Source organism: Acomys russatus, chromosome 15 (genome assembly GCF_903995435.1).
Source record: "Acomys russatus chromosome 15, mAcoRus1.1, whole genome shotgun sequence".
Lineage (NCBI taxonomy): Eukaryota > Metazoa > Chordata > Mammalia > Rodentia > Muridae > Acomys > Acomys russatus.
In genome coordinates this window covers 11,562,995-11,707,173 of record NC_067151.1, presented here as the reverse complement: position 1 = coordinate 11,707,173, position 144,179 = coordinate 11,562,995, and the positions used below count along the sequence as shown (strand labels likewise).

General features: G+C 43.7%; 2 protein-coding genes across 3 annotated transcripts; one reads left to right on the top strand and one right to left on the bottom strand.

Annotated features, from left to right (window-relative positions):
* Nucleotides 1-49,277: 49,277 nt before the first annotated feature.
* Nucleotides 49,278-88,057, bottom strand: Kcnmb2 (potassium calcium-activated channel subfamily M regulatory beta subunit 2). The gene is made up of 4 exons (XM_051156816.1): nucleotides 87,939-88,057; nucleotides 69,842-70,012; nucleotides 66,995-67,190; nucleotides 49,278-50,055 (listed from the first exon to the last, which is right to left on the bottom strand). Exons 1-4 carry the CDS (start codon nucleotides 87,992-87,994, stop codon nucleotides 49,771-49,773), a joined length of 708 nt encoding a protein of 235 aa, XP_051012773.1. The 5' UTR covers nucleotides 87,995-88,057; the 3' UTR covers nucleotides 49,278-49,770.
* Nucleotides 88,058-137,701: 49,644 nt separating this feature from the next.
* On the top strand, nucleotides 137,702-138,204 carry LOC127198885 (histone H2A.Z-like). 2 transcript variants are annotated; one of them, XM_051156815.1, is made up of 2 exons: nucleotides 137,702-137,792; nucleotides 137,895-138,204. In XM_051156815.1, the coding sequence occupies exons 1-2, from the start codon at nucleotides 137,702-137,704 to the stop codon at nucleotides 138,089-138,091; spliced, it is 288 nt and encodes a 95-aa protein (XP_051012772.1). In that variant the 3' UTR covers nucleotides 138,092-138,204. The 2 variants fall into 2 exon arrangements, with proteins under 2 accessions (XP_051012772.1, XP_051012771.1); XM_051156814.1 differs by having other exon boundaries at nucleotides 137,702-138,204.
* The last annotated feature ends 5,975 nt before the right edge of the window (nucleotides 138,205-144,179 follow it).

Here is a 144,179-nt window from a genome sequence, read left to right as displayed (position 1 = left end):
CCAGCGGGCTGCAGTTGGCCTATAAAGCACAAATTCAGTATGTGGGGTGGTGGTACACTGGAGTCCCTGGCCTGAGGAGTCTCAGGGAAATGGGTGAAACTGCCTTTGGGTCACTCCACATAAGGGAAATGAACAATTTTCTTGATCGATTCCACTTGCCAAAATTGAATCAAGATCAGATAAACAAATTAAATAGCTGTATTTCGCCTATAGAAATAGAAGCAATCATTGATAGTCTCCCAGCCTAAAAAAAGCCCAGGGCCAGATGGTTTCAGTGCAGAATTCTACCAGACGTTCAAAGAGGAGCTGATACCAATACTCTTCAAGTTACTCCAAAAGATAGAAATGGATGGAACATTACCAAATTCTTTCTATGAGTCCATGTTGATACCTAAACCCCACAAAGAGACAACAAAAAAAGAGAATTTCAGACCAATTTTTCTTATGAACATTGACACAAAAATACTCAATAAAATACTCACAAGACGAATACAAGAACATATCAAAGATATCATTCACCGTGGCCATGTAGGCTTCATTCCAGGCATGAGATGGTTTAATATATGGAAATCCATCAATGTAATCCACCATATAAACAACCTGAAAGAGAAAAACCACATGATTATCTCCTTAGATGCAGAAAAAGCATCTGACAAAATCCAACACCCAGTCATGTTTAAAATTTTGGAGAGATCGGGGATACAAGGCACATATCTAAACATAATAAAGCCTATATACAGCAAGCCTATAGACAATATCAAATTAAATGGAGAGATACTCAAGGAAATTCCTTTAAAATCGGGGACCAGACAAGGCTGCCCACTTTCTCCATAGCTCTTTAATATAACTTTTCACATTCTAACCAGAGCAATAAGACAACAAAAGGAGATCAAGGAGATACAAATGGGAAATGAGGAAGTCAAATTATCCCTATTTGCAGATGATATGATAATGTAAATAAGTGACCCCCAAAATTCCACCAGAGAACTCCTACAGCTGATAAACATCTTCAGCAAATTGGCTGGATACAAAATTAACTCAAAAAAGTCAGTAGCTTTCCTATATACAAATGACAATCATGCAGAGGAAGAAATTAGGAAAACCACACCCTTCACATTAGCTACAAGCAATATAAAATATCTAGGAGTAACTCTAATCAAGCAAGTGAAGGACTTGTTTGAAAAAAAAAAAAACCTTTAAATCTCTGAAGAAAGAGATTGAAGATGACATCAGAAGATGGAGGGATCTCCCTTGTTCATAGATCAGGAGATTTAACATAGTAAAAATGGCTATCTTACCAAAAGCAATTTACAGATTCGGTGCAATCCCTATCAAAATACCTACACAGTTTTTAAAAGACATTGAAAGGTCAATCCTCAATTTCATATGGAAAACAAAAAACCCAGAATAGCTAAAACAATCCTATACAGTAAAAGATCATCTGGAAGAATCTCCTTTCCTGATCTCAAGCTGTACTATAGAGCAATAGTAATTAAAACAGCATGGTACTGGCACAGTAATAGGATGGTTGATCAATGGAATCGAATTGAAGACCCAGAAATGAATCCTCACACATATGGTCACTTGATTTTTGACAAAGAAGCCAGAAGTATTCAATGGAAAAAAACCATACCATCTTCAACAAATGGTGCTGGTCTAACTGGATGTCTCCGTGTAGAAAAATGCAATTGGACCCATATTTGTCACCATGCACAAAACTCAAGTCCAAGTGAATTAAAGACCTCAACATAAAACCAGAGACACTTAATCAGTAGAGGAAAAAGTGAAGAAGAGCCTGGAACACATTGGCACAGGAGACAACTTCCTGAACAGAACACCAACAGCCCAGGCCTTAAGGTCAACAATTAATAAATGGGACTTCATGAGGCTGAGAAGCTTCTGTAAGGTAGGAGACACTGTCAGCAGAACAAAGCAACAGCCTACAGACTGGGAAAAGATCTTCACCAACCCTACCTCTGACAAAGGTCTAATTTCCAAAATATATAAAGAACTCAAGAAACTAAACACCACCAAACCACATAACCCAATTAAGAAATGGGGTTCAGAATTAAACAGAGAATTCTCAACAGAGGAATATCGAATGGCTGAGAAACACTTAAAAAATGCTCAACCTCGTTAGTCATCAGGGAAATGCAAATCAAAACAACTCTGAGATTCCATCATACACCCATCAGAATGGCTAAGATCAAAAATTCAAGTGACACCACATGCTGGTGAGGATATGGAGAAAGAGGAACACTCCTTCATTGCTGGTGGGAATGCAAACTTGTACAACCACTTGGGAAATCTATCTTGTGCTTTCTCAGAAAACTGGGAATAAGGCTTCTTCAAGACTCAGGTATTCCACTCCTTGGAATATACCCAGAAAATGCTCCACCACATAACAGGGACATATGCTCAACCATGTTCATAGCAACCTTATTCACAATTGCCAGAATCTGGAAACAACCTTAATGTCCCTCAGTAGAAGAATGGATAAAGAAACTGTAGTACATTTACACTATGGACTACTACTCAGCTATAGAAAATAAGGAAATCCAGAAATTTGTGGACAAATGGAGGAAATTAGAAATGATCATACTGAGTGAGTTAACCCAGGAACAGAAAGACTCACATTGTATATACTCACTTATAATTGGACACTAGCCCAAAAGGCATGTCCCATGAATGTCTTCACTTACTAGGAGATTGGGACAGATGTGAGGATATCCTATTGGGACTCTAGGTAAGAGAATTATAGGAGATGGGGAAATAGAAGGATTCAGATGATCCTAGAAACCTACACGAAGAACATCATAACGGGTGGATCAGTGCCCAGGGGTATCTGCTCAAACTATTGCACTAACCAAAGCCAATACAAGTAGTAAACACTGAACCCCTACTCTGATCTAGCCAATGGACAGGACATCCTCCACAGTTATGTGGAGAGCAGGCACTAACTCTGACATGACCTCTTGTGCCCCATATTTGATGACTTCCCCTTGGTGGGGAGCCCTGGTGGCACTCAAAGAAAGAATAAGCAGACAATCAAAATAAGACTTGTTAGCCTGCGACCATAAAGTGGAGGAGGAGATCCCTCTCAGACATGGACCTAAGGGAGGATAATAGGGTGTGGGTGGGAGGGTAGGAGGAACGGAAGGATATGAGTGATGGGAGAACAATTGAGTTGTAATCTGAATAAACTAATAAAAAATGGAAAAAAGACATCATAAATAAACTCTTTTTTGAATAACAGAAAATTATCATTCTAAACAAGTAAGACTGACATAAACCCGAGACACTCTAAAGGCCCTTAAACAGAGACAGAAATTAAAGCCAAACATTGATTATACTCATTAAAAAGTTTGACAGCTTATACAAATACACAAGTTACAACAGCATCCAGTACTTTTCTGTTGTTATGATAAAGGATCATGACTAAAAACAACAGATAGAAGACGTTTGTTTTGTCTTATGGTTCCAGAGGGAGAAGAGTCCATCAAGGAAGGGAAGCATGTCACAAGCTGGAGGCATGGTGGCTGGAGCAGAAAACAGAGAGCTCATATCCTCATTAGCAAGCACGAAGCAGAGAGAATGAGCTGCAAGTGGTGAGGCTTTTAATTTTAAGATGTTCTCCCAATGACATACTTCTTCCAGTAAGGCCACACTGTGTAAATCTTCTCAAATTGCACCATCAACTGGAAACCAAGTGTTCAAATGTCTGAGACCATGTGGGGCATTTCTCAAACCACCACAATGAAAAATTAGCAGCATTATATCTACTACTTCAATTAGGACCAACCTGTAGAAAGAGAGAGTACTGTGTGGCAATGCTTTTTTGTTTTAAGTAGCAGAGCAATAGATTTAAACTTTTTAAAAAATTTTATTTTTATTAATTTATTCATATTACATCTCAATGGAGATTTAAACTTTTGAGTTGAATGAAGAGCTAAGTTTTTACCTAGATGATGATGGGCAATTCAACAGATGCGCAGCTGGGAGTACGGGATGCTTAGGATGATAATTGAAGGTGAGGCCATGGAGGAATGCTGCATATTGCCTTACTCCTCATAGCTTCCTCAGACTGATATTTTATACTACCCAAGCCCAGGTGTGATGATTCTACCCACAATGACCTGGGCCCTCTCAAATCAACCACTACTTAAGAAAATGCTCTACAGACTTGCCTACAGGTAAATTTATTTTACATCATAAACCCTAAGCACACTCTCTTTCCAGTCTTCCCAGGTCCCTCCCAAAGAAGAAGAAGAAGAAATAGGAGGAGGAGGAGGAGGAGAAGGAGGAGGAGAAGAGGAGGAAGAAGAAGAAAGAAGTCCAAATTCGATTGCCCATATACTCACTGGTGCATGGTCAAACTCCCAGTGACCATCTCCTTAAAGAAAACTGAATCCTTCCCCACCTGCAGCATCCTCCTCCCCCCAAGCCATCAGTTGTGGAGAGCCACACGTAAGCATCTTTTTTTTTTTTTTTTTTTTTTTTTTGAGACAGGGTTTCTCTGTGTTAGCCTTGGCTGTCCTGGACTCACTTTGTAGACCAGGCTGGCCTCTAACTCACAGCCATCAGTCTGCCTCTGCCTCCCGAGTGCTGGGATTAAAGGCGTGTGCCACCACGCCCAGCAACTTCAGCATCTTTATCACACTTTTAAAGCATTCTCTTATGTCTAGGCTGCTACTTTTTTGGGGGAGTGGGTGGGTAGTGTGGTGGTAAGGGTTGTTGCAGAAGCCTTCTGTGTCCCTTTTTCTCAACTGTGAGTTACTGTTTATCAATACCATTGCTAAAGTAGTGCCCTTGCTCTTTACAGCCAGCAGGAGGATGGATCATGAACGTACACATGGTATCTGGAGACAACAGGAACCACTGACATCCACATGGTCTCCAGCGTCAGTATGAGCCATAGAGCTCAGCACAGTCTCTGGTGGCTCTCACAGGCCACTCCCATCAATATGGTCCCTGGAGGCAACACAACCCACAGACATCAACATGGCTTCAGGTTGCAGCATAGACCAAAGGCATCTGTATATCCTTCAATGGTACCTTGGGCCAGGGATGTCAGCAAGGCTCCCAGCTGTTGTAGGACCACAGATATCCACATGAACCTCAGAACTTCAGCCTTCAACATGGTACAGGCATATTTTATGGAGGCATTTTTCTCAATTGAGAGTCACTCTTCCCAAATAACCCTAACTTGTGTCAAATTGACAACTAAGTAGACAGCTTCTAGCACTTTCTAGGAGACTATAAGGATGTTTAGAATAAGCAAATTGGCTCCTAAGATGACAATGCTCATTTGCATGTAAATTTTTTCTGGTTTATTTTTTATTTGATGTTACATCATGGTTATCCTGTCTGTGGCTCAGTTCTATATGTCTCACTTTGTTTAGAGCCAGATTATGAAGCTAATTGTCTCTGTACTTCCCATGACCCATTATTTATTCAAATCCCATGGTAGTAAGGGGAGGAGTGGTGAGCCGGTGACCTGAAAGGGTTAATGTGCTTCCCCTTTGCTCAGCTCCTCTACCTTAGAGCCACTTAGGCACTTAAGACATTTGAATCAGCGGATGCAAAGTAATCATGCTTGACCCAGGTGCAGCAAGTACAGGCTTTTAAAACATGTCAAGACAGGGCTGTCTCCTGACCCACGGCATGCTCCAGACAGTGAACAGTTTTTTTTTTTTTATCACAGCTATTTCTGCTTCCACAAAGCATTAGAACTCAAAGCTGAGCCAGGGCTAGAGACTGCAGCAAATGCTTGAGGGTCAAGGTTACAGGAAACACACAAAATAAACTTCTATAAATGCTAGTCAGGCTGTACTCCACTTCCTCACTTTAAACCATTCAAGGGCTTCTGAGGGGTCTTACGTTCCAGGCATAACAGAAACTTCTCAGGAATGGGGGTGCTTCTTGCTTTGTAGATGGCCATCTTCTGGCTGTCTTCACATGAATCTTTCTTCAGTGTGTTTACATTTCATTTTACAAAGTTATTAGGCAGGGTACTTTAAGCAAGCCAGGGCAAGAAACTGTATACGTATAGTAATAGAGGGCTTTTTAGGATCTTTTACATGATAGAAACTGGGTAGGAAAACAATGGCTGCCTGCATACTGGAGATGCTGGAAGCCTGGTTGTTGCTCATTCCCCAACCTGGCTGCTTTGGCAGTCCCGAAGGACACTGAAGGTCTGAAAGATTCTTGGAGAGTTACTGGTCTTTAGTTAGCACTGCAAGGCCCATGAAGCTGGAGTCTGATGTCAGTAAAATATGGTAGACTGTAGAATCAGTGGTGGCAGAGGCAGCAGGAAGAGGAAGAATAGAGGCATATACACAGACATACACAGACACAGATATACACACAGACACACAGACACACAGACACACACACACAATGCAAAAGCAAAGTAGGCAGGAGACCCACAGTGCTTTTCTTTCAGACCTTTTAATGTATGGGCGTCTTCAGGGAGGTGTTCCCACTCTGAGGAAGGTCCTCTCCTTCCTGGAGTTTCCCTCACAGACACACCAAGAGATGTGTTTTTTAGTTGTTTCATGATCCTGTCAACTTGCCAAACAAGATTAACCATTATGACATCAAATTAGAGTAAGGCCCACCCTAATGACCTCACTTTAAGGATTTATTTATTTAAATTTTCTGTGTGTGACTGCTTTGTCTGTACGTATGTCTGTGTGCCATGTGAGGGCCTGGTGCTTGCAGAATTCAGAAGAGGGCTATGGACCATCTAGAACTGGAGTTACAGATGGTTTTGAGTTGCCATGTGGGTGCTGGGAACTGAACTCAGTTCCTTTGTAAGAACAGTTAGTGCTCTTAACTGAGGAGCTAAAACTGTATGGACATTTTATGTCCACACGTCCAGCTCTGATTAATGACATAGAGGCTATTTATAAAATAGCTTTAGGCCTTAGCTTACTGTCGTTCCCAACTAGCTCTTATAGCCTATGTTAATGCATTTATATTAACCTATGTTCTGCCACATGATTATTTACATCTCTTCAGTTTCATGTGTTGGACTTCCTCCATGTCTCATAGGTGAAAAATTTTCATGCTTTTTTTCTTTCCCAGAGTTCCTATCTCTCTGGAAGTCCTGTCTATTCCCTCCTGCCTTTTGCTATAGGCCAGTCAGCTCTTTATTTAACTGATCAGAAGGTGATGGAAAAGAATGTTTACAAAACATTGAGACAGGTGATGCTTAAGAGTACCAATGTACAACCCGTACTCCGTTCTCTGCTGGTACAGAAATCAGCATCTGAATATACAAAGACAATGTTTTCACAGTGCACAAAACATCATTCTCGTATGGAGCGATCACAGATGGCTAGGCTCATAATAAAAAAAAAAAAACCCAAACAAACCATGAGCTTGTTTTACTTTATCTGTTTTGACTATCAAGTGCAAAGTTAATGCCTGAGATGTTCCACCAAAGTCCCACTTCACACCAAGCCTTCTATCTAGATACATGCCTCTCACAAATGCTCATTTTCCACATTTGGGCCACTTTGAGGACACAATCATTTCCCGAGCAAACTGTCAGGGAGACAGCGATGCTCACTGATCTGTCTCTAGGAGCCATTTTATTCTTTTATCCCAAGCTTTTTGAGATAGCTGGAGCCAACATGGCCGCTTCTGCTTCATCCCTTATTTAATAAAAGGGCTTACTTTAGCTTAAGAATCTCAGGTCCCACTCTATCAGTGAAGTAAGTCAGGGAAGGAACTCAAAGCAGGAACCTGGAGGCAGGAACAGAGGCAGAGGCCATTCAGGAATGCTGCCCGCAGGCTTGCTTGTGTACTGCATCCTCATGGAGAGGCTATTTCTGCTCCCTCCCCATGCTGGAGTGGGCAGATTCCTACCCGGTCATCCCTGATGTAGATGACATTGCATGCCATAAAGATGGGGTTTTATGTGTGCTAGAGGCCCCATCACCCACAGAAGCACTCATAGAGATCTCTAGTTCACAGGAAGAACAGATGCTTGCCAGACCAAGGGCTACTTCTCAAGCCTGGAGAGAGCTCAAGAGAAAGAAATATTAGATCTAGGAAGTACAGGAGGATATGAAAACTTTTAGAAGAGTGAAAAGTGGGCTCAAATGGAGTCTTCTGTTAGGAGCAGAAGACCATGTTAGACCTTACTGGAAACACCCTTGCACACACCACAGGTGTGTTTTCTTGGTGATTCTAAGTCCAGTCAAGTTGACTGTTGTGATTTGAGTGAGGAATGCCCCCACAGGCCAGGCTCATGGGTTATATAGAACACTTGGTATCCAGTTGGTGCTGCCTGGGAGGGGTATGAGACCATTAGAAAGTTAAGCCTTGATGGAGGAAGGCTCCTACTGGTGGGAGGCTTTGAAGTTTTATACATTATCCGCATGCCTGTTCTCTCTCTTTCTGCTTTCTGACTGCTAGGACAACTTTATATTCTTGCTGTTGTAAGAGGGTTCCAGGCCTTTGTAGGCCCCCAGACCTTAGCACAACTGACCCCATGATGGAAATGTCATCTCATCTATAAAACTCAGCAGGTAGACACCAGCCATAACTAAAACAAAGGCCCAATTGAGCAAAGTCCATAATTTTGGGAAAGTATCAAAATGTACTAACCTTGGTTTTTAGCTTCTGTAGTTCTGCTTCTGGCTAATTGTTCTCGTTAACTGAGGTGTGTCAACCCAGAACATGGTTTCAATGTTAAAAAGCTCACCCTGAGAAAGGCTCAGTGTTATATTGGGAGCTTGAACAGCCAGTGTAGTCACCAGCTGGCTAACAAAGAATTTCTGTTGGCTTAAACCCATGTCTGAGCAGACTTCTCTGGTGACTGCTCCACAGCACTGTCATGCCTTCTCTGCCATGACAGACTGTGCCCCTTCAGTAGAAGCCCAGTCAATCCTTTCCTTTCCTAAGTTGATCTTCTTTTTTTCTTTTTGAGACAGGGTCTCTGTGTTAGCCCTAGGTGTCCTGGACTCGCTTTGTAGACCAGGCTGGCCTCGAACTCACAGCGATCCGCCTGCCTCTGCCTCCCGAGTGCTAGGATGAAAGGCCTGCTCCACCACGCCCCGTCCTAAGTTGATCTTGGTCAACATGCTTCCCATAGCAATGGTGCAGGGTTGGCACCACCCACAACGAGATGGGCCCTTCTATGTCAACCACCAAAGAACAAAATGCATCACAAGTTTTCCCACATTTGGTAGGGGCACTTCCTCAAGTGAGGTTCTCTTTTTCAGAATGGCTCTATCTTGTGTCAAGCTGGCATAAAACTAGCCAGCACTGGAAACAAGAATGATGTAAGACTGAGGGGTTCGTGGAGGCCAGGCAGCATGTGGCAGGGCTGGAGTTTCTATGAGAGACCTTTGTGTGTAGCTGTGATACTTGGATTTTGGTGGGGACCCCAAGATGTTGAAGATGCCAAAGCCTTGAGACATCTGCCGAGGAGAGCTGCAGCCAGGGCATGGAGCCATCCTAAGGTAGAGCTGTATGCTGCAGGCGGCAAAGCTGGAGGGGAAGAGCTTCTAAGATCTTGGGGACTGAAGCTTCAGGTACGAGACACAGAGCCACACGATTTGGCATTTGCCCTGTACTGGGGTTCAGAGAAAGCCACATAAACCACTTAGAACCAGTCTCAGCCAGATCTGTGCCAAATGCTAATTCCTAGCCACATAGAGCTACTTTAATTTAAAACACAAGATTAAGCAACGTTGCACACCGAACTCCCAGTTTGACTATCTATCCTTCAAGTGCTCAGTAGCTACATGTGAAATTGGTGCTGCATCAACTAGAGCGTTCACACTGCGTAGCTCACACAGTGGTTCCCACCTTGGACAGTTCAGGTAGCTGGCCTGGCTTTGCTTCTGCTTCTCTCTGTTCCTTTTGCTCAGTATAGAATATTCCCAGGCATGATGAATTGATCAAAAACTTGCCTTTCCAGGAGCTGTCAAGACACCGACTTCAGAACTCATCTGCCTCATAATGGTCCTTGGGTAGAACTCTTCATCGGTCCCCACACACGACTCCCGTATTGTTCCAGGATAAAACTTTTTGGTGCGTTCAACTCATTCCATTTCTATAGCTGAAGCTACAAAGGCACTCAGAAAGAATCTGGGAGGCAGGGGAGGCTGTTGTATGTGTTTCCTGTTTCCTTTGGTATCTTGTAGTCTTTTCTTGAGGGTCACGGGCTCCTTTTACAGATGAGATAAAGCTAGAAGATCTGACGTCATGCAAGTATCCCCTTCAGTCATTTTCCCTCAGCATAGACTTGACATTTTTTCTCTGTAGGACAGGAGGACAACATGCCTGTATTAGGAAATCTGTCTCTGTCTCTGTCAGACATTGTGAGGCTGGGAAGCACTCCATCCCTTTCCAGCTCCGTCACTTCTGCTGCAGGTGGGAGGCTATGGTGTATTCATTGTTATATTGTTGTCTTTATGTATATTCATCACCTAGTACAGAATACACATATTAAAGTTAGTGTTCTTTCACTAGTCTCCCTCTGTGAGATAAATTTGATTATTGACAAGCCACCAGAATAAGAGTTTTAAAGCTGTGAGATAGTGTGAGAGGGACAGAGTCTTTTTGTAGGACTCTCAAGCTGTGTCCCGCAGACGGATGCTGACATGGCCTGCTGAACAGGTTGATTCAGAAGGCAGCACAAAAGGGAGGCTTGAAAGGGAGTAAAATTAATTACCTGAGTAAACAGGACGTGCATGTTAGCAGATGTTTTTAGGCCTGGATAGTTGTTTTAAAGTTGATAGAGATGAGATGTGATAGATACTGAGTTACATTCAGAATTTTAGACTCATTGAGGTAGGAGAATGTTCTCTTCAATGTTTCCAAATACAAACAGCTGAAACACTATGAATGTAACATGAATATAGTTCCTGATTGTTCTGTGGTTCTTCTTGCTGTATGTAGTTTATTTTATATATGTGTAATAGTATAAATGTATATGTAAAAAAAAGAAAGGGAAAAAAAAGGGAAGCCTTGTTGTTCTCCTGTGTTTCTCTTCTCATAGCTGGAGTTTTGATGGATTGTAATTTCGCCATTCCTGGGGGCTATTTGTCATGGATAGAGGTATCATTTTGTAAATAAAGAATGGCTTCTGGAAGTTTGGAGAAAAAGCTGCATGGCAGTTTGTCATTCTGGTTGCCAAGGTGAAAGCAAGAGGTGGGTCCAGCCTGGAACAGATTGAATTTGCTGGATGTGGCTCTGCACCTTTTACCCTAGGAGAAATCTATCAACTTCTCAGCCCAGGTCAGCTGACTGCCTCTGCAGAAGGGGATGCTGGGGATGCTAAGACACTGAAGACTGACTATCTGTCTAATGAAGATCCCTGACACTGGAGGGACAGGATTGCTTTTATATTCTTTTTCCAGCACCAGGAACCAAACTCAGGGCTTAATCCATGTTAAGCAAGTCCTCTACTGCTGAATTATATCCAGGTGCTTGAATAGAAATGTGTGTGTGTGTGTGTGTGTGTGTGTGTGTGTGTGTGTGTGTGTGTTAGTGTTTCTATTACTGTGATATAACATTATGACCAATTTAGGGAAGAAAAGGTTTATTTCATCTTGTACTTCCAGGTAACAGTCCATTACTGAGGAAAGTTAGTGTGAGAATTGAGCAGAGCAGAAACATGGAGGCAGGAGTTGAAGTAGAAGCCATGGAGGGGGTGCTGCTTATAGACTTGCTCCTTCTTGCTCAGCATGTTTTCTTATACACCAGGACCATCTTCCCAGGAGCAGCATCACCTATAATGGGCTGGGCCCTCCTGTATCAATCACTAATTAAGACAATACCCTACAGGTTGCTTATAGGTTAGTCTCATGGAGGCATTTTCTCAACCACGGCTCTCCCTTCCAAGATGACTCTAGATTGTGTCAAGTTGACACGAAACTAACTAACATGGTGTGTGGTTGCACATGCATGTGCTTGCGGAGGCCAGAAGTCAACCATGGGGGGCGGCGTTCCTCAGGTATCACGTGTTTTCTGAGCCAGGAAGTCATCAGGTTAGCTGGCTGCCCAGCCAGAGGGCCCATCTCTGCCTCCAAGTTTGGGGTCTACAAGCGTGTGTCACTGTGCCCTGCTTTCCATGGGGGTTCTGGGAATCTGACTTAGGTCTCCATGCTTGACCCGGAAGTCCTTCACCCATTGAGCCTCCTCTCCAACTCAAAGCCTGCCGTTTGTGGGGTCTATCCCACCTGCATAAAAACAGCATGGGTTTTTGGGACTTTTTTGGTGGATGGTTATTAGTAATGCCCCAAGGCACAAGCGAAGATGACTAGTGCTAAGAATAGAAGTTTCTCACATGACACCAAAACCTCACAAATTCCCACAAAATGGAGTCGCATGCAATTTGTCCCACCAGATAATTACTTAAGTAGGAGTGTCTGGGATAGGAAACGCACAATATAGCTTCTGGCTGAGGCTGGAAAGGGAGACATACCTCATGTGGGTTTTACACTCAATTTAGTGGAGTTCCCAGACTTTCCTCCTTCCCCTCTTCCTCCTCCCCCTTGTCCTCCCCCTCCTCCTGTTCCTCCTCCCCGTCATCCTCCCCCTCGTCCTCCCCCTCCTCTTCTTCCTGTTCCTCCTCCCCCTCGTCCTCCTCCTCCCCTTTCTCCTCCTCCTGTTCCTCCTCCCCCTCGTGCTTCCCTCCTCTTCTTCCTGTTCCTCCTCCCCTTTGTCCTCCTCCTCCCCCTCCTCCCCCTCCTCCTCCCCTCCTCTTCTTCCTGTTCCTCCTCCCCCTCGTCCTCCTCTCCTTCTTCCCCCTCCTCCTGTTCCTCCTCCCCCTCGTGCTTCCCTCCTCTTCTTCCTGTTCCTCCTCCCCCTCGTCCTCCTTCTCCCCTTCCTCCCCCTCCTCCTCCCCCTCCTTCCCCTCCCCCTCCTCCTTTTCCTCCTCTCCTTCTTCCTCCCCTTCCCTCGCCCCCCTCCTCCTCCTCCTTTGTTGTTTGTTTTTGTTGTTGTTCTCTGTTGGAGAATTTTGGCATCTGCTTTTCCGATGGAGCCGATTCCTCTCTATGCTTTTTCCTAGGTGGTGTGTGATATAGTATGTGCCAAGGCTGTGCAGACATTCACCATCACCTTCCCGCCTCAGGTTTACAAGCGGTGGGATTATAGAAATGCGGCACTTAAGTAGGTTTACAAACACCAAAGCCGGGCATGGTGCATGCAGAGGCAGGTGGATGTCTTTAAGTTTGAGGCTACCTGGTCTACACAGCAAGTTTCTGAATAGCCAGGGCTGTTACAGAAAGACACCTTATTTCAAAAAACTAAAAACAAGAAAGAACAAAACACCCCCCAAAACAAAACAAAAACAACCCATCCACTGTCCCTACAAATAAGGTAGAAAGCAAGTGGGACAGACACCCTATATCAACCTGTGGCCTCCTCACGCACATGCGTGTACATCTGTGCATACATGAACGTGGTGAGCATGCACATGATCATAGTACAAAGAAACAAGTTCATTTAGAATGCATTGGTTGGTGTGATGCATGGTGTGTCACATGTGCCCATAGAATGAACACTTGTACACACAAATAAATAAATGTAATAAAGTACATGGCGACAGAAAGAAAGAAAGAAAGAAAGAAAGGAAGAAAGGGGCCTGGAGAGATGGCTCAGTGGTTAAGAGCACTGTCTGGTCTTTCAGAGGTCCTGAGTTCAATTCCCAACAACCACATGGTGTCTTACAATACTGGGATCTGATGCCCACTTCTGGCTTGCAGGTGTACATGCAGATAGAGCAGTCGTATACATTAAAAAAAAAAAAAAAAAAGAAAGACAGAAAGAAAGAAGGAAAATCACTTAAAAGTGATTCCAAACAACTTAGTGTTTAAGTTTTTCTTTTATTTGTATTTACCGTTATTTTCAAATTGCATTTAAAAATTTAAAAATCTAAAAAAAAAAAAAGATTTATTCACTTATTATGTATACAGTGCTCTGCCTGCATATACCCCTGCGCACCAGAAGACAGCATTAGATCTCATTTATAGATGATTGTGATCCACCATGTATTTGCTGGGACTTGAACTCAGGATCTCTGGAAGAGCAGATGGTGCTCTTAACCTCTTAATCTCCAGTCCCAAATCTTAAAATCTTTAGTGAATGTTTCCAATCAAACTGTCCATTTAGATGGCCATGGTTACATGTGACTGTCAGGACACACTGTCATTCATCATGAATGCTCACATTTATATTAGTCTGGTTTTGAAGATAGAGATTACTAAATTGCACATCCTTTAACTTATCAACTCACTAACGCTGAATTAGTTTGTTAGGATGAGCAGTAGGCAAATTGTGAACATAAAGGCTACTTTCTGAGGTGTTTTTAAATGCATAATTCCACAAGGCATTCTGGATATTTGTGACCATTTTGTCACTCCAGACTCCAAGGTTGCTTGGCAGGTTTAAAAAAGTATTTCTAAGCTTGGTAGTGAAAACGCTGTCTCATTCTAAAATGACATCCTATTATCATCAAGAAGGTGAGTGTTGTCACATCTTCTCTGGTTGCTCGTTCTGATTATTTTTGGCAAAATTGCTTATTTGTTCTTTTGATTTTTTTCTTCTGTTTGGGTGATTTAATTGAGTTTTGAACACTTGGGATGTTAACTGCCAAATCTGCCTATCTGTCTGTCTGTATATCTGTCACTCATGTATTAGTAAGGGTTTCTATTGCTGTGATAAAACATTATGACCAAAAGCAACCTGGGAGAGGAAGGATTTTTATTTCAGCTTATGTTTCCCATCATAGTCCATCAGTGAGGGAAGTTGGAGCGGGAACTCAAGCAGGGCAGGAGGACAGAGGCAGGAAATGAAGCAGAGGCCCTGAGGAATGCTGCTGCCTGGCTCCTCATGGCTTGCTCAGCCTGCCTTCTAATACACCGAGGAACACCTACCCGAGGGGGATCCCCTCACAGTGGGCTGGGCTCTTCCTCATAAACCAGCGATCAACCAAGAAAACGCAACACAGGCTTGGCCATAGTCCAATCTGATGGGGGAATTTCCTCAACTGAGACCCCCCTCTTCCCAGACGACTCTAGCTTGGGTCATGAAACTAGCAGGACAGCTTGTTCATCCAATCTTTTAAAGCTTCTTGTTAGTGATATTTCCCAATGTAATATTTTGTAGTTTACACTTTTATTTTTGTTCCAGATTTTGTTTACTTTGTAGTAAGTCTTTCTCAACACCAATTAGAAAACTTAATTGATATGTTTTATAGTTTCATTTAAATAACTGATCTATATGAATTAATTAATATTTTAGGCTCGAAGTGGAACTCTAACTACATCATCTGTGTGTGTGATGTCTGAATGTGTGTTTGCATACGTGTGGGGTGCGTATCACATACGTGTGGTGTGGAGATCAGAGGACAATCTCTTGTGTCATTCCTGGGAATGCTGTCCATTTCCTTTGGAACAGGGGTTTTCTCTCATTGGCCTGAGGCTCACCTGTTAGGCTAGGCTGTCTGGCCAGTGAGCACCCGGGGATCCTCCTGTCTCAGCCTCCTTGGCACTGAGAGAACAAACATGTCCTGTCACATCTGAATTTTTATGTGAGTTATGGGGATCAAATGCAGGTTCTGGCCTTCTCTTCAGCCCCAGCCACATTATTCTTGGTGCAGCTGTCAGCTAGCTATAGTAATGGCACTTGTGATAGCTCCTTTTTTTCCCCCTTCCAGGTGAAAGCCTGTCTTCGCTGCAGCTATGTTTTCTTAGCCTTGTAGTCATAGCACTTGGGATGCAGAGACAGGAGGTCATCTTCAGCTACCTAGTGAGTTCAAGGCCAACATGAACTTCATTAGATCCCATTTCAAAATAAGCCAATTTTGGTTTGAAATCAAAACAAAAGGGAAATCTCATAGTAGTAATCAAGATTCTTTAGAGAAATAGAACTGATAGACTGAGTATTATATATGTGTGTGTGTGTGTGTGTGTGTGTGTGTGTGTGTGTGTGTGTGTGTGTATTCATATTAAGTATGAATATTGTCAGGTAACCTTGCTGTTTAAGGTCACCATCCACCATGACTGGAAAGCCCTGAGCTCAGTGGAAAATGGAGACTCCTTTTGTGAGGCTTCCTCTTATCTATCTGGGGAGCTCAGATTCCCCAGCCACACCCTCTACCTAAGGAATGTCTCATAATCCTTAGTGTCCAAGTCCCTTTCTCTTGATAAGAACCCATTCAGCAAGCACCTGGGATTCCTGGAATAAGTCTCCATGTAAATAAGGCATCTCAGTACCTTAGCCTTCTACCCCCTCTCCAAAGTTCTACATAACTCCTCTTCACCCTGAATAAAATTGATCTACTTCATGGAAGCTCAGAAGCTGTCATTTCACTTCTGCTCCCTTATCTCCAAGGACTGGTGGCCAATGACTCCTGGAATAAGAGAGAGCCACAAATATGAATATATATATTATATGTGTGTTTGTGTGTATATATAAAGGAAATTTATTAGAATGGCATATAGGCTGTGGTTCAGCTAGTCCAAAAGTGGCTGCCTACCAAAGGTAGGTCCAAGAATCAGCAGTTGTCTAGCTCACAAGGCTGGAGGCTTCAGATGGAATTTGTTGTGTGGTTCCACTTGATTTCTTTTGATTCTGCCACCCTTGCTATGCTGAAGAATCGTTGTATACTTATTCTGGCTAGAGTAGTTCCCTGCATTATTTTTCTTTTAAAATAATATCTCTTGAAGACATTTTAAGTTTATTGTCTTATGCTTTCAGAAGAAGTTTAGTACTATTTTGTCAAGCTCCCATCAAATTGTTTTGAAAACTTGACGAGCATTTCATTAGCTATATAAATTTACTGAGACATTTTCACAAAAGCAAATATTTTTATTATGAGAATGTGGTGTTTCTGTAGTTGATAAAATCTTGGATGCCTTTGGTTGTGTTTTATTGCTTTGGTCATAAAGGGTCTATGTATTTCAATTTTCTATTTTGCCACCGAGAAAGGGATTTTCTATTTTGTAACTAGATACTGTTGGCACAAATAGACACTTTCCATGCTTGCTTGTCAAGACTGTTTGTAATAGGTGAGATGGTTTAGAGGAAACATATACCCTGTGACCCTAGAATTTCAAGGAGGGAGGTCACAAACTGACCATGTAATAGGCTTTGCAGGTTGTGACCCTCAGTCTTGCAGTTATAGAAGCTAGAATCCACCCCCCCCCCCCAGTGCTTCTACCCATGGATACCAACACATGCTAGACAAACATTGGGACAGCCAGAAAAAATACTTAAATATAGCTGGGAGGGCCATCCCTTGGTATGTCTCAGAATGATTTGTAGCTCATTTTTAAAGGTGTTCTCATTCTGTGTTTTGAGGGAGCTGTGAACAAATGAAGTATTTGCTTCAGGAGGAGGCAGATCAATTGTTATGGAGTTCATCAATTATATTTGATACATAGTAGAATTTGATGGATTTTCTCAAGTTCAATGCCAAGAACAAACATTTCTTCAGGGTCCAGAGTGTCAGAAGCCTGAGTGAGCTATTTCCTTCTCTGAATGTGCTTTATCCAACTCCCTAAGGTAACTGCACATAGCATCTTTCTGATGGCCACTTGGCCACTGACTTAGACAAGCAGTCTACCATTGGCTACATCTCTAGCTTTTGGGGGTTTTCTTTCTTTGGCTAGGTCTTGTTATACAGCCCTGGCAACCCTTTTTTTAAAATTAATTAATTCTTGTTACATCTTAATGGTTATCCCATCCCTTGTATCCTCCCATTCTTCCCTCCCTCCCATTTTCCCATTATTCCCCTCCCCTATGACTGTTCCTGAGGGGGATTACCTCCCCCTGTATATGCTCATAAGGTATCAAGTCTCTTCTTGGTAACCTGCTGTCCTTCCTCTGAGTGCCTCCAGGTCTCCCCCTCCAGGGGACATGGTCAAATATGAGGCACCAGAGTACGTGAGAAAGTCATATCCAACTCTCCACTCAACTATGGAGAATGTTCTGACCATTGGCTAGATCTGGGTAGGGGTTTAAAGTTTACTGCCTGTATTGTCCTTGGCTGGTGCCTTAGTTTGAGTGGGAGCCCTGGGCCTGAATCTGCCTATCATAATGTTCTACTTGTAGGTTTCTAGGACCCTCTGGATCCTTCTATTTTGCTATTCTCCCATGCTTCTCTCATCTAGAGTCCCAATAGGATGTCCTCCCCTCTGTCCCAGTTTCCTGGTAAGTGAAGGCTTTCGTGGGACATGCCCCTTGGGCTAATATGCAGATATAAGTGAGTATATACCATTTGACTCTTTCTACTTCTGGGTTAACTCACTCATTATGATCATTTTTAGCTCAATCCATTTATCCACAAATTTTAGGAATTCCTTGTTTTTAATAGCTGAATAGAATTCCATAGTGTATATGTACCACAGTTTCTTTATCCATTCTTCTACTGATGGACACTTAGGCTGTTTCCATGATCTGGCTATTATGAATAAGGCTGCTATGAACATGGTTGAGCAAATTTTCTTGTTGTGTGCTGGAACATCTTTTGGGTATATAACAAGGAGTAGAATAGCTGGGTTTTGAGGAAGCCCTATTCCCATTTTTCTGAGATAGCACCAGATAGATTTCCAAAGTGGCTGTACTAGTTTGCATTCCCACCAGCAATGAAGGAGTGTTCCTCTCTCCCCACATCCTCGCCAGCATGTGGTGTCACTTGAATATCTGATCTTAGCCATCCTGATGGGTGTAAGATGGAATCTCAGAGTTGTTTTGAGTTGCATTTCCCTGATGACTAAGGAGGTTGAGCATTTCTTTAGGTATTTCTCAGCCTTTTGATATTCCTCTGTTGAGAATTCTCTGTTTAGTTCCAAGCCCCATTTCTCAATTGGGTTATTCGGTTTGGTGGTGTTTAATTTCTTGAGTTCTTTATATATTTTGGATATTAGACCTTTGTCAGATGTAGGGTTGGTGAAGATCTTTTCCCAGTCTATAGGCTGTCGCTTTGTTCTCTTGACAGTGTCTCCTGCCTTACAGAAGCTTCTCAGCCTCATGAAGTCCCATTTATTAATTGTTGACCTTAAGGCCTGGGCTGTTGGTGTTCTGTTCAGGAAGTTGTCTCCTGTGCCAGTGTGTTCCAGGCTCTTCCCCACTTTTTCTTCTAAGTGACTTAGTGTCTCTGGTTTTATGTTGAGGTCTTTAATCCACTTGGATTTGAGTTTTGTGCAAGGTGACAAATATGGGTCCAGTTGCATTTTTTTTCACATAGACCTCCAGTTAGACCAGCACCATTTGTTGAAGATGCTATCCTTTTTCCATTGAATGGATTTGGCTTCTTTGTCAAAAATCAAGTGACCATATGTGTGTGGATTCATATCTGCGTCGTCGATTCAATTCCACTCATCAGCCAGCCTGTTGCTGTACCAGTACCATGCTGTTTTCATTACTATTGCTTTATAGTACAGTTTGAGATCAGGTATGGAGATTCCTCCAGAGCACCTTTTATTTTACAAGATTGTTTTAGTTATTCTGGGTTTTTTGTTTTTCCATATGAAGTTCAGAATTGAACTTTCAATGTCTTTAAGAAATTGTGTAGGTATTTTGATAGGGATTGCATTGAATCTGTAGATTGCTTTTGGTAGGTTGGCCATTTTTACTATGTTAATTCTCCTGATCCATGAGCAAGGAAGATCATTCCATCTTCTCATGTCATCTTCAATCTCTTTCTTCAGAGTTTTGAAATTTTTTTTCAATCAAGTCCTTCACTTGCTTAGTTAGGGTAACTCCTAGATATTTTATATTGCTTGTGGCTAATGTGAAGGGTGTGGTTTTCCTAATTTCTTCCTCTGCAAGCTTGTCATTTGTGCATAGGAAGGCTACAGACTTTTTTGAGTTAATTTTGTATCCAGCCAATTTGCTGAAGGTGTTTTATCAGCTGTAGGAGTTCTCTGGTGGAATTTTGAGGGTCACTTATGTACACTATCATATCATCTGCAAAGAGGGATAATTTGACTTCCTCCTTTTCCATTTGGATACCCTTGATCTCCTTTTGTTGTCTTATTGCTCTGGCTAGAACTTCGAGTAATATATTGAAGAGATATGGAGAGAATGGGCAGCCTTGCCTTGTTCCCGATTTGAGAGGAATTTCCTTGAGTATCTCACCATTTACTTTGATTTTGGCTATTGGCTTGCTGTATATAGCTTTTATTATGCTGAGGAAAGTGCCTTGTATCCCCGATCTCTCTAAAACTTTAAACATGAATGAGTGTTGGATTTTATCAAATGCTTTCTCTGCATCCAAAGAGATGATCATGTGGTTTTTTATTTTCAGTTTGTTTATATGGTGGATTACATTGATGCATTTCCGTATATTAAACCATCCCTGTATGCCTGGAATGAAGCCTACTTGGTTATGATGAATGATATCTTTGATGTGTTCTTGTATTCGTTTTGCAGGTATTTTATTTAGTATTTTTGCATCGATGTTCATAAGAGAAATTGGTCTGAAATTCTCTTTCTTTGTTGAGTCTTTGTGAGGTTTAGGTATCAATGAGACTATGGCCTCAAAGAATGAATTTGGTAATGTTCCATCCATTTCTATCTTTTGGAGTGGCTTGAACAGTATTGGTATTAGCTCGCCCTTGAAGGTCTGGTAGAATTCTGCACTGAAACCATCTGGCCCTGGGCTTTTTTTTTGGTTGGGAGACCATCGATGATTGCTTCTATTTCTGTTGGGGAAATGGGACTATTTAGCTTGTTTATCTGTTCTTCACTCAACTTTAGCAAGTGAAATTGTTCAAGAAAATCGTCCATTTCTTTTAGATTTTCAAATTTTGTGGCGTATATGCCTTCAAAGTAGGATCTTATGATTCTTTGAATTTCTTCCTTGTGTGTTGTTATGTCTCCCTTTTCATTTCTGATTTTGTTGATTTCAATACTGTCTCTCTGCCTTTTAGTTAGTTTGGCTAACGGTCTGTCTATCTTGTTGATTTTCTCAAAGAACCAGCTTTTGGTTTTGTTGATTCTTTGGACTGTTTTCTCAGTTCCTAATTTGTTAATTTCAGCCCTGAGTTTGATTATTTCCAGACGCCTACTCCTTTTGGGTGTTTCTGCTTCTTTTTTTTCTAGGGCTTCCAGTTGTGTCGTTAAGATGCTTATGTGCGATGTTTCCAATTTCTTTTTAAAGGCACTTAGTGCTATGAATTTTCCTCTTAGCACTGCTTTCAATGTATGCCACAAATTTGGGTATGTTGTTCCTTCATTTTCATTGAATTTCAGAAACTCCTTGATTTCTTTCTTTATTTCTTCCCTGACCCAGGTGTCATTTAGCAGAGAGTTGTTTAGATTCCATGTACGTGTAGGCTTTTTGTTATTTCTGTTGTTGTTGAATTGCAGCCTAAGAGCATGGTGATCTGATAGGATACAAAGTATTATTTCAATTCTCTTGTATCTATTGAGGCTTGCTTTGTGACCTACGATGTGATCAATTTTGGAGAAGGTTCCATGGGGTGCAGAGAAGAAGGTTTATTCTTTCTTGTTTGAGTGAAAGGTTCTATAGATATCCGTTATGTTCATTTGACCCATGGCATTGGTTAATGATGTTGTTTCTCGGCTTAGTTTCTGTTTCAATGACTTATTCTTCAGTGAGAGTGGGGTGTTGAAGTCTCCCACTATTATTGTGTGGGGATCGACGTGTGGTTTAAGCCTTTTTAGCAGATGTTTTACAAATGTGGGTGCCCTTGTATTGGGAGCATAGATGTTCAGAATTGTGATGTCATCTTGGTTGACTTTACCTTTGACGAGTATGAAGTGTCCGTCCTCATTTCTTTTGATTAATTTTGGTTGAAAGTCTATTTTGTTCGATACTAAAATGGCTACTTCTGCTTGCTTCTTGTGACCATTTTCTTGGAATATTTTTTTCCAATCTTTTACCCTGAGGTAATGCCTTTCGTTATGGGTGAGATGTGTTCCTTGAATGTAGAAGAATGTTGGATCTTGTTTATGCACCCGTTCAGTTAGTCTGTGTCTTTTTATTGGAGAATTGAGACCATTGATGTTGAGAGATATTAATGACCAGTGACTGTTAAGAGTCTTAATTTTGATGTTGTTTCCAGTCGAGCGTTTGTGTAGTTGTGTTTTTGGCATGGGATAATTATCTATTTCCTGAGTAGTTCTGGTTGTAGCTTGACCCTTTGGGATGGAGTTTTCCTTCTAGTACCTTCTGTAAAGCTGGACTTGTGAATAGGTACTGTTTGAATTTGTTTTTGTCATGGAATATTTTGTTTTCTCCATCAATGGTTATTGATAGTTTTGCTGGGTAAAGTAGTCTGGCCTGGCATCTGTGGTCTCTTAGGGTTTGCAGGATCTCTGTCCAGGCTCTTCTGGCTTTTATGGTCTCTGCTGAGAAGTCGGGTGTAATTCTGAAAGGTTTGCCATTAAATGTTATTTGGCCCTTTTCCCTTGCAGCTTTTAATATTTTTTCTCTGTTCTGTATGTTTTGTATTTTGATTATTATGTGACGGGCAGTTTTTCTTTTCTGGTCAATTCTATTTAGCCTCTTGTATGTTTATATGCACCTCTTTTTTTAGATTGGGGAAATTTTCTTCTATGATTTTGTTGAGAATAGTTTCTGGGCCTTGGAGTCTGATATCTTCTCTTGCTTCAATGCCTATTATCCTCAGATTTCTTCTTTTTATGGTGTCCTTAATTTCTTGGATGTTTTGTGTCAGGAGTTTTCCAGATTTGGCATTTTCTTTAATGGTTGCTTCAAGATCTGTGATTGTATCTTCTAGACCTGAGATTCATTCTTCCATCTCTTGGATTCTGTTAGAAAAACTCACCCCTGTGTTGCTCACCTTCTTCTCTGAGGTCTCACGTTCTCATTTTTCTTCTGTCTGTGTGTTTATCATTGAATCCATTTTCATCTTCAGATCTTGAACTGATTTTTTGATTTCTTTCATCTGATTGTTTGTATATTCCTGAGTTCCTTCCATTGCCACTTTATAGGTCTTCAGAGCTTGAGCCGTTTTATTTCTTTCTTTCATCTGGTTGTTTGCATTTTCCTGAAAAATTTCCAGTTCCACTCTATGTGCTTTTTTTTATGTCTCTCACCTTTTGTCTGCATCTTCCTGCATTTGATTACGAATTTTATTTGGTTCCTCCATTATCGTCCTCATTACCAAGTATTTGAGGTCATTTTCTTGTGTTTCTGTTATATTTGAATTCTTTGAGTTGTTTTTTTTGGGGGGGCGGGGGATAGCTGGAAACTGGAGATGCCATGTTTTTTGGGATTTTTTTTTTCGTATGCTTTCACACTGTCCTTTAGACATCTTGCCGTCTCTGTTTTTGTTGGGTAGCTTCCAGAGTTGGATGTAGGGAGTCTGATGATAAATTCACTTCTTTTCTCATGATTTCCATAGGCTGGAAGCTCTGATGCTTCACTGGTTTGGATGGCAGGATTTTAGCCCTGTCTTTTTGGGCTCTCACAGCCAGTGATCCTCAGCTCCCCTGTGCTGCGGGTCCTGCATTTGTCCTCGGTCTCTGAATGAGCGTTGGGTCAGGCCAAGTTATCCACAGCCTCCTGGGTCTCCTGCCAAGTCCAGCCATGGATACTGGGCCCGAACCATGAGTCGAGCTCAGCTAGATTCTCAGGGCCCGAACCGTCTGCCAAGCTCAGCTAGGGATTCTGGGCCCAAAATGCACACAGGGTCCAGCCAGAATTTTTGGGCTGGGACTGCACACCAAGCTCCGCTAGGGGCTTTTGGCCAAAAGTGCATGCTGTGGTCAGTTTTTGACTCAGGGCCCAAACCATCCGCCAAGCTCAGCCAGGAATTCTGGATTCAAACTGCACACTGTGTCCAACCAGAGTCTTAGAGCCAGGACTGTGCCAAAAGCTCAGCTAGAGTCTCTGGGCCCAATCTGTCTGCCAAGCACAGTTAGGGACTCTGGCCCCAAACTGCACGCCGATCTCCACCTGAGTCTCCGGGGCGGATTTGTGCACCGAGCTCAGCCAGGGACTCTGGACTCACACTGTGCGCTGAGATCAGCCCGGGACTCTGGGCCTAAACTGTGTGGATAGTCCAGCCAGAGTCTTAGGGCCACCGAGCCTGTGTGCACAGCTCAGCTAGAGTCTCTGGGCCCAATCTGCCCGGCAAGTCCAGCTAGGGCCTCTGGGATGAATCTGTGTGCTGACCTCAGCCTGCGTCAGCACCCCAGAACTGCCCGCTGAGCTGTGCTTGTGTCTAGGGCAGAACTGCTTGCTGAGGTGAACTAGCGCCTCTGGTGGAACTGAGCACTTCGTCCGGCCTGCGTCACAGCAGGGGAACTGTGGCTGCGCTGAGCTGGTGCCTATGGTGGAACTGAGCGCTCTGCCCAGCCTGTGTCACAGCAAGAGAACCATGGCTGCGCTGAGCTAGCACCTTCAGTGGAACTGAGCGCTCTGCCCAGCCCGTGTCACAGCAGGAGAACTGCGGCTGCACTGAGCTAGTGCCTCTGGTGGAACTGAGCGCTCTACCCAGCCTGTGTCACCGCAGGGGAGCTGTGGCTGTGCTGAGCTAGGGCCTCGGGCAGAATTGCTTGCTGAGCTGAGCCAGCGTCTCCACTGCACTGCACACTGAGCTGAACCCGGGACTCTGGGGCTGAACTGTCCGCTGAGTCCAGTTTGGGTCTCAAGGCACCATGAGACCCAAATCCTGTCCAGAGTCCCCTCTCCCGCAGCAACTCCCACTGGCCACCACACCAATTGCCTCCACTGGAAGGCTCTGAGCTGTAAACCTCAGCCACCGCTGCTGGTGCCACTGGTGCCGCTGCTGCTGCTGCTGCCTCTGCCACTGCTGCTCCCATCTGAGGAAATCTGTGCTCCTCCCGTGTGCAGGGACATGCAGGTCCTCCGCACCCTGGTCCCTCCTGCTGCTGTGGTGTGGGGACCTTGGTGTTCCTGGCTCAGAAATCTGTGCAATTCCCTGAATTGTTCACTGAAGCTTCCAAACATGGTCCACACTGCTCTGCCGCCGTCTTGGATCTCCTCCAGCCCTGGCAACCCTTAAATACACAATCCTTCCATCTCAACTTCATGGGAGCTGGGATTAGAAGCTTGCATCCTCAAACCTGGCTTGGTCCCTAACTCTGTCCTTTGAATGCATTCTTGCTACAGAGAGTTACATGTTTTTAGAAGAATAAATCTTTTTATAGAGACAAGAGATTTTCTGTCTCCTCCAACTGTGTACTGACTTCACTGAACTTCAGAAGATGCCTTTATGTTCTTTTTCTTCTTCTGATTTTTTTTCTTCTTCTGATTTTTAAGTGTAGTTTGAATATATAAGAAAATCACATGTGAACCCCTCTTGTTTCTAGAGGCATGATGAGAAATACAGGATTGGTAGCCATGATGGTAGTCTTTTTTTTTTTGTGAAAGTTATTAAATATACTAAGGGAAAGTTAAAAGATGCCTTTCTTGAGATAATGGAGACAGTGCAAAGGCTGGAAAGGTATGGCACCAATACAGTTTGAATATAGTAGCTGACCTTCTCTACCCCAGCTGAGACCAGCTGCACATCTGTGAGAATCTGTCAGTGGCAGATGAAAGATGCTGTAGCGAAGCAAAGGGCTGGCCATTTGTGAGAATATATGGATAATGAACAGAAGGTTCTGCTCCTGGCTGGACCTCAAGAGAGTGGGTTGTCGTGTCTCCTGGACCAAAGGAGGAGAATTAAGGCTTTTAGTAAACAAACAAACAAACAAACAAACAAACCAAAACAAAAACCAAACCAAACCAAAACAAAACAAAAAACAAGCAGATAATACCTTCTGCCCAACTTAATAAATAACAATTAGTTCATCACAGTTTGGCTTGTTACAACACACTGGAGGAGTGACTCTGTTGCAGGTGATCTGGATGCTTGCCAGGAAACTGGCTTAAGTAATTTGCTTAAGTTGGAGGAACACACAAAACATCCAGCACACTGACTGTAAATGCAGATTAAAGGAGGTCCTGGACACTAAAGTAATGTTTGTTGAGCAAGTCGTTCATAAGGAGCAAGAGCTGACGAGCCTACATGGGAACGTCTCCCTGGGTCTGGTTGTCCTCGTGTTCGCTGTTGGTTCTCTGCTCATTGCTTTGTGATGTGCAGACTGCATCTGGACGCTATGCTGCAGAACTGCACACGCGGGCCAGTACACTCACACCTGCCGTCCATAGAGGAAGGTTTCGAAGGCTCTGCCTTCCACAAATGGGAGCCATCCCAGATGCTTTGTGCGCCTCTCTTCAGCACTGCTGAGGCTGTCACAGAGCATTTGGCTGTATGCCCTGCACAAGGTGACAGCGGGCACACAGAGGAGGCTCAGGAGAATTTGTCCTAACAAATGTTTCAGGACCAGAAGAGGAAAACTTCAAAATACTGTTTTCAAATGAATCAAAGGAGTCTTCTAAACAGGCCTGATGGTTTTCATCAATGACAGAGGCTGCCAGCGAAAGACAAGAGTACAAAGAACAAACAGTAAAATCCAGAGCAGACCTGACCAGGGAAGGGATAGAGATGCAGCAGCCGTGGATGAAGTGACTGTGGTGGATGCTGTTCCTGGATCCCAGTGAGGTCTAGGTGACCATGCTCATAAGAACTAGGAAGGAGACATTGGCTGTTGATATGAAGCTTTAACAAATGGCCCTCAGAGAGCAGTTTCAAGAGAGTGAGCAGAGAAGGGCCAGACCATGACAGCCAGAGAAAGAAGAGGAAAAAAAAATCAGAGGAAGAGGCAGTGTTGTACAGTGGTTAGCGCAGGTGTTTGTAGCTTGTTATCCTGGGCCCAAGCATGCCTTCTGCCATATACTAGCTTTGCGGTTCTGATGAGTTACTTGATTTTCTAGTAGCTTCTCTGTGCCTACTGAAGAATGAATAGCAGTTCTTACATTGAGAGGGATGACAGGTGATGCACAGAAACATATAAGATAGTCCTGGTCCACAAGAAACAGACAGTAAATGTTTAGAACCAAAAAAGAGGTAAGTGTGCTACAGGTAGTTTAGTTCAATTTTAATTATTTAAATATTTTAGAAGAGGGAAAGTTGATTCAAGAACAGAAAAAATAAACCAGAGAAAGTTCATAGATGAATCAAGATGCTAATATTAATGGAAATAATGGTACAATAAGGGCATCAATTGAGGTGCAGGAGAGGGCCCTGGTGAGGATGCCCTGCCAGGCGTGCCTTCCTAGACAGAGTCCAAGGAGGGGATGGACTTGCTGACTTCCCCAGTCTTCAGGGCACAAATTCAGAGGTAAGTTTACTTATGTATTTATTTGACAGAGAGAGAGAGAGAGAGAGAGAGAGAGAGAGAGAGAGAGAGAGAGAGAGAGAGAGCGCACGCACGCGCATACCTGCACGCTTGGGTACATACCTGTGGAGGTCAGAGAGAGTGTGTGCTGCAACCAGACTGCTTCCCCCTTTTGTAAATAACACATTTTCTTAGAATGTAGATATGCTCAGATACTTGCACACTGCCTGTGGCTGAGCTGAGCTCCTAGCTCATCTTAATTAGGGTATCCACAGATAGAATAAAACCTTATGGCCAAAATCCACTTGTGAGGGAAGAGTTTATTTAATTTTATACTTTCTTGTAAGAGTCCATCCCTGAGGAAATTCAGGGCAGGAACTCGAACAGGCCAGCAACCTGGAGGCAGGAGCCAATGCAGAGGCCATGGTGGAGTGCTGCTTCCTGGTTGCTTATCATGGCTTGCTTGGCCTGCCTTCTTAGAGAACCCAGGCACATATGTTCATGCGTGGCATTGCACATAGTGAGCTGGATTCTTCCACATCAATGTACAATGAAGAAAATGCATGCACTACAGGTTTGCCTACAGACCAATCCGGCTGGGGCCATCGAACCCCTACCCAGATCTAGCCAATGGACAGGACATTCTCCACAGTTGAGTGGAGAGTAAGGACTGACTCTGACATGAGCTCTGGTGCCCTATATTTGACCCCTTCCTTTTGGTGGGGATTCCTGATGGCACTTAGTGAAAGAATAAGCAGGCTACCAAGATGAGACTTGATAGCCTATGACCATATAGTGGGGGAGGAGGTCCCCCTCAGTCATAGACCTAGGGGAGGGGAATAGGGTGAAAGTGGGAAGGAGGGAGGAATGGGAGGATACAAGTGATGGGATGGCAATTGAGTTGTAATTTGAATAAATTAATAAAGTAAAAAAAGTGGTTAAGAGTGCTTGCTGCTCTTTCAAAAGTTTGGCTCCCAGTACTCACCTTGCCTGATTCATAGCTGCCTATAACTCTAGTTCCAAGGGATCCTATCCCCTCTTCTGGTCTCAGTACACACACACACACACACACACACACACACACACACACACACAGAGTCCACAATCTTCTTCTAAGGCAGCAAATACAGCTGACTGGCGTTTGCGTTTCAGGCTCTCCCCTCATATTTCTGTATTCTCACAACATGCATATGTGTGCCTATACATGTTGTACATGTTATAAATTTGACTTGCCTTTAGGTGTTATGTAAAGATGTTTCAATATTTGTATGCATGGCTCTATTTCAGTGCTTTAGCATTTATATAATACGTATCTAATGCAGTGGTTCGCAACCTTCCTGATGCTGTGACCATTTAATACAGTTCTTCATGTTGTGCTGACCCCCAATTGTAAACTTATTTTCATTGCTACTTCATAACTGTAATTTTGCTCTTCTTATGAATCATAATGTAAATATTTGTGTTTTTCGATGGTCTTAAGTGACCCGTTGGGGTCGAGACCCGCAGGTTGAGAAATGCTGGTATGCGTCTAGTACAGCTAACCCCCTGCCTCAGTGGTAGGCCCTGGCTTTCATTTTTCTCCCACTCTGAACATTTGGGACTCCTTGCCACATAGCATAATTTCACTAGGTGGCATACATATCTAAAACTATTTTTGTATATATGTATGTATGTATGTATGTATGTATGTATGTATGTATGTATTGTGTATGCAAATACACATAGATACCTGCAGATACAAGAAGAGGGTGTTGGGTCTCCAGGAGCCGGTGTTACTGATGGACGTGGAATACCTAGCGTCATTCTGGGAACCAAGCTCTGGTCCTCTGAAATAGCAGAAAGCAGTTTTAACGTCTAAGACATCTTTCCAGGTCCTGTCAGTGGCATCTTTACAAGAAGAATGCACACTTTAACATTTGATGGTACTCAGAAATTGTGCTCCCGAGGCTATCCCACACTATCTGCACCAATAGAGAAAAGAATTCATTTTTATTACCCTCACTCATGGCAGGAAGCATGCATGTTAGTATTTTGTAGTGTGGAAGGATGGAGGAATGGTAGCTTACTGACGCTTGCTTTTGATAGCTAATGCTATTAAACATCCTTTATTTATTGACTGTATTTCTTCCTTTCCCATCAGTTACTTGTGCTTTGTCTTTGCTGGTTCTTGACTGATGCATCATTCTCTCACTGTGTTTGAGCATTCACTTATGCGGTGTATAGTTGATTTGCATGCTGCATGAACTATAATCTATGTGTTTTTCATTTGTATATACATTTCATTTTTGTTTTATGAATATTCTTGGTTGTGCCAATATTTTCACATCCTAGGCTGTTAGCATTTTCCTCTAGGCTTCTGAGTTTTGTATCTTGCTCAAGGGCGTCTTACCTATTTTCTACTCAAACTGTGAATAGAAAATGTCTTGATTTCATACTTTTTATGGAATAACTTCCATTTGGTCACCACCACAGCACTGGGTGTGATAGCTGCCTTCAGTTTTCATAATTTCCCATGGACTGTGTTAACGAAACTGAGTGCCAGGTATTTTTTTTTGGAAAAGAAAATTTCTGTTTACTAATTATGAAACCATAGTATTAATTATTTTTTTCTGGATGCACCAGAAACTTATTCACTTAGCTTATTTCACTCTCTGTCACTTCCTGATAATAATGTGTTTACAGTGATGTCACTGCCAAAGAAAGCAAGAGTGCAGTGTGTGCTCATCTACTGCCAACAACGGGTGGCTGTCTTAGTCTCCTGTCTCAGGGTGTGATAGCTTCATCTTCTGCCACCTCCCTCATTGAGAGCTAGTTTCCATCAGTTTCACCCACTTTCCCAAGGATCTCAGGTGAAGATAGCATCTGATGTAGACATTGTGCATGTTCTATTCCGCCCAGAAGAAACGGGTCCTGGCTAGTGCATTACCATCAAGTTACACATCTCTGAAGTGACTTTGCAGGAAGCTGGCTGTGGGTGGCCACGCTGCAGCATGATGTCACGTGTTTCCTGCTGGACTGTATGCAGTTACCTGCTCTCCTTTGCTTCTTCTAGTTTTCTCCATTTCAGAAGGACTTTCAGAGGCTGGAGAGGGAGCTCAGCTGGCAGGGTCCTTGCTTGGCATGCTTGAAGCTGTGGATTTGATCCCGAGCACCACAGAAAACCAGACATTCCAGTGCACATGTGTAATCCTACGCTTAGGAGGTAGAGGCAAGAGGAGCAGAAGTTCAATGTTATCCTTGGCTACACAGCAAATTTCAGGCAGTTTGGGCTACATCATAATTTCAACATTTTGTTTTTCCTTATCAGCGACTCTAAAATCCCCCACACAGAGGCTGGAGGTGGCTTAGCAGTCAGGAATATTTGCTGTCCTTCTAGGGGACCTGAGTTTGATTCTGAGCACCTATGCCAGGCGGCTCACAACTGCCTGTAACTCCCTGCCCAGAATACCTGGTGCCTTTGGTCTCATCATCCACCTGCGCTCCTGTCCATTTAACCACACACAGAATTACCCATACATGTAATTAAAAATAAAATAAATCTTTAAAAATATTGCCCTCTAAACATTCTTTTTCTTTTCCCAAGCATTTCTTCACACTTTGTATTTCCTGAGAGTTGGCCTGGGATAGATAATTTGCAGGCCTGAAAGTTGTGTTAATGGTTTCCAAGGGCGCTCAGGATACCCCACTTCACCCTGAGGAACAATTGTTAATATCTGCTGGGCTAGGAGGAGACATTTTCTTCAGTGATGTGGCTCCTGGCCAGTTGTACATGTTCATGTAGTAACCTCTCACCCACACTCCTGTAGGTAACCTTTTGACAGATTTAGTTATATTACATTTGCCTATGTACAGGTAGGTGTGTGTGCTGCCTGTGGGTATGTGTGTGTGTGAGAGCAAGTGCCCATGGAAGTTAGCTGGCAGCAGTCACAAATGGCTGTGAGCCACTTGACATGGGTTTCTGGGGATGGGATTTGGGTTCTTTGCAGGTGCTCTTTAACACTAAGCTATCTCTCCTGCGGATAGCCATGATGAAACGGATTGAGTTTCACACAAAGTCATGAAAGTAGAAGAAGAACTAGTGAAGAGGAGGGGGTTAGCAGGAGTGGGAGAGGAAGGAGGGTGATTAAAATACATTATGTATGTGTATGAAAATAGCATAGTGGAAGACATTATCATATACAATTAACATATGCTAATGAAATTATATTGCTCACCGAACTTCTCAAGGCCTGGGCAGTTTCTGAGGACATGCATAGTGTGAAAGCAACGTGCTTCAAGAGACTAATTAGATAGACTTATGGCTAATGAACACAAGTGGCCAGAAATAAGATATGAAAACAAAAAACCCTGGTGAGAATTGGAATCAAATCTTTTAAATAGTTATGTCTCTGAACAGTGTGTGTGGTGGCTCATATCTGTAATAACCAGCACTTAGAATGCTGAGGCAGGAGGATTGCATGAGTTCTAGGCCAATCTAACCTACCCAGTAAGTTCAAGGCTGGCATGAGACCTGTCTCAAAAAACAACCAGTAAACAAATATATAAAGTAAAACCAAACCAAAACAAGAGCAGCAACAACAACAATAACAAAACAGCAGATGCGATCGCGTTTGATTGGCACCCTGGCAGGATCTGGAACTGGGTCGGAGGCCAACTTCCGGCACACCTGTGAGGGGTGATTTAGAGATTAGGTTAGACTGCTGGGCTTGTGCAGGAGGTTAATGGAGGTGGAAGACCTACCCTGAAGGAAGGCCCATAGGTCTGGGTCTTGTACTGGGTTGAGAGGACTGGAAAGCCAGCTGAGCAGTGGCATCCTGCCTTCTGCTTCCTGACTGCAGCCAGAGGCTGACCAGCTGCCTCAAGTTCTTGGCACTTGAACATCCCCCGCCATGGTAGATTGTGCTGGTAAACGGTCAGACAAACAATTCCTTTCTCCTTCATGGTGCTTTTTGTCAGGACATTAAACCCCGGCATCAGGAAAAGCAACGAATGCCCCACACAACCCCAGAAAAACATCTTTCATGTAAAAGTTAAATCAATGAAAATGAATTTTTAAATAGTCCATTTGGAAGGTTAAAATTCCTTCCTAGTTAAAATCACCTTTCTAGTAGTAGGGATACAGATGTGTAACACCATGCCCAGATGTGGCCGATATTCTTAGCTATTTTCTCCCACACTTCATTTAATTCATCTTTGTCCTCAGCATGTAACTCGGCCAAATACTTATTATTTATAAGGGATTTCGGCCATTAGCATTCCTGTTTTAATGCACTTGTCTTTTTTATTCTTCATTTACTCTACTCAAAGGGCACAAGTAGTACTAGAAGACAGCCCAAGGTACGTCTTGTATTTCAAGCATATGGTTTCTTAGCCTTACTGTATAGAGGAAACTTAATTTATTCTTGGAAACGGAGACCCAGCATTCCAGTCAATATTACTCCCTCTTTGTCCATAGACTCAGAGCCAAGAGGCTTGAGTGACTGGATGATAAATCATGATTTCCAATTCAACGAAGTAGCTGCAGCATCTCCTGGTGAGAGCCCTCTCCTCTTCACAAACAAGACCTTTCTTTCTTTTTTAAAAAATTTTTTTGTTATTAATTTATTCTTGTTACATCTCAATGGTTATCCCATCCCTTGTGTCCTCCCATTCTTCCTTCCCTCCCCTTTTCCCCTTATTCCCCTCCCCTATGACTGTTCCTGAGGGGGGGTTACCTCCCCCTGTATATGCTCATAGGGTATCAAGTCTCTTCTCTGTAACCTGCTGTCCTTCCTCTGAGTGCCACCAGGTCTCCCCCTCCAGGGGACGTGGTCAAATGTGAGGCACCAGGGAACTGGGACAGAGGGGAGGACATCCTATTGGGACTCTAAATGAGAGAAGCATGGGAGAATGGCAAAGTAGAAGGATCCAGAGGGTCCTAGAAACCTACAAGAAGAACATTATGATAGGCAGATTTGGGCCCAGGGGTTCCGCTCAAACTAAGGCACCAGCCAAGGACAATATAGGCGGTAAACTTTAAACCCCTACCCAGATCTAGCCAATGGTCAGAACAGTCTCCACACTTGAGTGGAGAGTGGGATATGACTTTCTCACAAGACCTTTCTTTATCAATAGAGCACAGACCTGCTGAGGATGAGAGGCCACCGGCAAGAGAGACAAAAAAGCTTTGCCTGGAGCGGACATGGGCCAAGACGGAAGTGCTGCTCCCATTTCTGCCACTTCACTCTGGAGCCGAGGATTCTACCAAGGAATTAGCGCCGTAACCTGAAGAAAACGTCACCCTCACAGGACATCCACCGCCACTTAGCTGGTTCAGCCACTGACTTTTCAAAAATAAAATTTCACTGTTGTATCAAGTCAGACTGAGGAGAATTCGGTAGGAACAGCTGCTTCTTACGAGCATCGGCTCCTCGTGTCGCTTCACTTGCTATGAAGTGATGTCCTTCGTCAGAAGCAATGTAGTGAGAATTTTAGTGGGAAAGGCCTTGGTGGTTCCCGCAGAAGCACCGAATGAACTCGAGGCTAATCCCTATCCCTGGTGTGTCTTGGGCACAGACTAGTACCGTCTGGGTCAGAAGGGGTTCAGTGTAATGAACTGCCACCAGGTAGCTGGCTAATTACCCAGGGGAAGCTGTCAGTCCGGGGATACACTGTTGGTCTCTGTCACTGGGTGTGGCTGTAGACAGATCAGCCTTGGGGATTGGGAAAGCTGTTTTGAGCCCATGTGTAGCCTCCAACACGGCTACTGTGGGCGTCCTCTCCACAAGCCGTTGGTAACAGCTGACTGCCAGCTGCAGTCACGCTGCATTCTTGCATATGTCTTCTGCACAAGCTTTTTACTTCCTCCACCTACACATACTTGCTACATTTACTTTACTAAACCTAAGTCACTCGAGAAAGGAATTTTTTTTTTTAGGCTTTTCGAGTCCAGGTTTCTCTGTGTAACAGCTCTGGCGGTCCCAGTGTCCCAGATTCGCTTTGTAGACCAGGTTGGCCTCGAACTCACAGATATCTGCCTGCCTCTGCATGTGCCACCATGCCTGGCTGAGAGTGGAATCTTAATCGGGGCTTTCCTAGATCAGATTGTCTTGTGGGGACCTATCTTGAATATTAATTGATAAAGGAAGCCCCACTCATTGTGGGTGGTACTATTCCCTAGGCTTGTAAACCTGGCATGCGTAAGCATGCTAGCTAACCGTGAGTCTGTGAAGAAGCCATTTAGCAGCATTTGTTTCTGCTTCAAGTTCCTACTTCAGTTCCTACCCTGTGATGGACTGTGCCCTGATGACGTGTGATGAAGTGTAAGTCAAATAAATTTGTTCCTTCCTCCTCCTCCTTGGTTTTTCTTTGAGACAGGGTTTCTCTGTGTTAGTCTTGGCTGTGCTGGACTCGTTTTGTAGACTCTAACTCACAGTGATCTGCCTGCCTCTGCCTCCCAAGTGCTTTCTTCTTGGTTTTTCAAGACAGGGTGTCTCTATGTTAGCCTTAGCTGTCCTAGACTCAATTTGTAGACCAAGCTTGCTACAAACTCACAGAAATCTGCCTGCCTCTGCCTCCAAGAGTCCTGGGATTATACGCATGTGAGACTGTGCCCGGCGAAAATATACTTTATTTCTTTAAGTTGCATTTTCTCAAAGTATTTTATCAAGGAAACCAGAACAGTACATGGTGAGTTTGAAGAACATTCATTTTTCTGAGATTTGTTTTTCTTTTGTCACCACACTACATACACAGGCACATGAGTTAGCTCTTCTGGAGATCTGAACTGTGTGGCACTTTCTCCTATGTTTAGAGACCACATAGAACTAGAAATACTCTACCTGAGCACCGAGCCTGCAGTACTGAATATCGGAAGGAGCCAGAGAGCTTCAGAGTCTGGTGTAATTTGGGTCCTCCGTGTGTAGCACTTGTATGATGGTTAAACAGCCTGGAACTGGTCACCACTAACCCAGTGACTATTCTCATAGCTGGTTTTCTCCCAGCTAACCTTCAAATCACTGATGTTTATTCCTTTCTGTCTTCTTGTTAGCAAGAACCTTGACTCAGTCACTGTTGCATTCCCAACAACAATGCTTGATGTGGTCATTTAATATTCACTTAATAACAATGAATACCAACTAAATCTCTACTACCAAATCATACAGATACTCCCGTATTGCAATGGACTGAACCCTCTGAAGTCATGAGCAAAATGGATCTTGTCTCACTTACATTACTTCTGCTGGGAGCTTGGTCACAGCAGTGAGCAAAGCAGTGGTCACAGGCTCCCTGAGAGTGTGTGTATGTGGACTGACTTCGAATGATGCCTGAACTGGCAGGAAGGATATCCTGAGTTGTAAGTGCCTGAAGTCTACCCAGGTCCAGCTGCTGAGAGAGAGAGAGAGAGAGAGAGAGAGAGGGAGAGAGAGAGAGAAGAGAGAAGAGAGAAGAGAGAGAGAGAGAGAGAAGAGAAGAGAGAAGAGAGAAGAGAGAGAGAGAGAGGAAGAATAGAGAAAGATAGAAGATAGAAGAGATGAGAGAGATTTAGAGAGAGGTTTCGAAAAGCTGAGACCTTTAATATACATTTGTGTAAACGTTAATTTGCTAATCCATGGATGTGGATGGAGTTCCTTGAGAAGTTGGGGGTGGGGCGGGGAGCACACTGTGGATAAACAAACCATTTTCACACATGCCATCTCATTTATTTTATTTTACAGTTGGGTAAGCTATGAAAAAAAATAGACAATTGTTGCATTGTCATTTCATGAGAAACACAGAGGAACACAGAGGGGCTTTACTTAGCTGGAGAGTTGGTAAGCTGAGGGTGGCGGTCCCTGTATCTGGTGTTCTGTCTATCATCCCACGCTGACCCTCCTCAAATACACTGGTATGATTGGAGTGGGTGATTCAGGTCCTTGCTAGGACAGGTTTTCAAAGAGATAACATCCCACTTCTCCACATCCTCATGGGATGGCAAGATGGCTCGGTGGGAGAAGATGCTTGTCACCACCCTGACAACCAGAGTTCAGTGCTCAGGTGGAGGGAGAGAGCCAAGTCCAACAAACTGTCCTCTGAGCCACCCCCCCATAGACATGCTGTGGCATGCATGCACCTACATGTACACACACACACACACTTAAAAAATAAGAAAATTCAGGGTTGGAAAGATGGCTCAGCCATTAAGACTCCTTGCTGGTTTTCAAGAGGAGCCGGGATTGGTTCTCAGCACTCATTGGTGACTTACAACTGACTGTCACTCTAGCATCATGGCCACCTGTGCATGAGTGTATGCTTACTCATGCACCCAAACACACACACACACACACACACACACACACACACACACACACACACACACACACACACAAAATCTCTCTTTAAAAAAGAGAACTGCTTTATACAAAACCATGAGACCTGAAGCTTGTTTCTGCAAATTATTGCTTGTCTTATAACTGAGCAGACAATAAACGTACTGATGGACTGCAGCAATGGATGACAAATCTCCCTCTGCAAGGAGGCCCTGCAGGTGATCTCAGCAGCTCAGTCAGTGCCTGGTTGTTTTTGTCCATCTGTCCTTTCAACATCACCTGTCACCAGGGTTCTCCTCACTTTCTTTGGTGTTGAAACATCTCATCTAACTGTGTGGCATTTCAGGCCCTCACGACTCTCATTTGCTCAATGATGTTCTTAGTGTCTGCGACCAGACTTCCTGATGGTTCCTTCTTCCACTTTAATGAGCTACAGGGAGCATTCTGGGAATAGCCCTGAGCATTGTGCCCTTGCAGCACAAGCGCAACAATCACAATCTTTTTGGTGAAGATAAAAAAAGATTCATTTCCTTCTCTCCCCATGGCCTCGTTCCCAACACTGAGATGAAAGGGACATTTGGAAAATCCTGCATGAGAGGTTTCACACAGGACTTTTTGTATTATGCGATTTTGAGGCATGTTTTACTTATTGAGGTGAAAGGCCTTCTGGTATGACATGTGTGTGAGTGAGTCAAGTCCTGTGGCATCCGCACAATCAGAACTGGGACAAGCAAAGGGGAGGAGCTGTGCAGCAGACAGAGAGGATGGGGCTAGTCACATCTGCCCTGGGCATGGGAGATGGAGACAGAAGACATATATTAAATGTGCTGGTACCACTGCAAGGATCTGGTTCCTCACTGGATTAGCACCAGTGTTCACTCTGTCTGCGTCCTAACTGTGGATGCAATGTGACCAGCCCCTCACTGACTTGCTGCCATGACTTCCCTGTTGTGGTGGACTGTACCTTCCAACCGGGAGCCCAGAAAGACTCTTCCTTCGCCACGTTGCTTCTTATCAAGTATTTGATCAGAGCAATGAGAAAAATAGTGAACAGAGGAATCCTTGGCGCTTCCTTCACCAAAAGAACTAGTGGGGTATAGCAGCTCGCGACATCTTATTCTGGATTTGTCTTTGTTGGGTAGGGGTTTTGTTTCTTGGTTTCTGTTTCCTCTATGGATTTTTTGAGGGTGTGCTAGTCGTGTGTTGCCCGTTTTCCTGGCCTGCTCAGCTTCTGTGTTCACAGGGAATGTCTGCTGGTCCTGGAGGCTGGGATATGGAAATGGGTTGGGGGAAGGAAAGTTGGGGTGCCAGGAAAGGCCTCAGGTGGTAGTCTGGGGCTGTGGTTCCACAAGCAAAGGGCTTTTTTTCTTTGCTGCCTCTAAAGATGTCAGTCTGTCTGGCTGACTAAACAACCACTGTGGTTACATCTGGAGCACTAACCATCACTAGGCTAGCAACATGGGCATTCAAAGATCTACTGGGTGTGGCCAAGAAGCCACACGTCCAAATCTCCAGCTAAAAGTCAATGACTGAAGGAAGTACTTGATTAATTGACCAACCAGAAACTGCCACCATTTGCCATAAAAGTCAGTTTGGGGAAACCTCACCAAGAACTGAAGCCAAGTAGCTCTTTGGAAAACCAAGCAACCTCCAGCAACACCTGACTACAGTGTAGGGACCTAGGTTTTGTCAAGGGAGGCATCAAGAAAAGCTGGTGATATTTTGTTGCTGCCAATGACTTAGGCAGGAGCATGGACTTCAGACCCCATCAGTCATGTCCAGCCTTTCAACTAGACCTCACCCTCGGGGTTCTGGATGCTTCTGCCCTCTGAGTGTTTGCATTACTGCCTTCTCCACAGCACCTCTGCTCTGGTCTCCGGTCACCCTGCTGGATCATTGGTGCTTCAAATTCCAACCTCATCTGCTCCAAAGAAAATGCCAGATATCCTCAAGGCCCATCTGTCTGTGAATCTTCTATACGTCCATAACCCTGTCACATCTCACCAAGAGATTATATTTATCAAGCCAGTCTAAATGGTGCAAGCTTATAAACCCAGTGTCTCAGAGGCTGAGGCAACAGGCTCATGAGTTCAAGACCTGACTTTCTCCTGGCAGATGCTGGGGCTGCATTTGAGGCAGACCATTCCCAGATGGTTATAGCTCCCTACAGATGACTCAGAGAACATCCCGGGTGGGAGTCTACACCTGCCTACAGCTGGAAAGGGAGTGGCAGATTTTATATACATTTTGAATGCTCTGAGCTCACTGCCATCTCAAAGCCTCTGGATGTCAGCTGTCACAACTGGCTGCTCTTGGTTAGTGACACACACTGTTAATAATGGCAAGACAAGGCTTCTGCCCTGCTCCAGGGAGGCACAATGAAGGCCTGTTGTGTTGGGTCACCATGAGGGGTCCAGTCTGGAAGAAACTGTAAAAATCTGAATGCCACAAATGAAAGGGCTGAGATCTGAAGACTGACAGGAGCAGGTGGATGAGTCAGGACAGATAAGAATCCAGGGTGCCATAGAGTGTCTGATATAACCATGGTGTAGCAGATGGTAGGTGAGGATGCAGCAGATAATGCTGCCTCCTGATTTAATTGTGACAATAAATGTCACCGAATAGTCCAAGAAGGAGTGACTTTGTTAAAATTTTTGATGTGGAAAAAACCTGGGAGATTGGGGAAGTTTCCTCCTCCCATACTCTTTACCTACCTCACCCCTCACCTACCTCACCCCTACACTTATCCTTCACCTTCTTCACTCCTCACACACCTTACCTTCCTCACTCCTCACCTTCCTCACCCCTCGCACGCCCCTCGCCTTCCTCACCCCTCACACACCCCTCGCCTTCCTCACCCCTCACACACCCCTCACCTTCCTCACCCCTCACACACCCCTCACCTTCCTCACCCTCACACACCCCTCACCTTCCTCACCCCTCACACACCCCTCACCTCCTCACCCCTCACACACCCCTCACCTTCCTCACCCCTCCACACCCCTCACCCTCCTCACCCCTCACACACCCCTCACCTTCCTCACCCCTCACACACCCCTCACCTTCCTCACCCCTCACACACCCTCACCTTCCTCACCCCTCACACACCCCTCACCTTCCTCACCCCTCACACACCCCTCACCTTCCTCACCCCTCACACACCCCTCCCTTCCCCACCCTCACACACCCGCCTTCCTCACCCCTCACACACCCCTCACCTTCTCACCCCTCACACACACCCCTCACCTTCCTCACCCCTCACACACCCTCACCTTCCTCACCCCTCACACGCCCCTCACCTTCCTCACCCCTCACACACCCCTCACCTTTCTCACCCCTCCACACCCCTCACCTTCCTCACCCCTCACACACCCCTCACCTTCCTCACCCCTCACACGCCCCTCACCTTCCTCACCCCTCACACGCCCCTCACCTTCCTCATCCCTCACACGCCCCTCACCTTCCTCACCCCTCACACGCCCCTCACCTTCCTCACCCCTCACACGCCCCTCACCTTCCTCACCCCTCACACACCCCTCACCTTCCTCACCCCTCACACACCCCTCACCTTCCTCACCCCTCACACACCCCTCACCTTCCTCACCCCTCACACACCCCTCACCTTCCTCACCCCTCACACACCCTCACCTCCTCACCCCTCACACACCCCTCACCTTCCTCACCCCTCACACACCCCTCACCTTCCTCACCCCTCACACACCCCTCACCTTCCTCACCCCTCACACACCCCTCACCTTCCTCACCCCTCACACACACCCTCACCCTCCTCACCCCTCACACACCCCTCACCTTCCTCACCCCTCACACACCCCCACCTTCCTCACCCCTCACACACCCCTCACTTCCTCACCCCTCACACCCCCTCGCCTTCCTCACCCCTCACCAACACCCCTCACCTTCCTCACCCCTCGCACGCCCCTCGCCTTCCTCACCCCTCACACACCCCTCGCCTTCCTCACCCCTCACAACACCCCTCGCCTTTCACTCCCCCCACACACCCCTCACCTTTCTCACCCCTCACACACCCTCACCTTCCTCACCCCTCACACACCCCTCACCTTCCTCACCTCACACACGCCCCTCACCTTCCTCACCCCTCACACAACCCCACCTTTCTCACCCCTCACACACCCCTCACCTTCCTCACCCCTCACACACACCCCCTCACCTTCCTCACCCCGCACACACCCCTCACCTTCCTCATCCCTCACACGCCCCTCACCTTCCTCATCCCTCACACGCCCCTCACCTTCCTCACCCCCACCACGCCCTCACCTTCTCACCCCCCACACGCCCCTCACCTTCCTCACCCCTCACACACACCCCTCACCTTCCTCACCCCTCACACCCCTCACCTTCCTCACCCCTCACACACCCCTCACCTTCCTCACCCCTCACACACCCTCACCTTCCTCACCCCTCACAACACCCCTCACCCTTCCTCACCCCTCACACACCCCTTCCTCAACCCTCCTCACACACACCCCCTCACCTTCCTCACCCCTCACACATCCCTTACCTTCCTCACCCCTCACACACCCCTTATCTATTTCACCTCTTCATGGGTTTCCTACATTAATTTACTCCAAAGCGAGCATGTAGTAGGAGGAGCCACTATACCATTGATAGGCCAAATAGACATTCCATGGCCCCAAAGGATTGGAGTGTAGGAAAAACAAATCAGTTCCTCAGTATCTGGTGAATATCAGTATTTGCCAACATAGATCTCTCTCTCTCTCTCTCTCTCTCTCTCTCTCTCTCTCTCTCTCTCTCTCTCACACACACACACACACACAGAATTGCTAACATTAAAGAGTTCTCAGAACCTTTTCCACATACATCGTCAGCCTACTTTTAACCTTGTTCCTGTGTCCTGTCAGCTCCCTCTTTTTATTGTGCCCCCAGCAGACTATCTACTTCTTCTCTACATGATCTTCTTGTCTTCCACAAAAGCCGAGACCTCTGCATCCCTGCTTTTGAGAAAACCAGACCTTATTCTTCTCTTTTGGAATTGCATGAGAAAATTGAGGAAGTCCTAGAAACACTGCGGAGGGCGTTACGAGCGCCAGCTGCCCTTCCCTCTTTTCTTCCCCAGCTACACTTGTTTTTCTGTCTTCAGTGTGGAAAGGTTTCCTCCAGTGGACAGGCTGGAGGAGGAATATGGCAGAGTGTAGCCCCCATGCCTGCAGTAGACAGCTGCTGAGTTCACTTGCCCAGCATCCTTTCTTCCGTTTCTGTTCTTCACCACATTCAAGGGCTCATGTATCCCAGGCTGACCTCAAACGTGCCGTATAGCTGAAAATGGCCTTGAACTGGATCCCCCTGCCTTCACCTTCTGAGCGCTGGTGCTGCAGAAGTACAGAACCTCACCTGCTACATGGAACCCAAGGCTTTGTGCATGCTAGGAAGGTGTCTATCAACCGAACCCCATCCACAACCACCACACACCAGCCTTTCTTTACAGAATGGGTTTTCTCTCATCTAGTGCAGCCTCGGCCACAGTCCTTGTCACCATCATTACAGAGGTGGCCATGAAATGCTGGGCTCTGCAATCTGGACAATAAGTGTTTGTTCACCAACCGCCATATTGGTAATCTGAGCAGTGGACACGTGCTACAAAGAGGACAGGCTTTTCCACGAGGTCTGAAATTAGTGCTGGGCTTTACTTCTGTAATTATCAAGATAGTGATTATATGAATAAGACTTGCTACGAATCACCTTTGCTGTTTGCATGGAAAATAAAGATGTAACCCGGAGAAAAAGTAACCATTAGAAGAATAATGGAGGAAGACAGAGAGGTAGAGGGAGATGAAGAGGAAGAGGGGGAGGGGGACAGGGAGGAGGAGGAGGACAGGTGAGGGAGGAAGAGGGGGAGGGGGAGGGGGAGGGAGATGGACTACTTGAATAAACTTCAGATATTGCTAATGGTTGGTGGAACTATGTGAAGGCCATTGAACTTTTCTCCATGGTCCCTTTGTAACTACATTGGCAACAAATCATATTACAGTTTTTAAGGGCTTAGGAAGAATTCCATTTAACTAGATTAAAGAATAGTTTTTGAAGCCCATCTAATCAACGATATTATTTAAGAGACCAACTTCTCTTTCTTCCTGCATGAAATGCCTAGCCATACCTGGGATTCACAGCTTGATCGTTGTCGTGACTGTTTCATGCCTTAGCCATGGGAAACACGAGGCCTTACTAGCATGCTTTTATTGAAAAACGATGAAAGGATGATGAATGAACATTTGTTTGGAATGAAAAGTAACAGAAATATATCTGTTCACCCAGGATTTGGGGCATAAGCAGAAATTTTTTGCAGGTAACATAACATAGATTTGAAATGGTCACATAACCTAAAGTTCTTGGGTGAAATCAGTTGATAAGCCAGCTCAATCAGGCGCCTTGTGTATTCTAGTCCTGAGCCAATTATCAAGTAGATTTGATCTTCTAGAAGGTAACACCATCCAAAAATCTACACTGTGTTCTTATTTGTCCCCATGACAACCAGAGTGAAATCACTGAAGGGCACGGACACACTCCTAGCAACACTTTGTTACAGCTGCCCAGGGAGTATGAGGCAGAGCTGACCCCACCCCTCAGCTGCACTAAGTGGAAGAGCTGGCCCTGATGGTACGGATGCAGGAGAGCTGGCCTGGCTTCTCATCTGGCCACTACAGGAGAGTGGGCTCTGGTGGTCTGGGCATAGGAAAGGTGGAAGGCTGACCAGCTCAATTATCATTGAGGCCCTGGCCCAGGGCTTTGAGTTGCTCCACACCAACATTTTCTCCATCTATGAGCTGCTGGAGTCCACGAAGGGGCCAATAGACCTCTAGCCACAGGATCCCTATGACTCAGGGCAACAGCAGGATACCTGAGAGCCTCTATGAGGGTCCAGTATTGATGCTGTTGCAGAAGCCAAAGGCCTCCAACCAGCTCAATGACTCATTGCAATGAACATTTGCAAATAAAGCTGTTTGGACAGAAGGGTATACTGTGTGACACACTGTAGCTTCCAATGCCACTACGATGATGACTATGTGATGGAGATGTGCGCAAGATGGAGGAGCAGAGTGGTTCATGCACAGAAGGCTGTGGCTGATAGAGGAGCAGGTTGTTGCCCAGAGGGGTTGACAAGATGTTTCTGTTATTGTTTCTTTTTCTTTCTTTTCTAATTTTTATTTTTTTATTTACTCTGGCAGCGGGAGAGACTGCAAGGGTAGAGAGTGAATATAGAAGGACTTGGAGATTAGATTGGGGTGCATGATGTGAAATTCCCAAATATTCAATAAAATTATGTTAAAAATCATTGTAGTAAAAGAAGTCAATAATGGGATGATTGGTTTATTTTGTGCATTTCCAAGAAGTCAAATTTCTAGCATTAAGTGGTGTCCTTCCTTACAATTAGACTTATTTCAAATGTAACTGCTATGGTTTGAACGAATGGTCCCCAAAGACCTATCCAGAAGGGAAGCATTGGGAAGTGTTGTGGAATCTAATGGAAAGTCCATAGGTCATCAAGAGTGCACCTTTTGTCAGAGTTAGTCCCTGCTCTCCACATAACTGTGGAGAATGTCCTGTCCATTGGCTACATCAGAGTAGAGGTTTGGTGTTTATTACTTGTATTGTCCTTGGTTAGTGCAACAGTTTGAGCAGATACCCCTGGGCCCTGATCTACCCGTTACAATGTTCTTCTTGTAGGTTTCTAGGATCCTCTGGCGGGGAGCCCAGGGGGAACTCAAAGAAAGAACAGATAGGCTACCAAGATGATGAGACTTGATAGCCTGTGACCATGAAGTGGGGGAGGAGATCCCCCTCAGTCATGGACTTAGAGGAGGGGAATAGGGTGGGTGTGGGAGGGAGGGAGAAAAGGGGGGATACAAGTGATGAGACAACAATTGAGTTGTAATCTGAATAAATAAATTAATGAAAAAGAGTGTGCCTTCTAAGGAGACCAGGTCTTATTCTCTGTCTCTGATTCATGGTTCATATGTGTCTACTCACTCTCACATGCTGTCCTGACACCATCACCCAGGCTTCTGATCAGTGGCCCAAAGCAAAGAGTCCTCCAATCTGGAGCCTCCAAAAGCATGCATGCAATAAACCTTTTTGCAAAAGTACCCTGTGTTGGGTATTTCATTGTAGTAGCCAATGCAGTGGCCACCATCCTTGTCATCAGGTGACTCTCACCGAGAGTGCTAAGAACAGAGTCACTTATTAGCATGAGTTTTGGTAAAAGTGACTTTGCTTTAAAGATTTATTTATTTTTATTTTTGTGCTTATGATTGTTTAGTTACACACACACACACACACACACACACACACACACACACACACACACGTGTACCATGTGAGTATCCAGAGAGAACACTAGATCCTTTGGAATTGGAGTCACAGGCTGTTGTGAGCCATGACGTGCAGGCTAGAAACTGAACCTGGGTCCTCTGGAAGATTAGCAAGTACTTATAACTGTTGAACCAGCTGTCCTGTCCTGGAAAAATGATTTTTAGAGCTATTCAGCTCCAAGAGATTATTTATTTCCAGTGATTACACTAGTACTATCAATCTTAGTAGTGTATCTTACCACTAATACTTATAATTGGTATTTTGCAAGCATATGCTACATGTTGTATGCAATGTTAGGACACCCATATCCATATAATCTATATCTATGTGACTATATCATATACTATCTTGTAGGTTAACACCATACTGACCCTGTAAATACAACACCCACTGTGTGGCCCGGAGACTGTTATTCTTAGTCCCCCACAATCCCCGCCACCATGTGTGTCATTTCAACTCTTCTAGCAGATTACGGACTGGTTAGAATGGTAGGAGGAAGTGTTGGACATTTTGCTTTATTCCCTACAGTTGCTGCAGATGCAGGAGAGGTGAAACAGATTCATCTTAGAAATTGTCTGCTCATGTCCAGATGTAAGTGAGTATATACCATTTTATTCTTTCTGCTTCTGGGTTAACTCACTCATTATGATCACTTCTAGTTCAACCCATTTGTCCACAAATTTCAGGAATTGCTTGTTTTTAATAGCTGAGTAGTATTCCATAGTGTATATGTACCACAGTTTCTTTATCCATTCTTCTACTGAGGGACACTTAGGATGTTTCCATGTTCTGGCTACTATGAATAAGGCCACTATGAACATGGTTGAGCATATGTCCCTGTTGTGTGCTGGAGCATCTTCTGGGTATATTCCATATTTGACCACGTCCCCTGGATTGGGAGGCCTGGTGGCACTCAGAGGAAGGATAGCAGGCTACCAAGAAGAGACTTGACACCCTATGACCTTGTCCCCCTCAGTCACAGTCATAGGGGAAGGGAGTAAGAGGAAATGGGAAAGAGGGAAGAATGGGAGGATAGAAAGGATGGGGTAACCATTGAGATGTAACATGAATAAAGTAATAAAATATAAAAAATCTTTAAAAAAAAAGAAAGAAATTGTCTGCTCAGTCCTGCCACACAGACATTTTTTCGCCAGAAGAATCCCGAAGCCAGGCCCTTCAAGTCAAAGTTCCTTCTTGTTTTCATGCTGGGAAGCTTATGGAAGAATTGTGAGACTGTTCTGGCCAATTTCCTATGTCAGGGGAGAGGGGGCAAAAGGGGTTGAGAAAGAAAGAGAGGCTGGAGGGATGGCATAGCAGTTAGCAGAACTGGCTGATCTTCTAGAGGACCTGGGTTCAATGCCCAGCACCCACATGGCAGCTCACAACCATCTGTAATCCAGACCCGGATGATCTGACTCCTTCCCCTGACTTCTGAGAGTACTAGGTACATGTAAGGTGCACAGAAGAAATACATGCAGGCAAAACACCCATACATATACACACACAAATAAAGATAAATAAACCTAAGAAACCTCAAGACTTTAAGAAATGGAATGACATTTAACGCTTATTCATTCTTTCTTTCTTACTGGGACAGTGAGACCTACCTAGCTGCTTTGAACGGTGTTTATTTCAGCATTTTTGTGGGGAAGGGATCATGGTAACTACACTTGTAACTATACTGGTGCTCAACGTTGTTGTCTGAACTCACTTCAGTCAATTGCTCGTCTCCCTTTTCTCTCTGCTAATGTCACCATAACAATTACAGTCAGCATGTTTTACCCACAGGAATGCAGTGAGCTGTTTATAGCACAACACTGTGGGAATACTGTTTGCTTTATAAATGGCATGTGTAAGTAGTCTTCGGTCACTCACAGCAATGAGAGAAGGACAGCATGCTGACACTCTAGCTGTCACTCTGCCTGCAAAAGAGGTATTTATTATGCCCACACATTAGCATCAGCGGGTACTTTGCTGGTAGCTTTCCACAGAACCATATCTTTTTATTATAGCTATTTGCAAGCAGACATTGATACATTTATCATTTCTGGGTTTTAATACAATTGCAACTTAGGCAATCTGAAATCAATAAAGTTTTAGATGGGATGTGCCAATTGGATAATGAAAGTGATTTGGACACATAGACATTTGTAACATTTGGGGAAATCATTCTTGTTGAATAATGCAGAGGCTGCAGTCTGCTTTTGCCAATGTAAACAAGGCTCTGGGTCCCAAAGAGGTAAGTGGCTCATTGGAAATATCACAGGGAGGCTGCTGTTTTCTTAACCCATGGACTAATATGCATAGATTTTATTTGAGCATCAGAATGTCCCATGAAGGTCAGTGTTGGTATTCTTTTCACACACACAGTCATCTTATGTTTTTATTTATTTCGTTGTGTGTACAAGTGTGTGTGCTATGACACTCATATGTACAGGTCAGAGAACACCTTGTGATGTAGATTTCTTTCTTTCTAGCATGTGGGTCCTGGCTGTTGAACTCAGGTCACCAGGCTTGCTGCCAAGTGGCTTTACTTGCTGAGCCAACTCATTGGCCCTTAGAGTGTTAATGTCACAAAGGACCCCTGTGCCTATCTGTTGATCTGACACCTAAATTTGCCACCAAGAGGATAACTGACTTTCTTAGCCACCTCCCCACACCTCCTAATTAAAGTCTTCCCATTCAGTTCTCTTTCTTTGTCATTTCTATGATCCCTTCTAAACCTCAGAATCCCTCAGGGTTAATTTAAAAGATGCTAAGCTCTGACAAAGGCTTGCATAACGGGAAGACTACACGATGAGCCCTTTCTTTGCTTTCCATGGTCACTATAATTTGGAGGGAAGTGATTTAACATCTGTAGTTAACATGTGCAAGCCATTTAATATATTATTAGTTCTGGATCTTTCTGACCACACACATCTAGCTGTGTTTACCCCAAAGTTAGTTTAAAGGTATCATTGCTGTATTGACATGCAAAGATCCTAGTGAACACCCTTTGATGATGCCATTATTTTGAGTTTTTCTACATTCTTATGTAACCCATTGGTTGGGGTGGTTTATTTTTTATTTATTTTTATTTTTCACTATTGAGGATTGAACCAAGAGCATCATGCATGTGAAACAAGTCTTTTAGAGATACAGTTCCAAGCCTTAGTTGGAAACTTTTAGTAAAAATCTATTATGTCATAATGCTAAAATGTATGTTTCACTCTTGGATCACTTGACATGAAGCCTAGGGAACATTTAAGGTCGCAAATTTCAGCCCTATAGTCCCAAAGATTTCTCTCCCATCTTGACAAATATATTTTTAAGATAGAATAGGAATAAATAATTTTCTGTTGTTTTTTTCCAAATAGTTACAACATAACATGACTTATTTAGGTTTCAGAAAAAGGGATTTTCTTAAAATACCTTCAAATACAGCAATTTTTGAACTGCCATGGGGTTTATCTGTTCTGAATGCAAGAAGTATTCAAATCTTGTGATTTAATGGGTTAAAAAGTTTTAATCACACATTTGAAGTCCCGATTACACCGTAGGATTTATTTGCTTATGAAAAGTCAGACTATGAATTACAGTATTCTGCATACTTGGGTTACTCTCCCTATTCATCCCACAAATGATTTGTAAAATTCTGCAATGACCTAAAAAACATCGATACTATGTTACAAAAGGGTACGTAAATACAGATGGTTTGGCTTCCCCCTTAGATATCGATATTAAATAAAGGATGGAATTCTTTATTTAAAACCAACCCCTTATTCCCCCACCAAATAAAATGAGTAAACATCACTGTGAAGAAAAGCTTCCTTTAAACCTATTAGTCAATTCAAACATGTGTTTAGGAAATAGGCCTATTCTGCATATAAAATATAACAACAAAAAGGGAATAGTGAATAGAAAAATAAAGTATGTAGTGGAGACAAAGATTCTGCATACACAGCTTTGAAATCACGACAGGCAACAATTTTCAGAAGGAGAGACTGTACATTCACCCACTGAAACATAGATTCCCACAGAATAGTACTCCAACATGACAGTTGGCCAGAACAGACTCACCCGTTGCCGCCAACTCACCAGTCCTTAGTATATGAATATTTGCCTCTAACAGCCCAGTGGAAATAGAATTAAGCTGCCACATAAATATCTTTGTAACATAGACTTCCCAGAGTCGCAATGGCAAACCTACCAAACAGCCAGTCAGTTCACCGGAAACGAACGTACCAGCTTTGTCTCCTACACAGTAGCAGGGTCATAGATGGAAAAGGGCTCTGTTTGGAAGACATTATAGAATTGAAAATTATTTTTTTTAAAAAAAACCCTGAAGTTAGGAATGAAAAGTAATGAAAGAAAAATAGCTGGCTAGGTTTCCTCTCTTTCTTACAGTGCTGTGGTTTAAAAAAAAAAAAAAGTCTAACACGCTTTAGTCAGGAAATAACCCCTTCCCTTACTACAGGGCTTAATGGAGGATAAGAAAAGAAAGACATGTTTTTGGCTGTAGCTTCAGTAAACAAGAAATGAAGAAAAATCTTGTCTTCCAGAGGTCTGGAAACTCAGAACCCAGACCTTGTCACGTGGACAGTGCCTCCATTTCCCCCGCAACCCTTAGCAATGAGTAGCTGAGCCCTGTTCTGGTGGAAAGAGAAGAGCAGACTAGTGCCAGCATCGAAACACAATAATGAAAACACCCGACCAACAAGGAACAACAAATTCTCCTGAATAATAAGGACATCATGTTTGCATATAGAACAGCATTTGCATTATTGCTCTACATAGAATAATAGTATTAAGGAACCATAACAGACTGCACGTTACAAACTTAAGGTTCTTTGGTGAAGAATGAAAGAAAACAGTATTTGAGCTTTAAAGAAAAATATCTTATCCATGATTTTTTTCCCTTTTATCTATTGATCCGTTGGATCCTCTCACAGAGCAGGGAGAGGTACTGAGTTAGTTTCACCATGGCAACGATCGCCAGGCCTCCAGCCATCATACACGTTGGCCAGAAGAGAGAGTGGAACAGCACATTGGAGCTGTAGAGTTTGGTCAGGATGACGCTCTTCTGGTTTCCTTCCGGGTCACAGTAGCAGGGGAAGTGTTGATGTCTCCTGAAGTTTTCCATGACGACACTCACCAGGGACATGGACTCTTCAAAGTTGTTTCCACACTTAGGAATATAGGAGCACTGTGGAGAATAAGACAAGCCATCACCAAGAGAAAGAGTAAGAGCTATCAGTCAATCCAATTTTATCTGTGGGACAACATGGTGACTAATGTTTATATATTCAGAGGAATGTCTCCAGAAACCAGCGAGATTACACACTGATTAAAGTGATGTTTTAGGGTTCTTAGTGTTCCTCAGTAAGGTACCTGCAAGTTATTTAGCTGTTGCTTAAAATCTAATTATGAACGTGTTAGTTTGCTAGAACAATCTCATATCACATCCATAGAAAACGTAGTAATATTTTTTACTATAGCTAAGGATGGCAGGTCTTAAGTATTCTTTATCAAACACACTTGTCCAGGGCCTCAGAGTGCAAACCTTTCTGACTTTTGTCTGCCCATATAATATAAAATATTACCATAACATCTGGCGATGGTTAATCTTGTCAGCTTAATTGGCTTGAGAGTCACCATGGAAACACACCTTTGGGTGTGTCTATGATAGTGTTTCCAGAAAGGTCTAACTCAGGAGGTAATAAACCACATGTAGGTGACACCTGACCACTGGCTGGAGTGCCAGACTGAAGAGGAAAAAGGATATGAGCTGATGACACTACTCAACCCTTTCTGCATCCCGACTAGGGGCACAGTGTGACCAGCCCCTGTTCCTTTTTGTCCACAATGGAAAGGGTCTCCTCAAACTGTGAGCCACAATAAACCTGTCCTTTCTTATTTTGTCACAACAGTGGGAAAACTAATTAATAAACATATCAGTATGAGAAGTAATTTATGAATATATTTTTATTTTGACTTCATGTTATTCAACCAAACTACCTTGTTACTGTCATAAAAAAAAAAAAAAAAGCTGAACCTTTGGCAGATCTTGGAAAATTCAGAGAGGCTAGAGAGAGGCCCGTGATGAAATGGAGATTCGCACACAGTGCGCTGAAGTGTCCTTTTCTGTCAGGCAAGGGGACATAAGGCAGGATCCCAGTAGAGGATGCTCTTTGACCTGAGGACCTACCTCTGTCCTGTCTACCTCTCTCCCTCTTCTTTCCTTCTACACTTTCATCAGAAGTGGGTTGTGGGTATTTCGTGTGCGTCAATATGAGATTTGGATTAGGATCCTAGAATCTGGGAGAAATTTACATCTGTAAATCTCACAGGGAGAAAATATAAAATAAGAGAATTAAATTTTAGCTAGTGGAGTCTTTCTAGAGTAATTTCCCCACCCCCAGCACCAATTTGCCAGCAGCGTCATGAACTGGTGGAGCTGTAACCAGGGGACTACTTGACTCTAAACAGCAGAAATTTCTCTGGTTAGTTAAGAATGGAAGATGAGCAGGTTGGCAGTGCTTGGCACGGGGCCAAGGGGAGGTATGAATGCAGCCTAACACAATATTATACACCACTCAAGCCACTGGGAGTGTGTGCACATACAAGTGCGCATGACTTCTTCCTTCCTTCCTTCCTTTCTTTCTTTCCTTGATTTCCTTGTTCTCAATCACGAACTTTGTAGATGACAACATCATGTCATAACACTTCTCATCATACTTGACATGATGCTTTTGTAGAAGGAGTTGTTTGACACCTTAAAATGTGGCCAGCTATGAGTTGCTGTTCATCCACTCCCATGTGCGAACACAGTAGAGTGCTGACTTAGCCTGGCACTGGGGTGGGAAAGAGGGCTTAAAATATCTTCACAAGAAGTTATAATTCAACGTGAATGGGCTTCATGGAATAAATTTTTGGCCAGCCATGTGCCAATTTTCAGGCTCTCATGGGACTTTTTTGTCCCTCTATAGAGCTATACATGCTGATCATGTCTTTAATATTTTAAAGAAATGTTTCTTGAAGAAAGCAATCTTAAAAGAGGCAAAACAAAGCAAGCACAGATGAGCCATCTATAGATGAGTTCAGGCCAAGCCAATCTGGATTATAACCACATCAGGCCTTGGTATGGTTTTGTGTGTACCTTATGGCAACACTTTAGGCATCCAACAGAGCTAAGTTACTGAAATTATCCCAAGAAAAACGGCACTCCATTTAAAAATGGAGCTTTTCTTTATTTTCTTCTGCTGTGGTGAATCAATTCAACTTACACTTTTTTTTTTTTAAAAAAAAGAAACATCTGTCAGCCACATGGCAATAATTCTGTCACTATGTAAGACTCTTCCAAATAAAACAAGATATAAAGCCCTCGGAAGGCACCTGGCAAGGTTAAAATACAGGAGCATCTTATTAGAACTGAAATCTGGTGGGGCCTGAGAAGTATGTTAGTGGGCTGGCTGCACTCCATACATGCTCACGTTTAGATGCTCTGTGTCAGCGGCGCACACTGGGGAAACACGCAAACACTAGGGGTGAGAGTCTGGGTCTGGCTATCTGCCATTTTCTGTTTCCACCTGTGAAAACTCCACCGTATGTCAATTGTTCATTACTTTTTATTATTGACAGATCCCTGGTGACAATGGATATATTGAGGTCATAGAACAAGTTCCTAACTTGAGTTCATGTGATCTGCTTACTGTAAGCATGTGGCCCTCAAAACCAATTTCACCTGTGTAATGAGGTTAATAGAGACTTCCCGGCAGCTATCTTTCAGAATTAGCTGATGAATATGCATAAAGCCCTCCATAAATTTTCATTAGCACATCTCCCTACTGGAATATCACATTTTCTCACATGCTCTTCTAAAGTCTGGAATCAAGTGCCACATACAAAGTTGCCAAAGCTCTAAAGAAGGCACAATAACCAGGTGTGGAACTCTCTCTCTCACAGGGTCAGCCCACTTTATCGCCTTATTGCTCTCTGGAGACCTGCGTTGCACCGAATTCTACCTTAGGCCCTGAGCTTTTCTTCTGTTGCCTCAGCTTTAGTCATGTGTTCTCTCCGGAAGTGGGTATGAATCTGAAACAAAGATTTAGTTATTGTACTAGAACCATCTGTATGCTACAGAAGTGGGCATAACTCCTGTGAAGCGATGAGGTAATTATCACATGGCTTCATCATGTGTTTGGGGGGTAGTTTCAGATGAGTGGTCTAGAATTTATAGAACACACATAAAAAAAGTTGATGTTGTCTTTCTAAATAATTTTCTACTTTTTTATTTCTTATTTTTGACACAGGGCTTCTCATGAACCAGGAACTCACCGATTGGCTAGATTGGCTACCTAGCAAGTTTCAGAGATTCTCCTGTCTCAACCTCTCCAGCACTGGCAATATAGATGTATCACTTTTATGTTAGTCCTGGGGAATCTGAATTCAGAATTTTCTGACTGAGCTGTCTCCCCAGCCTTGATAGCCTCATATTTTCCACTTTATTAATTTTTTAAACTTTTTTTTGAGTTTTTATGTATTACATTTTTATTTGCTTCCATACCCCAACTCCTCAAAGAGCTAACCCCTATTCCATACCTATCTAATGTTGAGTCCTCATCTTTGTAATTACTTCTTTTAGTTTTTAAGATTATAATTACAGCACTCCTCACCTTCTTCCCGCCAAGCCCTCCCATACACTTCTCCTTACTCTCTTTGACATTTATGGCCTCTTTCCCCATTAACTATTGTTACATGTGAATATATGTGCATGTGCGTATACCTGTATTCCTAGATACAACCTACTCAGTCTGTGCAATGTTACTTGTATGTATGTTTTCAGGGATGACCATTTGATCTTGGAAAACCAATTGGTGTATTTTTACCTAGAGAGGAATATTTCTCTCATTCTCAGGATTCCCTCATTGCCTGTAGTTCTTTGTGTAAGGTCAAGGCCCCATGGTCTTTCCCTCTCCATGTTTACTGTTGTTCTCAGCCAGCTGTCTTTGACAGTTGTGTTGGTTAGACTTTACAAGTATAGCTTTTGATATCCTTAGAATACACATCTCAGAGCAAACCCCCTGATCTTCTCACTCTTTCAATTTCTCTTCTAAAATGTTCCCTGAGACATAGGGCAGATTTGAAGATGTATCTGTTGGGACTGGGATCCACAGTGCTGCCTTTTGATTGGTTGTGGTTTTCTGTAATGGTCTCCATCTGTTGCAAAAGGAAGTGCCCACGATGAAGGGCAAAGACTACACTTATCTGTGGGTTCGAGGACAAATATTTAGAATGCCATTTGCATTCTACTGGTTTAGTAAAGTGGTGGCTTTAGGCTCTCCAGTGTCCATGACTTCACTAGCCCTGGGTAGTTGGCTAGGATTCTAGTGCTGGGCATGGTTTCCTTTAGAATTTTTTGTTATCACCTAGGTACGTGTGCCACTACTGCACTCTTAGAGTGACACGGCACGCTGGTAACTGTTCATAGATGGGGAAGACTGTTGATTAATCCACCCTTTTGGAAGCTTCTTAGTGCTTTCTGGTACCATGAGTGCCAATCCTCAGGGAAGAGGCTTTCAAGTGAGTTACAGCTCAGAGGCTTCCTGCTTCTGGACTGAATGGAATCTTCATCTATGTCCTCATTAAGAAAAGGTAAGACCAATTAGTGCCGGCCATATACTTCTGGATGGCCAACCCACTAGAGCCACATCCTTAGAGAAAACTAACTCTCCTCTTGGCAGCTATGAATTACCAATGGTTCTTCATCTGGGGATGGGAACTTTGTGACCACCTCCTGTCTCTTTGCTGAGAGTTTTGTCTGGCTTGAGCTTAAGCTCATGGCATCCTGCCACAACCATTGTTAATCCATATATGCAAATGTCCTGTTGTATCCAAGAAAGAGTTTCCTTGTAATCATCTACCACCTCTGGCTCTTATGGTCATCCATTTCCTCTTCTGAGCCTAGGGAGGCTGGGGTGTATTGAAGACATCTCATCTTGGGATGAGCACTGAAGAGGTCTGAGAGATGTACCGTTTTATGCACATAATGGCAAGTCCTTAAGAGTTGGTTTAAAAGCCCCTTCCTAACCCTGAATTTTACTAACAAGACTGACATTTTTCTCTAGCCCCTTGATTCCTGAGGGACACAGATTTCCATTAGTAATGAGGATCACAGAGATCATCCATGGCATGACCCCCTCTCTCCTAGCTATGGAAACTGGGTCCTCGGCATCTCCTGGTTGCTTCTTGCCTTATGTGATCAACGAAGACCCAGCAATTGCATCTTCTCTCCAACTTTGGGACACAACTAAATTTACCTTCCCTTCACCTCACTTCCAGGATCTTCCATGTCAACAAAGTTATTTTTATTCTCATGATAGACAGGAAGTTTTTTATTTTTTATTTTTAAAACTACCTGTTGGCGTTTTAGATATGCTTCACTAGGCTCATGTGAGGCAGAGTGACAGGCTGTCATTCTAGAGATGAAAGATGGAGCCGGCAGCAGGGGCAGGATCTGGCTGAGTAACCTCCCTGTCAGCCTTGTTCTCATGCAGTGACGGGGAAGGCATCACCAGTTCTCTGAGACTTCTTCAAGGAAGAGTCTTATGTTTTATTTTGCTCCTTTATAAGAAAGGAGCTATCATATTTTAAGAAGAGGTTAGATGTTTAATGAAATCCAGATAATTATTGAGTCTAATAAATACAGTGTTAATATGTCAGGTAGCACTACACAGATGTCAAAAATATAAGCAATGTAGGATAGCTATTAGAAAGAGACTACAACAGTGTGGGCTGGTGAGATGGGCAAGCAGTGTGCCTAAAATCCTTCCTGAAAAGATGATATCACCACAGAGGCACATCTATAAGCTCATCAGCCAGCAGGGCACCTTTTCTCATGTGTCTTGAGTTAAACAAACAAAACCACTCATGGGAAACATAAGTGAACTTGGTTTTGAAATCAGGAGGCCTTGTGTTATTCTGAACTTTTGAGTTCCACACATTTGTGAGGGACACAAGTCAAAGTTGAGAGCATAAACTTGGACCCCCCCTTTCCTTTTTCTTTTGAGAACACTCCTCATGACCTGCTTTCAAGCAGCAGGTCCTCCCACATGTAGTCATGACCACCTTAAAAGCAGCAGGTCCTCCCACATGTACTTTAGATGTGTTCGGTCTGTGCTTTTTTAGCATCCTTTGACTTTGGCAAGCAGGACTATTTGAAGTGTTCAGCAGAGGGAAGCAGGAACAAGCCATGCTTCTCTGAGTGTGACCATTGCCTCTATTTTGGCACAGTCTTCTTTCCAAAGAGATTCACTTTTGTGGTTGTTGCCTAAAGCATATATATGTAACCACTTGTGCCCAGTGTGGAGCAGCATATTCATTACTGCTCCTGTTGCTGTGTGATAAAGCACCCAGAAAAAGCCTCCCAAGGAAGGAAGTGTTTATTGTGGCTCACAGTCTGAGAATATGACTGTCATGGCAGGGAAGATGGCCACAGGAGCTTAAGGCAGCTGATCACACTACACCCAGCCAGGAAGCAGAGAGAGATGAATGCTTGTGTTCAGCTTGCTTTCCCTTTTATTTAGTCCAAAACTTTAGCCCAGGGGATGGTGCTGCCCACAACAGGCAGGTCTTCTCATCTCAATGTACCTAATCTAGACACTGTCTTACATACATGCCCAGAGTCTAACATAATCTGGATAGCCCCTCGTAGGCACGTCCAGTGGCTTGACTCCAGGGTGGGTCTAGGTCCTGTTGGCAGTGGGCATCAACCATCACAAATCAAAAAGAAACTTTAGAGACACTGAAGGTGCACCGAGACAGCAGGCACCTCGAGCATTGGGATTGGTTAACACCCAGAGCAAGCCATACCACTGAGCCCAACAGTGTGCCGATTTGACTGAGAGTCAGATAATCTGATCCTGATGTTAGTCCCTGTCCTGTTTCTTGGGAAGGGCAAGTTTCCTTCTCCCCATTGTCCTTCTTGCTACTCAGAGGCATCAAGGTTTGTGCAATCTTCTTAAAGACATAGTCTTCCTCTGATTCCTACACAGTAGTGTGCTCAGATGTTCCAGAATTCAGTTTTGGTGTGACCTGACTAAACTTTGTCAATTTACAGCACTGTGAGTGTGCAAATGTGTGTGTGTGTGTGTGTGTGTGTGTGTGTGTGTGTGTGTAGACAAGATGACCCCAGATGTCATTCCTTGGATGCCATCTACCTTATATTTGAGACATGGTGTCTCACTGGCCTAGAACTTACAAAGTAAGATGGCTGGCCACTGAACTCCATCTTTTCCAGGCCTGGCATTACAGATGCATGACACCATGACCTACTTCGTGAGTGAGTTCTGGGCATAAAAGTCAGGTCCTCATGCTTGTGCAGTGAACATTTGCCTGAGCCACAAGTCTTCTGAAAGGCTTTCTCTTCAGAGGATAGCAAGATAAGTAGAGTCTTAGATTTCAATTCATACCTAATCATTTGGTGAATGCGTGGTGTTGGGGAAATTCACCTCCAGAACTCAGCTTCGTTGTTATAAAGTAAGAACGATGATGGTGTAGCACGCAGGGCATCGCTGCTGCTGCTAAATGAGCCAGTATGTGTAAACCATCAGTACCACACAGTGACTGGCACATTGTGAGCTCTTCATAAAATTTGGCTATTATTATTCTAGCAGCAGGAGTAAGCAAGGTAATTGTTTTTATAACATTCTTGTACAGTAGTGGGCATCTTATACACAGTGAGAATATAGTTAACACAATTTCCCATTTAGTGCCTCAGCTGTATCTTCTGTTTTCTGTGACCCACCAGTGTTGTGCAAAACATCACAAGGATCCCACAGCAGGTAAATGTGAAGCTAAATAGAACACATGCAGCCACCTGCTGCTATCTGGAAATATGTCTAGTTGTCACAAGTGAACTGGGGAGGATGTTAGTGGGAGGAGGCTGGGGACACTCCCCAGCATTTGAAAGTAGAGTGCAGGTCTCTGTCTTGATCAAAGTGTCAAGTGCATCCAAGCTGAGAAGCTCTGGTCTAGCTTTGTTAGCCTATGAAGTGAGGAGACCCATGATGGTGGATGGTGGATGGGTAGATGGGTGGATGAGTGGATGGTGGATGAGTGGATGTGTGGATGAGTGGATGGGTGGATGGTGGATGGGTGGATGGTGGATGGGTGGATGGTGGATGGGTGGATGGTGGATGGGTGGATGGTGGATGGGTGGATGGTGGATGGGTGGATGGTGGATGGGTGGATGTGTGGATGATGGATGGGTGGATGTGTGGATGGTGGATGTGTGGATGTGTGGATGGGTGGATGTGTGGATGGTGGATGGGTAGATTTGTGGATGGTGGATGGGTGGATGGTGGATGGGTGGATGGGTGGGTGGGTGGGTGGGTGGATGGTGGATGGGTGGATGAGTGGATGGGTGGGTGGGTGGATGGGTGGGTGGGTAGATGGGTGGATGGTGGATGGGTGGGTAGGTGGATGGGTGGATGGGTGGATGGTGGATGGGTGGCAGGATGAGGAGCAATGATGAATTTGCAGGTGTGAATAGTTGGTGGCTAATGGAATGCCTCACTGGAAGCAATCATCTTTCTCACGTTGATTATGTATAAATATCATACAGATGCTATCACATCATGCGTCAAGTTGCATATGTCTCTTATTCACTCCAAACCGTATCTTAAATCCACTTCTAAATGAGTAAGCACTGAGAATCACTGGTGTTTAGCAGGAAGTTTAACTCCCACAGGAGATGAAAACTCAGATGAGAAGCAACATTCATGGCGAATTAATATTCAGTTGCTGTTTACAGCTCTGGTGACAGTCTGGTGGCTGAGGGAATCAGAGGCCCCAAACCATGATGAATTAATACGCAACCACTGTTTGTCATTCTAGTGACAGCCTCCTGGCCAGTGGTTGAGGGAAGCAGGGTCCCCTAAGCCACTCACAGCTTCCAGAAGCCATCAGTCAACTAAGGGCTCTATGAGAGCGTGCCAGCGTATCCATTTTAGCAGCTTGAGCTAGACTGCTGTCAAGAGGCTGGAAACTTGGTTGAAAGAAGAAAAAAAGAAAGAAAGAAAGAAAGAAAGAAACTGAAAACATAAACACAAAGATGCATATGGCTTAGCTGGTCCCTCTTGTCTCCTCTTGTCTGAGTTCTAACACCCTCCCTTGGCGGTAGCTAAAATCTCAACAGAAGTATGTCCATTTCTTGGTAACTGGGGGATACCCATTATTCATGTGAGGCTGGGGAAAGTAACAGGAAGGTGCAGTTGACACTGAGCATACTTTTATTTTCTCCTTTGCTGGGGGTATCCTGAATACTCCTCATGCTGAACCGAGTTGGTCACATGATCTTCCAGGGTGGAGATGACCATTCTCTCAGAACCTGTATTTCTGACTGAAAACTGAGGCTGCCCTCACAGAGGAAGCCATCTGTTATGTTTGGTGCTTTGTCTTGCTAACTGTGGGAAGGAGCTGAGAGCCTCGGGCTTGTGTGGTAGTTTTGAGAGCCCCAAACACTGTGGCCAAACATTATCACTGAAACCCTCCCTTCTCCATGCATTAGGCTCTGAATGGATGCGTTGGGAGCACTGTTCCAACTGCAGCTCAAGGTCTGCCTGCCTCAGTTTATGCAGTTACAAGGCAGAAAGTAGTCTTGAAAGATTTGTGTCCATAAGCATCTGGCAGAAGCAAATGGAAACGCTGGAAAGAAACGACATCAACTCAGGCTGAAAGAAGTTTTATAAGTTACTTTAAGAGGCTGGGGAGATGTCTCAGTGGTTGAATGCACGTACTGTACTTACTACCTTTTGCAGAAGACCCGAGTTTGCTTCCCAACACCCAAGTAGGATGGCTCACAAGATCCTTAAGCTGCACGGGGTCTAGCGCCCTCTTCTGGCTTTTGTTGATACTACATACCTGTGCACACACCCCACCATCCCCGTGCATACATATTTAAAACATATATTAAAAATAACTTTGAAAATATGTCTTCTGGAAAGTAATCAACTGCTCAGATAAGATCAGACAACATAAACACCAGAAGCAGAGCAGGTACACGGGACTTCAGGAGTTAAAGTTATCAAAACAGGATTTCAAACAACCACATTACCTTTTGCTTAAGCATTCCAAGGACAAGAGTTAGAATAATATAAGAAACTAGAAATGTTCAAAGAAGGCCTAAATGGGTACTCTAGAATTGACAATACAGTAGGAGGACCGTGAAGGCCACCTGCTGCTGTCTGTGCTGTGGTGTGCTCACTCGTATTCCTTGATGCTAGGGGGCGTATTGAAACTCTGGCTGTGTGAGCTATAGCTTCTGATGGGTGCTGGTTGGCATGCCAAGTCTTTGCCAAACAAAGAGGAGTAGATTTATCCATGATCTTGGGGTGTAGCTTTATCACGAGCTGCTAGAGCACATTGGAAAATGTATGCACTGGCATAGTACCCATTTAGATTCAGTACATGCATCCTATCCCTTAAGTAATGGTACTGGTGAAAACATGTGCATTGGTCCTGAAAAATGACTTTACTGCAAGTATAGCTATCAGAAGTTGGACGAAGAAAGGAAAAATTATAATTTTCAAAGTTACACTTGCATTGACAACCGTTCTCATTTTATTTCCAGATTGTTTGGGACGGTTCCTACAAAGCTAGTTATGCTGTTATCCCATGCTCAAGAATTGGAAATATTGGATGTACAGCACTTTCCCCAGTGGTTATGCACCCGAGGCCAGAGCATCAAGCAGCCAGATGTGTTGAAGAAGCAGAGTTGCCGGGCGTCTTGTTGCTGGCCGTTTCTATGGCCGCCATCACCAGCAGCCTGGGTGCTGGGGTGTAATGCAGACCATGAACAAGCCAGGTATTACCACTTTGGGTATTCACCTTGGGAAGCGTGCTGCCCACTCGTGTGCGATGCCCTGTGCTTATTTCTTGATTTTTACTGAGAATTGCATGCGCTGTACTATGTGTCATCGTTGTTTTGGAAGTACAATCTTGAGTTTCAAATGCCTTATTGGGGGAAAAAAAAAGGTGCTATTGACAGTAAAGGGGTCTTCAACAGAGGAGGAAATGATAAGAGAGGATGAAAAATAACGATAGAGGAGAGAAAGAAAAGAAAGAAGAGGAGAGGAGAGACACAGGAAGGAGAGGAAGTAAACCAAGGCTAGGGGAGAAGAAAACCAAAAACCAATACAAAGCAAAACAAAACAAACAAACAAAAAAACTCCAAATACTATGCTGACCTTGTAATTTTTTTCATTTCTTTTCTATCTTTATTCATCAAATTTAATTTGGAAAACAGAACCAGTATGAATACGAAAGTTGTGTTTTACAGAGAATAGTGGGCAAAACCAACAAAAGTTGTCTTAAGATCTTATTATGGTATCTGATAAAGAAGGGAGTAGTTATATTTCCATCTCTCTGTGGAGACATTTTTTATATACGTTAATAAGCATGAAAAGTATTAATTTAAATAGAATTTCCCATGTAGTAAGCTTAGGGACCACTCCAAGTTTATAGTTATTGCTAATGGTTGTATTTTCCATGTGATATCAAAACAACAAATGTTGCTTATATTTTATGTTTATATTTGTGGAATGATTTACTTGATACTTGTCCCTGCTATTAGAAGATACATGTACATTTTTTACTTGATTGTCAGTAATTTATCAGAAAATTTTGTAATTTTTTTGGCCTGGTAAGTCCCATAAATGCAAAACCAATACATTGTAAATGAGGATTACAGCTTCTTTTAAATTTCTATGATAAACTACATTTCAAGTTATTATTATAGTTACTTGGAATGTTTTGTAGAAGTTTATACATTTATGGGGAAATGTGTTGGGGGATGGTCTGATGTATTTTGATGCTAATTAGTGCTTACTGTCTCTGTGACCCACTTTTTGCTTAATAAAAAGCCATCCCACCTGGGCAGGGCAAAGGAGATAGATGGGGTTAGGAGAGAGAGGAATCTGTGAAGAAAAAAGACCCCCACAAGGAGAAGAAGAGAGACCCTGAGGAGAGGAAAGGAAGGCTGCCATGGGTTAGATGGAGGAGAAGCACATGGCTGCCGGCGTGGATGGAGAATCTAGCCCAGATGAAGAACACTAGCAAACATTTGGGATTATGGATGAGAGATAGCTTGATAGAAGCTATTAGAAGCAGATGGCATGGGATTGAGGCAAGGATCTCATGCCTGCCCTACTATGGGCGGTAGTTTAGAGGATTGATATCTGCCCTGCCCCAGGATAACTAAGGCTATTTTAAAATATAACAAGTGTCTGTGTCACAATTAATTGCTAGCTGAGCATACTGATAATACAGATAATTTAAAAACAACAGAAATGAGTTTACATTATAATGGTAATAATAATAAATTAATTGAATAAAATTTTTAGAATGGCAATAGAAAAAATGAAAATGCAGTTAAAAAAAATTCAGAATTTAGTGGATGAGATAGACGGTAAACTTTTCTGAATTGAAGAAAGACTTGGTTAAGGGGTAAATCCAGGATGAAGTGAGGTGAGAGAAAATAAGAGGAAAAAAAAGAAAGGGAGAAATAGACCAGATAGGGGGAGAAAGCCCAACATCCCACCAGCGGAGTCCCAGGAGGGGCAGAGGGAGGGGGGAGAGGAGACACAGTGTTTAATGAGATAGACTGGGAAGTTTCTAGAACAGAGAGTATTATAGAGAGTGGAAGAACTTTGTGAATGCTTAGAAGTCTGAATAAGGATAACTTCCCACTCGCATGATAAACTATAGAAAAGTCAAGGGAGATGGTCATTAAGCAGGCTGAGATTGATGGCCTCACGGATGCAGCAGTGAGACCAAGGGGTGAGTCCTGGACAGCATCACTGCTCCTCAGGGGGAATGGGATGAAGAAAAGGCCAACCTAGAGTCTTGTGCTCGGCGGTGAGCACATCCTTCAAGAGTGAATGCTAGAGAAATGCTTCCAGGAGCACACAAATGGAGGAAATTCTCTGTAGCAGACTTTGCTCTGGCATCATCTCTAATGACAGGCTGTTTTCCAGACTGTGGGAAAATGGCTGCAGATGGGAGAGCAGAATAAAAGGCGGAACACAATGAAAGTGCAGAGTTGTGGGCCCGAGGAAGTTAATATTTACTGCACACAACAATAGCAATCTGTGCTGAAGTCTAGGGAAACATAGAACGGTAATAATAACATACAGATGGGCTCATAGTTGCCACAGGAATCTTTGGGCTACATATTAACACTGTAGGAGCAGATGAGTTTAGCTTAGTTTCCAGGAGCAGGAAGTGGCTCATTGCAAATGACCCAGTGAGAAACAGTAGTTTTACAAAATAGACTGAGGCAGTTGCTGTTCTTACACAAACACCTAAAAGCAAAATCAATCAAGCAACATGCCTCCCCAAAAACCCAAAATAAAGAGACCCACTAACTTGACCCCTATATAAAGGTCAATTTCAGGAAGACTGTATATGGGGAAGAAAAAAACGTAGAGGACGACTGTATGGCCTACAAGGTAAATTAAAAGCTTAATAAACATTGGGGCTGGAGAGATGGCTCAGCAGTTAAGAGCACTGACTGCTCTTCCCGAGGTCAGGAGTTCAATTCCCAGCAACCACATGGTGGCTCACAACCATCTATAATGTGATCTGATGCCCTCCTCTGGCCTGCAGGTGTGCATGCAGGCACAGCACTGTATCCATAATAATAACTAAATACATCTTTTTAAAAAAAGCTTAATAAACAGAACAACAAAAGCATTAAACAAAAAGGAAAGGCAAGGCATGGTCACAGTAAAACTGGAAATGTCTTCCATACAAAGATACAATACAGAGAGGGAGGGAAGACACTTAGGCACAGAACTTGCTGTTTGGTCAGATTCTCACTATGTTGCCCAGGCTGGTCTTGAACTCCTGGGTTCAAATGATTCTCTCACCTCAGTTTTTGGAGTAGCTGGGACTATAGGCACATGCCACCTTGTTTATGTATTTAAACAAGTCCTACAAGGGATATGAAAAATAAACGACCCAGTGAGGGAAGTGAGGGGCTGAAGAGAAGAGGATATTCAAGTGACAGATACCCAAGAAGCCATCAAAGTCAAAAGGAGACATCACACGTCAGCTGTAAAATCTCAATGAGTGTGTGGCATGCTAAGGTCCTCCCAGCAGGCCTGTGGGAGCTTTGTAGCTACAGACACAGTGGAGAAGCTGTGCCATTATCCACTAAACCTTAAGGTACACATGTGTTATGTGATGATCCAGATATTTGGCCTTCAGATTTGCACCTGACAGAAGTATTTGGGTTTGTGGCTCGGACACGGAGAGTTATGTATAAGAGCACCTATGGCAGAGCTATTTATGGTGGCCCTGAGCTACAGAAAACTCAATGTCTATCACCAGTAGAGTGAACAACTAAGCTGATATTCCAAATGCAACCAAGCAGAACCGAGCTTTGTGAAGGAAGCCAGACAGAGATGAAAAACACTCTATGTGATTCTGTATGCACAGGGACTTAGCAGTAAGCAAAGGAAAAGTGTTTACTGATATGTGTGTAACACTGAGGTGATAAAAAAGTGTAAAGGAAAACACAGAGGCAGTTGCCATAACAGCTAGGATGGTGGTTATCCAGGGGGGAGCAGAACCTGCCGTTTTTGGAAGAGGCAGGAGGAGATTTTTGGGGAAGAGAAAAGAAAAAGTGCCATTTTGTTGTTCTTGTGGTGGCTAATGGGGAGCTCTTGGTAATAAATACTTGAGTTATACTTTCTGCATTGCATACATGTGTCTGTATGGGGTCATGACTCACACTTAAAAACAAGGTAATGGGCCAAGGAAACCAAGTGGAGTCCATGACCACATTTTGTACTGACAAGACTGGAATCCTAAATAGATATCTGAGATTTATAATGGGTACTGCAGTTTGTCACCTAAACAAGGCAACCACAGCCAAAGTGATAAGATGTCAAAATGAGGAATTGGAAAGAGTCCTTCCTGTCTGGTTCCCCTCAGCTTTTGTGGCTTTCCGGTTCCTTGGAGATCTGAGAGTTTTATGGGCATCCACAAGTACAAGTCAACTTTGATTTAAGAATCTGATTTATGGGGGAGATTGTGGAAAACAGACAGCTGGGGGGGGGGAGCTATGCCTTCTAGGTTTGCAGCCCTGCCTTAGCACGGCTGTTGTTTCTGTCTACCACACATGAAAGGCCATCAGAAGGCGAGATTTCAAATAACTTTCCTTGAAACATTTATTAAGGAGAGTCCTCAGAGATATTTTCATGAATTCATTCAAGTTATTGTAGCCAAAACGCAAGATGGGGTTTCTTCCTTTGTGGCCACACCCTTTGCTGCCCATGTGCCAGTGCAGAACCTCCAGGCTTCTCCACCTCTCAATGGCATGGGCTAGCATTGAAAAGGTGGCCATTGCAATGGGAAGTTTTACAAGGAAGATTAGAGTTCACGGGGCTTGCTTCCTGGAAAGAAACACCAATGGTGCTGCTGGAGGCTGGAGTCAGCTCATCTTGTCTTATTCAAGAATATTATGGACCTCTAAGCTGCTACTGTAAAACTCAGACCAAATATACATCTTGAAATTGATAATGGCAGATTGGTTCAACTAAAAGATCATTGGTCATCTCAGTTCTTTATAGACCTTATAAATATAAATGTTTTTGAGATAGGGCCTTTCTATATGGTTTTGGTTCACCTGGTGTCTTAGTGTTTCTATTTCTGTAAGGAAACACCATGACCAAAAGCCAATTGGGGAGGAAAGGATATATTTAGCTTACAATTCCACATTGTAGTCCATCATGGAAGGAAGTCAGGACAGGAACTCAAACAGGACAGGATCCTGGAGGCAGGAGCTGATGGAGAGGCCGTGGAGGGGTGCTGCTTACCTGCTTGCTCTCCACGGCTTGCTCAGCCTGGTTACTTATAGAACCCAGGACCACTGGACCAGGGTGGGCACCAACCACAATGGGCTGGGCCTGCCATATCATTCACTAAGAACCTGCCCTATTGGTTGCCTACAGCCTGACCTTATGGAGGTATTTTCTTAATTGAGGCTCCCTCATCACAGATGACATTAGCCGTGTCAAGTTGGTGTAAAAGCCAATGCACTAGGCACTTGCTTAGTAGTTCAGGGAGGCCTCTAACTCTTGTGTTAGTTTCTTGAGTGTGGGGATCCTTGACTTGGAACCACCAAACCCATCATCAAAATAAAATTTAGGTATGCTTCAGTATAATGCATATTTATTGCACACCTGCCATGAGGACGTTGATACATTAGTGTGGCAGTTTGAATGGGAGACTTCCCCCCTGTAGGCTCAGGCATTTGAATACTTGGTCCCCAGTTGATGAGATTGTTGGGAAGATTATGAGGAGGTGGAGCCTAGCTGGAAGAAGTGCATTATTGGGAGCAGGCTTTGGGAGCCTATAGCCTCGCCTTGTCGAGGTTGTGGTTAAAGATGTGATCTCCCAGCTCCTGCTCCTACCGCTGTGCTTTCCTGCCATCACGAACTGGGAAAGCAAAATAAACCCTATCTTTCTTGAGCTGTCCTTGGTCATTGGTATTTTGTCATAACATCAGAAAAATGATTAATATGAACAATTAATACAAACAATAATAAATTGGGCCTATATGAGATTGACATATAAAGAAAGAACACACACACACACACACACACACACACACACACACACACACACATACACAGTTGACCATAGGTTCAATTTCTTTGTACAACATACTCCACTCTAACCCTGATATTAAGTGGCTACTATTTCATTTTGGGTAAAAGTAGAATCGGGGAAGTCAAACTCTGTGCCTCAGGTTACAGAACTAAGTGTGGAAAAAGCAAAGTCCAGTTTTATCCTCATGACAGATATTTGGGCATGCGCATCTTATTAAATTCTGTACTTGCTTTGAAAGACTTAGGTTCTTTACGTATAAATATACGCCCAAACAGAAAACACAGCTAAATCTGCTATACCATGGAACGACAGGAAACGACAGACCCAGAGAGTGAACTCTGTGAATGGGGCGAGCAGAGCCTACTTCCGGTGTGTTTCCTTTGAAATACTCGCAAAGAGGGATGTCTGAGGCAGAGGGAGGTGGGTGGATGCTGCAGGTGCCCAGGGGCAACAAGTCGAGCGCCTACCTTTTGATTGATCTTCATGGTCTCTTCAGTGTGATAGAGCAGAAGCCTCTCGCCGGATGTTGTCAGGTTCACGTACACCTGCAGGCAAGGGTACTGAGAGAGCTTCCAGCAGTCGGGGCCACAGCTGAAGGAGCAGTTAAATGTCTCTGTGATTGACACATTCAGCAGGGCGCACTGAGCTTCCTCCGTCCACACGCTGCAGAGAAGGGGCAAGAGTGAGCACGGAGCACGGAGCAGCTGGGTAGGAGCATGTGGTTGTGAAACTGCAGGGGTCTCCACCAAATCCATGATCCATAGGTCTGTGTAAAGTTTTTTGACAACTGAGCCCACCAGCTTTAGGCATGCTGAGAGCTCGGTGCCTGAGAACTTTCTCAGTGACACTCACTGTATACAATATATTAAGAGATTTTCCTCCTCATTCAATTCACTGGTACACATAGACGCGTGCTTTAGTTTTAGTTTTTATTTCTTGAGACAAGGTGGGCTAGAATGGCCTCAGACTTGCTCTGTAGCCTGGACTGGCATCAAAGTTTATTCTGTTGCCTCAGCCTCCCAAGGGAGGGGATGGCCAGTGCGCATCACTCGCCTTGCACAACCTCCACTCTCCCTGTATTTCTGCAGTGCACAGCTTTTTGCTCAGTCCTTCACCCCCCACACTTCACCTCAGCCTGGTTTGTAGGTAGAAAAGTCTTTATGAAGGGAGGAGGTGGGGAAAGGCAAAATGGCTCAAGCTTAGACTTGGCGAGATTAGAGGGGGAGCTATGAGGTCATTCTAATACAGGATCTAAGGGAAGGACAGCCTTTTGAAGATGTCAAGAGCAATGGCTAATTATATCCTTTCAACCTAACTGGTGATTTACATAAATTAGTTCCTTTCATCTTCTCAACAACCCTATACGTTGGTTATTAATCCCCCTTTGAAAGGTGAGTGTATTGAGGGTCACAGAAATCAGGGGACACAGTCAAGAACACACAGTTGGGTAGCGATAGAAACAGGCTTTACAGGCTTTACGCAACCCTGTAGTTCCCTAGGCTTGGATTTCCATCTGCCAGGCTGTGCCTTCCTAGGAAACCAGTCTGTGCAGACAAAGAGGTCAGTCAGGTTACCCCGGGGCCATGTCAATCAGAGAGATTCCAGCTAACCATTGGTCAAATTTTATTTTATAGTAACTTTTGTTTTGTGATCAAGTTGAGCATTTACAATTAGGCAGTAACACAGTAGCAATCAATGCTCTGCCTCTGGGTATAAGCTGTACTGCAGTGAGCAGAAAACACGTGTTCAGGAGGAATAACAATCCTACCCTGTTGCCGGACACCCGTGGAGAGCTCCTGTACTTTTGCGTGTGCCAGATGCAGGCTACTAGACTCAGTCTCCATTGCTGTAGTGAATTGAATTTTCTGCAACATGGGTGATCAGAATTTTCTTTTACAACCAGGCAGTTGGGGGTAAGGGTGGTGGTGAGTGGTGGCAGTGGGGGAGTGTGTCTTAGATAGTTCCAAGCAGGTGCGAGAATCTGAAAGAGGTTTTGGACTCAGCAAACACTGAGGGCCTGAGGCACCAGCGCTTTCATTGCGGGAGAGACTGGCCAGGATGTGAAAGAGGAGAAAATTGCTACATTTCAGCTAGACCGAGCTTCTGAAATGAAAGCATTAATTTAGCTGGAGAAACAAGTGCCACAAAGTGGTTTGATTTTTCTCTTGGATTGAAACCTCCCACTTTCATAGGAAAGGGTCTTATTTCTACAAACCCTGAGGCAGACCTACCGAGTTTCAGGATTCTTGCCTGGATGGCAGGGAGGGTGTCCCCTACCAGGATTTATCAGGTATCTTATGTCGGAGGACGGGCTTTTGGTATCATACCTAGTGCCTCTCTCCCTACCCAGTGAACCCAAGGTAAACAGTGCAAGAAAAGGATTCAGAATCTGTTACTTTAAGAGATTGCCAGCAGCCTTTCTCAGGCTTCACAGCACACCAGAACCACTTCAGAACGCTGAGTACTGACTGGGTCTGGCTTCAAACCAATGGATTCTGACTTCCGTTGCTTGGACATATGCAAGTTTCCAACGAAGCTGTGTGATGGAGAAGTAGGGTGGGTGAAAAAGCAGTGACAGAGAATAGCAAGAATCAAGTCTCTCAAATTAGTCGGGATGTGGCTTTGACACGTGTGAGACCGTGTGTGTCTGTGTACACTTGTGTGTAGGTACATTTGCATGCATGTGTGCATGCTCAGGTTTGTATACGTGTGTGCAGATACACACTTGTTCATGTGTGTATGGACCGGTACATGCACATGTTCACGTGAGTATGTTTTGGTGTCTTTGTTGCAGCCAGAGGATGCATTTCAGGTGTCATTTCTCAGATGTCATCTATGTTGCTTTTGTGAGACAGGGTCCCTTAGTGGCCTGAGGCTCAGCAGTTAGGCTAGACTCGCTGGCCAGCGGCCTCCAGAGACCGGCTATCTCCACGTCTCCAGTGCGGGCATTACAAGTGCATGCCACCATGTCTGGGATTTATATGTTGGTTCTAGCTTTGGAACTTAGGGTCTCATGATTGTGCAGCAACGTTGCTATGGAGAGCCATTTCCTAAGACCCTGTCTCACTTTGTTTGAGCATCGGTGTCTCTGCGTTGGTGAGTATATCCTCACTCAGCTTATGGAGTAGTCGTGAGAAAGAAACAAGAAGTGTCTGAAAAGTGTCCAGCTCATGGTAGACAGTTTCACGTAGTCTAGGCTTATTATTATCATCAGATAACGTAGAAAACACTGTGTGCTTCTGAGCAGAGGTAAGTGAGTAATGGGGGAGCCGAGGAGGAGACAGCAGTGGATCTCCTTGGTGCTGTGGCATTACCTTTGCATGTAGGAGCGCAGCAGTGTGATTCCCAGCAGGAAGTACATCATGATGGAACACACCATCATGGCCAGTCCCAGCAGGATGGCGCGGTCCTCTCCAGCTTTCAGTGCTGTCACAGTTTTTCTCTTGTCCAGGAGGTCGTGGTCCCTGATTTTCTGGTAGATATTTCTGAAGTTGAGAATAACACAGTCTTACATGAGACTCATGGTTACCCTGTTTTTCCTGGAGGGTGGCTACGTGCCTGCCCCTGGCATCCTATGGTGAAGGACCAATAGGAATGCTCCAAACACACCTGAGTGAAGTTGAATCTCGGTACAACCACTGACTCCCAACACACACACACACACACACACAGAGCACAGACATACACATATGCACCATCCCTAAGCAGAAATGATAGTTAATTCTGTATTTTGGGGGTTCTTGTCTAACTGTACAATACTTTTCCTTTGTACAATGCCAGAAGCCTGGAATGACACTGTTTTAGTTTTCAGCTCAAGCCTTGTGCCTTTGGACTAGAAAGCCACCCCGCTTTTGCCTTCCATACACTGGAAACCACCAGACCTTTCAGTTTCATGATTCATTTTTGAGGTTTCTTTGGAAATTGTAGGATTTACATCAAAGATCTTTAAACTTGACCCTCTGTGACCTTGAAGAACAAATGTGCCCATCAGCAGTGGGCAGGTGGGCAGGCAGCGGACTTCTGAAGCAGGGAAAACAGGCCAAGACTGAGTGGCTTCAAAAACCCACTGGGAGATAATAACCTGTTGTTACTGGGCTAATATCATTCATCAACATGTATTTAACTCTGACGGCTGATGTTGAGATCTGCATTCTGCAGACGGAAGCCATTGAGGATGATCTGTGACGTTCTAGACTATTGCGCTGACACACGGCATTGACTATGCCAATCTGCCATAAAATAGACTGGCTGTTATCAGCTGCCACCAGGATAGGAAACACATAAAATGCTTCAACAGAGTCATCTCAAACATTTTGGAAAAACCAATGTTCTTTGTATGCTCTAGAGTGGGTAAGAAAAGGAGGAAATGGTTTTCACACAGCTTGTAGGTGTCTAAAAATCCGGATATTACACGGCAAAGTGAAAGTCTTGAGTCGGGGGAAGGTAGCTATGAAGTCCACCAATAAATGGCTATTGAATTAATGGATAAATGGAGGAATGTTAATATGATTTGGAAGAATAAGATCCCAGTTAGGAGGTTGGGTCCACACATATATTGTGAGTGCTGGAACCTCTTGTGCTGTGGACATGGTCCCTGCTAAAGAAGAAGAAAGGTATAAAAATTGGTACCAACTAAGGGTGATGAGTTCCTAGGTGGATCAACTCATAGTATCTTGGCAATTTCCCCAGCTTGAGGGACCAGGACGGGGAGTCAGTGTAAGTTAGGAAAGGCTTCCTGAAGAGAAATGTCATGAACAGAACCTTCAAGGTCGATTGCAGTTAAGTCAATGGGACAGAGTCAGTGATAGTCAGATGAAGGGAATCACAGAAGCAAAGGTTTAGGGCCCTGGTGTTGCACAGTGGCCGGGAAGGCCTGTGCTAGTAGTGCTGGGAGGGCATACACTATGGAAACAGGGCAGTCAGACAAGGAATGTAGTGTCATGAAGGCTTTGAAAGTCATTCTAGAGAGTAACTTTCCTCCGGTAATTAAAGGGAAACTGTCAGCAGTGATGTGACCAGAATTGAGTTTCAGAGTGATCATCGTGCCTGCAGTGTGGAGATTAGAAACAGGAACAGTCTTAAATCAGAGAGGGAGGGAGGGACAGAGAGGGAGGGAGGGAGGGAGGGAGGGAGTAAAGGGGGAGGAGGAGAGGACATTTGGAGATGGTTCCAGTAATGTCAGCATAGGATGACAAGGGCTGTGTCCTGGCTAAAGACAGGCTAGAGAGAGAGAGAGAGAGAGAGAGAGAGAGAGAGAGAGAGAGAGAGAGAGAGAGAGAGAGAGAGAGAGGAGGCAACATATAGAGAGCCATCCAGGAGATAAAGTCTCAGGATACAGCGATTGATCAAACCTAGAGAGAGGGTCGGGAGGCAGCGAGAGAAGCAGGCAGCCGAGCTCAGTGCTGCAGTGCTGCTGTGCACGGTGGGGAAGTGTAAGGAGTGGGAAGGCCCAATTCTCTTCTGTCTAGATATTTTTTTGAGAATGGAAGTAATTGAATCTACAGGACAACATAAGTTTTTGTAGGGTTTGGTGAGATGGCTCGGGGGCTGAGTGTGCTGGCCCCTCTGTCTGACAACCTGAGTGTTTCCCTGGGACCCGCATGGTAGGAGAGAAGTGACTCTTGAAAGTTATCCTCTGACCTCCACACTGAGGGCATGTGTGTAATAAACAAACAAATAAAAATATATACACAATACATACACACACACACAAATAACTATACACATAATGTAAAAGGTCTTTGGAGGGCTGAAAAGATGGCTTAGTGGCTAAAAATTGCTCTTACAAAGAACCCTGGTCCAGCTCTCAACACTCACAGGACAGCTCACAGCCATCTCTAACTCAAAGTCTAGTGAATCTGATGCCCTCTTCTGGCTGTGGCAAACAACAGGCATGCACACGATGCATAGATATACATGCAGTCAATTTGACCATACATGTAAAGTAAAAAACAAAACGAAACAAAACAAACCTAATCTAAAATATGAGGCATTGCAAACAGAAGATTTTCAGTTTTCCAGCAAGCCTTTGTTTAGCCCCAAGCAATAGTCAGTACACTTAAAAGAAGTCTCAAGCTCAATGTCTACAACATTTTCTGCAATTTCATGTCTAGACTCATCTTGTAACTCACAAGCAATTAGCTGTGAAATATGCGTGTTACGAGCAGATACACAGAGTGAAAGTGGCAAGCAAGATGCTCTTGGCTTGTGCCTATTTTTATCCAGATTCCTTTGGTATTTGTCACATGGGGAGAAAAGTACTCAGGATCAGGCATGGCAGAGCCATTTATGGATATGTTTGTGAATTCGTCAATATTTTGTTTTTTAGTTTACTCGTTCATTTGTGTGTATGTACACATGTGTGCGTGCCAGAGGACAACTTTGGCTGTTGCTCCTCAGGTGCAACCCACCCTGTGGCTAGACACGAGGGCTCTCATTGGCCTGGAATTTAACAAGTAGATGAGGTTAGCCAGCCAGTGAGCCCCATTTGTTTGTGGAGTGGCTAAGCAACTGGGCTCTGTATCCAGGCCTTCATTGTTGACATTTCCAAGTCTTTGTAAGATGTTTCACGGCCAATTCCGGAGATGCATAATGCAGAAGGCACCATTGGTGTTCCTGGCAGCAGTGAGATGTCACTACACACCTGATGATGATGCTCACTGGGCAGTCCAGAAGGAAAGGGAGTCCCTGGGGGCCCCAAGGGTTCTGTCAATAGAACCTACCCATGACACCAACCTACAGACTTCACAGAGAGTTGGTTTAAGCAGAGGTATTTTATTTATTTATTTATTTATTTATTTTTAAAAAGATTTATTTATTATTATGTACACAGTACTCTGCCTGCACATACACGTGCAGGCCAGAAGAGGGAACTAGATCACATTATGGATGGTTGTGAGTCACCATGTGGTTGCTGGGAATTGAACTCAGGACCTCTGGAGGAGCAGTCAGTGCCCTTATACTCTGAGCCATCTCTCCAGCCCAAGCAGAGGTATTTTAAATATAGTAAGTGGATATGAGTGTATTTTTCTCCCCTCTGTGTTAATGGCACATTTTAATATATTTCATCATGAAGTATGCTGTAATAGAGATGTTCTTCTCAGCAGCAGATTAAGATTGGTTTGATTTTTCATAAAAGGCTGAAGTTCTGAGTCCCTGTATACATATATTCTCATAAGCATACTCATGTGTATGCGTATAAATATAGTGTCCCAAGAGCTATAATAACAACTACACATTTCCTATGGGACTTGCTTGGTTTATATTGATCTGTTTTCAAATCCTTTCTGGGGAGCTGTCTTAGTTAGGGTTACTATTGGTGTGCTAAAACACCGTGAGCAAAAGCAAGCCGGGGAGGAGAGGGTTTATTTGCCTTAAACATCGACATCATAGTCCATTGTTGAAGCAAGTTAGGACAAAAACTCAAGCAGGGCTGCATCCTAGAGGCAAGAGCTGCAGCAGAGGGAGGCCTTAGGGAGTGTTTCACACTATACTGGCTTGCTCCACAAGGCTTGCTCAGCCTACTTTGTTCTAGAACCCAGGACCACCTGCCCAGGGATGGCATCACCCACAATGGGCTGGGCCCTTCCCTATTGATCACCAATTAAGAAAATGCCCTACAGCTGGAGCTTATGGAGGCATTTACTCAAAGGAGGCTCCGTCCTTTTAGATAACTCTAGCTTGTGTCAAGTTTACTTAAAGGCCAGCCAGCCCAGGAACAGTGCTGTTTTCCTGACATTTTGACTGTGCTAGAATTTTCTTTCCCAGTTTCACATCACAACCGTTATCACCACCACAGATTCATTAACCTTATCAGTTAGCCAAAGATTGCTTCTTTCATGTATTCAAAGAGCCTAGAGCAACCGATTTGGGGTGGGAATTTTTCAAATATTTTTATTTTAAAGTGTGTGTGTGTGTGTGTGTGTGTGTGTGTGTGTGTGTGTGTGTGTGTGTGTGTGTACATGAGTACAGGTGTTAGAAGAGGCCAAAGGCACAGGAAACTCTGGGAACTTGAGTTACGTGAGTTGTGAGCTACATGATACAGATGCTGGGGACCGAACTTGGGTCCTCTGTTACAGCAGCAAGTGCTACCACTGAGCAATCTCTACAGTCCTTGAGGGGAATGCTCAATAGCTCTTAGAAGATTTAGCAATTTATTCCCATGGTTTTTATTTTGTCTTCATGGAAGCATTAAATAAACGCTTAGCTTGTCTCTGTCCTGGTCCTGTTTCTGTAACAGGAAGGCTCTGGCTGAGAACAGCAGGACCCGCTGTAGGGGAGCCATTTGTTGAGGAGGAGGAGGAGTCCACAAAATGTGTAGCCTAGCCTGCTGATCTAGAATGTTGGGCCTTGGGAGCAGAGCAGGGGACGGAAAGAGCAGGAAACAGGGAGGGGACCTTGGGCAGTATGAGGAACACAGACAGAGAAAGACAGCAGAAGCCAGGAGGAACAGTGGCTACAGATACTGAGATACAGGAGATGCGAATGAAGTCCCTAATTAAAGGTGCCTGTGACCATACTGCTTGGCCCAGTTAATGTAGACTTCGAGAGAATACTGTAGGATTACAATGACTGTGTTACATTTTTGATTCACAGCGAAATATAAGAAATTCACCAAAAAATGGTTGATCAGCAAATAGGTTCTTTGTCAAATTGGCTTCAGGCAAACAGGTCATTGTTTGTGTGCTAGCTCCCCTGATGTGGACATCCAGAGAACCAGTGGCAGATACACAGCCTTGGGCTGTCACTTAGAAGGCAAAGGTGGTTTGGAAGCCTGCCATTGATGTGGGTGGGAACGGCAACCAAGCCTTGGAGGACAGGTGACTGAGACATGGAAGAGTCTCTGGGAAAGAAGGTGGCTGAGTGTAGCTGGGGTCCCGGGCAGGAAAGGAAGGCTCTTGGTTGGTGAGCTATGTGCATGCCAGAAGAAAACGATCTGCCTGTGAAGTTCAAGAGAGCATTAAAAGGAATGAGACAAGTGTGACAATTAGACTTGAGCTTTAGAAACATCATGAATGTTAATGATGCTGGTTGTTAAATAGCCTTTCAGAAGTATGACCATTATGATGACCATAGTATTCTGCTTTAGTGCAATAATGAAAGAAGTGATAACAATAACAAATAACTAAAGGAACATGTGTGTGTGTGTGTGTGTGTGTGTGTGTGTGTGTGTGTGTGTGTGTGTGTGTGTACACAGCACAAAGAATTCCTGGGCCATAGAATGAAATCAAATAAGAAAGAATATTGAAAAGAAAGGAATGGAAAACATAAAGTATCCAGAGGGCATGGCTAAGACAACAGGTAAGAATATACATTTTTCAATGCTTGTATTAGAGAATGAGAGAGCCCTAAAACTAGTTCACTCAGCATCTAAAGAAATGATGAGATAAGTGGAACATTAAAAAAAAAAAAAAAAAAAGGAACAAGGAAAGAAATTATCATAAGCACTAATAAATGAAATAGCAGGTACCTGTGTTACAGTAGCAATAAATTTGCTGGTTAATGTGTTTCCAAGGAAATGGATACATCTTTGACAAGACTGATAAAGCAACATATAAGCCCCAAATAAATATGAGGAATTAAAAACCATAATTGTGGGTACAACATGCTTTAGAAAGGGGACACTTAAAACACGTTACAGTAAGACACTTAGAAATTTGGAGGTATTATCTTACTGAAATACACAGCAAAGCTTTACAAACATGTAACTTACTGAAACCAACTTATAAACCACTAGATTTAAACAATTCTAATTTAGTAAAATGTGAAATAACTAAAAGTTCTAAATAATTAAAAGCATTTTGGTCACAGAAACATAAAGCTCTTACACCTTACAGCTGAGCCCAAGCTATATTGTACAGATAATTCCAGAGTACAGGGAAAGGATGCCAGCCAGCCTGGTTATGAGGTTGGCAAGTTCTGAGAGCAAAACCAGTCAGAGCCACATGTGATGGAAAACTGCAGACTAACCTCATTCTACAAATATAAAACCTAAAAGAATTTAGTTCACCAAACCTAACAACATTAAGAAGAAACACAGTCTACCATGATAAAGCTACTAGTTTTGTATCTTAGAAATATAACCTTGGTTATCATTAGATTTTTATTACTATATGAAAAACATTATAATAATTATATAATATGTAATTATAAAATATAATAATTATAAACTGATAATGTGATAATGTAATCTAGAAATATTTTAACATCTATTAATGGTAAAAGCTATTATAAAATTAGAAATGGAAACACCCTCAATGTAACAAAAGGACTAGAAAAAAACTACCTGTAGTATGATTTATGCAATTATTTAATGATGAAATATTGAAAAACCTTGCTTTACAAATCATACTGTAAGTGTCCACTATCCCCAGTTTTATTTTAATTTACTGGAATGCAAGCAACTGTAATTGGGCAAGAATAACAAAGGAATGTTATATTTACCAATAAAGAAGAAATGAAAACTTATTATTTACCAGTGATATAGTTGTGAAAAAAAATACAAAAGAATTATCCGATAAAGCATCTTAAAATCGAGCAGAGAGCTGTGAGAAGGCCAAGCAGGCAAATGTGCTTGCCGCCGATGCTGGCTGCACGTGGTGGAAGGAGAACACTGGCCCCCACAAGCTGTCCTCTGGCTGCCACGGCTACCCTACGGCACACACGCATCCACACGCAGCCACATCACAGCCACACACCTCCACACAAAGAAACAAGGAAAGTTCGCAGAGATGTCAAACCAAAATTGGTAAGCAATACAGTAGTCTTTTCATATATCAGCAAAAATGTAAAACGGGTCTAAACATTACAGAGGTGCGGTGGCTTTGCTGATGGAGAGCTTGGAGCTTGGAGCGCAGGTGACAGAAACAAAACTATTTCTCCTTCTTGAGCCAAAGATAATTTAAGTGCGGGGGCCTGGTTGCCCTTGTTTGTTTACTTACAATCTGGAAGAGGATTATTAAAGTAAGGGATATTCCTACTTCTTGTCCCCCTCCCACTACTTTCTTTCTTGGGAGTGAGGCTCCTCCGTCAGCCCAGGCAGAGCTGAGCAGCCAGGCCGAGTCTTGCGCAGTTCATTTCCCTCCCCTTTGCCCTGTTGCTTCTGCAGAGTCCATCACTCTGTTGAAACACTTTGGTAAGAGGGCTTGCAAGCCATTGCTTTGGTGATTAACTCTCTCCCTGGTGATGAGAATTTCATGTTTTCTTTAATGAACATCCTTGTTTCTCTCTTGTTAATCTGTCTTTTGTCCCAGAACCCTGTCTGGATTATGACTTCCTCAGAGGCCAAGGGAGAGAACCCTTTTCAGTCACATAAAGATTTGACACAAAACTGTGGAAGAAGAATCCATAGGAACAGAGCACAATAGAGTCGTCCTCAGTTACTTAGGGAATTTTTAAAAGCAGATTAGGCTACAAGACACCCTTGTGCAAAAACAAGCAAACACCAAAACCAGGTGCCTCCTATTTGACCATGTCCCCTGGAGAGGGAGACCTGCTGGCACTCAGAGGAAGGATAGCAGGCTAACAAGAAGAGACTTGATGCCCTATGAGCATATACAGGGGGAGGAAGTCCCCCTCAGTCACAGTCATAGGGGAGGGGAGTAAGGGGAAAATGGGAGGGAGGGAGGAATGGGAGGATACAAGGGATGGGATAACCATTGAGATGTAACAAGATTAAATTAATAAATAATTTTTTAAAAACCTCCTGAAAAAAAAAAAAAGATTTGACACAAAGTTGGGACTTCATCACTGATACCCTAATGGGCTTCACCTTTAAGCTGAATAGTTTTTTGACAGTCTTTACTGTCACATTTTAAAGGTTCTCATGTTATTTTAAAAAACCCATCTTCTATATGTGATTTTCTCATTTCCTTGTTTTTGTTTGTTTGTTATTTAAAGCGATTATTGGACACTCACCCAAAACCAGTCCAGCCCTGATAAACCTATAATTCTTGTGAGTTAAAGGAACATAAAAACTATGTTGCTTTCTTCATCAATAAGATTCGTTGACACTTAAATTATAACTTTAATTTTGTTTTCAAAGATGATTGCAGTAACCGTGGGATTTAAAGTAATAAATACATTTGTGGAACAGGGGTGTCAATGTGCATGCCCTTGGCTTACACAGCTAGCAGAAGCAAACAGAAACAGCCTAAGGGTACAGTGCCAGCACCTTCTAACAGCCAGCGGGAGCAGCCGACTGTGGTCAGTTTATCTGCCTTTACGCCTGGCTGAGCAGGTGCACATGGAAGCCCAGATATAATCTAAGAAAGCAATATTTCAGATGGCTAATCTTGATAACCAACTTGGTGTATTTAGAGTTACTATGGAAACACAAACATGAGCTGAGGGAAGGAGTCTCTGCCTGACTGGGTTTGGTACTTTGCCTGTGGGTTGGGGTCTCAGGCTGAACAAAAAGGAGCAAGCAAGCTGAGGCCAGCATTCCTCTCTCCCTGCCTCCTGACTGCAGGCACAGTGTGAGCAGCTGTCTCACACGCCTGACTTCAGCTTCCTGATGGACTGCTTCTTCAAACTGTGAGCCAAAAACAAACGGTTCCTTCCTGAGGTGCCCAGGTACTTTGAACAGCAACAGGCAAGTCATGAATACACTGTCTTTGGAGTAGGGATGAGCACTGAGTCTTCACTCAAATGCTAGTTGCCTTCTGGGCTATAGTTTCCTACTGAACTAAGGTAACATAAGAAATACAAAGCACTGGACATAAAGAACTGTGTGTGTGTGTGTGTGCTCGCAAGCGCATATTCACGTGCAAACATCTGCCATAATCATGTGCATGCAACTTTTAAACTTGCTTTATTCCCAGCAATTGATATGTCAAAATACATTAAAGTACTAACTGATAAGTTATATTTAATTATTCGACAGATTTTTCTGTTGTGAATATTAAAGTGACTCTCCAAATTTCTACTGTAAATAGCTACTTATTATGACAACTTTGCTTCTGGAATTTTATCTGTAGGAAAATTAGGTTTTTAAGAAGAAAAGCAAGCTCCCCAAACAATTTTTCATAAACCTTATTCATGCCCAGTATCATTCTCAATTCTAAGCTCTTCCTGATGTGTCAATCAAGCTGCAGAACGCTGGTAAAGGCAGGTGTGTTTAAAACTTAGCTTTACTTAAATAATAGTACAAGATTAATGAGGAAGAAAGAGATGTGGACGAAGAGAGCAAACAGGAGACAGGCAAGCATAGGGAATAGCTTAGCAACTTGGGACTTCACCTGGCTTGGGCTATGAATACACATCTTTTAACAATGCATTTGGGAGCCTAAGACCCTCATCAGCATTTGGTCTGCACAGGTAGCCATCCCTGAACAAGGCACCTAGCAACCTGGTGGCAGCCCTTGGCCCCCAGGTGCATCAGGCTGCACGTATTTTATCTTATACAATAGTGTAAATTTCTTCCATTGACATTTACCAAATAGACAGTTTCTAGTCAGTGTATTTCCAACACATTCATGTGCACAGGTAGAGGGGCTGACCAAACCTGAACTGGTTTGGGGTGCATGATAATATGATAAAAGTTGTCCCTCAAGTGAACTTTTAGGGATGCTCCTCTGCTTTACGATGATATACTTTTGTGAGTGTGCATATGTTGGGGTTGGTCTAGTGCTGTACATTCTGATGTTAACAACTGGCCCCCAAGATCTAGGTGCTGCCCTGATGAGCACATTCTCACACCTGTCCTTGTTGTGTAAATCTTGCTCTATCTATGCAAAGTTGGTTAATTAAAAATACTGAGGCTTGGGATTTGGCAGAAGAGAGAGAGAGAGGTAGAATTTGAGGTTCACAGGCCTGGGTTTGGAAGACCAGCAGGGAGAGGGAGAAAGGAGAGAGGTGGAGTAGGAGGAAGAAAGAAGAGGTCACAATGGGTTAGTGTGGAGAGAAGCACATGGCTGGATTGGTGTGGATGGAGGAAGTAGTCCAGATAGGAATGATTAAAGCAGATGGCCTGGGATGGGGGTTTGGAAGTGATAAGGATAGTTTAGAGGGTTAATATCTTCCCAGTGCTAGGTAAAAATGAAGCTAGTCTAAAATACAAGTTGCCTGTGTCTTTACTGATTGTGATAGTGGATTAGATAATAATTTCATAATAGTTATAGTCTAATTTAATAATAAACATTATTTGACATTTTTGTATTTTCTACAACATATTGGCACCCAACATGGAGCTTGAATCTAAGTTTACTGCCTGAGAAGTCCTAAGTGAAAGACAATTTCTTAACCAAAGAGCAGGAAACCAAGGCCCAATGCATTTCAAAGGTGTGGCTCTCTCAAGAGCAGCTGCTGCCTTCCAAGGGAGCCAACAGAGGGCAGCAGCGAATGGAGGCTGCTGTGGTCTCTCTTGGACCACAGTCTGAAGGCACAGCAACAGGGCTGAAAGCAACATGCTAGAGAGAGCTAGGCCTAGAGCTGCAAATGGAATGGAAAGCACTGTGGTAGAGGGCGCTCGCATCTTCTGTGTCTTTGTTTTGGTTGTTGTTGTCATGGCCCTGGTTGCAATGTGTTCAATGGTGTTCATGGCTTTCTATGGCCTCTTTAGGAAAGTTCAAAGAGAAATTAGAGAGAAAGCCAAAGGGTGGAATGCTAAAGAACAGGGATGGAGGAAAGAAAGGGACTCTTCCTGATAAAGAATGGGAGGTTGACAGCAGCTAGAGCTCAAAGCTCTTTGGTTGCAGGATGCTTGTCAGCTATTTTTGCAAAGGACCTGTTGGTACATTTTATCAACAACTAAATTCCAAGGAATGATGGACAGGGTTTTTTTTTTTTTTTTTTTTTTTTTTTTTTGCACCCCAAGATGGCACAACTGGCCCAAAATGTAAAGTTGTCTTGTTTCTTTTCTTGATTTTTGTTTGAAAGTTTTTGTTTTCCCCTAAAATGGGAAATAAAGGGGATATTTCTGTTGCTTGACGTTTTGCTAAAACGTGAGAGATTTGTGAAGATTTTGACTGGATTTGGAATGTCACTATAGCTCAAATTTGTTACTTTCTAGAGCCGTGGAGTGGCAATATTTTGGAATTGAGATGAAATATTTGAACAGGGAGGGGGTGGCACATGTCCTTAATTCCAATAGAGACAAAGAAGGCATATCTCTGTAAATATACACTATGTCAGGGCAGGACCCCCTGCAGATAAGATAAGCCACTTACAAAAGACAGTCTAGGATTCAAAATGATGAATTTTTTCCTTAAAGTTACTGTGTAAGTTATTTTTCTTAATAATGAACAATAATGTCCTTATTGATCTAGAGGATGGATGCACATCATTCTTGGGCTTATGGAAGGAGAAGATGATGTCACACTGCCCTAAAAGTCCAACTGGTATCCTTAGAGAGTGGGACTCCCACAGGAAAACTGGTGTCAACAGGTACTTTAGTCTAAAAGGAATAGTCTATTCATTAATATAAGGACGCAGAGCTAGGCTGGGAGATGAACATGCAAGCTGCATGCCTCCCACAGCCAAAAGCTATTTAATGCTGACTGAAATGAGGTGCCACACTGCTCTGGGCATCTGCCTTATCCCTTTAAACATGAGGCACTCTCACAGGGGACAGGTAGAGGTCATGCCTGGTACAAAGAGACACAGGAGACTATACAGGATGCAAAGTACACACCAGCTTAAGTTAGGTTGTAAAGCACAGAGACTATAAAGGCAAAACTGCCCATTCCATATAAAAGAAGGGGCATGACAAAAATAGCCGCAGCAAATGTAGAAACCCAGGTACAAGATGCCTAGGGTGTACTTAAATAATAAAGGTAGGAAGGAGTTTAAATAAAGGTGATTTTAAGAGCTAATGCCTGTTCTGTTGCTCTGGGCAACTGGCTTATCCCTTTAGACATGAGGAACTCTCATGGGGGACATGTAGCATCTTGGCCTAATACAACAGTTGCCCAAAAGCCCAGAGGAAGATATTTAGACACTATACAGTCTTGTTTTGATAATCAACATGAAATGATTGTATGTTCAATGGTAATGGTAGTATTATAATCCTCTTTGAGAGAAGTCAAAATGGAACAAACCAAGGTACAAGAAAGATTGCTAAATCAAATCAGTCTATATTTATATGACTTCAAGCTGCAGAACAAGCAGGTAACGTATTTGCTGATCTCTCCACATGGGAACAGCTCTAAGACTGATTGAGACATAAAAATGTCTCTAGCTAGAACTTCAACAATACATGTCTAATAAATCCTTGGCTACAGTATCCTCCAGACTTAACATGTCATTATTCTAAATGACATAGATAATTTGGCTTACAGTTTGGTTTACAATTCATACTGGCTTATAGAAAGATGTATTTTCTTCTGTTCATACAAAGAGAAGAAAACATCCTTAATTGATCTGTGCACCCTGAATATCTCATGCATTTTAAAGTTTAGAACTATAAGTTACTTATGATAAATTATGTTTTCAGAGCAGAATAACTGGACACTGGTGATGCTGGACCAAACCAGACAAAATTCATCCTCCAGAATGCTCAAACACTGACACTTTTCTTCCAGCATCCTGCATGTTGCTGCCTCAGCTGCTTTAGTTGCTGTTCCTTCAAAACTTGCTTCCAGGACAGCTTCAAAGAATGCTGTTGAACTCGATTCATCCAGCATTCCACACTGTTCCAAACAAGACTTCTATTCAGCCTGAAATTTCTCAACATTTAGAGACTGGAGTACAAATGTTATTGCTAGTTTACATAACCATTTTTACTAATTTTATTTGGGTCCCCAAAAAGGTATCCTATACCCCAAAACCAGCGGGAAGCAACCTTAAGAAAACAATGTCCCATTTCTGTTAAAGGGGGTTGGATAGGGTTTTGAGGTTTTTTTTTTTTTTCATTAGGAGTTGGTTACAAGTTATTAATGCTCTTAATAATAATAAAAAACAAGGTATAAAAACAGACTCAGGGATTTTTTCTTTTCCTTTTCTTTTCTCTATCTTTCTTTCCTAGGCAAAGAAAAAGAGGTGGAAAAGAAAGAAGGGGGAACACAGAAAATATATAGAAATGATAGGGAAAAAAATGTAGATTATTGAATCTACTTCTCAACTTAAAGCCTTAATTGTTATTCTCAAATAAGGCTATTGTAATTCATTGGTATAAAATTTTGTATATTGATGAAAAGTAAGTTTGTTTTTGATACATTGGTACAGAATTCAAATTTAATATTATCTTTGACATATACTATCTATCTATATCTATATCTATATAGATGTATTTCTACTCTGGCATGAGGTAGTGTATCCATACAACTCATTTATAATACAAGTTTTACTTACAATTCTTTCAAAAGTGCTATTGCAGGCTGTTTAAGATAATTAAGTAATGCAAACTAATGGTTAATTGATCAACTCATGGTCATGTCAGATACTAGTCTAATTTATCACAGAAATATACTTTTTAGGTATGATAGCTAGGTAGAGAGATATGCTACAATAGATAGATAGATAGAAAGATAGATAGATAGAGATAATGGTTGTGTGCACAATTAAATAGGTGGTCTTCAAAAACCTCAGATACCTACAGAACATGCTATTTAAGGATTTTAAAAAATTATTTCAGGGAATCTTTGAGAATAAGACAGGTCAACCTGTGGAAGCATCCAGCCTATCTCAAAGGAGATGAATAGCACTGAAGAACCTCCATATGGAGATGGTGTCAAATGTGGCAAGTTAGCTACCAGAGAAAAGAAGGTGTCCTTGTTTCTAACACAGACAGAATTCTGCCTAAAATGGACAAGCTTGAATGAAGGTCAAGTCAACTGCCAAGCTCTGCCAAGACAGGGTAAGCAAGTCCTAAATAGTTCCTGCTTCACAAATATGCCTGTGAAATATATTGGGCCAGAAGGCTGAAGATGATGCTCCAACATTATAGAGTTTAGGGGTGGCTGTCCAGCCAGCCAACTATCTCTGCCATTTTTCGTTTTTTAATTTTGGAAGCTACTAGCCTGCATTCCCTGTTTATTCAGGTAATTAATTTTATTCCTCCTCAAGTCTCTGATGGGGTTGAAGAGTAGATAGTTATAGTTTTACAGCTAAGCTTAGTAGTTAAGAAGATGTTTTAAGGTCTAGACAAATATAAAGCACTAGACCATGTCATGGCTGATAGATACAAGATATGACAGAATATAATTTAGGTACAAAAATTTAAACTTACCAAGATAGGATAGATAATTATTCTTACGTGTATAATTTATATAAAAATGGTCTTTTTACTTAGACAAAAAGGGGGGAATGCTACGGCATGGTCTAGGACTTTATATTGGTTAATTGCTTGCCCCTGAGATTCTTACTGTTTATGAGCAGACTGTCATGTACTCCAAGTGTTGCTGTGTAACCTTACCTCCCTGTTTGACCAACAAAAGACCTACCCCTGGACAGGCCAGCAGGAGGGGACAGAGCGAAGGGTTTCAGGCTTTGAGAAGAGAAGGATCTTGGGTGGGAAAGAGGTACCGGAGGAGAAACAAGGAACAGAATCACCATGGCATAGGGAAGAGCCACTCAAGCCAGGAGGAGGAGGAACTCTGAAGTTCCACGTGGAAAGAAGCGGCCCAGATGAACAGCATAAGCAAGCATTTTGGGATTATGGGTGGGAAATAGCCCAGACGGAAATGATTAAAGCAGGTGGCCTGGGATGGGGGCTGGAAGATTATGGGAGGTAGTTTAGGGGGTTAATATCTGCCCAGCCCCAGGTAAAATAAGACTTGTTCTAAAAACAACAGGTGTCTGTGTCTTTTATTGATTATGGTAGTAGGTTATATGATACCACCACAATAATTATAGGCTGATTTAATGATACACATTATTAGATATATTGATATTTTCTACAACATTAAAATCAGATGCACTATGGGAAAGGCATACATGGTAGAAAAATGGTTTTATGATCTAATCTATCAATCAAAAGAGAGAACTCCTGCACTATACTCCTAATATAGAGGTAGCAGGCTTCGTCTTATTTTCAGATCCATAAAAGGAAATCCCAAACAGTAATAAGGGCATTTGAGTACTTTGTCATCTATTTGGTGTTTTGCTTACCCAGAACATGCTTATTTCTGATCTGTGGTATTGCTTTGCTTTTGAATCAAGTTTATTTTCTTTTTTTTAAGACTTATTTATTTATTGTTATGTATACAGTGCTCTGCCTGTATGTACACCTGCAAGCCAGAAGAAGGCATCAGATCACATTATAGATGGCTGTGAGCCACCATGTGGTTGCTGGGAATTGAACTCAGGACCTCTAGAAGGGCATTCAGTGCTTTTAACCTCTGAGCCATCTCTCCAGCTGTTTTAGTTGCTGTTCCTTCAAAACTTGCTCCCAGGACAGCTTCAAAGAATGCGGTTGAACTCAATTCATCCAGCATTCCACACTGTTCCAAACAAGACTTCTATTCAGCCTGAAATTTCTCAACATTTAGAGACTGGAGTATAAATGTTATTGCTAGTTTACATAACCATTTTTACCAATTTTATTTGGGTCCCCAAATAAATCTGTATGAGCCTTTATTTCAATTCTTTGGATAAGAAGCCAAAAACCTGGATACACTGGGCTCAGACTCCTACCACTGGTAACAAATGGAGGGGAATAAATATTTAACAACAGTTCTGGAGAGCCTGGGGGGCAGGTAGTTCCATGGGTAAAGTGCCTTCTGTGAAAGCAGGAGGGCATTAGATCAGATCCCCAACACCCACATACGAGCATCATGGCACACTGATTCACATGTATAAACATAGCAGTGGGTATGGAGTGGAGACAGGCAGCTAACTGGCTAACCAGTCTAGCCAACCATTGAACTCTGAACTCAGTGAGAGACCATATCTCCAAAACAAAGGTGGAGAGAAATTGAAGAAGACACCCATTATCAACCAGTGACCTCCACTTTTGCAACACCACACACACACACACACACACACACACACACACACACACACACACACACACTGTACACCCCATTTGCTTTTGCATCATATGATCTTGCCCTCCTTCTGTTTTCTCCTCTCATGTGTCCCCGCCCTTCAGTTGTTCTTATTAGTACTCTGAGGGATCCCTGAACCTGCCAATCCTCTCTGAGCCCTCTTGAAGGTTCAGCCTTCCTCTTGCCATATGTTTGGTGCCTAGAAATGCAATGCTCATCCATTGAGTCAAAATGTGTTCAGTGTCTACTGTGTCCCGGGCACAGTGCAAGGCTTTAGATGTTCCCTAGGCAACAAAGCAAAGTCTGAGTGGGTAAAGAGGAGGGTGAGACTGGGAGCAGGTTTGAGTTCTGTGCGGGTATCTTTAGGTAGAGCTGGGATTAGAGATGGAATGGCTTGGTGGGTATGTGGGTATATGAGCATGCGAGGGCATTCCTGACAGGCAACGGTCTTGCAAAGTCACTGAGTGGGAGTGAACAAGTAAGAGAGATGGAAATGAAAGGCCAAAGCGTCTGAAGCCCCAGCCCTGTGGTGCAGAGCCCCTCCCCAATTTTAAAACATGAAATTCAGTTTCTGTGATGGTTCATCACGACAGGCTTTATAACAACCATGGAAATATACCTCTGGCATATAGTGAAGGCATTTTCTGTTATATACCAACCTCATGGGGGCATTTCCTCAGTCATGGTTTCCTCTTCCCAAATGGCTCAAGTTTGTGACAAGGTGACATAAAACTAGTGGTCACAGGATGAAAGACTTACTTTGAATGTGGCAGCACCATCTCAGAGACTGGGCTCCTGGGCTGAATAAGGAGATTGAAAGCCAGGCAGCATCTGCTTGCTGACTACAAGTGCAAGTTGACCAGCTGCCTCACATTCCTGCTGCCATGTTTCCCCCACCGTGATGGACTGTGCTCTCCAACTGTGCACCAAAGTAAAGCCTTCCATTCTTAAGTTGTTCTCAAGTTCTTTGTCATAGCAACAAGGAGAGTAGCCAACATAGTCCTGTTGGGGCTTGGTCTGGTGCTCTATGTGTACAAATACTGAATTCTGTGCCCTGAGGTCTGGTTGCAGTCTGGATGTGGGCATTGTCATGTACTCTGATCAATGTTGCTTTGCTTCCCAATAATTTCTTATTGCTTAGTAAAGAAGCTGAACAGCCTGTAGCTAGGCAGAAGAAAGGTAGGCGGAGCTTCCATTCTGCTGTTGGGGTCTCAGTTAGGGACCATGGGGAGGGAGAAAAAAAAATAAGAAGAGACAGAGCAGACTAGTTTAGAGAATTAGTACAAAAGCATATCTGTCCAGTTATTGAGCTTAAAGCTTATTGAGAAATCTCTAATAAATCTCTGTGTCTTTCATTTGGGAGGTAGAACAGGTGAAAAGGAAAGCCTCTCCCCAAATATAAATTATCTACCACACAGTCCTCACTGCCTTATCATCTTCTGTTGTATTAAAGCCTGTTAAGAGCACCCAGGGTCCAGCGCTTTACCGTTTCTCATCATGTCTGTAAGATGAAGAGGTCCGTCCACTGGTCCATATAAACATCTTAGAGGATGTTGGTCCTGCAGCTCCTTTCCTCACTGTGGAAGTCCTGGGGGAGCAACAGAAAGACCTGCAGAGGACACATTGGGGTTAGCAGGAATTCTATGTCAACAGCAACAGCTCAGAGGGTCAGCTGCCTTAAACAATCCCAGGCTTTTACCTCCTGACTGTAGTTTCCTCTCCCTCTTCTCCATCCAGTTCCATCCCTACACCCCCTCCCCTCTCCACTCTTTCTGTTTCTCTTCAGAAAAGGGGAGGCCTCCCATAGATGCCTATCAGTCCTGATATATCAAGTTGCAGAGAGACTAGGCACATCTTCCCCTACTGAGGCCAGACAAGGCAACCCAGTAGGAGTGAAGGCAAGCAATAGAGGTAGAGATAGCCCCTGCTTCTGCTGTTAAGAGTCCCACAAAAGACCAAGCTACACATCTGTAGCATATGTGCAGAGAACCTAGGTTCATCCCATGCATGCTCTTTCATTGGCATTCAGTCTCTGTGAGCCCCTATGGGCCCAGCTTAGTTGATTCTGTAAGTTTTCTTGTGGTGTTCTTGACTTTTCTGGCTCCCACAGTCCTTCCCCCACCTTTTCCGAGGGATTCCCCAAGCTCTGCCTAACGTTTGGCTGTGGGTCTCTGTATCTGCTTCTATCAGTTGCTGGGGGAAGGTGCCCAGAGACCAGAAGGGGGCATAAGATCTCTTGGAGCTGGAGTTACAGGAAGTTCTGAGCCGCCTGATGTGGGTGCTGGGAACCAAACTTGGGTTCTTTTTGTGCCATCTCTCCAGCCCTCTACTTAATAATTTTCTAGAGAGACAGAAACACAAAATATTATAAAGACAACAGTTCATCATGAAAGCTAAGATACCTAGCATGAAACACAAGGAGAGGTGAAAAGTGACCCCTTCCGCATACGTGGACAATAAGGACTAATATTAATGATGACTATGATATGAGTCTGGAAATAGTGTTAGTTACTGTATACTGTATTCCCTATCACATGCCTGGTGCTCCGTACACGCTATCTATTCACAAAGCATGAAACCATAGCCATATGTTAGGTCATGCCATGAAAATCAGAAGAGTGGGTAGCAATGTAATCTCAAGATAACCAAAGCTACTTTCTGCTTATATGCAAAGCAGTGCCTTACCCCTAAGTTGTGTCCCAGCCCCTGGTTACATTTGGGAACCATAAACCATGCTCTAAGTTCCCGTTTTTCCTAAGTTCTCATTGTCTCTGCAGTGACCCGTGATGAGCCCAGGATGTCTCAAAGCTGAGTCAATGGATCTGAGTGGGGCTCAGAACTCCGAATGTCCGAGGAGCTCTAGGGTGAGGCCAGTACTGAAGACAACACTGAGCAGCAAGGGCTCGAAAGAATAGCTTGGCTTTTTGTCTGTACGACCTTGATAAAGTCACTTGACCTTTCTATAGCTGAGTGCTATCATTAAAATCTGTGTCCACCCCTCCCTGGTATTCATGGGAGACAAATCATTTAAGATCTTTCTCAGTTCTGCTATTTTGGCATTTGGCACATTGAAGAATGAATCTAAGAATATGGCTGGTCACCACATGCTGAGTTTATAGGAACAGGCCTGGAAATTGGGCTCTTCTGAGTGAAGAGAGTGAAGGCCCAGAAGTCAGTCACCAATGTGGAGGCAGAGGTCTCTCTCTTGGCCTTCTAGGATAAAGGAGGGCTGTGATGGAGGAAGGGCGGGAACTGAATCTAGGCTAGATGTGGTACATCTGTGACCCCAGCATCCAGGTAGTGGAGACAGGAGTGTAAAGCCACGCCCTGGAAGGCAGGAACTATAACAGGAATGAAACCCACTCTGAGTCTAGGTAACCCCCAGATCAGGATGACTGGCTGTAAGTTGAATGTGTGACATCGTAAGAATGGACTTGGCCTGCACTTTTGAGGTAGTGTTTCAGTGTAGACTCCCCTGGTTTCTTTAGTTGTCCCTTCAAAGTGGTGGGAGCATAGGGGAGATGAAGACAAAGAAAAGCCACCTAGTTTGAGGGTAGGTGGGGCACAGTGAGTGAGTCGGCACTGCCACACCATCGTAATTGGCCAGACATAATAGACACACTGAAATAATTGAAAATGAAGAGGCCGCAGTGACCTGATGTCCTCAATGGACTTTTCTGACTACTGGGTGTCACTGTTCTAGAAGGCACCTTGGCTCTGCTGTTTTAAGTTGATGCAGAAAAAGAAAATTAAAGATGTTTATTCTAATTAACTGTCTGCAGCCCATCAGAAAGGACTTCCTGACTGCTGAGGTTATTCCAATAAGCAGATTTGAAGTTTTCTACCCAGTTTTCTTTCATGAAGACAAAGTGTTTTTTAAAAAGAATCTTATAAGTTCATTGTTAATTAAAATGAAAGGGAGTCTCTGTCTCTTAAAGACCACAGTATACAGACTCTGTGGAGGTTAGAAACTATTTTTAGGCTCAGAATTCAAACTGTGTCAATAGAGGCTGCCTGCAAGATTCCCTCCCAGTGGGGAGACAGCTGAGGAATCCAGCTCTCCCCACTGAGGCAGGAGCATTTCCTCTGGGTTGTCATCAGTGAGGTGACAGAGGAGTCCGAGAAATCTGTAAATGTTTGCAGTTTGGAATCCCATGCGAAGCAGCTATGCTGGGCCATGGTCTAGGGGAGAACTGGGTCTACTGCATGGTTGAGTGACCCAGCCAGGGAGACCACCACATAGCACTACTTCAGGGTTGCTGAGACCTGTTTCTAGACAGGGAAATGATTGCTCAACCAGAAATGAACCTGTTAGCACAAGGTCCTGCACTTGCTCCCTGGTACCCATGAGAAAAGGCAAGCATAGTAGTATGGGTCTGTGACTCCAGCACTGGGGAGCTGGGGAGAGGCTGAGCCCTGGGACATGCTAGCCTATTTTGCAAGTTCTAGGCAAACAGATGTGTCTGTTTTTAAAGAACAAGGGAGAATACTCCAGAGGGTGGCACCTGCATCTGATTTCGGGCCTTGTATGCACGCATGCGCGCGCGCACACACACACACACACACACACACACACACACACACACACACACACACACATGCATCTACACACAAAGACCTATTTCTCAGCCTTCCAAGAGAGCAGGGAGTCAGCAAGAGTTGGGTACTTCCTTTGTCTCAGGAATTGATTGACAGTCCTTTCCATGTCCAAGTCCACCATCATCATTTCTGCCTCACTTCCTTATTGGGTAGCCACCTCAGATGTACCTCGGGGTTTTCTCTGATGGCCCTGAGCTGCTCCCTTGTCTCCACTCCCAGGACTTAACAAGGCACGCTGCTCCTGTATACACAATCCATCTTCCCTGCTAGGTAGGATGACAGCATCTGCAGTGGGTCTGTGCCCGATGTGCCAAGCACACAGTTCTTGGCAGTAAATGGTTCTGCTGCTTTGACAGCCTAAGGGGCCATCAGAAACTGTGATGGTTGCCTTGGCAGCATGTTCTGGCAGTCTACAGCTGGCATCTCCTCAATCCTTCCCTTAGCTTCGGGTGTCCTGTACCTTCTAATTTATCCATCAATGTATTTATTCACTCATTCATTCATGAATTCATCTATCTATCTATGTATCTATGTATCTATCTATCTATCTATCTATCTATCTATCTATCTATCTACCTACCTACCTATCTATCTAGACAAATGCTAGCCTCAGACTAGCTGTGTACCAGAAGATGACCTTGAACTTCTGATTCTCCTGCCTCTGCCTCCTGAGTGCTGTGATGACCAGTATGTGCCACCACAGTTGGCTTTTGTATCTTGGGGATTAACTCAGGGCCTTATGCATGTCAGGCAGGCACTCTGCCAGTTCAGCTGCATCGCAGCCTCACCCTGTGCATCTTCCACGATTCTCTTCAAACTGCCATGTTTCCTCTCATTAATGTAGACAGGAAGTTTAGGTTGCTGGCTGACTTTTCATTCAATACGGATCTTTTAGAAAGGGCAGCATGGCCTAAGAAGATGAGCATGAGCATCAGGTGGTCCAGGTGTTTGTGTGCCTCTTGGCATCTCCATCTTCCAACTGTGTGACTTTGTACAAGCCAGTTAACAGCTCCGAGTTTGGGTGTAAACACGGAAGGAATAATTCCTGCCACCTGGTGGCTTGGAAGATAAGTAAACGAAACATGCAGGAGGACCTCAAGTATTTTGACATGTTTTATAGGCACATTCTACACATTACTTTTCTTTAGTTTGCCTCCCCACTACTAAACTTAAAAAGAAATGGCTTGGATTTTCTTTGTGAAGAAAATCCAATCAAGTTGCTTTGTACTTGCTCATGGAGCAAATCGATTCTTTCCTGTCCTATGGGGCCAGTGGCAGTCAGAAGAACAGAGAAGGCAAAAACCAAAGAGCTTCTTCATTAGCACTAAGCCCTGACACTTGTCCTGAGCAGGAGCACTAGGTAGGCAGTGCCCCTGAGTTTGGTCGTATGCTGGGGACATCTAGGGGGAACTACTGAAAACTTCTGGTGCTGTAGGCTGGAGAGATGGGTAGCCAATGTGTGAAATCCCTCTGCAACCTCTTAGTTCTGAATTTACTTAAGTGAAAGACATTCTAGAAGCTTCTGCTGGAGTTGTTCTATGAGACCTCTCCGAGCTTGGCTTCTCAGTGCTAGAAGCTCACAGTGCTGGGCCTTGAGGCTACAGCTGCAAGTGTGAGTGAGATATGGAGCTGGGAAAGAGCAGACAGGAAGCAGTTTTGGAACATCAGTGGCCCGGAGCTGTATGTATAGGGCACCCTTAATGCACTCTGCAGGATTGAATGAGCAAGCAGGAGCCAAGGAAACCATTTAACACATAATTACATGCTTAATCTTGCATAAAATCATCACACTAATGACATCACAGTGGCAATGCAAAGGGTCACTCTAAGCACAGGCTTTTAGGGTTGCATCTAATGTGTGAGGCTTTATCTTTGCAGACAGCAAATTATACGTTCTCTCTGTAAGGGTTGAGTTGTTTTGGCTCCAGGGCCTTTGAAGGAGAAGCCAAATGTATGGTAGTAATTTCAGATCAAGTGGTTTAGTTTAGAAAACATTATTTATCAGGAGTAATTTAAAAACATATCATTGTGCCGTTTGCCTCCAAAATCAACTAAACTATGTACTTTATTTTAGATAATTTATTTAGGTGTCTATTTGCCAAATATTGATTAAGGCATCTTGCATACTTCAGTCTACTGCCTGTTGTGGCCACCATCACACCATTCCTGCCCTAAGCACTGTGCTCTTCAAGTCACAAGGGCTGCCAACCTCGGTCCCGAGTGTTTTTTGTAGATGGTAGAGTCAGAAGGAAGCTGAGTGCTGTTGCCTCCTTGACAAAAATCAAACAAGTGTCAAAGTTTTCACATAAGTTTGTTTGTTTGTTTATTTATTTATTTATTTATTTATTTTAACAGCTGGGAGACCATTCCTGGAGCCTTGCACCTGGAGGCAGTTGGCAGACACTTGTGATCTCTCTTCTGTGACATATAGAAAAGCATTGTTCATATCATTGTGTTTTGGAAGGATGCCAGCCCAAGTCAGATAGCATGCCTGTCCTTTACTTGGCTCGTAATGAGCTTTTACTCAGCAGCTTTGGGGTTAGTGTTATTCTGTCTCTGTACGACTAAGGCCAAAATGTGTCCCTTCCTCCTGCCTATACCATCTGCAAGAGACGACCTGGTTGACCTCTGTTGTTTTAGTTAACTCAGCATTCAGTTCTTCATCTGACGTGTGCATTGACGATGTAACTACGTGGCAGGCTCTAAGGCTGGTGTTGGGGATGTGTTAATGAATACAGCACACACCACCAACCCTCTTACAGAGTTCTCAGTCAGTCAGAGGGGACAGGTCAGGTCAGAGGCTGCGCTGCATGGCTGTCCTTGAGAAGAGACTCATGCAGAGTGAAGCATGCCTAGGATTACATCAACAGTCCCAATGTCCATCAGAAATGGCCATCTTGAGGCCCAGTGGCAAGAACTCTGAAATGAGATTCAAGTGGAAGTCTCAGAGCCTTGTATGGTGATTATGTTGCCTAAACACACTGTTAAATTCCCTGAGCCTCAGCTCCTCATCAAGAATATGGGAGTTATAACAGATGTCAGGCAGGGAGGCCGCAGGGATGGTCGGAAGTGCTGTCTGCATTCAGCAGGGGCTCAGTCAAGGCTGGGAAATGGCAGACTTTTGTTCAAACTGGCCACATCAAGCCATTCTGGGTGATTTATATCTTCTTTAAAAAGTTCTCTTCAGAAGTGGAAAACACATTTCTACATGATCTTAATTAATCCACTATTCCATAATTCATTTCCTAATGAGCTCTTCAAGTGGATAGTCACAACTGGTGTTCACTTTGATTTCTTCCATTCCAGACATTTAAAACCAGCCTAATTGTTAAACATCTCACTCTACTGAGCACTAACTCATACACAGCTGCTGTAAGGAAAGCCTGCTCATGACTCATGTGAGCTGGCTAGAGTGACGCAAATGACACATGCGTGCTGGGTCTATCATGTGTTCTCTAAGCTAGCATTAACCAGTACAACTATTCCAGCTGAGAATCAAGGGGAACAAGTTCTAGTAAGAGCTCTTTATAGAGAACTGGACACGACAGTGACAAACATGAAGACCGAGGTGCTCCTATGCAACTATGTAACCAACACATCCATCCAGTTCCAACCAGGAGTCCTCAAAGAGCTCTCTCTATTTACCAGAATGAAGACTGATACTCAGAGAAGCAACGTTTTCTGGGCAACGTAGTACAAAGCAGTGTGAAGCAGAATTTTACTCCAAGGCAGTCCTCCAGAGCCAAAGCCCTCTCATCCTCATGTCTTTGCAAAGCAAACCACACATCCAACACTGCATCAAAGAAAGAAAAGCCGTTCACCAAATATTGTAGCTCCATGCTTATTTGTTCCCCAAATATTACATTTTTCACCACATGAAGTTTGAAAGGATAGTAGAAAACCAATAACAACAGCAATGACAAAAAAAACCCACAAGAAATAAAAGTGGTCAGAACAGGAGTGGGTGACAGTAATGTAAGGGGACGTGATGCTTCAGATGATAATGGGGTTCATAGTCTCATATATTAGAATGCTTAGTCACCAATTAGTTGATTGGTTTTGTGAAGGATTAGGAGGCATGGTCTTGTTGGAGGAGATGTGTCACTGGAGGTAGGACTTGAGGTACCAAAAACCTATGCCAGGCTCAGTCTCTTTCCTGCCTATGGGTCAGGATATAAAGCTCTCTGGTACTCTTCTAGTGCCATGCCTGCCTGCTTCATACCACGATGACCATGGACCGACCCTCTGAAACTATGGAAAGCCCCCCAGTTAAATGCCTTCTTTTTGTAAGTATTGTCTGTGTCATAGTGTCTTACCATAGAAACACAACAGTAACTAAGAGAGGGCATAAACTTAAATAACACATCTTAAGTTTTCCAAGAGAAAGGAGTGAAGAAATTATTAAAGTGTGGAATTGGTATTGGCTTGACCACGAATTTCTCTGTAACAGGAGGCTCTTTCTCTCCCGTTCCTCATCTATAACATGAGGAAATTCAAAGGATGAGTCGAGGTTTCTTTTATCTGAAAAATATTATTTTATTCCTGTTAGGAAATTTGCCATCAGGGTCTGTTCCTATGACTTAGTTAACTTGGAATCTGTCTTTGGTGAAATATAAATTCTACTTTATGTTCTGTTGATTTCTTCAGTGAAGTGCTCCATAATGCTCCTGGGATAGCCAGGGAAGGCAGGCGAGGGGAGATTTAGCAGCAAATGGCAAGGCTAACAAAAGTCACTGCTGATCTTGGTTAATGACTTCCACAGACTTGTATAGGACAGAGTTGAAGTCTGCCTTGCTGTCAGCCTCTTTCTCTTGCTTCCACACAACTTTGTCTCTAAACCTCTTTCCAAAGAGGAGAAAATGATGTGACCGTGGCAAGTTTTAGATCTCGCAACAGATTGGTGAGAGGTATTTTGGGGCCAAGGTAATATGTATCATAGGTGCCTACCACAGCAGTTGCAGAGTCATGTGACAAGGCATGTCCACAGCCTCCTCTGTAAGCTCTCTGAACTGACCATGGTCAGACGTGTGATGCCCCTACACAGGTCTGGGGAAGCCAGAGTTCTCAGCCTCAGACTGAATCTGTTATCATGGCTGTCTTCCCACCAGGAGGAGCACGGCGATGATTGCTTTGCTTTGAATTCTCTTGTTGGCTGAGGGAGAAGGTGGTAAGGGCCCAGGAGATCTGGTGTATGTGGGGAGTGGTAGCTGATTTGGAGCTCCATGCTGGTGCAAGCTGGCGAGCCCCTCCTCCTCCTCTCAGTCTGCATGTACAGAATGCGGATGTTAGCGTGGTCTTTTACATCCATTGTGAGTTATTGTTAGTGGCTAAATTATGTGCAGCTGCTTGTTTATGCCTCTCTATTTACATGCATGTGGGAGACTATGTTTATATCAAAACCACAACTATTTACTTATCTTAAAATAGAAAACAGGCAGAATTAATTGATGTGGCATTGTCCTGACCAAGGAGATTTTATAATCTAGAAAACCAACTTCTTATTAGCATTGTCTCAGGTCCTCTGGGATAGCAGTGTGTCCTCTTAACTGCTGTTCAGCTGTCGCTACAGCACAAAGTACTAGCAGCTAAAAGTTGAAGGATATAGCAGAGATATTTTGAGCTAGATGCCAAGTTTAAAAAAAAACATTTATTTGTATTTTATGTGTATAAGTGTCTGTTTGTGTATTTATATGCGTACAACATGTGTGCACTGCCTGAGAAGGCCATCCCCCCCCCCCCCAAAAAAAAACCAAACCAAACCAACCAAACAAACAAAAAAACCTGGAGCCTAAAGACAGCTGTGAGTTGGAATGTGAGTACTGGGAACTGAACCAGGTCCTTTGCATGAGCGTCAGGTGCTCTTAACTTCTGAGCCGTCTTTCTGGTCCTGTAGATGCGAATTTTGAGAGTGTATGTTTTGTTTTGTTATTGAATTGTTTCTCTTCCAATTTCAGGTAAAAGGCCACTCAGAAGCAAATCAGTCCAGAGGGAGGAAGCAAGCATTCTTTTAACAGTGTGGCTTTTTATAGCCCGAAGGGCAGTGGGCAGCAGGAGAAAAGGGCACTTTAATTTCTAAGACTTATTTAGATGCACTGCAAGACTGTATTTAAAGTTAAAGGCAGAAGGGAATGTTTCTTCTCTGCTGGTTCCAGGTCAAGGGAAAGCCTGCACAAATGTTTGATTCTACAGGGACAAACTCTTGAGAAATATTAAATTAAGCATTTAATCTTTTTAAAAAATTATATTCTCACAATTGTCTGGAAGATGACAACTCAGCTACTGAGAGAATCAGCAATGGTTTAAATGCCTTGGAGGAGTTCGGTTAGAGAAGCCGAGTTGTCTACATTCCGTGGCATGTAGCTCTAGCCTCTAAATTAGGAATTTACTATCCAAAGGGCTAGGAGAAACCACCTACAAACGGCTGGCAGAATTTGGGTCCTTGGCTTCCTCTGCCCACACTTATTCCTCAAAAGCCCATCCCCCACATTAGGAAGAGGCTGTAGTCATCAAGAAGCAGAAGGAATTGCTTTTATGCCTCATGTTTTTTTTTTTTTTTGTCTTGTTTTTCTTTCTTTCTTTTCTTTTCTTTCTTTCTTTTTTTTCTTTTTTTTTTTTTTGAGTCAGGGTTTCTCTGTGTAGCCTCAGCTGTCCTAGACTCCCTTTGTAGACCAGGCTAACCTCGAACTCACAGAGATCCTCCTGCCTCTGCTTTCAGAGTGCTGCTATCATAGGCGTGGGCCACCACATTCTCACTTTCTTTGCCATGTGACAGGCACTGAAGAGTCACCCTCTCTAAATTCCAGCTTCCTTAATCTGTGACAACGAAGACTGCAGTATTCGCCTCCAGCTTCTGAGAATGATGTGTTGGGAGCCTGGAATGTGACTAGCAGGAAGGAGTGTAAATTCTTCCCCAGAAGGAAATGGGCTGGACACGAAGCCCAAACATCTGCCATCAGAAACCTGGACCAGAGAGCTGTTTTCTGAGAAAAATGGGAGCAGTTCCTAAGGCACTTTCAGGCTAGATGGAGCCTGGCGCATGGAAAGGAAGAGGTAAGCAAGCCAGACAGAAACCAGGAGGCGGTGGCCCTTCCTTCACTGCCCAAGCAGCCAGCCTTTTGTCCACTGTCCTCATCGTACCTGAGAGAGAAGCAACTGACAAACAGGAGTGCGAGAGCCAGAGTTGCCATTTTAAAATCTCTACCAGCTACATGTACTTTATTTACCCTAATGTGCCCTAAGTATTAGCACTTCAACATGAAATAAAATGACTTCTGGCACTGGGTGGTGGGTGGCAGGCAGGGGCATGTGGATCCCTGTGTACAGAGTGAGTTCTGGGACAGCCGGAGCTACACAGAGAAAGCCTGTCTTGAAAAACCAAACCAATATGATAGGCAGATTTGGGCCCAGGGGTCCCGCTCAAACTAAGGCACCAGCCAAGGACAATACAGGAGGTAAACTTTAAACCCCTTCCCAGATCTAGCCAATGGTCAGAATATTCTCCACAGTTGAGTGGAGAGTGTGATACGACTTTCTCACGTACTCTGGTGCCTCACATTTGCCCATGTCCCCTGGAGGGGGAGACCTGGTGGCACTCAGAGGAAGGACAGCAAGTAGCCAAGAAGAGACTTGATACCCTATGAGAATATATAGGGGGACGTAATCCCCCTCAGGAACAGTCATAGGGGAGGGGAATAATGGGAAAAATGGGGGGGGGGGAGGAATGGGAGGATACAAGGGATGGGATAAACATTGAGATGTAACAAGAATAAATTAATAAAAAAAAAAAAAAAAAAAAAAAAAAAAAGAAAAACCAAACCAAACTAAACCAACCAACCAACAAACCAACCAAATGAAAACCCAAAACAAAGCATATTGGGGCAGAAGGAGAGATAGATCAGTGGTCCTGAGCACTGGCTGCTCATCTAGAGGACCAGGTTCAAATTCCCCGCACCCACACGGCAGACAAACCAGTCTGTAACTCCAGTTCTAGGGCTTCTGACACAGACATACACGCAGGCAAAACATGAACAACTACAAAATAAGAATCAGTTATCTACATATACTACTTCTGGCACAGTGTACCCTTTAAGCCAAGGTTTGAGTTTTAGTGTGATTTTTACGCTTGTTTTTAATTTTCTCTAATTTTTAAATTTTATTTTTCATTTATTGATTCATTCATTTGATTTTTATACCTGTAAATAAGGCACTGAAGACTCAGAACATTTAAACGTCAGTGTCTATTGCCTGGGGTTGCTTTGGAACCTACAACTGTGATAATTATGTCCGCATCACTTTTAACAACAACAATAAGCTCTCCACTCTTTCCACGTATGCAACAGGCCCTGTGTTTTACACGAACCCCATCAATCAACTTGATTGTCACCTTCACAAGGCTAAATGTGGGCTACACCATCCCATGGCTTGGGCGCTGACCAGGAGCCGAGCACCTCTCTGCTTCCTGACATGACCAGATGTCTCAAATTCTTGCCACCATGACTTCCCTGCCTGGTGGACCCGGCACTGTGAGTCAGAATAACCCTTGCTCCCTTACGTTGATGCCATCAGGCAGGTTGTCACAACAATGAGAAAGCAAGTGACCCTATCAACCAGGTATGGGTTTGTGCTCACTCATTTGTGGAAGAGGAGGCTGAGGGTTAGAGAGATTAAGTTGCTTGCTCAAGGCCATTCAAGTTTTTAAGTGGAAGGACCAGGATTCAAACAAAACAAGTCATTTGACTGCAGCTCCATCACACTCCTCTCCCAAGTTACTTAATAGTGTCCTAACTGGTTGGCTTGCTTGCCTATTAGGACATTCTGATATAACTATGCCAAAATACTCACCTCAAGTTTTATTATTTATACTTACATAAATATAATATATTTTAATATATCATATAATATAGTATACTTATTTTTATTTATATTCTATATTATATTGGTGTAATATAGTAAATTATTAACATATATTAATATAATACTATACTACATATTAAATTGTATTATATTTCTATATTTATATTTTATTTATATGGTTTGTATACTACATACTATATAAATAATAGAGAAATATATTTATAAATATATTATTTATATTTATAATTTATTATTATTATCAGATAACTTACATTATAGCCATTCTTTGTGTGTGTGTGTAGTTTTTCTTTGTGTGTGTGTGTGTGTGTGTGTGTGTGTGTGCACCACTGCATGGGGAATGCATATGAGCGTGGAGACCAGAGGTGCGCTTTAGATGTCATTTCTCAGGCACCATCCACCTTAATTTTTTTTTTTTAAGTTTCTCACTAACCTGGAACTCTCCAGGTAGGCTAGGCTGGCAGGCCAGTGAACACTTGTGATCCACCTGTCTCTTCCTTTCTCTCTCACTCATGCTGGGATTGCAAGATCAGGCCACCATGCCTGGCTTCTTTACATGGGTTTGGGGCAAGGAGCTCAGGTCCTCATGCTTGCAGGGCAAACACTTCACCATCCGTGTGGTCCACCCACCGCACAGACATTCTTAACCTCCAGGAAAATGGGATCTAAGCCGTTCTTTCACCACACCCACCAGGAGCTGTGAGCCAACCATTCCATCTAGAGTCTGAGTTTAGCGTGTGTGGTTAGGGTAAAGAGTGGGATGAAAAAGGCATCAAGTTATTGTGGTCTATTGTATGTAATATAGAACCAGGCTTATTATATGTTATAAAGAACCAGGGAGTCCTGAGAACCCCAATAGAAGCCAGCGATCGGTGCCCTAGGGGGTGGGACTGTGCCCTGGTTTGAGCATCACACACTGAAAACTAGTTATTAATTACATATAATTAGTACATATCAATTAAAAAGATATGATTTAAGAAAAAAGATTGTTAGGAAAAATATCACAAAGAGGAACGAAGAGTTTTATGAAAAAGACCAATCATAGACGTAGGGCGGCGACTACGCAATACGAATCATACCAGGTACCCAGGCCTCTTCTGCAAAGGACTTTCTTATTTCCAAAGGATTCAGACAGAGCCCAGGGTGAAGATGAGGCAAATTCTCAAATTTCTGTCTTTCTCCCATTACTTACAGTGGGCCCGGCCTGGGGAGATGGCTTCTGTGGCTAAGAGTACGTGTTGGAGTTGCAGAGGGCTCAGGTTTGGTGCCCAACACCCACGCCAGACAGTTCACAACGTCCTGCAACTCCACAGCCAGGGAATCCAATGCCGTCTCTGGCCTCTGCACTCACATGTGCACATAACGCCCTCCCCCCAAATTAAAACAATAAGTAAATAAATATTTAAAGTGATACTTGAAGCCAAAAGAAAGGCCCTCTCAAACTCCCTCTCGCCAAGGCTGCTTTCAAGATATATTTAGGAGTGGAAGGAAACGGTCTACAGCTGTAGAGCAGGAAACGGTCACTGTGTTTTTGAAGAGATGTCTACCAATGAAAAGACATGGTGGGAGAGGTAGCTGCCACCCGAGGACATGCCATAGATATCCACCCAGAGTGCCCAGCCAGGATCTCTTTTCTATGAAATTCACTTAGCATTGGGACAGTAGGTTCCAGAGAAACAAGATGACAAATCACCAAGAAGATAAATGCATGCTTTATAGTGCTCACTCCAAACTGTAACTTAACACTTACTTGCGGTTAGTGACACAGAAGCGTTTTGTCGCCTGAGAGTCGCACTTCCCCTCTCTTTCAGGTGCTTAGTCCCCTTGGAATATACTAAATGAGGAGTGGCCAAGCTACTGGCTAAGGCCTCTAGCGGAAGGGAGCTTGTGGCTACTATCCAGCCTATTGGTTGATGCTCTGCTTAGTCGAATGTTTCCTTAATCTGAGCTGGAATCTGTCTCCCCAGAGTCCCATTACTGCTCCTGCATTTACGCTCTGGATTCTTTTCCAGATGTTTTTAAACAGCTGTTCAATCTTAGCAATACTGCTTCTCTGTGAACTGCACATCCTCCAACTGTTCTCCCCGTGGCATGACCGTAATTCATCTTATTCTGGTCACCTCCCCAGGCCCTGCTCTGCTGTGAAATCTCTCTCTCCTGAGGTACTGTGGGAATCGCAGTATCTGCTGTTTAGTGGTGCTCTATGTAGTTTAGTTACTTTAGTTGCTATGAACTCCTACAGTTCTCATCCATGGACAGGAAGCTGAGGCACGGAGATGTTACCTGCTTTCTCAAGGCAGGCAAGGACAGTGAGTGGAACTGCCACCCAGCAGCTGGTGTGCAGCCTTTACAATTGTATTTTTCTGAATGTGGTCCTTCCATTGTCACCTGCATGGTGCAGAGGACAGAAATACCATTGTGTCTTCTGTTTAGGCATCTTCAGACGACGCTTACTTCTCTGGCTGGTAAAGAAGGTAGGTTCATAAGGGGAAAGGCGAGTCAGCTCTTGAAAGTCTTTACAGCTTTGCAAAGGAAAGGCAGAGGTCCTACAATTTATCTTGAGGAAGGCAGAGTCCTATTATGCATTAACTCTTTTAAATGCTTCTTTTTGACTTTTTGTTTCCTACGATGGGGTCTTGACCTGGCTGGTTTCAAAATTATGGGCTCAAGTGACCTTTCTGCTTGAGTCTTCTACATAGCTGGGACCAAAGGTAGGATCCATTGTATCTGGTACATCATCATGATCATGATCATGATCATCATCATCATCATGTGTGAAAGACATATTTATGTGTGCAGGTGCACACGTGTGCATGTATCTGTACATGTGGAAGGCAGATGTCAACACTTTTTGAGTGTGTACTGGAGGTAGCACTCAAATCCTCATGTTTGGGCAACAGACACTGTTCACCTGAGCAATCTCTCCAACCCCTAATTTTTACATTGAAGGCAACATTTTCGTATTTTTAGTCAAAGAAGTAAGTCATGTGTTCACTATGTGTGTGTGTGTGTGTGTGTGTGTGTGTGTGTGTGTGTACAGTGCTGAAGATAAGGTAGATAAAGATGAAAGTAGAGACAGGAAATGAGATGGCACAGGAGCAAACCAAGGGGGATCTGATGGGAAGAATGAAAGATGAAGAGAACAAGCAGTATTTGGAAGATGTAGGGTCAGGACTGGGTGGCTAATCGGGTTAAAGGAAACAGGGGAATCAAACTGCCTTGCAAGCTTCTCCCTGGGAGCCAGGTAGAGAGTTGTGTGACCTACCAACATGGGGACTATAGTAAAATGACAGGAGCTTTGGAACCTGTCTTGCGTAGAATATGGAAGATGCTGGGGAGCAATGGTGGGAACATGCCATACAAAGTGCTACAGGCCATGGCCACCTGCTGAGGCTCAGAAGAAAGCTCCAGGCTGGCTGTACTCTCACTTGCTCATTGAAGAATTTTCAATGTATTTGTGGGTATTGATAAGGGAAAGTGTGCTTATCCTAGATCCAAGCATCAAATGATGCTTGGAGGATTTGTGTGACTTCCTGACTTCCGTCTTCCTCTGGCTCCACACAGGATGCTGCTGTCTGGCTCATGTTCCTGGGAGTCTGGAGGATAAGTCCTTGAGCTGTTCTTGATGTTCTCCTGTGTCAAAACTCAAGGCAAATGGTCTAATTTTATTTTATGTTTTGTCATTTGTAAATGAATTTGTGTTTATGTCAGGAACAGCCTGCTTGACAAGAATCACATTTCTCACATCTAACCATCCCCCACCTTGTCTGCAGTGTGCTTGTTTGGTACAAAACATTCGTGTTTTAATGTATCTGGTGATGGCAGGTGATTATCTCAAGAAAGTTATTTCTAATGTTTGTCTACTATTTTTAGTGTAAAATATTTATTAAAATCTATTTTATTTACAGTATAATCATTAGGTTATTTCTCTCTGCCCTCCCCCTTCCTTCCCAGATGGGCCTCAAATTTAATATGTAGTGTAGAATGCCCTAGAACTTCTGACCTCCATCTTTAGTTTTCCTCAGTCGTAGGACTACAGGTGTGCATTCCCACACTAGTTCAAACAGTGCTGGCAGTGGGACCCAGGGCATGTATGCCAGGCTAGCATTCTACTCACCGAGTTATAGCCCCAGCTGTGGTCCGAATCTCATTTGAAATTTGTGGGAACATTTGAGGTGGGACTTCAGGGGGTTGACTCGGTCATAGAGTAGAGCTTTTGTGCACAAGGAAGGGGCAACAGGATGAAGAGAAATACAAGGCTACTCCTGTGGGGATTAGGGGCCTATTGCTGCTTGCCTCTTCCCCTCTCCTGTTAAAAAAAGCTTTATACTTCATTGCTTGCTGTAACTAAACTCTGCCACTGTGTGTCCCATCTGAATGTGCAAAGCACTAGAATGGAGGCTGCGGCAGAGTCCAGAGGAAACAGAGACTTTCCTGTAATGTGTAGGCTGGTGCCCGGAGGAGCTGCCATCTGTGGGAAACCCTCATCTGACACCATTTCAGCACCTGGGCCACTGGCTTCTCAGCTTTGAGCAGTGAGAAAGTAAACTTCTTTCTTTTATTAGTCACTGGTGTGTGGCATTTTGTTATAGTACTGGGAACAGGCTAAGAGGCAGCTGATGCCGAAAGCCCTAAACTGCCGTGTCTGGGTAATTGGTTCTCACCTTTTTCCATGCGAGCAACAGGGAGGGAACTCAGGTCAACAGCATTGGCAGCTGGTGGCACCTTGATCTGCTGAGCTATCTTGCTGGCCTGGAATTAGGACTTCTGAATGGGAAGTCTCTGGTGAAATGGAGATACGATGGCTTCCAGTCTTCGATGAGGACCAGAGAGTGGGGAAGTCCTAACTTCAGGCAGCGTGGTAATTATCCAGTGAGAGAATGAATGGCAAGCTATTACAAACCTTTGAAAAAAGTCCCAGAGTCCCAAAGGGAGTGTGGATCTGACATATGAGGTGGTGGGGGGAGTAGAGGGAGAGGTGGCCGACCTGCTTTTGGGGGTGACTTGTCCTGGTGGTGAGCACTCCATTCTGTTAAAAATGCATTGTTCTTGACAAAGGAGCTGCAGCCCCCTTGTTATGCTGCACTTGGATTCAGAGGAATCAAAGCCTGAAATTATTGAGCATTCACTGCAGTAAAGAAATAATTTTCTGCAACTACATAAAGGTCGTATTGATCACTAAGAAAGCATCGGGAGGAGAAAATTTCAAGAGAATAATAACTGGGAAATGAAACATATCCAATATATACTGAGATTGGCTAGGGTTCTTTGAAGCAGCCGGAGCTGGGAGGGATGCAGGCTTCTCTCTCTCCTCCTGCTCCTCACTCTGGCAAGAGACACAGGCTGTGACCTGGAAGCAGCCCCTGTGGCCTCACAATGGAGTGTGGTGCACAGGTTTCAAGCCGTGTGTGGAGGGTCTGTGCGGCAAAGCCATCCAACCCTTCTCTTCTGAAACTGTCAATGAAGTACAAAGATTTGAAGTCTCTAAAGTTTAACAGAAATAAGAATTGTGAACACAGTTGGCTTTGAGGTCCAGGAAACCTCAAGAATAGTTAAGGCTGATGATTCCCAGTCCTCAAGACTGGTAAAGGAGGCTCAATTAGGCCCAGAGGGAAAGGCTTACTGTCTGACAGGCAGGTGCGTCCTCTATCCTCTAGCTCATTAAAACTTGATATAAGCCAGGCATGGTGGTGCACACCTGTAATCCCAGCAGCACTCGGAAGGCAGAGGCAGGTGGATTGCTGTGAGTTTGAGGCTAGCCTGGTCTACAAAATGGCCACTGTTTCTTGGAAAATGTGATGCAGCTGTTGGAACTGTGGATAGTTAATGTGCTGGTGACCTCACTAATAATCTGACATTTTTTGAAGAATCTGAAGGAAATAATGGCGAAAGAAAAAATGAGGGGAAAAAGAGCTTAGTTAGAAGGAAGGAGGGAGGGTTAATAAGAAGGAAAGGGGTGGAGGGGGTTAGCTGGAGGGAGGTTAGTCAGAGGGACTCACAGGGAAGTCACTAGAAGTGTTAAAGGATTACAATAAGTAAGATGGCAAAAGGGCCGCAGACCAGTGCCAGGATTTCTCGGGAGGACCTTGAGCATCACAGGGACAGGATAGATAAGGATGGATAGTGACTGCAATGGACCCCGTGGCTGCTGTGTGGAGAATAACTAGACAGGAAAAAGACGAGAGCAAGAATCCTTTTCTGAGAGTACAGTCACAATCAAGACAAGAGCTGACCAGCGTCAGGCAGTGGAGCTGACCAGCGTCAGGCAGTGGAGCTGACCAGCGTCAGGCAGTGGAGCTGACCAGCGTCAGGCAGTGGAGCTGACCAGCGTCAGGCAGTGGAGCTGACCAGCGTCAGGCAGTGGAGCTGACCAGCGTCAGGCAGTGGTGTCGTAGTGGAAGTACTAGGTCCACCTTGAAGGTCAACTGACAGGATTTATGGAGAAGTGACTGCAGGGTGTGTGAGACAAAGCAGAGGGAGAAATGATTCTAGAAGGACATCACAATTTTGCTGTTAGCAGGTGCGGTGGTTAACATGCCCTGCCAACTTGATGGTCTCTACAGTCATCAAGGGGATAAGCCTGGAGCCATGTCTATGAGGGCTTATCTAGTAAGGATAACTGAGGTAGGAAGACCCACCCTACAACAGTGGTACCATCACCTGGGCTGGGTTCCTGGACTGAGCATCAGTGTTCATCTCTCTCTTCTTCCTGACTAGATGGATACACATGGACAGCTTCTTCCAGCTCCTGCCACCATGACACCCCTGATGTGATGGATAGTATCCTAAAATAAACCTTTTTTTCCTTAAACTGCTCTCGTCAGGTATTTTGTCATAGCAACGAGAAAAGTGACTAATGCAGCAAATAGGCATGGACACTCATAGATGAGTGACCAGACACACTCTTTAAAAGCAGAGTGGACTGGGTCTTAGGCAATCATTTTTATGAGTGTTGGATAGACTGCTCCTGTGTCTGTAAGTGTCTTTGTTTTCCTGCAGTGTCATCCCAGTACCAGCAAGACATAAAGAATAAGGTCCTGGGAGTGGATTCTGTGGTGCTATGGTACCCTCATATTTTCTGGAAGACTCTGTTTCCTCTGGTAGATGAAGCTAACTAAGTACTTGGAGTGTGGCTGTGGTTAAACGAGATGATGGGTGATGGGTGCCTAGCAACAAAGGATTTATGTACATTTCAGCATTAGTAAACCATTTAGGGCATTCTTGAAGTGTTTGGCAGGTCTGAACATCACATTCACACATTTTTACTTGATTTTTGAGTGAGGGAGAAATTTTTGACTGAGAGCCATTTTCATGATGGGTTAGCATTTTTAGGTTGCTAAAAATGATACTCACTGTCTCAAAACTTTTACTAGAAACATGTGACATTTATGATGTAAATAAAAACAACTAAGTGACGACTGTGGTAGGTTTGTCTGGTTCCCAAGGTCCTTGCCCTGAATAATGCCAAAGTTGGTCCTCACCTTCTGATCACCCTAGGCTTTAGCTAACCTTTGCTGGCTCGCTTGTTGATGCCCAGTGTCATGGTAACTTGAGATTCCTTGTTTATGTGTGCATATGGATATATATATATGCATATATATGCACATATATATATTTCATGCACTACCCCTCTGATTTAATTTGATCATCTATCTACCTTCCTACCTACTTACCTACCTACCTACCTACCTACTTACCTACCTACCTACCTACCTAGTGCTTTTAGCTGGCTCAGTGCTCACCAAGCAGACAGGTGTGGGTCTTTTACCTTCTCAAGGTACAAGAACTGGTCACATAGGATCAAACACAGGGCACAACAAAATGAGGTTTTTGGGATGCTCAGTGAACCTGAAAGTGTATTAATGTCATAAATAGCTTAATGGGAAAATAATGGAGGCAGAGGAGATGGTTCTAATGAACTCTGGGCAACTTGGGGACTGTACACACAGCAGGAGTGGAAAGTTAAATTGATAAGGTCATTGAGGGAAGGCCGATTTGGAAAGCTGACAAGGTCTTGTACTGTAAATGGGAGGCTAACTTCAGGATCATTCCCCGAGGGGGTGGCTGTGGGTGCACAGTGGTAGCGATACAGCCCGATCAGCTGTGTTGGGTTTGTTTTGCTGGGTAACCGCATATTGCTGCTGTGTTGTTGCTGAGTGTTTAGGGCATCATTGGGCATCCACTCTTTTTTTTTTTTTATTTGCTCGGGCATCTGTGTTTTGTTTGTTCTTTGCTTTGTTTCACTCATGAAAAAAAAAAAAAAGCAGTACACGAACAATTAGAAGCAGCAGACTGATGAGTCGGCTCCCTTTGTATTTGCTCTGTGAAACAGATGCCCTGCTCTTTGATTACTCTTAATGCCATGGGAGGGGAATTAAGACACAGGTCAGGAGGATCTGTGAAGAGGAAGTGCAGATCTGCTGCCTGAAGAGACTCATTGGCTCTCTGCAGGATAGGCAGGGCCCCTTCCAGGGGAGTGAAATGGCAAAGCTGGTGTCCTGACAGCAAGGCTTCTTGACCTTTGAAAAGCCATACCACCCACTGCGCTGCTCAGTCTATTTCCTGCTGGCCAAGATGTTGCATTTTACTTTCTAAAATTCACAGCACAGAAAACAAAAGCATACTGAGTCTACACTCCATCCCGGGAGTCATTTGTTTGATTGAAAACCAGCATTTAGAGTGTAGGTTGTAATCTTCACATTGCTCTCAAGAGTTCGTAGTTTTAAACTCTTTGAGGGCTATAATTGGAAGATGCAAACTGGGATGGTGGGTGTGCTGGGCGGACCTGGGGTGGGCATGCAGTGCAGAGTTCAGTATTCTGAGGTTGGTGGGGAAGGAAGGGAAAGCAGAACCAGGGCAACAGCTTAGAGATGTTCCTGCACCGGCGATCTAGGTATCAAGAGTTGAATACCAGGAACAAGGCTTCGTGGTTACTGCAGGACTCTTTGAACAAACTACTCAAGCACATAGCCAGCCCCATGCATGAGTTTCTTCCTGCATGCCATGGGAAATGAGTCAAGATGTTCCTTGGGAAACACACCCAGAAAGAACATGTCTGGATAACAGCAGAGTGAGTGCAGATGCTGTAGCCCCCAATGTGACTAGACCAAAGGAGAAAGCATGCAGAGAAAAGTCCTGTGCAATGAGTTAGGCTGATGTAGAGGCTATGTGTGGGTAAGTGATGTGCCATCTCACAGAGGAAGAGGCACTCATTTTCTGTCACTTACTTATACTGTTGATGCCTAGTTGACCCTGAAGGAGACTTTGTAGGTGAGGACAGAGAGAAGGTAAAAAGGCATCACTGTGATGAGCAGGGAAGACCTGCCCTCAGTATGGGTGGAACCATCACATTGACTCAGGTCTTGGACTGAGTAAAAAAGAGGTGGGTGGGGGGATCGGGTAGGGAGAGAGCAGTGATCATCTGCATCTGTCACTCTGTGCCTCCTGCTGTGGACACAACGGGACCAGCTGCTCCACTGTCCTGCTGCTACTCTTTCTCTGCCACTACGACCATATCCTTTCAGACCAGGAGCCAAAATACCTCTTCCTCTCCTAAGTCCCTTCTTGTTGAACATTTGGTCACAGCAATAAGAGAAGTACAGTGCAGAAAGAGGTTGTGTGGGATGCTGGCTCCTTATAAAAGTTCCTACATTTGGCATCTACATACACACACACACACACACACACACACACACACACAGACACAGAGAGAGAGAGAGAGAGAGAGAGAGAGAGAGAGAGAGAGAGAGAGAGAGAGAGAGAGAGAGAGGAGGTTAAGCATACACACAGATTACACAGAACACACACATTCAGAGAACTTTATACATGTTCAGACACACTCAGACCCTTCCCTCCCTCATTCTTTTAGCTGATGAAAAGCTGGCCTTGGCCACTGACAGAGCACGGTGGGGTTTTGTGGGAGGAGAATCCATGACAGGTTGTATAGGAGGCAAGTTGGGTCTCATTTAGCACTTTTCGTCTCTCAGGCTCTCTTTAGAAAAATAAAGGAAAAGATAGAGCAGGAAAACAAGGAGAGCTGAGAGGTGTTTTCACTTTATAAGAGAAGATGAACATGGCTGGGTGAAGTGTCCCCTCAGTCACTCTCCCCACGTGCAGCAGAGAAGAGCTGGCTCAGCTGGCTTGTAATAGTAGGCTGATAACCAATAGAGGCTGCCTAATGAGAGCACTAATGCCCTTAGAAACAACAGTGGTTCTGGGTGTTGCTGTCAACAATGCAGCCAGTTTACAAGAGGACACAGCTACCATTACCTGATTAGTAAAGTATCATTTGTGATCAGCAGAGCACAACTTAGGTTGAATATGTTAACACTCACTACGTCAGTCAGCCAATTCCCTACTACATATCCACTTCAGATGTGGATGGAGAATGGTAAACACGCAATTCTTCTTTTTCTTGCTGCTCTAAATTTAGTATTGCTCTTGTTGATTTGCTTTTTCTGAGGTCACAAGAGTGCTACAGCTTGCCTGTGTTGGTTCAGTTATCCACAAAAGTTAAGGATTATTCAGACGTTTGCTTCTACCTCTGTTTTCTCTTGTCATGGGCACATGGTCTGGGGCATGGGGATGATTTCCCCTGCTTTCATAATGTTTAGTGTCAGTTCATGCACATGTCACAATGAGTTAGGCAGACATAAGAACTCCCAGCATTCACAGTGTGGATTGCTCTTGTAGCTACACCAGTGTCAGAGGATTTGTGCTGGGCATTGATACTCAAGGTAGAATCACCCTGATCGCCATTCCTTTTGTTGTAGGTGGTTTTTTTTTTTTTTTAAAGATTTATTTAGTTATTTATTATGTATACAGTGTTCTGTCTGCATGTACACCTGCAGGCCAGAAGAGGGCATCAGATCACATTAGAGATGGTTGTGAGCCACCATGTGATTGCTGGGAATTAACCTCTGAACTATCTCTCCAGTCCTTGTTGGTGGTCTTGAACTGCTACGCAGCTGAGGATGGTTTTGAACTCTGATCCTCCTCCCACTAAATGCTGGGATTCCAGATGTGTACCACTGGGCCCGGTTTCTATAGTGTTGGATATCAAACATGGTGCTCTGAGCATGTAAGGCAATTGCTCCGCCAACTGAGCTACATCACCAGTCCCCAAACCCCAGTCTCTCACCAAAGAAATACTATTTTGTAATGTGCTAAGGATAACTGCTTCATTGGTAACAAACAAGTTTATAATTAAGTGTGCTACTGCGATCCTTGAGTTTATTTGTGCAAAGATGGAAATATGCAAAGTCATGTGTTTCTGACAAATAGGATGTAGATTTTGTGCTCGTTTGGCAGAATGATAAATTGGTGGTGATGGAAGGAACAGGAGGTTCATAAATCATTTGAGTCCAGCTTCATCAGTCTTTAGCTTACCTTGGTCACTCAGCTTTCTTGAGCTTTGATGTCGCTTCCTGTAAAGTAATGTTTACCACAGCTTGCATTTTATTGGGCTTTCCTGCTTGAAAGTGAGTTCGATATATTCAAGTCATCCCCCTGAAAATGACCATCGCCTTGTGACCATTGCTCTCCTTAAGAGGGCTCCCTCTTTTTTTAGACAGTGAAACAAGCACTGAAAGGCCTTTCAAGGCCTCTGAGGGCAGAGGTGCAGCAGTACATAACATGACCCATGACTTTTGACTTCCAACTTGAGTAGTTGGACCCACCACTCTGAAGTGATGTGTTTGGCTTCATTTTCTTACAGGAAGTTATTGAGGATTAAAAGACATGACTCCTCCTACTCAATAACACAGCCCTTTGGAAAGCACTGTCGGCTTCTGCTTCTTGGCTTTGCTGCTCTCCTTAATTCATGTAATAGTCTTTATTACATTTCACCCCTCAAATACACCCCTAACCCCTTGGCTTCGTTTTCTCTTCTTCATTGTCCTTGTCTGACTAACCAACCTTGTATGAGAACGGCTCTCTTTTCTGATTCTCATGGCACAGAAGGGAGTCACACTGCTTGACTTACTGCAGCAGTTCACATTAAAGACTGACTGAAAATTTCAGCACTCACCTGGAGGTCACTGGAGGCTTCAATGTCTTTCCCTTTGGAACATTCAGTTTAATTCCTTACCTCTAGAGAAGCTTCTCAGAGCTCCGTGCCCCCTAGTGGATGACCTTGCCTCCTGCCACATCTGCACATCTGCACATCTGCACATCTGCTGGTCCAGCTCTATTGTGTTTCCTCATGAAATGTGCGCCCCTGCTTTCATCAAGCGCTTCCCTTGGCCTCACTCAAGACTCAGTTCTTTCTCATCTTTTTATTCATTTATTTATTTCTACGTTTTTGACCGAAGGTTTGTCTATGTAGCCTTTAGGCAAGGTTGGTTTTGAGCCCACCATCTTCCTGCTGTGGCCCCCCCCTGCCCTGCCCCCAGTGTGGAGATCACAGGTGTGCAATGAAGCAACTGGCTTTCTCCTGTCTCTTAAACGTGTGTCTCTTTCAGGCGTCCACCAGTTTCCCATTACCAGTCTTGTGGTTTGAATGATAATACCCCACTGGTTTATAGATTTGAATACTTGGTCAACAGGAAGGACTAAGAGGGATGGCCTTGTTGGAGGAAGTGTGTCACTAGGGGGTGGGTTTTGGGGTTTCAAAACTCTGTTTTAGGCTCAGAGTCACGTCTTTCCTGCTGCCTCTGGACCTGGATGTAGAACTCTCAGCTACGTCTCCAGCGTCATGTCTTCCTCCTGTGTGCTGCTATGTTTCCAGCAATGATGGAAATTGACCAAGCCTCTGAAACTATAAGCAAGCCCCAATAACATGCTTTCTTTTATAAAAGCTGCTGTGGTCATGGTGTCTCTGCACAGCAATAGAACAATGATTAAGACAGAAGCTGGTACCAGAAGTGGGGTGTTGCTGGGAAAGGCCTGACCATGCTGTTCGCTCATGGAATGTGGAAGTTGGAGTGGGAAAACAGTTGAATGCTTTAGGCAGAACTTAATGGGCCTTAACAGTAGATCAAGGAGAATGTAAGTGATTCAAACTGTGGGAGCTCAGCTCAAAAGACATCAGAGAAGAATATCATCAAGTGATCTAAAGACTCTTCTTGTGATATTTTGACAAAGAACGTGGCTGCTTCCTGCCCTTGTCCTAAAAACTTGCCAGAGGCTAAATTTCTACACAACCACATTTCTCCCATGTGAAGATTTGTCTTTTGTTTCATAGAATTATTAGGACTAATAGGGTGCCTGTAGGTAGAACACAGGAAATATTGACTCAGATAAATAATATCTGTTAAGAGCGATTTCTGGGGACGCGGCATGACTTAAGATTAATTTAATTTCATTCCTCCTGTGTTTACAGGGACAACACTGTACTTCTGCTGCTTGTTCTTGATGTCCTGAGCAGAATATGCAATAGCGCTGTGGGTCATCACTGAAGCAAGGCATAGGAGCCAGCGTGCAGTTTACCGTGAGTATTTGCTAGACTCCTTTGCTGCACTTGGAGAATTTCTTTAAAATGAATCACATGTCATTCCTGTTGGAAACTAGTGCAGACCCAGGGAAACTCTACCTAAGCATGTCATTAGTTACAGATTCACCTTGAGGGCCTGGCATATTTCTTTTGTACTGAACCCAAGGGATTTTTAAAAAATGATCTGATTTCTTAATGCAAAGCCCCTCATGCAGAGTGCGAAGAGGTGCTCATCCTCACATCCATCTAGTTTCTCGGGCTCTTCATGTGTGCATGTACATAATAACTATGTGCATCTATGCAGAGGTCAGAGGTGGACATCAAGTGTATTCCTCACTACTTCTCCATCTTATTTTTGAGACAAGATTTATCACCAATTAAAACTTATGAGTTTGCCAATTTGGCTAGACTAGATGACCAGAATCCTTTCCTTTCAACACCAAGGTTGTAAAGTGTGTGCAACCATGCTTGCTTTTTTTTTTTATATACATGCTGGGAATAAAAGTCAGCTCCTTAGGCTTGAATGTCAAATTCTTCACTGGCTGAGCCATTGCCCCAGCTCCTCTTAGGTGCTATTTTGATCAGTAAAGAGTGCATAGCTACAAAGTAAATTTTAACTATGTTTTCTGCAATCTTTCTTCAAATGGCTAAAACTTATGTGTAATTTCTTCACACTATTTATCTATGAGGAAATGACTAATTTGTGAAATTTTTAGTTAGGGAATATATTTAGTTATTTTAACCTGCTGTTTGGGTCAGTTTTCAAAGTCTGACGTCACTACAGGTATCATTGTGTAACTTCTGTATGTTCCCCACCCCTGCCCACCTCCTACTTCTCACACAATAGGCAAAGCTGCTCCTAGAGCCATGGCTGCTATGCCACAGAGCACTCAAGTTGCTTTGAAACTGTGAGCCTTCTCTCCCTAAGGTGCTTCTTTTGTCATTTTGTCATAGTTAGAGACATGACTAAGATAATTGATATAGGGAGGGTTTAAACATTATCTGTAAATGATGTGGGATGCCATTGAATTTGTAAGATGACAACCAGTTAAAAGGAGGAAAATTGTGTGGACAGCACTGCTTTGTTGTTGAGAGCTGAAGCAATTTCCAGCACATTACCCATGATCAAGAACACATTGGACCAGTTTTTACATATTAAACAAGGTTTGGGATTGGAGAGATAGCTCAGCAGTTAAGAGTGCCTACTGTGAAATCCAAATGACTCTGAGATTTCATCTTACACCCAACAGAATGGCTAAAAACTCAAGTGACAGCATATGCTGATGAGGATGTCGAGAAAGGGGAACATTCCTCCATTGCCGGTGGGAGTGCAAGCTTGTACAACCACTTTGGAAATCAATCCAGCATTTTATTAGAAAATTGGGAATAGTGCTACCTCAAGACCCAGCTGTACCACTCCTGTGCATATACCCAAAAGATGCTGCATCATACAATGAGGGCATTTGCTGAACTATGTTCATAGCAGCCTTATTAGTAATAGCTAGAATCTGGAAACAACCTAGATGTCCCTCAACCAAAGAATGGATAAAGAAACTGTGGTACATCTATACAATGGAATACTACTCAACTATTAAAAACAAGGAAATCTTGAAACTTGCAGGCAAATGGATGGAACCAGAAATGATCATCCTGAGTGAGGTAACCCACACCAAGAAAGACAAACATATATTCACTTATAAGTGGATATTAGCCCAAAATAGATGTCCTCTGAGAGACTCCACCCAATGGGGGATGGGGACTTACTGCTGGACTATGGGTGGAGTGCTCAGCATGGTATGGAAGAATGGGGTGGTGGTGGTGGTGGAAGGACCCAGAGGGTTCAGGAACCCCACTAGAAGACCATCAAGGCTGGCAGATCTGGACCCAGGGGGCCTACAGAAACTAAGGACAATGTATGCAATAAACCTAGATGGCCCTGTTCAGATCTACCAAATGGATAGCTCATGGTTGCCGGGATAACGGGGACTGCCTCTGATATGAACTCTGGTGTGCACAATTTGATCACTTCCCCTTGGTGGGGAGGCCTGGTGGCACACAGAGGAAGGGGAAGCAAGGCTGTGATTATATAGTGGGAGAGGAGGTCCTCTTCTGTCAGAGGACTAAGGGAGGGGAATAGGGCAGAAAAGAGAGGGAGGGTGGGAATGGAAAGGCACAAATGAGAGGATAACATTCAGGATGTAATCTGAATTTAAAAAAAAAAAAAAAAAAAAAAAAAAAAAAAAGAGTGCCTACTGCTTTCCCAAAGACCCAAGTTAAGTATTCAGCACCTAAGTCAGGTGATTGCAATCCTACAACTCCTGCTCTCCGGATTAGATGACTTCCTGTGGCTCCCTCAGGCACTGAACTCACACTTAACAGACATACTCACATACACAGTGTTTCTAAAAATTAACAAGTATATTTAAAAACTGTGGTTCTGTGTTGATTGGCTGCATCAAATTCTTTGTTTTCTGCTCGGTGCTAGAGTCTGGTAGAATACTGTTTTGACATCAGAGTTTTAAATGCTTCCATCTTATGTTTCCAAGCCTATCTTTGGTGAATACTCTTTCTCCGTTCTATCCTCAAGGGATCTTGAATGCAAATCATTGAGGAAAAAAAGATAGCTTTGAGGCCTGCCATTAGCTTTGATGGTAGTATTAGGTGGGACTCACAATTAGGGGGTGTTGTAGATAGTATGGTCACGTCCAGGAGTTAGGTTATCAGACTCTCAACTGATAAGAGCTGACAAAATGGCCAGGCATGGTGGCACATGTCTGCAATCCCAGCACTTGAGCAGAGAGACACAGGTGGAGCTCTGTGAGTTCGAGGCCAGCCTGGCCTACAAAAGTGAGTCCCAGGATAGCCAAGGCTACACAGAGAAACCCTGTCCTGAAAAACAAAAACAAAACCAAAAAACCAAAATACTAATCAACCAATCAAACAAACAAACAAACAAACAAACAAACAAAAGAGCTGACAAAATGAAAGACTGGAGATACAGAGAGGCTCTTGTAGAAAGAAGCTTAGGAAATACCAAGTATCCACCACGCATTTTCATTTCCTACCCACAGTTGATTACTTTTGAAATTGTATGGGTAAACCTCAAAATACTGTAACAGTAGACACTTTGATTTTTCTGCTTGTACAAAAAGATGCTAGAACCCCACTGGGATTAAATCTTTTTGTTCTTAAAATGATTCCAGCTGTGGGCCTAAGTGCCTGCCTAGCATGAATGATCCAAGCACCGCATTACACCAGGCATACCAGAAGTTCAAGGTCATCCTTGGCTATACAGTGAATTTGAGATCAGCCTGGGCTACAGAAGATGCTGTCTCAAAAGGGATAACCCCCGCAGAGGCCCCCAAACCAAAAAACAACTTAGAACCCAACTAACCAACCAAAAAACAAAACAACAAACAAACAAAACCCAAACAAACAAACAAACAAAAATCAAAGCCAAAAATCCAACCCACATCCCAAAGCTCTAAACTAAACTTTAAACAAAAGATTGACATACAGCTTTTAGAGTGTTTCCAAGCAATGTATAATAGAAAATAAAAACAATGCCGAGGTGTAATGTGATCAGGAGCATGCTTGCAGTACTATGAACTCACCGGGAGTTTCCTGCTATGTAGGTGCTGACCCTGGTCTCCTGCTGATGCAGCCCCAGATGCCTGTGCTGCTGACAGGGCCAGTGAAGAGCAGGCACCCTGTGAGCTGCTGGTCACGCCTCCCTTCCCTGCTACAGGGCCCATCTGCTCTTTGCAGGGCTTTTACGGCCTCAAAGCAGATGCCTGAAGGTGGGATGTGCAGTGGCCATTTACGCACACTGCGGGAGAGGAGATAGAGTCACTCTGTTTATACCCTGCAGCCCAGAACAAGGGCCAAGCTGGCTAAACAGGCTGTCTCTGAAGTTGCTGGGACCCAGCACTCCCAGCAAGCAAGAACTGGGCGCAATGCTCTCTAGCCCACTGATATTGCTACTAGTCAGATAACCTTGAAAAGTCACTCCACCTTCAGGCTTTGTCATATAGCCAAATGCCACATGTAAATTCTCTCTCTCCTCTGACTTGTATAGATGAGTGTCATAACATTCACCATTACTGAGCTGCAGAGATGCACATCTGTGACTCCCCAACTGAACTGAACTTTTAGAATTCTTCCGGCTTTATCAATGCTGCTTCCTTGGACCTGTGGTAACCACATTCGCAAGCAGTTATTAGATATGCTCACTTGATCCTAAGTGTTAGTCCTTCAGGAGAGGTGAGAGAGGGGAGTGGGCCCACCACCAAGGTCTAGAACCAAAATTTGAGGGTTTTGTTTGAAAAATAAAATGAATTAAAACCAGGGTGTCCACAAGAAGCTGCCGATTTGTACTCATCACAGCACAATGCACAAAGAGCTGGGAAGAGAAATCAACCTGACTTCCAGGTAAGATGGTGGGCCAGACGCTATCCCACATGACTCGGCTCAGGGGAAGAGTCGCAGTAGAAGGACAAGAAGACAAGAAGAGCTTCAGAAAATCAGCACGGAAGGGACGAGGCTCCCAAAAGCGCAGAGAAAAAGACACCCAGAAAAAGAGGCACCGAAGAGAATGACTCCAGATGTGACAAAGCCGGAGCCTGGTGCTGGAGGGAAAGCAGAGGCCTCATCCAAAAGTCAGGCTGGGTGACCATCATGAAAAGACACTGCCAATCCTGTCCTCAGGACAAGTCCACCATAGTCACAACCCCAATGCAGTTGTGGTTAGTGAGACATGGATTCCCCAGTGGATGGCTTAGCCATGGAGGAGAATTACAATTTACCACTTCCTCTGACTGTGAGGGCAGTGGCCAGGCTCCACCTTGAGGGAGCATGCATTGTTGGGAACAGCTATTCCTGAGAGCATGGTGGGGGAGACTGAGTTTAATCTGCTGCAGCCCCAGGGCGAGACACAGCCCTGCAGACTGTTGTAGAGAACAGAACTCTGACAAGCCTGAGAGAACCAGCTGCAAGAGGCTCTGTTCTGGCAGTGGATGTGTGACTTGGCCCTTGATGACAGGGAACAGATCTCCTTGACTAAGGACAACACTGGCATTTGATAACCTTGACCTTGACGTCAGTGGCTGGACCAGCCTCTGGAGCCTCCTGGCTGCTATTCTCAGCCTTAGAACTGGAGAACTGGGAAATTCATCCCTTAACAGGGGTGATTAACACTTCAAATGTCCCCAAAGCTTTGAAGACAGGTAGGTTGTCGCTTCCCTCCCAGAAATCAGTGCTGTGGTTGTTTGGTACACTCCCAGTGCACTTGGGAGACAACTCCCACATGGGACTAGTCACATTCTCAGTGGCTCCCAAGGTTTGGAAAGATAAGAGAATTTTCCAGCCTGCAGATGGCAAAGCCAAGCATGGCTCAAAGAATGCCCTGGCATTGAAGAAAGGAAGCTACTAGTGAAGACAGGTCTAATAGACATCAGATTCTAGTCCAATACAGCATAAACCTTAGTGCCCTGGTGAGATGATGAGACTACGATGTGGCGGTCAAGGCCTTGACACAAAATCTTTAGGCATGCTGGGCAGAAACATGGTGGATGAGTTCTTAGAGAGAGAATTGTTCTCCAGAGAGGAGTGGGTGCATTTTGTAGTAGTTAAGAGAAATTATCTGGTCTTATCTTCTGGGCCATTTGTGCTGAGTCTTATCTGAATAGAGTCCAGGAGCTCCATATCACCATCTTGTGCTGTAAATTGTGGATGAGGAGTCAGGGTCCATTAGTAATTAGTTGAAGATCCTAACAGTGCAGAGACACGCAAAGCTGCACACAGATGCTGATGCCTATATAAGTGTTGCTTTCAACGTGTATGGGATGTTTGTTGCTCAAGGTCGCTTACAACCTGTTAGCTGCTTTTAGCAAATGATTAGCACAACACATTCACAATTGCGCATTATTTTGTATCTGGGCATGGATGAACACATAGTTTAAGGGTTAAGCCATGCATTTAGCTTAGGTTGAAAAAGAAAATGGGAAGTCCAAGGCATAGGAAGGTTGGTTACATTGCTTTCTTAATGTTTATTTAAACTTAAACAGGTCAAACATAGCAGGACAGCACACAGTCATAAACGATCTCAAGGCACATCATTAGCTTGGCTACAAGGTCTGGTAAAGTTCAGTTTCTTGAAGGCAAAAGGGAATTCTAGAAAAAGATATTAACAAGTTTTTTTTTTTTTTTTAGTTTTTATTCCCCCTTTAAACATTTTTTTCTAATTCACTGACCAGAAACTGTTGTTTTTCTATTTTCTAACACTTTGTCTTCCCCTCCAATAACATTTTGTATTCCTTCTTTTTTTCATTGATTTAACTTTATTCTCTTCTACTTCTATAACCCTCTACCCCCCCTTCATATTATTTATTTTCTGTTTTCAAATCAAATTCACAGTCATCAACAACACAATGTATTTTCCACTAGGGTCTCATTTTCTGGCATATGCTATGGTGACCTTCAGCTGATCTGAAGTGTGCTTCTGTCTCATGTGGCTTGCTGCTGCTGCTGCTCTTAAACCACTTGTACCCTCTTCTCTGTTACTGTGGAATGATTTGTCCAGAGTAGGCTGCTCAGTGAGAGGATTCCCAAGTAAAATCAGAAGAGACAGTCAGAGCAAAGGATGTACAGGATACAGGGTGTGTGTGTGTGTGTGGAGGGGACAAGGGGGAAGAAAACACAGAAAAATGAAAAAGCAAGACAACCTAACTCCTCAACTACTGAATTCTACGATACTGAAATGGGTAAGACACTAGATAAAAATGTCAGAAGCTTACTACCAAAAAATGATGGTGAGACGATCAAGTACAAACAAGCAGGTGAAGTTAGTTTAGGACCGGGAAGGAAAGTCAGAAACAGAGAGAGAGAGGCCAGAAAAATGGTCTGAGAAAACTAGCAATGTGGACAAGAGAAATTATACAGAAGAAAAATTATGGAAGGAAATTGAGATTTTGAAGGAGAAATGTCTGGTGTTAAAAATCCAATAAATCAAATAAATAAGACAGTGGGAACATCACCAATAGACTTATTGAAATAGAAGATGAGACATTGGGATGGAGGCAAGGTTGAGACGACTCAATACTCAGCATCAATGGGAAAAACACTAAATCAGTGTGACCACACACCCAAGAACTCCTAGATGTGATAAAGAGACTAAAACTTAGAATCCGCAGCTGGGGTACAAGAAGGAAATGAGATTGAAAACTAAAGACATAGAAAATGTATGAAATTACAGCATAAATATCCTCAGACCTAGGTAAATAGATAGCCAGATATCGAGGCATTTAGAGTCCCACCATGCCATACTGACAAAGCAAGCGATTCATCAGACATGCCCACAGGACACACGCATGGACAGAAAAGAGATGGCCGTTCAAACGCATGGACAGAAAAGAGATGGACATTGCTTTCATTCAAGTCACAGCCGAGAGGAAACAATAAGGGAAATATCAGATAGTAATTAGAAGTGATAAGAGATAAAGGCTGCTTGCCTATAAATAAAGGGGCTGATTCATCAAGAAGGTGGGATGATTGTGACTGTGGGTGCCCTGGGCCTTAGTGTTCCCAATAGCCCTTTCCTTTTCCTTTCTTGGGAGTAGAGGCATGGGCATGGGGAGGCGGTGAGGGAAAGATTGTGATTTTACTTAGAAATAAGTTCCAGAGTCCATTAGAAAAGATGCTGACTGCAGTCAGCGACTGTGTGACATACCTGACATCACCAAGAACGTAGATTCTAAGTTTTCTCCTCACAAAAGTTATATGAATGTTAAGTAGATGCATTTAGATACCATAGAAAATACACACGCATTGAGGCATCATGCTGTAAAATTTTGAAATAGCAGTTAAAATACTATGAATTATCTGTTTCATACTGTTCCTTTGGACAACCTTCTCCTTGGGCTGGGAGGATGGCTTGGCCATTTACTGCTTATGGTACAAGCACTGGGTCCAGAGTTCAGATTCCCAGAAGCCATGTAAATGGCAGGTAGGCGTTGGGGCCATCTTGTGATTCCAGCTTAGGAAGGTGGAGATGGGGCGTCTCCAGGTTGATCTGTCTAGCAAGGCTAGCTATATTAGCTAGCTTGAGTTTGACAGACCTTATTTCAACAGTAATTGAGGATGGTTCTAGACATCTATCCTCAGCCTCCAGAAGCACATGCATGAGGGTGCACGCGCGCACACACACACACACACACACACACACACACACACACACACACACACACACACACACACACACAAGACCCACAAGTGCAAAACCATATATTCACATATGATAAATGGAAAATAAAAGAAATTAAATTTCCCCATTCTTTCCTAGAGAAACTGCCCTTAAAACACCCCATGGGTACCCATAAAGTCTCATCAGAGTGCCCCCAACAAGTGGATCCTAAATGCTTTTGATAATTAACCCGTTCAGTGCTATTACTGTGGTACCACATAGGTGAGTTGAGAGTAAGGCACAGAGGAGTTAAAAGACCTTCCGAAGCACATGCAGAATGTTTTCAGAGCTAGATTTCACCCCAGGCACAGACTCCACAATATACACTTCTCACGACCATGGTTATTTCCCATGTTGGATGAGGTCCAGAGATACTTGTTGGATGAGTGCTGGAGTGTTTTTTTTTTTTTTAATGTGAAGTACTTTCTAAGTTTAAGTGGTTGCTTCAGTAGTCATAACATAGTTATTGTCAGCACCGTACTGTACTGCTGATATTGAAGTCCAATAACAGGACATAACCTGAGCAGAGTCAGGTAGTGTGAAGCAGTTACATGGTAGACATCTAGAAGGAAAAAAGCCTGGCTTTCAGAGCCTCGTCTCAGGATATAGACCCATTCCACGTGGCTTCCGGTTCCTGCCACAGCCCACAGTGAGTACTTCCCCAATGTCCCTCAGACTGGCTCATCACTGGCTCTCTCCATTCTCACGGAATGCTCTTTCCTAGTATATGAGATAGACACGTACATGACACCTCCCGTTTCCTTTCTCCTGTTGTTTGTGGACGAATCTTTCTCTTTTGGTATTCCTCAGAGACAGCCTCTCTCCTGCTGGCTGTTCTGCTCTCAACATCAACAATTCAGAGGCCCTCACTGTGGTGGACTACCCCGCCCCCGCCCCCCTGCTACTCTTCCCTTGACTTCAGCACCTCAGACGGCCCTGTTGCAGCAGCCTCCTAGCTAGCATCCCAGGCTCCAAACTGTATTTACTCCAGTTTTCCAGTCTTAAATGCACATCTGATAATAACACTTGCACTTAATGGCCAGCAATCTTCCCAGTTGTCTTCAAGATGGAGTGTAAGCTCTTTCCACAACTTGGCTCCATCCCGCCCTTTGGACATCATCATCCATCATACTTCCTAATTGACCTCATGGTGTAGCCATGCCCTACTGTTCTTGAAGTGGTCATATGCCCCCATGTTCCTGGGACATGTGCCAAGAGTTTACTTTCCTACCAACATTTCATATCAACCGTTCTTTTTTGGGAGCTTGTGATGCAGCTTATTTGCTAGAGTGCTTGCCTAGCATGTGTAAGCTGGGAGTGGCGGGGCATTCCTGTAATCCCATCACTTGGCAGGTGGAAGCAGAAGATCAGGAGTTCAAGGTCATCCTTGCCTACATAGCAAGATTGAGATCAGCCTGGGATATACGAGACCATATCTCAAAAAAGAAAAGCACTCCTTTTCTATCTCCATCTGCTAGGGCACTTTGGTGTGCAGCCCGCAAGCAGTTTCCTGATTATGCTGAGATGGGGTTGCCTGCCGGTCCTAACCCGACTCTGTCTTCTCTGCGGACACCGGCTCTTACATTCCTTCCATAAGAGGTGTGAGGGTCCTTGAACTTTTGCATTTTGTACCTTTCTTCACAAAGCACCTGATACAGCTGTTCTACATCTCAGGTTTTTAAAAGTGTGACTCTGGTCTCCATTTAGACTGGGAGCTTTTGGTGGACAGTGATCATTTGCCACATGAATTTGCCTCTATGCTTGGTGAATTGGTTGACTTTACCTACAGCTAACACCGTTGGGTTGATCTCTAAAGGTGCTATGTCTAATTCCTTCTTCCTGTGGTTCCTGGGAGCATCTCAAGGAGGCAAATCTCTGCAGGATGCATAGCAGAAACTCAAACAAAAGTGCCACTGATGGATTGCATTATGGTTGAGCTTGGTGCAGAACTTCATGTGATCGAGACTTCTAGCAAGCTCCTGGGTCCACAGGATGGTCACTGAATCTGGAATGTCCCATGGAAGCTTAGTATTTTGAAGATTTGGTCCCTGGCTTGCGGAGCCTTTGGGAGTCTGACCTGTTGTAGGTGACTGGAGGCCTGTGAAATTATTTCTGTCTCTGGTTCCTGGGTGGGTCTCCCTGCTTCCTGGTCTACTATTTGAACAGAGGTCCCTAGGTCTTTCCTGCCACCTTGGGTGGAAATCTCTCTGACACTATGAGCCAGTAGAAACCTTTTTCCCTTTAGGTTGTTTCTGTCAGACATTTCATCATAGCAAAGTAAAAGAGTACAATTATCTCCCTTAGTAAAACTCATGAGCAGCTTAATTCTAGACTACTCTACAGAAAAACATCGAATTTCCTTGCTTTCCCATTGTACCTTTGTTCACATTTACCATGCCCAGCTGTTCTAAAGAAGAGAATCTACTTCATAGTGCTTTGTGAATGCGTTTAATCTTAGAGCATTTAAAAATATACTATGCTAAAAGTAAGGTAGGCAAGCAAAAATTTGCTGACTTGCTGAGTGTGAAATAAGTGATTGGCTTCCATGTTCCTGATAGGCAACACAGACAGACAGACAGACAGGAAAACTCAAACCCAACCAACTATTATTTGAATTGCCTGCATTCAAAGCTCTTGTGTAACCTATTTGAAGATGTTTTTCTTTCCTAGGGTAGAAGAATCCATTCCTCTTCAAATAAGTAGATCTGTAGAGAGGAATATTTTATGGCAGAATTGGGATGAAAGGAACAGGAACATCACATGAAACAGAACATTTCTTTGCCCACTGGAGTTGATAAGGACATGACACTGGGGAAATGCTATAGATGAATCTCTATCAGAATTGTTAGGGTGGAAAGCCCCCCTCTCATTATCGAATGAGGTTCTGACAGTTGGGAGACCCATAAACCTCCCCCATCTGCAGAGCAGTGTGGAAGCTGTTCTATTGGCAAGCTACCTCTAAGGTTAGGTCTGTGTGGGTGGGTATGAGAGTCTACCTGGTTGTTTATGGGCTGTGTGTGTTGACTGATGAGTCTGCACACAGACACCTTCAACCCCTGGACAAGGCCAAGGCGAGTTGATATCACCTCAGTCAGACTTAGCTCAGAAACCCGTTCGTGGAGCAGCCTGTAGAATAAGATGCTATTGGAGTTCCCTTTGTAGCTACATGGATGAGTGGCTGTGCTAATGCCCTCGTCAGGGAAGAATGCTTCAGCCCAGTTGCTGGCAAGGTAGGTTTTTGCATATGGCTTCTTTAGACTGAGATTATAACATCATTTCACCTTAAGATTCATTTAGGAAAAACCAATGTCTAAGCTGTACTTCTCTCTCCAGACCCTCTATGTTAATTTCTCATGTTTCCTTATCAGAAAAATTCATGTTAATAAGACTGTGGCAAAGGTATGGATTATTCATGTCTCCACTTAACTTCTTACCCAAGTGATTTTCTTAATGAGAAGAGTTGCCACATATGACTCCAAACTTTCTCATTCAGAGTGTCTGTGATTACAAGTCCTACTGGAATGGTCATAGCCACGTCAATGAGAAAGAGTCCTGCCTGTCTATAAGCCTCTCTCTTTTTCTGTCCCTCTGTTTCTCTGTCTCTGTCTGTCTCCGTCTCTCTGTCTCTGTCTCTCTCTCTGTGTCTCTGTCTCTGTCTCTCTCTGTGTGTCTGTGTGTCTGTCTGTCTGTCTCTCTCTCTCAATGGGGTCTCAGGTCATCTAGACTGATTGTGAACTTCTGATCCTCCTGCCTCCACCCCCAAAACAGGTGTGCACCACCGCACCCCATTTGATGTGGTTCTGGGGATGAACCAGGGGTGTTGTGCATGCTAGGATGACACCTCACCAAATGAACAACATGCTCAGCCCTGTCTGTAATCTTACATAGTTACTCTAGGTGTCACCTCCAAAGTAAAGAAGAAGAAGCTGCTAAAGTGTTAGCTTAGTCCTTTCCCTCCCCCAGAGATTAGAAACACTTCTGACAAATTGGCCCTGTTCATCAATATTCCAATCAGTTCCGTTCAGCTGTCATAATTTCACCCCAATTTACCCGTGCAAACACTTGTAATGCTCCTTTAATTAATCCCCTGCACTTAGGACTTTGAGCAAAGCCAAGTTAGTTAATTATCTAAGTTTATTGCTTTAAGCATCTCCTAGATTCAAATTATGGAAATTCTTGGTGAGTGCCAGCATCCATTTCTTTAAAGGCTTTGGCTTCTCCCTCCACGGAACTTTTCTGAAGAGCCAGGAGTGAGTGTGCAGGGTCTGGGATGAGCAGGTGGCGGAGAACACAATGTAGGTGACATTTTTCTCTTAACTTGTAGATAGCTGCTCAGAAACATTCTTGCTCATCTTATGGAACAGGTGAGGAGAGTCAGAGGAAGCCAGCTTCGGGGACAGTTGGACTGACATTCCAGCTGTGGGCCTGCTCTGAAGGCAAAAGGGTTTACAGCTCTGTGCCACCTACTGCAGTTTGATGTCACACGTGTTGTGAATGTCAACTCACCTGTCATAGTAGAATTTGGTCTTCTAAATATAACATAATATATTATATATAAACATATATAATATATAACATATAATATGTTATATATAATAAAAAAATGTATATTAGGAAAGGGAGAAAAACAAATTTAATTCATTTATTTTTCTAGGATGCATTTTAATAGATTCTGCTCATGATAGTTCTGTGATGGGCCTAAATATACCTGCTGTTGGAGATAAGAAAACTCAGTGGTTGCAAAGGAAATGTTTAAACTCAGGTCTCTTAAGCACTGAGAGCCTCTTCATCTCCATTGGGCCATGGCGCCTCTGGGTGTTTGAAAGCACTGTCCAACAAAACGGAATGTCATCAGTGAAGTTCTTTGTGTTCCCCTCAGCAGCACTTGGATCTATTGGTTTGTTAAACTGCATTCTCCTTCGGTTGTTGCAGCGGTTATTACTCATCAGGGAGAGACACGTTTCCTGGAGTTTCTTAAGGACAAGCACTTGTCCGGTCTCTCCTAGCAGAGGACCAGTCTCGGTCAATATTTCAGCATAATGGACACGGTGTCACTAAGACACAAGGGCTGTGGCTTGCCAAGGATTGGTTTGTGGTTGCAAGGTAGTCTCAAGAGTGATGCTCTGCTCTCTGGCCTTGGCAGCTGGCTTCTGTGTGAGACATCAGCCCACGACTGTTGAGTGCACAAAGCACAGTGTGTTTTCTGGAGGCCCAGGGAAAAGACAGCCTTCCAAAGTCCAAATCTGAGAACATGCCAGTGTGTAGGGCTCCCCACCAAGGAGTGGGAAGCAGGGCTGCCTCACACTCCCCAGGCCTCTGTACCCACCCTTAAACCATCATTTTTTCCTTCTGGATGTTGGATATTCTGAGATTATTTCTCAAGCCTTAGCATCTCATGGCTCGTGACATCTGGCATTGTTTTGTGGTGTGATTTGTGTGTAGTGGTGTGAATAAAAATGTCCCCCATAGGCCCACAAGGAGTGGCACTATTAGTGGCCTTGTTGGAGCAAATATGTCTTTGAGGTTTTAAATGCTTAGGCCAGGCCCAGTGGCTTTCTTCTTGCTGCCTGCCAATTGATGCAGAACTCTCAACCCCTCTACAGCACCATGTCTGCTTGTATGCTGTGACATTTCCCACCATGACAACACTGGACCATATCTCTGAACTATAAGCAGTTCCAACTGTTTTCCTTTATAAGAGTTGCTGCGGTCATGATGTCTCTTCACAGCAATAGAACACTGACTGAGATGATCTGTGGGAATTACTTTTTCTCTTTCACTCACAGGTAGGGAATCTTGACATAAGACTCAAGAGGGAAAAGAGCAAATGTTTACTAGGAAGAACTTGCTGTATTTAGATAAATAACATGTTTTCAGAGCAGATTACTCCCAAGAGATGGTGTGTTCATTGATTGCTCTCTTTTCATTGGTTATTGATGGATGCAATTTTGGCTGTGATCACTTTGAGTGTAACAGTGGCTCAAAATTGGCAGAATTTGGTCTTTGTATGCACACAAATATCCAGGAGGAAATATGGAAAGTTCACTAATTTCTTACATGCATGCATGTGCATGTTCATGGACATACAGGTATTCGTGCATATAGACGCTGGAGAGCAAACTTAGACATCTTCATCAGGTGTTGTCTACCTAGTGGTTTGAGGCAGGGTCTCTCACTTGCCTGGGAATTGTGTAGGGTACGCTGACCTGAGAGCAAGCCACAGGGATCTGGCTGTCTCTGCCTTTTCAGTGCTGGGGTTACAAGTGCTGGACACCATACCTGGCTTTTTATGTGAGTGATGGAGATCAAGCTCAGGCCTTACAGCCTGTGTGGCAAGCACTTAACTGCTGAGTTCTCTACCTAGTCATGGCCTGAGTTTAGAAGTCCCATGTTGGTGCCCTGCATCTGACACATTAAATATCAGCTTGCTGGAAATCCTGGCTGCTGATGCTATCTTGGGAGTTACTTTAGAAAAGTGAGTTGTGTTGCTTGCCATGTCCACAGCTGTTGCAAGCTGGTGCTATACTGGTGACAGCAACCACAGTGGACACCTGCCATCAAGTGGGAGAGCCAGCCCAGGGGATCTGGCATGGAAAAACAAGTAGGATTTGAGATAGGAAAGCACACATCTGTGAAATAGCATCAAGAGCAAGGGAGGTCATGGTGAACCCAAGACAGAAGCTCTTCAGTCAACAGTCTTTGATACCAAGAAAGGCTTAAAGACTCAAGCACAAAACCACATGACTACACTGTTGGCACAAGCATTAAAGCCACAGGTTTTGGGGGGGGTGATATGGGTGTAAATTCATATTAGCTCAATGATTGTCAGTGATTTAACTTCTCTGACATCTGCCTTCTTGTTCAACAAAATGAAGATAGTATTTTCATTATGGGCCTGTGAGGAGGATTTGATGGATTGACATAGAAAACTTTTACAACTGTGCTTGCTATTCTGTCAAATCTTAGGTCAGTATTTTTAGCTTTGTTGTTGTTGTGTTTTTTTTTTTTTTTGGTTTTTTGTAGTGTGTGTGTGTGTGTGTGTGTGTGTGTGTGTGTGTGTGTGTGTGTGTGTGTTGCAAGTACATGGATGTGTGGAAGCCTTTCCTCTACTGGTCTCCACCTTATTGCTTTGAAACAGAACCTCATGCTGAACCAGAAAATTTGCCATTTTGGCAAGGCTGGGTGGTTAGTGAATTCTGGCATCCTCTTGTCTCTACTCCCCCTCCCCCCATGCTGGAGGGTTACAGGCACACCCAACTTTTAAATGTGGGTTCTATGGGTCAAACTTAGGTCTTCATGTTTGTACAGAAAGCATTCTTACCCAACTGAGCTAATATATTCAGCCCACTACCTCATTTTTTATTTTTATTTTTGCCTGATTTCCTGATACAGGGTCTACTGTATCCCATGCTATCCTGCAGCTGGGACAACCTTGAACTTGTGAGTCCCCTGTCTTTCCTGCTACAGGCATTATAGGCCTACACCATTGCTCTTAGTTTAGGCAGTGCTATGGATCAAACCCAGGGTTTCATGTATACTTAGAAAGCACTTTACCCTCCATCCCTACCCATGAGTTGCACTCCCAGTTCCTGCTATAACATTGTCCAAGAAATAACATGCTAAATGTTTTTAAAATAAGAATCCAACAACATCTATTAGTATTTTTATGGATATGGAAACTGAGGCACAAAGAATTAATTAACATCTCCATGGCCATTTAGCTAGTAGCTGGCATACCTGGTATGTAAACAAGGTCTTTCTGGCTCTGGAGTCTGCAGAGCCTTCTGCTCCCTCTCTGTTGACCTGTATCAGTGTGAGTAAATCAAAGTGGGTCAGGAGGGCAGGCCAGTGTGAAAGAGATGACTGCCTAAAGAAGAGCGGAGCCAGACCTGAGGCAGCTGGACTGGGCCCAATCACAGTCCTGTTCTGGCATAGGCTGAAGTGAGCCTCTGTTCCAGGAACCACAGCAAAGGGGACGTGGGAAGATGGACACGGTGGATATCCACTCCTACTCTGTCTTTATGGAGCCCATGGAAACAGAACATTGATCTGGTCATCATTGCCCATCTAACAGCACACAGAGGGCACTTTAGAAATACCCACTGGGGCGAAGAAGGGAAACCAGGAAGCACTGAACGAATGTAAAATAGCATCATTTAGTTTTAAAATATTTTTGTTACTTTATTTATTTATTTATTTATTTATTTATTTAGTGTGTGTGTGTGTGTGTGTGTGTGTGTGTGTGTGTGTGTGTGTGTGTGTGTACTTGACACGGTGAGCTTGTGGAGGTCAGAGGACAACTTTCAGAAGTCAGTTTTCTCTTCCACTGTGTGGGCCCTGGTAGCAGGCTGGGCAGTAGGCACCTTTACCACTGCCCTATCTCCCTCGTCGTCATCACTTTCTTCTAAGACTGATACTAATTTTCTTTTCTTTCTTTCTTTCTTTTTTTTTTTTTTTTCAGAGATCTCTGGTATATCGGTTTATCCAGTCATAGAAAGGGAACTTCTGCTGGAAAGATTACATCATGGATATTGAGATCATGAAGTGAGTTCCCCCTCTCCTCCAATTTTTGCTACTTGATGGCTAAGAAAGATAAAGATATTTCTCATTCTACACTTGTATGAACAATTTCACCAGACACTATGCATAACAACAAAACACCCATTATGGCGTCATTTAATGTGAAATACCATGTCATTAACTTGCTGCCTTAAGTATATTTCCTCTTAAACATTGTAATCTCAAAAGCTGACAGTCTCTCTTCACTTCAGTCAGTAGTTACAACCAGAGTTAATGCCTATTGCTACAGAAAGCAATTGCTATGAATATGACCTTCTAGAGGGTCAGATGCCTACACATGGTGATGTGCAATCTGCTAATGATGCTGCACAATTCCAGAAATAGATGTTTCATAACCAGACGTTGTCTTGTTCTCATAGAGTGCTGCTACTTTTTTTTTTTCCTTTTTGAGACTGTACAGTGATAGCAGCGGTCGATACAGTTCAACACTTCTCTGGCTTCCCCTTTGATCAGCCTGCATCAAACGCTTAGGTTTTAATGTCGGAGCATGCAGCACCATGAGCTCCAAAGACAGAAGTAAAGGAAAAAGCCAACCTTTCAAGCTTCTGCCTCATGTAGCCTTTGCACACGTGTTTCCTGCCCTCGGGCGACTGAATCCGTTGGCTGGGAGAACATAGTCAGAGAAAGCCTGTGAGTGATGTGGGCACAGAAGCTGGAAAGTGTCGCCATTAGAGAACTACAGTAACCAAGGCTCTTTCTGACCAAGTCTGTTTGCACCTGCAGGATCCTGTCAACAGCGGGAGCCTGGGATTCACGTGACTTGCAGAAACACCTGAGAGCTCGTGCGTGCTTTTTCCGGGGAATGCTCAGCTGCTGTAGCATCTATAACCTTGGGAGATGGAGAGTGCTTTAAGGGGGCAGGGCTGGGGTGTGGGGGAAGGTGGGCACAGTTTGATAACTGCTGAGACCACGAGAGGTTATTTAAAGTTTTCCTGTTGCTGTGACAAGATATGTGACAAAGCCCCCTGAGGGGTTATTTTTGCCTCATAGTTGGAGGGTGTGTCCATCATGGTAAGAAAGACACAGCTGGCAGGAGCTTGAGGCAGCTGGTCACAGTGCACCTGCAGCTGGAAAGCAAGGAGTGATGAATGCAGGTGCTTGGCTTGCTGCTGTCTCTTTTGTGTTTAATCCGGGACATCAGTCCATGGGATAGTACCAATCTCACCTTAATTAAATCTAGAAACGCCCCTAACAGACATGCTCAGAGCTTTGTTTCCATGGGCATTCTCAATCCCATCAAGATGACTGTCAAAATTAATCATCAGGCCTTGTAAATTTCTTTTGTCTTATTTTAAAACATAAGAAATGAGCTCATGTCTGTAGTTTCTAGAGTTGATTCATTTTTCTGTAGTTTAAATATATACAGATACTACTGTATAGAAAACTTGAGCCAAGGAGACCCTTGTCACAGAATAGCAGTCCTGTACCCACGTTTCTGTGTGCTCCATATGGACGTACAGTGGTATGAAATAGATACTTTCCTCCTCTATGTTGCTTCCTAGGACTCTCACACACCGTAGTACACAGCTTACACCTGGACCATTCTTTAAACCATGCAGTTTACATTCCCCTGGACTCTACTCACTCCTCAAGATATGTCTATTACAAAGCTTGGGAACTTCGTCCCAAACTGCAACCTCCCTCTATCGGGATAGGATTGGATACTTATTGGCCAACGTGTACCATGACACAGTGATGGGAAAGAGGCCCCACACCATATTGAAACAATATTCTAGTGTGTGGGCAGCCAGCAATTCTACACCATGCTAGGGATGCCCTGTCCCCAACCATATGCTGGCACTCTTTCCGAAGGCATTACTTTGGGATTTTTCTTGATAGCCCCTATTTACTGAGCTGACAGGGGCCCCATTTGATTGCCTCATTACAGAGCAGAGAGGACTCAAATGAGCCTCGGATTTCAACAGAGAAGATGTTAATCATCGCGGGGACAGAATTGTCTGAATGGGGCCTTATTGTTTTCTGTTTTGTCCCAATCTTAGGCAATCTAAACAAAGGACATTTACAATTTTGCTTAAGATTTTACCTTGACAAAAAATGGCCACCGTTCCCTTGGTTCCTCTGAGTGTGTTAGAGGTCAAACAGGAGTCACATTTGTAGAGCAAGTATCACTAGAGTTGGCTGCTGTTGCACAGCCTCTAATCTACAAGTCAGGAGTGTGCATCAGATCAGTGGGGCATCAGTGGGTTCTGTTAGGCAGGATCCGGGTGTGCAAAGGTGTGACATGCCAAATACAGATTTCTGCCTGGCTGGAGAGAGTGGCATTCCACTGGAGGTTTTCTGAATGTGAGATATGGTTGACTCTGAATGAGGGTCCCTAATTTCATTAACCATTCACCGCAGAGTGGTTTTAATGGCTTTACTCCATGAAATACGTGCTGATGGGGAAATTGCCTTTACAAGATGTTCACGACTTCTGATCCGATCATTTCTTTGTCAAATGTATTTTTATGAAGGGTATTAACAGTTGGTTAGAGTCTCTTCACTTGCCCACTGCATTCATAAATCAGGGCATCTACAGTCATTAAGAAAGATGGATTTGTTAAAATTTGCCATTATTCTTCCACATAAAGATCTTGAGAACTGGACAGGTACTGATTAGTTACCCATTAATGTCAGGGTGTTCCCTAATTAACAGGCAGCTCACACCTACCCTGTGAGCTATGGTTTGATGCAGTTAGCATTCATTCCAGTGGGATTCAAATAGCGTGTAAGGCAACTTTGTTTCCCCACATCAGTAGGAAGTGGTTACCCACCTCAGGTAACCTTTGGTGGTACACAGTAGGTCATCAGGCTGGGCCAAGGATTTGACCCAGGTAGTAGGGACACATCTATGCTTTCAGAGCTGAGCGGTAGGCTGGAGTCTTAGTCACATGGTGACAATGGGAACCTCAGAGAAGTCAAGAGTTTTCATTTTTCTCTCAGTCCAGAGGCAAACAATTGTAGGGAAAGGAGTTGCTTTGGGGAAAGGCAGGGAAGAAACTTAGGAGCAAATGAGACCCAGTTATGGAGGGGAGGCAAAGTAAAAGAGGAAGATAAGGACAGGCTGGACATTAATTGGACTAGAGGTGTATAGGGGAAAAAAAAAAACAGTGTGACAAGACACACAAGGAATGTCTCCACTTCCTCCCAAAAGAAATGGAAGTAAATAAAAACTTGCTGAGTTTCCACTATGCACCCCATTATCCTCTAGGCGTTTCACCCAGGCCGTACCCATTACTTTTCTGCACAGCCTTTAAGTACATGTGTTCATCCTGTAGATGAGGAGAAGGGATGGCTTCCATATCCAGCAGGATTCATGTTCCCACCCGCACTGAAGGGGATACTCAATGCAGGTGTGTAGGATGCTGAGCCACGACTGTGGACTCAAAGACAAGGTGATCCTGTCAACAAATCAAGAGCTGCGATGTACACAGAGTCAGTAAGATCTCTCCTACTCCCTCTTCCCTGTGTGTTTCATGTTTTACCCAGCCCACCAGCTTCTGAGCCTTGTGTTGTTAAGTTCTTGTAGAACCATTGTTTGTGAAAGATGAATGACTTGTATCTCAGGTCTGCTGTTCAGGGAATTAAACCATCTTGTTCCTTTGAACCTGTGATTTTTTTCTCCTGTAAAATGGAGCTCAGCAAGCATCTACCACTCCTGATGTTGAGTATTGCAAAGGAGAGATGATATGTGTGCCAACACAATGGTAAGCAGATGGCAGGCCCTCAGCACACATGTTCATAGGTCTGCTGTATAGCAGCAAGTGAGACAAATGCCTATTTGTATCCAGTACTACACACACACACACACACACACACACACACACACACACACACACACACTCAAAACTAAACTCCCTTTGGATGCTTACTTTTTTCCCCCCAAGACAAAATTTCTCAGTGTAACAGCCTGGGATGATGCCTTGGTACTCACTCTCTAGACCAGGCTGGCCTTGAACTCACAGAGATCTCCTTGCCTCTGCCTCCCAAGTCCTGGGATTAAAGGTATGTGCCACCATGCCTGGCAGGATGATTACCCTTAATTGTTATCTTGACCTAACCCAGAATCTCTTGTGAAGACAATCTGAATGAGAAATTGTCTAGAGCACATTGGTTTGTGACCACTTGATTGTCTCAATTGAATTAACTGATGGGGTGCCCACTGTGGGCAGCACCATTCCTTAGGTTTGGGTCCTGGATTGAATGTGAGACTGAAGCAAGGTAAGTACCAACTCCCTCTGCTCTCAGGCTGTGGATGCAATGAGAACAGTTCCTCAGACTCTTGCTACCAAGCTTTCCCCATTGTGATAAGCTGTGCCTTTGAATGTTAAGCTCCTTCTCCCTTGAGTTGACCTTGTCACTGTATTTTTGTCACTGCAAGAGTAAGAGGAACTATGGCGATGATGGCAGTGGATAATGAGGACACTCTTGAGGACAGCTTACTGATTGGCCATCTAAGGCTGGGCTCTGCATAGCACATTTGGTGTTTTCAAGGGAAAGGAGGAGGAAAGAGAGGAAGAAGCAGAGCAGGTATAATGCTACTAGGGGAGAGAAAAGAGGAGGAGGAGGAAGAGGAGAAGATTTGTTAACAATGAAATCAGAACGTTTCATACAAAGCTTGAATTTTTGCATTTTTTTAAAAAAAAGGTGACAAAACCTATTAATAATTGGTTGATGTCCCACATCCGTGGGAGTTGATCTGTTTATACAAGACTGAACTGCATCATCAGGCTGGCTGCGTGATGGTTCCCTGGCTGGTACCCATGGCTCATATCAGTGTTCCTATCATCCTCTTCCCCTCTGGTTTGGACCAGTTTTGTATGTGTCGCTCATCTCCAGTGTGCTATTGGACTTGAGTGGCTCTTTTCTTTATGCCAGCTGCCTGCCCTGTGAGCATTTGTGCCTATGAACTCTTGCGAAGGGCATCTTCTTCCTTTTGCCAGTGTTCTAATAATAGCACACTGTCTCTGGAGGTCAGAAAGATTTAGCATTTCCACTTTCAGAAATAATATTTGCTCACCATCCCAACTGCAAGGGGAGGGTAACACCCCTGTTAAGTTATCTGCCCTCTGGAGAGCTTCCACTGGGCTTGCTAATTCACTGGAAAATTTGGTGAGACCCAGGCTGTTGAACTAGATAATTCATTTGCCTTTGAGGAATTCCTTTAGCTCTGCAATGGGAGAAAGTAGCTGGAATTTTCCCTAGAGGAAAATTCTGTGAAACACATAACCAACAGGACGAAGAAGCTCTTATCTTTGTGGCTGTGTGACCATGCTGCTATGCTTGTCTTTGCCACAGAGTTCTCTCCTTCAAGTGTCACCTGGGGCAAGTAGGAATTTTCATTCTAGGTTTACCAAAGACAGTCTGGCTGAGAGGTGAAGTCACAGCATCTGTGACGGTTACTCTCAACTGTCAGCTTGACGGAGCTTAGAGTCACCATGGAAACGGGCAGATCTGTGAGGGGTTTCTTAGATCGGGTTTGTTGAGATTGGAAAACACATTCAAAATGTGGGTACCATTTCACAGACTAGGATCTTGACCTGAGTGAAAAGGAGCAATGAGACTGAGCACAAGCATCCATCTTTATCTGACTGCGGGCTCTGAATGTGACCAGCTGCCTCAAGCTCCTGTCACCATGGTTTTCCCACCATAATGGAAGGTACCCTCAAACTGTGAGTTGAAATAAAACCTTCCCTTCTTTAAGTTGCCTTTTTTTCCAGATTTTGGTGCAACAATGAGAAAAGCAACTAATGAAGTCCCTAGAGTAGCACAGAGTCACACAGCCTGTGGCCTAGAGAGGTGACACTGGCTTGCTCATTCTTACCTCCTGCTCATCTTCTTTCTGTCTCACCCCACCACACAGGAACACACAGGACATTGTTCTAGTTTAAGGCCCTACCCATTACACTTGTCATCTACAATGGGCAGTTGGAAATTATACATATTAATAAAAATACTGGCTTGCCTGGGAATTTCATTTCCTACACATTGGGAAAGAATGAAAGTCAGTAAGTATTACTTGCAAGGATTTGACTGCAAATCTTTGGACTGATTTGATCCCTGACTTCATGGCACTTACATGGAGAAGAGAGAGAATGGACATTAATTAAGTAATATTGGGTAATGTCATTGCCAGATGTCACTGGGGTCAGGGCAAAGGGAGTCTTTATCTTTAGGCATTCATACTCCATGAATGAATTGAGAGCAGCGTGGAGCCTTGGAAAGAAGCGTGGACACAGAAAGTTGCTCAGGAAGTGAACTTTGACCGGAGTCTACACTGGGCCTGAGAGTTAGGCAGGATGGTTTCAGGAACTGAGGGTGTGTGTGCAAAATCAGGAAGCAGGAGGGAGTTTGGTTTATTTAGGGAGTACTGTGAGAGACTGGAATTGGGAGGCATCTGGGCGTGGGGGTGGGGATGGGGAGCTAGAAACGTAGTGCAATGGAAACTCCTAGGAATCTATGAGAGTGACCCTAGCTAAAACTCTTAGTAAGCAGAGGCTATGAATCCTGAGCGGACCGTCTTCTGTGACCAGGCAAGGCTTCCAGGGGGAGGGACCGTGACACTAACCCAGCCACAAAAACTTTGACCTACAGCACGTCCTGCCTGCAGAATGTGCTGGGGTAAAGGTGGCTCAGGAATTGTGGGAGTGGCCAACCAATAACTGGTTCAGTCTGAGACCCATGCCATGAGAGGGACACTGCCTGGAGGGCCAGGAATCAGAGTCTGGATAGCCCAGAGACCTAGGATAAGACCAAATATGAGGGGAGGAAGGGGGCGGGGAGTCAATGAAATGATTCCTAATGGTACTCTGCTAACCTTGTAGACCAGATCCTAGCATAACCGTCATCAGAAACGCTTCATCCAGAAACTGGTGGAGCTATCGGAATCCTGTGGATGAGGGGGAGAAAGGATTGAAGGAGCCACAGAGGTCCAGGACACCCCAAGAAAACCCACAGAACCAACTAACTTGAGCTCATAGGGGCTCACAGAGACTGAACTGACAATCAGAGATCCTGTGTGGGTCTGACCTAATATGTTATGGTGGTGTAACTTGATCTTCTTGTGGGGCTCCTCGGAGCCGGGGGAGGCAGGGTGGTTGTCTCTGACACTTTTGCCTGCCTTTGAGAGCCTTTTTCTCCCACTGTGTTGCCTCGTCTAGCCTTAATATGAGGGTATGCTCATATTTTTTTTTTTCTTCAGAGCTGAGGACCCAACTTTGCGCTTGCGACTTATTTGTCGTGTTTGGTTGATACTCCCTGGAGGCCTGGCCTTTTCTGAAGAGAAGCAGAGAAGGACTAGATCTGAGAGAGAAGCTAGGTGGAATGGGGTCCTGCGAGAAGAGAAGCAAGGAGAACTGTGCTTGCGATATAGTATATGAGAGAAGAATAAGTTAAAAAAAAAAAAAAAGAAAGAAAGAATGAGGCAGTTTAATATGCCGTACAATGGAGGAGTGGGCACTGGGATCTTGCTGTGCGTATGCCTGGCCTCGTCTCTTCCTCACTTGTCTGAGCTTCAGCACAGTCTGAGATGGCTGACGGTAAAGCTGGAAAGGACTCTGGAAAGGCCAAGACAAAGGCAATCTCCTCCTCGCAGCAAGCTGGCTTGCAGTTCCCTATGAGCCATATTCATCGACACCTGAAATCTAGGACAATCAGCAGTGGACGTGTAGGCGCGACCGCTGCTGTGTACAGCGCAGCCATGCTGAAGTACCTCACCGCAGAGGTCCTTGAGTTGGCAGGAAATGCATCAAAAGACTTCAAGGTAAGACATATTATTATCCCTCGTCATTTGCAACTTGCTATTCGTGGAGATGTGGGATTGGATTCTCTGATCAAGGCTACAACTGCTGCCGCTAGTCTCATCCCACACACCCACAAACCTCTCATGGGGGAGAAAGGACAACAGAAGACCTTCTAAGGATGCCTGGATTCCTCATTATCTCATGACTTTAACTTTCCTTAGCATCTGTCCAGTGTTGGTGATTCCAGTGGACTGTATCTCTGTGGAAAACACGATTTTGCCCTTTTCTAATTCTGTTTGAGCAAGTTGGAGGCTTAATTAGTCTTCTAATGAACCAAATGGCTGCATTGAGTCTTTACCATTACCATATTTAAGTGTTACTGTGGCTTCAAAGAAGCTATTGATTCTGAATAGTGGGTTTTGGGTTGAATTGGCTGTTTTTTTTTTAAGTGTTTAGATTTTAATTATGATGCAGAAGTTATAGTAATAAACATTTGGTTTTGTACAGACATTATTTCCACTCTGGTGGATAAGCTCAATAAAGGTCATATCCCAAACTAAAAAAAAAAAAAAAAAAAAAAAAAAGAAGAGGAAGAAGAAAGGAAGAAAGAAAGAAAGCTTAGAACTGGAACAATTGATGGGGAATCCCTGCAACCTGAAGGTATCTGGGGACACAAGACATAGGGACCACCATGTAGGTCCAGGGTAGGGACCTCCAGAAGTGCCTGAGGGTCTCCTGAAGGCAATGGCAGGTAGCAAAAGTTTTACGCAATGGAGAACATTTTAATTCTGAAAAAATTATTTTCCTCTTGATTTAATGATGACTAGGTTGGAGAAGGAGGACCGTGTGAGCACACTGTAGAAGACTCGAGACACTGGCGTCTGGAATTGAGGGAGTGTGTGAAGCTGGTGAGTGACAGAGAACTGTGTCAGGACCATGGCTGGGCTTCTGCCTTGAACACTGGCCATGGTCCTTCATTTTGGTGAGAAATGGTAGAGAGGCACAGTGCTGGGGAGATGAGAATAACAGTGTACGTGTTCACCAGTGAGCAAAGACACAGACTCTAGTCCAACAGGAGCAGCAATGGCTTCCGTTCTCTTGGGCACAGAAGGCCGATAACACAGCCACCTCCAAGTTAATAAACTTTGTTATTATTATCAATTGTTTTCAGACAGGGGTTTGTTATTATAGTGCAGGGTGGTCTCCAGTGTCCCATGTAGGCCAGGTTGGCCTCCAACTTGGATCCTCCTGTCTTACCTTCTTGAGCATTGAGATCACAGACCTAAGCCACTATCTAGCTTCAAGAACTGTCTATCAGCACATATGCGATTTACCATCGATGGTGCCAGCGGATGCACATACAGTATTGCATAGCCTTCCTCTCTGTAACTGTCTTGAATTTTCCTGACAGAAGTCATCATATCAGGGTTCTACTTTGTAGAATTTTATTCTAATTCTGAATAATGCTATCACCTCTAAGACGACTTCCTGATATGTGTTTACATTTTATGTGCACCAGCTCAAGCTACCATGCATACACCCACTAGCCTCTTTTATATATATATATATATATATACTTCTACCCACTTCTGAGAAGCTTCTTGAGGGCAGAGAACACATCAGAAGTGTCTGGCACATACTTAACACATGATGTTGACTCAGAAAACCACTGACTGAATATTCGGTATTGTAAACACATTTACATTTGTATAACTGGCCTCCTAGAATCATCCTTGATCTCACTGATGAAGTACTGTAACACTGCCTGAAAAATAATGAGGAAGAGTTTTGGGGTACTTCACCAACACCCCTTATAACTGTAGCTTGTTAAAATGTAAGGAAAGCCATTTTTTAAAAAAATCCTCTGAAATGCATATCTAAAACTGCTGCCTGCCTGCTTTGGGGAGCAGTTAACCTTGAGTTTGCTGAGTGACATCACAGTCATGTTTAGCTGTGGAATTTGGGAGAAAAAATTCCAGGTCTTAGTTATCCTTCCACTGTTGGGGGTTGGCCTGGTACTATGTATTCAAATGCTAAATTTTGTCCCCCATGATCTGGTTACAGTCCAGGTGAGTGCATTCTGACATATACCTGACAATGTTGTGTAAACTTTGCTCCTCAATTATCTCTGATTGGTTAATAAAGTTGCTGATAGCCAATTACTGGGCAGAATAGAGATAGGCAGGTGGAAATTCTCTCCCAGGCTTGGGGTCTCAGGAGAGACCATAAGGTGGGGAGGAGGAGGAAAAAGTAAGAGGAGAGAGAGAGAGACAAAGATAGATAGATGGATGGAGAGAGAGAGAGAGAGAGAGAGAGAGAGAGAGAGAGAGAGAGAAGAAGAAGAAGAAGAAGAAGAAGAAGAAGGATAGAGAGAAAATGTGTCCTAAAGGAGCAGAGCCAGCCCAGACAAGACTACGTATTGGTATGTAACTTGGGGAGTGCAGCTGGGAGGTAGCCAAACTAGCTTAGAAAATTAGTTTAAGTCATACCTGCCCAATTATTGTGCTTAAGGCTTGTCTAAATAAACCACTAGTTCTCGGTCTCCATTGTTGTGGAGCTAGCAGGGTCGTAGAAAAGCCCTCTAGAGTTTCATAAATATTCAACAACATTGCACTTTGGCTGCTCTTTGATGGGGCTGGATTTCTTTACTTTATCTGCACATACTTCGCACAGCTACCTGGCCAGAGCTCGTTACACAGGTTTGCTATCCACAATTCATTAAAAAACATTCAGCGGTTTTTTTGTTTTTTTTATTTTTGTTTTTTTTTATGTCTGTTGAGGAAAGTATGTGGTTAGCATTATTGGTTTCTATGACTTCTCAGCTTATTTGGGTGGCAGGTGTTTGTGTGCTTTTGGCATCTGTCTCTAGTGAGGTTTGTTTCCAAGCATCTCCTCTGGAGCCAGTGTCCGTTCTGAATGTCATCCAGTTCCATCCGTCAACCTGCTTACTGCGTGGGCAGAGTGTCCTGTCAGGTGTCGCAACAGCTCCTCAGGCCTGTGCTGGGCATTCCTATTTTATCCGCAGGAAGGCAACATCCGGAGAAGGAGAATACAGACTGTTCTTGGGGGGAAAGAGTACAAGAAGGCTCTAGTAGGGGTGGAGACAGGAAATGTGGCCTGGCAAAACAATTGCAGAGCAGAATCAAGACTTTCAGGGTTCAAATCACCACTCACCATGGCCCTGGTGGTCACACAGCTCAGTTACTGACACTTTACAAAGGCTATGTTTTATTTTATTTATTGTTTAATGTGCAGGTGTCTGCCTGCCTGTCTGTCTGTCTGTCTTCATGAGGAAGTCAAAGGACAACCTTGAGTGTTATTTCTGGGGAGTCAGCCACCTCAGTTTTTGAGACAGCATGTCTTACTGGTGGGGGTTACTGATTTGTAAACAAATACACAAAAAGTAACCAGCCAGCCACTCTCTCAGCACTGGGATTATAGCCACAGGCCATCATGTCTGGCTTTTCAATGCACATTTTAGGGATTAAACAGAGCATAAGTTTTGCAAGGCAATCACTTTACAGATGAAGCTATTTCTACAGCCTGATAGTGTGTATTGTTTATTTGTTTTCAATTGATAGGTAACAATTGCATATGTCTGTGGAGTATTATCCTATGCCGTGACATTATAGAAGGAGCCAGCCAAACTGATACACTTATTACCTCATTGTTTTACCTTTTCTCACATAGTGAGAAGGTTAAACATTATTTTAGAAAATTTAAAATATATTATGACAAACTGTAGTCACCACTAACAGATTTGCCTCTGGTCTAATGGGAGTTTTGGACCCTTTGGCTAACACCATCTTTTGTCCCTCATCTTCCTCTGTAGCCTGAATATCTATGTAGTAATGTCACTAAATCTTATGTGGCACAAAATAGATTTTTCTGTTTGGCTAAGCATCTTGGTTATTTGGGAGTTATCTTCTTTGCCACACTTGAAGTATAGTTTCAAGTAATGTGCAGTTCTGAGGATGGTTGAGCATGTACAGAGCAGCTTGTGCTTCACTCTGCCACATACTAGCCTGTGTCCTGTGAAGGTGTCCTGTTCCTCAAGTCTTAAATGAGTCATGGGCACTAAAAACGGAGTGTGACACTGGGTGTAGCAAACAAATGGGAGGTCTTATCTGTACTCAACATGTGACTGGGTATAGCTGAACCATCCTGAATGGTGGTTGTCTCTGGACTTGTGGTCTGGGGATTGCCTCTCTCTGCCCTTGTGCTGCCTTTGTCGGAGCTTTGGTAGCCTAAAGGGTTTTTATTTTTGTTGTTGTTGGGGGTTTTATTGGTTTGTTTTGTATGTTGGTGTACTGAAGATTGAACGCAGGACCTCAAGCATGCAAGTGTACTTACCGCTCAGCCATTTTCCCAGCCTGTTATTTTTTAATGTTTACTCTTATTTTTCTTTTTTTCTCCTTCTCGTTCCCCTTCTCTCTCTCTCTCTGTCACCCAATGCCTCCATTTTTTTAGACAAAGAGACAGTTGCATTGCGGAGGATCTGGCTCAGGGCTTTGATCATGCTAGGCTCTACCACTCAGCCCTCAGTCTCCCTTCTCAGCAACTAGCTCAGTCCTTGTCTCTCTCACTCTAATTGCTTCCCCTTTAACCCGGAAGCTCTTAGCTTGCATCTTGCACCCTGCCTGGTTCTGACTTTGGGATTCTAAGACAGTTCTGAAATCAGCTCATTTCAAATGCTTTCACGTACTGAGGGATTATATGAGTCAGTGCCAAGCCCAGCATGCCAGATACGATACTCAGAAAATAGATCTCCCCTGCTTTAGGCATGTGTTAATTTAGGTCCATCAAAGCCAGATATGGAAGATGATCTTTAAAGGGTCCAGCTGATTTGTTCTGAATCACAAGGAACCTGGAGATTGAGTTCATTCTAAATACACTCTTCTAACGCGTTCATGCACATTTGCTCACACACAAGGCAGTGCAGACTTATACAGACAAACGGCTGTCACTTCCATCTGGACAGAACTTGACCTGGGGCTTTGATCCTTCAGTTGTCACGGCCTTTGGTCTTTGGTGTCTTTCCTCCTACTGGCCATAACACTCCACTGAGCATGCACTCTACCACTGAGCCACATCTCCCAGCGACCCTGGCACCCTGAAGTAGAACTTATGTTGGTTTAAGAACTGTGATCCAGGTTGTTTCCTGGGCCCTTTTAGCTCTGAACATAGTCTGGGCTGCCCAGGTGTGGACGGCTCACTTTTCTCTCATGGCTTTCTGCCACCTGTCTATATTATGATATAGCAAAGCGACGTCCTACCTTCTGTGCATCCATTTATAGAGAGAGACAGTAAAGCTTGCCGTAAACAGTGGACATCCTTCCTATCCCAGCATGCTGTTTAATGTAGAATATAGAGCTGCCAAGAAGGTGAATTTGACCCACTACTCTTTGACACAAACCAATGGAGTATTGGTTTGACGATGGGCTAAATATAGCAAGTTCTTTGAAAGTGAAAGGTCTCCATCAGGGTAGAAAACCTGGGATTTTCAGGCACCTTGACTATCAGAATTTGACAGGAAAGTTTGGAAATTCTTTGGAAATCACTAGAAATGATAATAAGTGGTCCTATATAGGCTTTAGAAATTAGTATATCATGGTCAGATGATGGCCACTAGCACTAAATTTCATGGCTGGTAGGGATAAGATAAGATTGCAGTAAGGGACTGTTTCAGAATCTGTTCCCAGGGCTAAGACCTGAAACTTAGCTGTGCTTTTTAATCTGTCATTTGAGCACGAGTAAATGGTTTCACACTCTGGGTCAGGAATCCTTTTGAAAAAGGCCAGGCAAAACGAAGGCTGATTCTCATAGAGGCTCATTAAGGCAAGAAATGCTGAGCACGTTCCGGGCTCCAGCTTTCCTCTGGGAGTCACAGGTGTGCCATGGACCAGAAACCAAGGTGCCTCCTCTGTGTCTAAACAGACATACATCAAAAACATTTGGAAAGACAATCGCATCTGTGTTGAATGTGTTCTTTGCCATTCTTGTCTGAATAGTATAGATCAATAACTGCTTGGTGTTGACATGTATTGGCTATTACAGGCAGCTAGAGGTGAGCTGGGGCTGGGGATGACATGGTTTGCATCCATCCGTACCTCTTTTGCTACTTTACATCAGAGGCTGTATCCTGGAAACCTCCAGGTAAGCCACAAACATAAGGATAAAGCCAGCTTACTTTTTCCTTCTCTATTGAAGGCCCGCGTTCCAGAAAGTCCCACCTTGTTGCCGGGAGGAAGGAATACTCCACAG

Bases quoted from the DNA above. Each gene is read 5' to 3' on its own strand.
- Kcnmb2 (XM_051156816.1), bottom strand. From the start codon at position 87,994: ATGTTTATATGGACCAGTGGACGGACCTCTTCATCTTACAGACATGAT. The intron at 70,013-87,938 runs GTAAAGCGCTGG...TCTCAACTTCAG, and splicing joins TACAGACATGATGAGAAACG to AAATATCTACCAGAAAATCA. The intron at 50,056-66,994 runs GTAGGCGCTCGA...TATTCTCCACAG, and splicing joins CCATGAAGATCAATCAAAAG to TGCTCCTATATTCCTAAGTG.
- LOC127198885 (XM_051156814.1), top strand. From the start codon at position 137,702: ATGGCTGACGGTAAAGCTGGAAAGGACTCTGGAAAGGCCAAGACAAAG.